This window comes from Papilio machaon, chromosome 10, assembly GCF_912999745.1.
Source record: "Papilio machaon chromosome 10, ilPapMach1.1, whole genome shotgun sequence".
Classification (NCBI taxonomy): Eukaryota; Metazoa; Arthropoda; class Insecta; order Lepidoptera; family Papilionidae; genus Papilio; species Papilio machaon.
Window position 1 is genome coordinate 32,356 of NC_059995.1, and position 120,139 is coordinate 152,494.

At 43.3% G+C, this 120,139-nt stretch overlaps 8 protein-coding genes, 1 long non-coding RNA gene and 1 other non-coding gene across 11 annotated transcripts; 4 read left to right on the forward strand and 6 right to left on the reverse strand.

Annotated features, from left to right (window-relative positions):
• Window positions 1–12,079: 12,079 nt before the first annotated feature.
• Window positions 12,080–14,312, reverse strand: LOC106713719 (coiled-coil domain-containing protein 137). Its single transcript, XM_045679756.1, has 6 exons — window positions 14,118–14,312; window positions 13,905–14,047; window positions 13,261–13,403; window positions 12,728–12,901; window positions 12,408–12,530; window positions 12,080–12,325 (listed from the first exon to the last, which is right to left on the reverse strand). Exons 1-6 carry the CDS (start codon window positions 14,192–14,194, stop codon window positions 12,080–12,082), a joined length of 906 nt encoding a protein of 301 aa, XP_045535712.1. The 5' UTR covers window positions 14,195–14,312.
• Window positions 14,313–14,735: 423 nt separating this feature from the next.
• Window positions 14,736–21,802, forward strand: LOC106713720 (WD repeat domain phosphoinositide-interacting protein 2). The gene is made up of 7 exons (XM_045679757.1): window positions 14,736–15,079; window positions 17,420–17,581; window positions 17,893–17,983; window positions 18,062–18,690; window positions 18,987–19,144; window positions 20,793–20,852; window positions 21,636–21,802. Exons 1-7 carry the CDS (start codon window positions 15,003–15,005, stop codon window positions 21,800–21,802), a joined length of 1,344 nt encoding a protein of 447 aa, XP_045535713.1. The 5' UTR covers window positions 14,736–15,002.
• Window positions 21,803–25,576: 3,774 nt separating this feature from the next.
• Window positions 25,577–26,581, reverse strand: LOC123721310 (guanine nucleotide-binding protein subunit gamma 4-like). Its single transcript, XM_045679758.1, has one exon. The coding sequence runs from the start codon at window positions 26,579–26,581 to the stop codon at window positions 25,577–25,579; it is 1,005 nt and encodes a 334-aa protein (XP_045535714.1).
• Window positions 26,477–34,088, reverse strand: LOC106713732 (nuclear protein localization protein 4 homolog). Its single transcript, XM_045679705.1, has 11 exons — window positions 34,004–34,088; window positions 33,417–33,683; window positions 29,782–29,930; window positions 29,219–29,391; window positions 28,916–29,131; window positions 28,611–28,803; window positions 28,209–28,342; window positions 27,908–28,068; window positions 27,421–27,624; window positions 26,990–27,285; window positions 26,477–26,806 (listed from the first exon to the last, which is right to left on the reverse strand). The coding sequence occupies exons 1-11, from the start codon at window positions 34,046–34,048 to the stop codon at window positions 26,794–26,796; spliced, it is 1,851 nt and encodes a 616-aa protein (XP_045535661.1). The 5' UTR covers window positions 34,049–34,088; the 3' UTR covers window positions 26,477–26,793.
• Window positions 34,089–34,514: 426 nt separating this feature from the next.
• Window positions 34,515–52,940, forward strand: LOC106713811. Its single transcript, XM_014506679.2, has 14 exons — window positions 34,515–34,681; window positions 35,696–35,831; window positions 37,049–37,140; window positions 38,340–38,449; window positions 38,731–38,947; window positions 39,183–39,265; window positions 40,152–40,315; window positions 42,419–42,558; window positions 42,744–42,897; window positions 43,012–43,214; window positions 43,898–44,002; window positions 49,118–49,213; window positions 52,196–52,374; window positions 52,726–52,940. The coding sequence occupies exons 2-14, from the start codon at window positions 35,741–35,743 to the stop codon at window positions 52,781–52,783; spliced, it is 1,692 nt and encodes a 563-aa protein (XP_014362165.2). The 5' UTR covers window positions 34,515–34,681; window positions 35,696–35,740; the 3' UTR covers window positions 52,784–52,940.
• LOC123721306 lies at window positions 45,512–47,235 on the reverse strand. Of its 2 annotated transcripts, none has more exons than XR_006756202.1 (4): window positions 47,218–47,235; window positions 46,716–46,845; window positions 46,335–46,464; window positions 45,512–46,222 (listed from the first exon to the last, which is right to left on the reverse strand). It is a non-coding gene; the product is annotated as an uncharacterized LOC123721306 (long non-coding RNA). The 2 variants fall into 2 exon arrangements; XR_006756201.1 differs by having other exon boundaries at window positions 45,513–46,222; window positions 46,967–47,221.
• Window positions 52,941–53,647: 707 nt separating the features above from the next.
• Window positions 53,648–59,927, forward strand: LOC106713721 (sodium-independent sulfate anion transporter). The gene is made up of 10 exons (XM_014506568.2): window positions 53,648–54,851; window positions 55,564–55,734; window positions 56,675–56,895; window positions 57,313–57,466; window positions 57,800–57,964; window positions 58,356–58,517; window positions 58,700–58,800; window positions 59,040–59,225; window positions 59,313–59,471; window positions 59,628–59,927. Exons 1-10 carry the CDS (start codon window positions 54,536–54,538, stop codon window positions 59,925–59,927), a joined length of 1,935 nt encoding a protein of 644 aa, XP_014362054.2. The 5' UTR covers window positions 53,648–54,535.
• Window positions 59,928–62,458: 2,531 nt separating this feature from the next.
• LOC106713722 (prominin-like protein) lies at window positions 62,459–82,963 on the forward strand. Its single transcript, XM_045679539.1, has 17 exons — window positions 62,459–63,017; window positions 75,347–75,485; window positions 75,564–75,689; window positions 76,371–76,558; window positions 77,000–77,164; window positions 77,245–77,366; window positions 77,691–78,136; window positions 78,218–78,322; window positions 78,408–78,534; window positions 78,736–78,933; window positions 79,011–79,199; window positions 79,396–79,530; window positions 79,622–79,780; window positions 79,909–80,030; window positions 81,503–81,553; window positions 82,323–82,425; window positions 82,570–82,963. Exons 1-17 carry the CDS (start codon window positions 62,759–62,761, stop codon window positions 82,705–82,707), a joined length of 2,772 nt encoding a protein of 923 aa, XP_045535495.1. The 5' UTR covers window positions 62,459–62,758; the 3' UTR covers window positions 82,708–82,963.
• Window positions 82,964–87,501: 4,538 nt separating this feature from the next.
• Window positions 87,502–105,844, reverse strand: LOC106713847 (sodium-independent sulfate anion transporter). Its single transcript, XM_014506735.2, has 12 exons — window positions 105,277–105,844; window positions 95,026–95,190; window positions 93,795–94,061; window positions 91,990–92,117; window positions 90,319–90,411; window positions 90,056–90,233; window positions 89,662–89,826; window positions 89,205–89,392; window positions 88,889–89,003; window positions 88,602–88,747; window positions 88,183–88,350; window positions 87,502–88,077 (listed from the first exon to the last, which is right to left on the reverse strand). Exons 1-12 carry the CDS (start codon window positions 105,731–105,733, stop codon window positions 87,889–87,891), a joined length of 2,259 nt encoding a protein of 752 aa, XP_014362221.2. The 5' UTR covers window positions 105,734–105,844; the 3' UTR covers window positions 87,502–87,888.
• A 1,082-nt stretch (window positions 105,845–106,926) lies between these two features.
• Window positions 106,927–106,999, reverse strand: Trnak-uuu. Its single transcript has one exon. It is a non-coding gene; the product is annotated as a tRNA-Lys (tRNA).
• Window positions 107,000–120,139: the final 13,140 nt, after the last annotated feature.

Here is a 120,139-nt window from a genome sequence, read left to right on the forward strand (position 1 = left end):
TAAAGGAACTCAGTACGTAATAAATAAATTCTTGCTAGACTGTGTGTGTATCACGCTACGCCTTTTGTTCCTCTGATGCAATTCGCGGACCAGTTGTAATAAATTCCAAAAATCTCCAATGGTATCCCCTGGCCTCCTATATAAAACTAAATAATTCATCACTATCACAGCGGCGCGGCTCGGCGGCGGTCGCCAATAGGTCGCATTGGAAGCGGCGACCTTCACCACGACTGCTGTGCGGTTAATCAATTGTATAATAATTAAATTAAACTGTTTACGGTTCTGAAAACAGCTTGTTATTTGCGCTATCTTCGATAGTTATTATAATTTTCCTTGAAATTGTAGTTAGCTAGAGCGCAATGTAATTAATAAGTAACACAATGATTCATAAAATAAATAAAGCAGGAGCGGTGACGTGGTCTCTTTTGTTCGTGTAAACTAATTCTGTTATTTTTTTCTTAATAAAAGTAATTAGAGCCCGCGACTTCGTCCGCGTGAAATACTGTCCTCGGGTAGCATTTTTAATGACTAAACCTAATTATTTGACTTAAAATTATAAAATATTATAACAAAATATATTCAACTTACAAAACATTCATATAAAACTTACATACTCCCATACAAACTTCCATCCCCTATTGTTATTTTGCACCCTTGAGGGTATAACTTTAACGAACTTTGAATGTCATGTTTATTTATAACAAATTAACAATCTAATAACTAGTTTCAAGCTTCTAACTGTAAAAATGACGATACTTCCATAAAAATTTCCACCCCCACTTTCAACCTCTTACAACCCTTTTTCGAGTTAAAAAGTAGCATATTTCTTTTCTCAGGCTCTAGTTCAGCAGTTTTGGCGTGAAAGCGTGAGAGACAGACAGACAGAGCTACTTACCCATTTATAATATTAGTAAGGAAGAAAGGAGTAATGTCCACAAATAAAAGATCTACTGTCGCAAAAAGGTGGTGCTGTAAAACCTACACTGACATTAAGGATGTCTTTTAAATGAGCTGCCGTCCAAAAGTTTAACTCAACTGCAGACAGTTACCGTTATTCAGTAACTATGTACCTACCTACGTACATACATACATACATACATACAATGTCACTCAGACTGTGCCTTGTGCCTGTTATCTGTAACCACCTATCTACTAATAATCAATGATTTATTTTAGCAATTTAGAAGTGGAATAAGTATTTGGTCATTAATTTCAATATAAATAAAAATATTCACTTGTGTAAACACAATAATAAATTCTCACGTGATTACAACTCACGTGATTGTGATTTCGACTTATTTGTGAACCATTTATTAGCACAATATAGCGTCGAAATAAGTAAGTCACGGATTTTAGTAAGCCGATCGCGTGTTACCGGATCCCGGCACTGCCCGTCTCGTTTACGTAATGACTTGAGACATCCCTAATGCCCAGACTCCCCCGCATTCTGTCGGCTGCCGCCAAGCCCAGCCTCCTAAGACAGGCAGGCCCGGGCTGGCCACTAGTAGTTTTCCTTACTTGATTCTATCAGTGAAACAGCATTTATAATAACGCGGTCTCGAGAGATCATATCATCAAAGACCAAGTTACTGTTATTAATCATAAAAAGAATCGTCTCATTTGCAGAGACGATCGCATGCGTCACGAATTAAGTCATCGCAACCGCGCACCCCGCGATCCTGCAACTTACAGGTAGGTAGGGTAACTACAAAACGAGCAAACGGATCCGGGTAAAATGTAGCTATTCTACCTATATGAATGTATAGTGTTGGGATTTCAACCGGGTAAAAACTCGAAATGGATAAATACCCATAATTTACATCTTTTTTTCGAGTTTTTATCCAAAAACATGGATAAAAACTATCTGCCATTTCAAAAGTGTAATTTATCATAAAATTTGTTATTTCACGAATAAACGAGATTGTAATGAAAGAAAAACAAAAATAAAATTATATTTCACATGCATTATTAATCAATTTAATGAAAAAACAACTTTTGAATGCACAAATACACACAGGTACCTCCTCGTATGTAATATTAATGTTAAAATTTGACAAAATACTTATGCTAAAGTAATGTGATAGCAATAATAATAATAATTAGTGCACAAAAAACTATTTTTGGAACTATATTTTTAAAATATTAATAAGTAGTTCAAATAAAAGCATCTAATCAAAGGTGGGCATTAACTCGTTAATCGTAAATAACGAAGTTAACATTTTGCTTAACGGATTAACTTTTGATTTAACTTGAAAAAGTGTTAACGGTTAATAAAATTAACTTCCGTTAAACTCGACTCCCGATAATTTACTCCGTTGATCGTTACATCGAGAAATTGAGGAGCAGAAGGTTAGCGTGGTTTGGTCATGTTATGCGGAGGGATGATGTTCATATAAACAATTGAATGTGGATGGCTAAAAGCTTGCTAAAGGTAGAGGAAGACCAAAGAAAGTATGGATGGATTGTCGAAAAGAGGATATGTGTATGAAGGGGGTAAATTCAGATATGACGGCTGATAGAGATGTATGAAGGAGTAGTACATACTGTGCCGACCCTCCATAGGGATAAGGGCAGGTTGATGATGATGATGATGATGAATCGTTAAATTAGAAACTTGTAGACGTACTGTCATTTTGTTAAAATAACGCGCCATGCCACGCTCGTAAGTTCAACTATGTTCGGCGGCTGTCAGCGAGTCGAATTTTCAACAAACTAGTTGATAATGGATATAATATGGTGAAATTCGGTAGCAAGTTTGATGCATCAGAGCGTCCGGGAAAGACGTGAACAACAGGACAAAATCAAAAAAAGGATCGGAAACACTTTTCTGCATTTATACTTTTACACTTAGTCTAATAATTTAGGTACGAATACCACTAACTGACTCCAGGTTCAATTGCAATCAAAATAATCAAGTGTGAACAGATCGAATGAATGTCTTAGAGAATGTATAGTGAAACAAGTGTCGTCATACTAAGTGTGTAATGGTAAATTCAATTTACAAAAATTTGTGCAATTCGTGCATATTATCAAAATACATCAAGGGATCTTCTTGTTTTTAGCCGACTTCAAAAAGAAGGAGGTTATCAATTCGACTGATTTTTTTTTACCTATTTCTCTCTGCCCCAAAAGCAGTATAATTTTGGTATGGTTAATTTTTAACAAATAACTTTAACTTGAGTTTAATTTTCACTCTCTTCAATTTAATGAAACATATTCCAATTATATTTAACAAAAGTAATTTTTGCAGCTTTTCTGTAGTCAAGCGATGTCTTTTATTATTGTGAATTTGTGCGTGTATACTAAAAGATCATAAATACGTGTGTTTTTGTACTATAAAATAAATATTAGATTCGCAAAAACATAAATATCCACTGCTTTGGATAAATACCCGATAAAAATGGGTAAAAACGGGTTTTTATCCATTTCGGATAAAAACTCGAGTTAATATCTTTTGAGTTTTTATCATCTGCCCATCACTATGAATGTATACAGTAACTAGATTTAAACTTATTCTATAGATCAGTCAGACTGTTTTCCTTATGTTGGTGTAAATCTAAAAGCATTTACAATACTTGTCAACAACGACACCAACACGCGCGGAGAGCGGTAGGCAGGGGGCGGCGCGTGGCGGGCACACGGCTCCGCGCTGCGCACGCGGCTTTCGAGAGCGCATGGCGGCGGAGGAGCCTGAGGAGGAGGGGAGCAGTCATGTGACTGGCGACTGGCGACCCACTCGACCACTTTTATTTTCCCGTTGCGGCACGTGGTGCCTCCGCCTGCCCCACCCGCCCCCGCGCGATCCCTGCCCACGTTTCGAGAGAACCAGTTTGTTTATGCAAGTTGACAAGATGTGCAGCGCACGTCGCAACGCCGCAAAATGATTAGGGTAAATTTAAATATTGATGCGACAAGTATACATAATACAACGTATTATATTTGTAGGCAAGGTATAATACGTGTGTAGGTATAAGAAAATGAATTAAGTTGCCACCATTTTTATAGCTGTAAGCTAATATTATTTAAAAATGTGGGAAGCACGACTTCACAGTGACAATACAGGTGTACAACAAATTTTTTGTACAGTTAACATATGGAATTTTATTTTGACATTACAAACAGGCACTTCAGTGTAATTTATCTGTAAAGATTGTTGTAGAATTATAGAGGTAGTATTGAAAGAATAGCGCGGTAAGGGAGCATTAGAGGCGCAATCATCTCCGCAAACAATGAACAATGAGAGCGACAACAGCGCGCCGCCGCCGCGCCGTGTTCAGGTAAACCACAACGCATCAAAATAAATGTTTTCTTTGCCGTGGGTTTGCATCGCGTGTCTCGCAACATGTAACAGTGCAATAAAATGTATCAGCACATATCACAACAATAAGATAAATCTAATCATCACTTCATGTATTTATTTTCTTTTATCTGTAAGAAATAATCAATACACTTTTGTAATGTTTTCGATAAGTATGTTTTTTTTTTCACACGGCAATGTTTGTTGCATTACATTTCTTTTTAGACAATTGTCAAATGTCTCTAACATACATTATATGTACATGTCGTCAATACTTGTGTATTACAACTCAATCTAATCTAATCTATTCAATGATGCACTTTACATGAGACGATTGACAGTTGTTAACATTATCAAATATTTATTGTGTATTGTGTGGCTTTATGCTGCCATATAAGATTTCAACGACAATGGACTAAACTAATTTACTTACAAACATATCTCTAGGTCTACATGATTTCCTTATCCATTATTAATAATAACAAATATATCCGTGACCTCTGTTTTCCGCTAAAGCCATCCAAAACACGAAACGGTATTCTGCATCATGCCCATGCTGCAGCTAAGGAATATGTAGGTATACTGAAGTCAACACTCATCCTGAAAGCTCATCGAATACGTGAGCGTTGCATTTTTCCGGCTTGGCCGCCGCGTCGTCGGCGGCCGGCGGCGAACGTCCTCCAATAAAGTGCAAGGCTCATCAACGTGTCGCCTGTAAACTACTTCGCTACTTACTATCCTAACACTTCAGTGCAGCACACATAATAAACACGGCCATGCTCTGTGCTCCCGACTATGTCTTGTCGAGGATACCTGCGACCGGGAAGTCCCGTGATGAGGAAAGCCGGCGCAGTGACGAATCCACAAAACCAATACTCGACATTTAAATGTACTACCTATTGGTCTTTTCAAATATGCAGGCGACTCAAGGCCCTGCCCTTCCCCAGTATCTTGCTACATCTTGCTACGCCCCGATTCACAAATAGGACTAGTTTAGGTTTAGAATATTTCTGATAAGAATACATCTGGCACTTCTTTCTCCGGACAGAGCCTTTAGAAAAAGTGATATTCGATTAGCGACACTTTTCTTGGTTATTTATATATAACTAACTTTTACCCGCGACTCCGTCCGCGCGGAATAAAAAATAGAAAACGGGGTAAAAATTATCCTATGTCCGTTTCCTGGTTCTAAGCTACCTGCCCACCAATTTTCAGTCAATTCGAATCAGCCGTTCTCGAGTTATAAATAGTGTAACTAACACTACTTTCTTTTATATATATAGACGTACTTAACTTAGCGTAAAAAATATCTTTGGTGACGTTGTCCTTTTTTGTAGTTCTGCAAAACTAAACTTTTATCATTTTTACAACAATCCCGTAAAACATCCGTCCGATACCGGAGACGCCCGACACGCTAGCGCCCTTCGCCGAGCCGCCCTCCGCTACTGTCTGCCCCATCACAAAAAAAATCCTTCTCAAATTCATGTTTTTTTTTAATTAACATTCACAAAAATAATTTATTTATTTATTACGATCTTTTGAGAGAGCATTTTTCGGCGCTATGCATTCGCTATTACATTTTACACATGACCAAACATGGAAAAGCTTTATATTTTTGTATCAAATGGATTCATAGTTTGAAAAATATTTTAAGCTATATTACGCTGTATTAAGAAATTAAGTTGTTCAGTAACAGTAAGAGAAGTGCCGAGTACCGAGTGTGGCAGACGAGCATGGAGCACAGAGCACGGAACACAGAACTTGTCTTTTCTCGGTTTGTAAACAGTATTCGGTTATTCCCCGCATTCAGGTTATTTTCATCTCAGTTTTATTTTCCCCAGCAGACCAGGTGAGTCGTGCTTGCGTCGCCTCACCGCTCTGTCAGTTCATGGTCAATCGCTTCAATACTTAGAACTGTGAATTATCCATTAAGTATCCATTTACCTATTTCTTATGCTTCAGCGTTTACCTGCTACTGTTTTACTCGAATCAAATACAATTTACAGAATAAATTACGCAGTAATTCAAAGAGCGCACTTTGTAATTAAAACAAGTAATAGAAATATTTCATTTACTTTTTTAGTTTATTTTTATCAGTAGAAAAAACTGTATTAACTTTGTGTGTCTTCCACTAAAAGTTTACAATTTTTTTTATATATATTTCAAGGTGGCAAACGAGAAAGCGGCCAATGAATTCGCCGAAATGGCAAAGCGACCGCTGCCCATAGACATCCGCAATTGCAGATGCGTTGCCTACCCTCCATTGCCGAAGGAGGAGACGCGCAAAAAGAGAATATTTAACCTTGCTATGCATCTCCTCCTCCATAAAATCCACCTCCCCTTCCCATCCTTTCCTTATAAGAAAAGAGTGGGAAGGGAAAGGGGACTAAAATTAGGCCTCCGGCCCCACACTCATCAGACGAAACGAGGAATTGCTTCCACTTCACGCCTGTCCTCTGTGTGGTCGTGGTACTTCACCGGGCGAGCCGGCTAATTCGTGCTACAGATGTTGTTGTTGCTGGCGTCTACCACTGTTATATATATATTTGAACTTAAGCGAATGAACAAAATATACAATTTAAAATATATAAAATTGTTATGAATATACAATTGACATTACACTTTTTAAGTAATAGTGATGTACCCATCTATAGCAGTAGTAAAAACAAAGTAAACAGGCCCGCGAGCTGTTTTTTTCGGTTCCGCTTATTGTATGTAATAAGTTAAATCTTCTATATTATTTGTCAATTATTTAACTACTGTAAATTATTATCATTAACTAAGCGTCTAATAAATATTTAGTAAACCGGGATCATGACTGGATACATCACTGCACGATAAAAGCTTATTTTATTTTGAAGACATTTGCATAAGTCAAGAACTTTGTTGTCTGTATATATAATATTGACCTTAAAAACATCAATTTTTTTAAAAGTTACTGACTACTGACTACGGCACTGACTGAGTCATGTGCCGTAGCGAATGAAAATGCATTGGTGCTTGGAAATTGTCCATTTTAATTAATTAATTTATTCATTTATTTATTCTTTAGCACTTTTATAAGTACAAGGAGGACTTAATGCCTAAAGGCATTCTCTACCAGTCATCCGGTATATGAGAGGAAAGTATAATTATGTGCAGGGCAGATATGAATTGAAGATACTATTTTACTAATACAAATAATATGTAATACAGTAATATATTACAAAAAAGTAAGTTTAAATTTATAAATATCCCACCACAATCTATAAGGCTGGTTTTACAGTCACGCCGCTAGACGCGCCGTTGGACAGCGCGCTGTTGGACAGCGCGCGTTTGAACAGCGGTGCACCAAAAAACGACATTAGTACGGCGCGTTTCGCTGCTGTGAGACAGTCGTGTACAAACAGATACAAAATGAACGGCAATGCGGTTAGAGTACTGGCTATTTACTTTTTATGGAAAAAAAGGCAACAAAAACGTCGAAGAACAGTAGGTGTTGATCCTTATAACGCTACAAGGTTACTGAGAGGCGAACACGTAACATCTTTCTCTGATTTACGAGAAAATAGTTATAAATTTTATAAATATTTTCGCCTATCAACCAGCAGTTTCGACGAATTACTGTGCAAGTTAGAGTTTTCTTTACGAAGATCTTTATTCTTATCCTTATAAAATTATTCTTATAAAAATCATCGGCCGGGTCCCATAAACATCTTCTAATTCGCACTTCGTCAATTACTCGACCCGTATCGATGTGATTCATTTTGTACACAACAGTACCTAACGGCACGTCTCAACGGCGTGAGACTAAAACGCACAATGGCCGTAGAAGCGCACGAGCGGCGCGCGCTTCGACCGCGCCGCGCGAATAGGACGCGTTCAACGAACGGCGCTGCTCAAGCGCGCGAATTTGAAACGCTACTAATACCCCAATACATATCCGAGCGCGCGCGCTCCGACGGCGCTGCCGAAACGCGTGACTGTAAAACCAGCCTAAATTGACCACCGCACGACAATATCAACTTTAAATACGGAGAGCCTTTTTATTTCAATTGATATTGTCCTGCGCGCTCGTGTGTAATCAGCGTTATGGACAAACATGGACATCAGCAGAATGGTGACGTCACGCTTCGCCCTCCGTCAAACATCTAAAATATTTATTAGCATATAAATAAAATAAAATAATTTTCCACTTAAGACGTGGAATAAGGAAATGTGTGTCGCTTTACGTAATTCTCGTATTATTTTTCCGCATTCGTTTTTCGTTCGAATGTCGTCCGCGGCCACAGACGGCGGCGTTCGCTCACAGCTCACAGCTGACGACTATAATAAATAATGTTTTATTGACTATACAAATTATGTATAAATACAGAAATTAACATTTCCTACATAAAATAACTAATATTACAAGTCAAACAGGAAGAACTATTTAGTTTATACACAACCATGCAGACAAACGTTAATTAACAAATTTTTAAGCGAAGATTCAAACGTACCAGTTTGGTAGCCAGCCGCCAGCATTGCCAATACAGCGATCGTTATCGGCGGTCTGACATCGCGCCGCGGCTTATCTCACTCGCAGTCGCAGAACTAAATCGCGGATCGAATGGAAAATTTTGCAGCCGCTGCGATCGCGGCCTTGTTATTGTTACACTTGTCCTTGCCTTATGGTTTTATTGTGTGAATGCTGCACTCGGTCCTCAGTCACTCTGCAGTCTGCAAATGCAGTCCGCAGACCGATTCATCGTTCGAATAAGCAATAGAGAGTCAATCTCAAAACTTTGCATAGACGGACATAGTAGACCCGCCTGCGCCTGCGCTTGCACTTGGGCCTGCACTTTTGACTCTCCCCGCACCTCCTCGCTGATTCAGCCGCTCGTTTCTTTTCGGCAATTTTTTTTGTTTTGCGAGGCGACGTCAAATGCGCGTCCTCCGTTTCGCCTGTTCCGCTATATGCGCGTGAGGTAAACGAGGGCGAGGCAACATGCGGCGCCGCGAGCACCACACGCATGTATCGCTTGCCATCTAGGTGCACGCGTCCCGCGTCACGGGCAATTCTGGAACTATTTTTAATAGGAGAAAGAAAAAACGAGCAGCGGATCGCCTAGTGTTAGTAGATCCGACTCCCGTCGACATCCGCGATAACACAGGAATGACAGATGCATTGTCGGGCTTTGAGAAGGAGTACACTCTTTTCGCGCAGAGGCCTAATGTAACCACCCCAGCCGCGCCTCACCACGCCGTCGCAGCTGCACACTATGGGATACTTACAATGATAGGTTTTATTAATAACGATCGATGTTACAGACTTCAACAAACATCGACGTGGACCAAACTAAACTAGACCTTAATAGAACAAATTGAAAGAATTGGTTATACTACTAAGAACTAGATTTGTTATGATAACAAGCGAGCACAACTCAATTACTTTACATATGAACTTTGGTACAGTACTGAGAGCTGTTGGCTGTTGGTCGCGAGTTGCGGACTTGCGACTCGAATGAAAGTCGAGTCCAATAATAATAATGAGCGCATGCGCAGCTACACATCTCGTATGGACAATGAATGTAGAATTGTGAAGAGCAACGCGTGGAGTTGACGCAGCATAACAAAACTGTAACTTCCCTTCATTGTCAATATCTGTAACGAGCATACATCAAAGTATTTATTTTATCTTAAAATCTAACATAATTTTGATGGAGTAACCTGTACATGAGGGTATGAAGGTGCTCATTAATGTTCTGTATCAACGCAGATTAACTTATTTAACCATACATTCCTCAGTCAGTCACACACGCCCAGTGCGGATTAGTTGTATTCGTACACATCTTTGAATTACTTCACAGATATAACAAACATCTTTTTTCTGTATGTGTGTAAAAATGAAATTCAATAAAATGCATATGTATATGGTGAAGTTCGAACCCAGGACATGTAGATTACAAGTCCAGTGCTTAGCCATTTCGCCACTAACTTCAAGGCAACCACTACTCGGCAAGAGGTGAACGCCGCGCGGCGAGTCGGTACCAGTGGAATAGAAATAGATACAATTAAAGCCGTGACGCAAAATCGGGCGTCGCAGTCCCCCCAGCCCCCGCCCGCAGTCCCCGCAGCCCCCGCCCGCCGCCACTCGTCCCTCGATCACTAAACAGTCAATCAATCAATCAATCAATGAGACAAGATAACGCGCGGCAGAGCCGAGGCGCGACACCGCACCGGCAGCACTAAGCTCGTGCGCCGGAAGACAGAGTATCTACACCGATATTATATCGTTACAAGTATTATTACGCGATCCATTCGATAACAATCGCTTGTCCAAAATGTTTCATAAATTGACAACTGATAAAGCGCAAGTCGGTAGACTACTCGTAGCTCGTAGGTTTACGTGATATCATTGCATTGCATTGATGCCTTGCCATCTTTGTTTCATTTATATGTATGAACCTAACCCTAATTTTTTTTTCACATTTCAAAGCTACCAAATTAAAAAATATATATTTCTGGTAAATCTATGGTAGTAATGGTAGCAAAGACATGGAATCTCATCTCTTTTCTGGCATATCACTAGTTTATTTATTAATTTCTAAATATTTTATTGTAGTCTTTGATTTATTTATATACATATTATTTATACACAATACCTAAAATTATCACACAATTATAAAGGAAAAAGGAAAAATATATCCAAAATCATATCATATGCCGTAATATATGTAACAACAATATTTGTGTGTCATTGGTAACGTATGCGTTAATTATTTCTATATGTACCGCAAACAAAAGTTACAGCGCAAATGGCTTAATCTTTAAATGTAATAAAAAAAAAATAACAAGGACGTCGTCATAAACCAGTTTTGAAATAAACGTTTAAGTAAAATTACAATTGAAATATACATTAATATTATTAGTTTTATGTTTTTTTTCTCATCCGATTTTTTTTTAGAACTGTGCTATAGCGGACTCGGGGTCGAGTTGCGGGCTGTGTGGCTCCTTGTATAATGTTGAGTGTACCTAATTACAAGATATATATGAAAAAAATGAACCCAAATTGGTTGTCTTTAGAGATAGCACACAGACCCAGACAAAGTTATACCTAATTATTATTGTTTCGACTTTTATGTGGAGGTAAGGGGGACCCTATGAATAATTTTCTTCGTAAATTTTCAAACTTTAGAAAGTTACATAAGTTTTTATTATATTGTGATATAATACTGTAAGAAAAAAAAAAAAACTAGTGTTTTATTAGGAAAATTATTGAAAAAACAATGGTAGTTCACCGTTAGCGGTAACTTAGCATTAGCCCCGCCTGCAGGCAATCACAACTACTGTTAAGTAAATTTGCTGCGAGATCGAGGACAGGCGCTACCGGTAACTTTGTAGGAAATGTTTCAAATGTGTTGTTTTAAACCAGAGAGTATTTCTTGAAAACTGAATCGGAAAGTTATCGCTAAAAGCGATCACGAAGGTCTCTTTCGTTATTTCAAAATATTAAAAAAAAAACATAAAAACGTCAGCGAGGACATATCAATAATCGTAAACGAAATATCAGCTCGTGGTCCGAGCGCGCTCTCGTGTTCACAAGATATTCATTAAGGTAGGAAGATTATGTAATATTATGACAGAAAGTCGGCAAAGTATGTTTCGTAAATGAGAAAACAAACTCGCAAATAAGAAAATTTTACTGTATTTGATTATTATACACCACCATCGCTGTCCAAAATGACTATATTGTAGTATTAAGTAAATGAAACAACAAGTGCTGTACAAACATCTGTTATATATAAAGCAAGGTTCAATAATTTATAATAATTTAGAGTGCGGCAGAGCAGGGAGAGGGCGAGGCTGGGGGCGAGGCTGGGGGTGAGGCTGGGGGCGAGGCCGGGGGTGAGGCTGGGGGTGAGGCTGGGGGCGAGGCCGGGCCCGCAGCGCGCGGTACGCCGCCACGGCCTCCAGCCGCGCGCGCTCTCGCCGCTCCGCCTCCGCCGGCGGCAGCGCGCCCTTAGCCCCGCTCAGCATCGCGCTCAGCAGCAGCTCCTTGCGCCCCGGCTACAAAATAAAATGTAACAAGCACATCGCTTCATTGACAAACATTTGTGTGTTAGATGACGACATGAATGTGTGTACTGACCCTGCGGTCTGTGCGGCCGGCGGCGTGTCGCGGGCGCACGGAGAGCGCGGGCGGCGCGTGCGCCACTTCGCCGAACGCCACGCGCTCGCGGCGCACCTCGCCATCGCCATCGCCATCGCCGCGCTGTCGGCAAACGGAACGCCTGAGCTCACAAGCACGATGTCTGCACGAGCGATGTGCCACTCTGTACTGGGTTTAGCTCAGACAATTTGCGAGGTGTCTGTGTGCAGGAGCACAATACAACACATCGCTGGCTTCCCATGAAAAGGCATTACATTCACATTGTTACTTTTTTTAATAAATTTATTGAATAATCAAACCTCTGAAGCCTTCTCCTTCTTTGCCTTCTTTTTCAGTGCAAGTTTTTGGGTGCGGCTCAGCTTGGGCGCGGGCTCCTCGCCGGCGGCGGCCGTCGCCTTGTTCTGTTTCCTCTTTCGTCGAGCTCTTTGCAGTGCCATCTGCTCACCTTTTCTATCTTCTGCCTCAATGTCCAACTACATTAACAAGTTTCACAATGAATAAGCAAAACAATTACTTATGTAGAACCTGACATTTGACTGACAACAGACACTGTGGGTGGAGTTAACTCAAAGTACACTCACTGTCAAAAAGTTGAAATGCTAATCATGAATATTAATTTTGTACATCAAAAATTTCATATTTCATTTACAATTAATTGTTATAATAAGCCCTTAATTACAGATATAGTATTTTAGTTAGTGTAAAAGTAAGAGGACAGAGTTTTATTTGCAATGAGATATTTTATTCACTCTGATATGTAGATCTTTTACTTTTTTCTGAGCAATAAAATTCCCAGATTCAATTAAATTGTTGGATTTCAATCAAAACTTACTGGATAGTCTTCTTGTTCAACGGGTGTGTGAATGGCCTTCATGGCACTGTTGATCCTCATTGTGAAACTCCTTCCCGTTTCTCCGGGCAGTTTGCGCAGCTTTGCTACGGGGTTGTCATTCTGTGACTTATTGTTATCTCTGTCTGGAAACAACTTATTACATTTTATTACAATATATTAGTTATTGCATATAACTTCAGATGAATCTTTTAAATTATATTTTGGCCGACCCTTCTGTACAACAGATGTTGTTGCTGTTGTCTATCATTGTTAAACTACAGCTGTATACAGTAAAAAATGGAGTCTTTATTTGTACAGCGGAGTTATTGAGTATTCCATAAATAACAAAAACAATATCCCACAGGAATACATTTTGGATCATTCCTAAGTATAATGTATATTTGTACCACATTTCATATAAATCTCTTCAATTATATAATGTCCGAGGTCTCCGGCTACCTCTGCCCCGCTACCCCGCTGACACTGTGAGTTATTGATGTATTATATAATCTTTCTGCAGTTAGGTGGTAACAAAATTACAGACATAGATTTTTTTAAGTGTGATGAGTTCTTTCTCAGAGTCTTATACAATACTACATGCAGTCAAGCTTATTGGTTTTTTAAAAATTAAATTCTTTAATAACCTTTTGGATATATCTTTTTCTTTCTTTTTAGATTCATACTTTTCTCTTTTAATTTATGCTCAAAAGCAAATAATCGAGTCAAAGATTTTGGTACAGGCTGGTCGTCTGGGTCATTTGGCGGTGCATTTATTTTGCCTTTTAATCTGAAACAATCGGTAGCTATAACTTCAGTTTTTACAAAAAGAACATTTTTACATACATATATTTACTTACTCTTGTAATCGTTTAGCTTGTTGAATAAGGGGATCTTTTACACCTCTGTGTTTTTTGGCTGGAATTTTCCTACCCATTTCCGATTATTTTGTACCTAGATTTTATTCTAGTGCCAGATAAAGCTTTTCCTTATGGTTTTCGGCAATCGGAAAATATGTTAACTGACGAAAGACGAGAACTGACTTTGACAGTGTCATATTTTCACCAATGAGGGTGCTGCGGCAGCTGCGAGGGTTATGTTGCCGTTTTTATATTTTCTGAATGTTCAATATTAAAACCATGGAACGATGCGAACTTGCGACTATTTTTTGCTAATGTTGAACAAAATATTATTAAAAAATATTAAGTTTGTTGTTGATTCTTGTTCGCATAAATATCAAATACTCTATGACACATACGGAGGGGAGTGACTTTTCAAGCCAATGACCTCTGCAAATGGATAGGCTACGAGCCATGATAAATTGTGCCTATTTAATGTACGCCATTTTGGCGCTGACGGTTGCGGTTGGATGCGCGTTTGGTAAGGATTCGAACCAATCATAGATACAACGGAACTTCACATGCGCGTTTTAGTCGGAACGAACAAAAGCTGTCATTTCCAAGCAAAGACCTATCCATTAATAGAGATCAGTGTTTGCAAGCCCAATGAACCAGCGAATGATAGCCAATGTTTGGTTGGTGATTGTGATTGGTGTAGGAGAAGACTTGTTTTTAGCCGTAAACAAGGTCGTTCTTTGTGTCAAAAAATCATTTTGTGACGAAGAATCTGTTTTTGTTATTTACATTTTAGTAACAGACTGTCATCAGCAGGTAACAAAGGTCGCAGTTCGTCTATGTTAGTCTTATATCACAGTTGTTAACAAATTCGTAATTCAGAACGTTCCAATGAGTTTGGAAGGAGGTCTCAACACAGAGGGATCTAATGCAGGAGGAATATTTGTCCAGTTCAATCAAGATTGCACGTAAGTTCCCATACCTTTACATGTATAATGTTTCCAATAATTGACAATATTAAAAAAAATAACTAAAATCTCTGAGAGGGAATGTTTAGTTGATGATGGATGCAATTAGGTGGTTGTAAAATTGAGTAAAGTTGTAATTATGGCCTTGTTGCCATACGATGATGCAATACTTGTCATTACTCAATATTTCCACATTCAAATCTTAAAGTTACCACACTTTATAAATCACTGGATTCGACAAATGCGCCTTAAGCAATTGTCCAAAAAGCATATCTTTGACAATTGCTTGAGCCATTTGTTTTGTAGCAATTTAATATGTTGACGAATTAATACAATAGTTGATGACGATTGTGGCCTTCAGTCAACTTTGACATTGTTTTGTTGTTCAACACTAAGTTAACACTGTCTTGCTACAAACATATGTTTGTATGAATGACCTTCTTTAGTTGTAATAAAAGCTAAAAGCTTATAATATATTACTATATACCTGTCAATTACAGTCATTACAACAAAGAGTAATGTCAAATGAACCTTTATTGCAACAAAAAAATTTGCTTTTAAACAGTGAAAAACAAAGAGCTAAGATATTGAAATTACAAAACATTTTTTTCTGAATTAATTTGAGTAAACACAGAGCTGATAAGAATACATTATTTTTCATTGTCATTACCAATATCATCATATCATTCATATTTGTTTGTGTCCAAATATTTGTTACTGGCTTGTAGCAATATAATGCTAAACCATTAAAGAGTTCAGCTTAAAAATAAATAAAACACAACATAGTTATTTCTAAGTCATTTCCTAGAAAGTCTAACAACCTGAATTATAAGTATTTCAATTTTTTATAAATGATAGAAAATTGAATATACAACACCTGTTCTCTGATGAATTTTTAATTTGGCTAAAAAAAACAGTAATCAAAATAAAATTGTACCTATTTATGACTCCAAGTTAGCCTAAAAATTCCTATTTATAATAAAATTTTGCATTTGGCAAAATAACCTGGCATCCTGGATTATTTAAAGTATTTTTTTGTTTTCAAAATACATTTGGCATTTTTATTGTTTATTAATATTATCTCATTGTCATTGTCAGTTAAGTTTGCTGTTAATTTAGAAAATACTATTTTGCCAAAGAAACATTTTTCCTAATTAAAATTTCATCAGAAAACAAAAGCCCCGAGTTGAGTTAATACCAAAGGTTTGTTCTACAAAAATGTATAGTTTAACAAACAAAGAAAGTGGTTTCAATATGGATAACATTTATTAATGACTTTAAAAGCTATACACAACTATGGATAGAGATAAATAAATAAATAAAAATAAAATAAAATAAGCCTTTATTGCTGATAATAGAAAGTTTTACAATAGTGTTTTTATCTATATTATTACGTTACGATGAATTAAATAAAATTAACAAACTATGAAACTAAAAACTAAAATAAATGTAAATTAAAAGTTATGTATAGAGATAAGTTGGGTTAAACAGTCATATTTTCTCAGTTGTAAATGTTTTGTCTGAACACTTGTAAATTTGGGAAAGGTGTTTCTACAGTAGTTACTATAACATTTTGCTACTTAGTGCCATCTATATATAAAATTTTCTTAATTGACAAATCAAAAACTTTGTGTAAGATATCTTTTGTTGAAGTCTATTTTATGTATAGCATTATTCAATAGATCTCAACTTATTTAATTTTAGAGAAAAATTGGATTTTCAATTGAAGTTGGCAAATGCACCCAAAATATGATGTTTACTCCGGTATTATTTTTCTTCAAGGCTAATTAATGGACTTTCAAATAATTATGCCTTTTTTGCTTAACTGGCATATGAACAAAAAAAAAATTTCAATTTCATTCATTTACATTTCTTCAAATGTTCTATACTATAGTTTTTTTTACAATACATTATTTTATTTAAATAAAACCAAAAAAAATATATGTCTTCCATTTTTTGTAATATAAAAATATAATTGAAATAGTTGCAATGGAGCATCAGCAGATCTCTTCTTTTTTATACAATACTAGCTTTTACCCGCGACTCCGTCCGCGCGGAATAAAAAATAGAAAACGGGGTAAAAATTATCCTATGTCCTTTTCCTGGTTCTAAGCTACCTGCCCACCAATTTTCAGTCATATCGATTCAGCCGTTCTTGAGTTATAAATAGTGTAACTAACACGACTTTCTTTTATATATATAGAAGATAGATACATTTGTGAAAAAACAATTATAAAGGAAGTGTATAAAACAAAAATGTATAAAGTGTAGCATGAAGTGAACTATGTTACAACAAAGTTTATCAATTTGTTTGGTGTTGTATCACCTCGTTTATTGCAGGTCACTGGTAGCGGGCAGCAGTAGTGGGTACCATTTGTTCGCATTGACACCGGACGATGGCGTGGAGGAGATCTACGCGAGCCGGTCCGGGCAGGACACCTGCCTGGTGGACCGCCTCTTCAGCAGCTCCCTGGTCGCCATCGTCACGGTCGCGGCGCCCAGGTTATTCCCAATGCTCACTTCATTTCAATTGTTGCATTGTATTCTATGTCATTATTGGACTGTGACATCATAAACACTCAAAATAGGATAAGCAAGTGTCCAAGGGACTGCGATATTTTTCTCAATAAAAGTGGATATCGAAGTAAATTAATTGATTTACCAACCTTACATAATCCTTAATATATGATAAGGGGAGCAGAAAGGAGAAGCTTTGATGTGTCATCATTTGTATGTTCTGTGGCTTTTCCCGCTACGGACCGGTTGAGGCGCAGTACAGCGCCGGCCTGTAGCAGTGCAATGTGTGCTTGCAGGAAGCTGTATGTGTGCCATTACAAGCGAGGCACCGAGATCTGCAACTACAGCTACAGCAACACCATATTGGCCGTCAAGCTCAACCGCTCCGTGAGTACCCAAACCTCACACCACACCCGTAATGTCAACATTAGTATGCTTATGTGTGTGCGTGTGTGTGTGTGACAGCGGCTGGTGGTGTGCCTGGAGGAGTCGCTGCACATCCACAACATCCGGGACATGCGCATCCTGCACACGATCCGCGACACGCCGCCCAACCCGCGCGGCGTGTGCGTCCTCTCGCCCGACGTGGAGCGCTGCTACCTCGCCTACCCCGGCTCCAGCGCGCTCGGCGAGGTGCAGATCTTCGACGCCGTGCACCTGAACGCCAAGTGCGTGCTGAGCGCGCACGACAGCCCGCTGGCCGCGCTCGCCTGGTCCATGTGCGGCCGCCGGCTGGCCACCGCCTCGGAGCGCGGCACCGTCATCCGCGTGTTCGCCGTGCCCGAGCGCACCCGCCTCTACGAGTTCCGGCGCGGCGTGAAGCGCTGCGTCAGCATCGGCTGCCTGGCCTTCAGCGCGTGCGGCCAGCTGCTCGCCGCCACCTCCAACACGGAGACGGTGCACGTGTTCCGGCTGTGCGAGCCGGCGCGCGACGACGCCCCGCCCGACGGCTGGCTGGGCTGGCTCTCGCAGGCCGTCACCGCGGGCGCCGGCTACCTGCCCGGCGCGGTGGCCGACGTGCTGGCGCAGGGCCGCGCCTTCGCCGCCGCGCGCCTGCCCGCCTCCGGGCACCGCGCCGTCGTCGCCATCACCAAGTGGGTCTCCAAATATCTTTTTCATTATCTCCTTTTTAGTTCAACCTTTTACTATAATTTATTATCTAAAAATATTTTACCCTCACCTTTGCTAACAACAGAGTCATACCTTTTACAATTGCAATTCTCGTCTTTTTTCATAGATAAAGAAATGCTACCCACGCTTTGTCAAAGGACAATAAGTACTGATCATCTTAATAGAGGTGGTATAGGACATGTGATGATTGTTTGTTTTCGTTTGACAGCGTGTCTAAGGGCGGCGCGGGGGGTGCGGGTGGTGCGGGGGGCGCGGCGAGTGCGGGGGGCGGAGCGCGGCTGCTGGTGGCGACGTCGGCGGGCGTGCTGTACGTGTACGCGCTGGCGGCCGAGGGCGGAGAGTGCACGTTGCTGCGCACGCATCGCCTCATCGAGGATGCGGCGCCCGCGCACGGCGACACGCGGCCCCACACTGACGGTACGCCCCCACATGTACACCTCACCCCCACACACTGACACATTGACTGAAGCCAAGTTCTGTTCTTAACAAAGACACACCATAAAACAACACACTTCCTCGCCGTCCCAGTACCTCACCGCCTCGAACCCTCACTTCCTCACCGCCTCGCACCCACACTTCCTCACCGCCTCGAACCCTCACTTCCTCACCGCCTCGCACCCACACTTCCTCACCGCCTCGCACCCACACTTCCTCACCGCCTCGCACCCACACTTCGTCACCGCCTCGAACCCTCACTTCCTCACCGCCTCGCACCCACACTTCCTCACCGCCTCGCACCCACACTTCGTCACCGCCTCGAACCCTCACTTCCTCACCGCCTCGCACCCACACTTCCTCACCGCCTCGCACCCACACTTCCTCACCGCTTCGCACCCACACTTCCTCACCGCCTCGCACTCACACTTCCTCACCGCCTCGCACCCACACTTCCTCACCGCCTCGAACCCACACTTCATCACCGCCTCGAACCCTCACTTCCTCACCGCTTCGCACCCACACTTCCTCACCGCCTCGTACCCACACTTCGTCACCGCCTCGAACCCTCACTTCCTCACCGCTTCGCACCCACACTTCCTCACCGCCTCGCACCCACACTTCCTCACCGCCTCGCACCCACACTTCCTCACCGCCTCGTACCCACACTTCGTCACCGCCTCGAACCCTCACTTCCTCACCGCTTCGCACCCACACTTCCTCACCGCCTCGTACCCACACTTCGTCACCGCCTCGAACCCTCACTTCCTCACCGCTTCGCACCCACACTTCCTCACCGCCTCGCACCCACACTTCCTCACCGCCTCGCACCCACACTTCGTCACCGCCTCGAACCCTCACTTCCTCACCGCCTCGCACCCACACTTCCTCACCGCCTCGCACCCTCACTTCCTCACCGCCTCGCACCCACACTTCCTCACCGCCTCGCACCCACACTTCCTCGCCGCCTCGTACCCACATTTATTCACTGCTTCGCACCCATACTTCTTCACACCCTCACTTAATCACCGCGTGACACCTCCACCACCTCACATCTTCACCGAGTCGTACCCTACACAACCTACACTCCGACTCCTCCACATGTTGAGACTCGTATAAGTTTTTTATATATCACTACGCATATAATTCAGATTCAGTTTATTTTACAATAATATTTATTAGAGACACTGTTTAGTATGTATATATAACATATCTGAGTCGTTTAAATATTTATACTATGTACGTGTGTGTATTAATGTATATTTAATTTATATAATTTATATATTTAATAATAAATGATGTATTGCCATGAGTAGAGCGCAGTATGTGTAGCTAGCCCCCGCCGCCCCGCAGCCCCCGGCGCTCCCGTCCGCCGGAGCCCGAGCTCGGACCGCCGTCTCGCGACTCGCCCGTGCGATCTCTGTACCTTCCAATTACGTAATAAGTCCTACGTTTATAAATTGTTCAAAATGTGTTACTCGATGCCGCGTCGTTATATCGCACGCGGGCTCTGTGCGAATGCAAAGCGACGTTCGGGCGGCACTTTGCGGCGGGCGGGCATTAGACAGGCGCGTGTATGTCGCGAGCGCGAGCGCGAGGCGGCGGTCCGGCTGACGTTCGCCTCCCACAGTGCCGGCGGGTGCCAGCTACGCGGGCGCACTGCGCGGCCGCACCGCCCACCACATGACAGGTACCTGCCCCCGCCACCTCCCACCACCTCCCACCACTTCCACCTACCCCCACCACCTCACACGTCGCACATTGTACCTTTGTGACGACTTACTAATGCGGTTTCGACCTCGGCTTCATACAGTTTTTTAACAAATTTTCTGCATTTCCCTCGGTGACTTATTTCTTTGAAAGTAAAATTTACTTTCAGAATTCACCTTTAATTTATTGAACTGCTTCATTTGACTTGCGAATGTTCCATAAGAAAGTATTTTGTTTTGAAATAACTTTGTGTTGTGGGCGATAATAATTGATTTATCGATGTTAGGTTTAGAATGTCCGTCTGCTCTCAGAGTCCGTCTGTCATAGAGCGGAACCTTCAGTATGTTTCATGATATTTTCCACTTAAAAAACTTGAAAATAAATATCAGTATATTTATAAGTAAATCAAATGAGTATTGAAGAAAAAAAAAACTATTTATAATTAATTTTCCGGTAAAATTATTGTAATATATTTATAAATAAATGAGCATCACTAAATAATACTTACTTTTACACTTTCTGACTTTATAATACAAGAGAGCGTCTCGGAACAAAACTGTGTCTGTTGTTTAAATTAATTTAATGTTAAATCATTCATGGCTTTGTTTCATATTTCATCTCGCAATGCGGAGGCGAGAGCTCGCGTCATCAACATTGCTGCTCTCACATTCATATTATTCATTTACTTTTGCAAGCTTTATTGACTTTACAAAGTAAAGTGTGTCGACGTGTGACTGTGTGACACAGTGTTTGTGTGTCGCAGATTCCGAGCGCGCGCAGGAGCTGGGCGCGGCCGTGGACAGCTCGCCCCCGCGCGGCGCCTTCGACCTGCGCGACCCCGCACACTTCCCGCCCATGCGCGCCCCCCACCACGCCCCCCACCACGCCCCCGCCCCCGACACCGCGCCGCAGCCCGCGCCCGCAGACTAGACCCCCTGACCCTGACCCTGACCTGGACCACCGCAGGAACACCAACAACACTGTTTTACTCTCACTTTTTTTTTAATAAATACAAAAAAATCATATACGCACTAAAATAAAAAAAATAAAACAATTAACAACAAAATAACGTCACAATGATGCATGTTATTTTGTTGCTAGTGTCTGTGTAGTGTGAGATTGTGCGGGGATGCTGCGCGAGAACCTCGCACAGATGAATCTTATTTGTTTGAATGTGATGTTATTTACCAAATTACAAAATGTATTTTTATAATTTAAATTGTACTTTGCATCGTTAAAAATAGTGTCTTTATTTTTACGTATATTGTAAATTAGTCGGAGAGAGAGATAGAGAGAGAGAGAGAGAGAGGCGAGCGCGGGCACGAGATGAGCCGAGCAGAGCCGAGTGAGGTCAGATAAGTATTGTACATAAGTGTATGTGATGTAGATTGCACGTGTATCATAATAAATAGATTTATTGAATGTGATAGCAAATATATGATGAATGGCGATGTAATTAATGTGTGCGCAGTCAGTGCGCAGTCAGCGGCGCACTGCAGTTTTTGTTGCCTTTCATTTAAATACAAAAAAATGACAAAATTATAAATTGTAAATAAAAACTAATAAACGGAAAGGGAAAGAGCGCTCACATGAGCTGTGAGGAGGGGGAAGGGGGGGGGGAGAAATCCAGCCGAGAATATAACATGACTTTCTCACTAGGAGCGAACACAATGATCGGTCTGAGCTTCTCGCACATTGTCGAGATGCAGACTCAGCTCCGCAGACGCACAGTGGCTCTGAGTTCACGACTTGACGAGTTTTTAAGTCACACTGACAGACAAAGTGTATCAACTTGTATGAAACATCCGCGCTGACAGCAACGCTTTATTCGCTTTATGGAAGTTGATATCTGACCGTTGACGTGACATTGTTATAGAGTGACAAACTTTGTGGCCCGGTGAAGACAAACGTCAAACCAACTTGTCATCGAATATCAAAATTCTCATACTCTTGCGTTTGACAGGTTTTTTAACATTATTGTACATTTAATGGAACATTTTTAAATTTGTATAAATGACATGTTTTTTTGCTATCCGAGTCCGTAAACACAGAAATGTTTGACGTTTGTGATGTTTGTTAACTCCACAACTAAATAGATCTGGATGAAATTTGACACAGAGATAGATTACCGTCTAGAATAGTGTATAGACGACTTACCAAGTTTTTTTAAAACCGCGCGGACGAAATCACAGAATAAAGCTAGTTGTTTTTATATATTTTACTTAACACCAAGACGTGTTTGATCTTGATGAAGCAAATGGATAAAAATTCCACAGATATTTAAACATGTATTGATTATTGTAACAGAATTAAAAAAAATAACTATTTGTATGTATGAATATAACAAATAAAAAATATGTATGTATACGAGATATTTTTTCATATAAGTTGTACATAGAGCCGTCACATCAGCGCTCCCCCCCACCCCACCCCACCTCAACCCCGGCGACACTCACCCCCCTTATGTGTATAATTTTATTATTGACTTTTTATCACAACATGATTTTAAAATATCTTTGTGTATAGTTTAGATATAAATAAACGAGTGAGAGATCATCTCACGAACATCTCCCCCTTCCTCATCAGCTCCTAGCGCATAGATACTAAATTGTAAATAATGAATAAATAAATATTTTTACTTAATTAGTTCATTTTCTTCATACCAATACAACGAGAGGTCTCCAGTTGGTGGCTGCGTCATTATTACGATAACTTTTCACACTCATGTCGTAACTCAAAATGCGTGACAACTATTGAAATGACATACGACAAAATTCAGAAGCAGTAAAGAGAGTGGACGAGTTTGACTTTGAGTGGAGAAATGGCAACATGAGGTTACTCCGTGACTTTGTGCATTAATAATACTACAGAGGGCAGAGGGCCATCTTACTAATATTATAAATGCGAATGTTTAGATGGATGGATGTTTGTTTGAAGGTATCTCCAAAACGGCTCAACGGATTTCGATGATATTTGAAATAGATGTAGAGCATAGTCTGGAAGAACACATAGGCTAGGTACTAATTAAGTTTTTTACTAATTCCGCGCGGACGACAACTAGTCGAAAATATATGGCAAAATTTGTTTGTTTAATTAACGCCCGGTTTCTGCACAAATTTTGTCGATGACATTACGAAAACGTTCTCACAAATATTCGTGCTAAGCTCTCCGATAAGGCGACATAAGAAATAAAAAATTTAAATTTTTTTTGGAACGAAGTTCCTTATCGCGCGTTGTGAAAGGGGGCTAGACGGAAAAAATTCTTACGAAAAGTTGTGACGACACTTTTTGCTATAGTAAGTATGTTAACGACGAATGAGCGTTACTTCACCATGGCAACGACGTGACAATATATAAAGAAAATTCATAGAAATAAAATGTACTTCTTGTGAAGACTTAAGTTTTTTATTCATAGAATAAACATTGGTTCCTTCACTAATTAATCGAAAGGAACTTCGTTCCATCCGGGTGTCTCTTGATACCTCTCAAGTTTAAGTGATTTAAAATAAAAATGTATTCTTTCTGAGCCGGAAATAAGAAAGAGTTCCGAAGCCGGAATGCATCCAAAGTTAAGTTTTAAATAATTTATGAACTATCTTTAAATATAACTTACTTTTCATTTTTTGAGTGAAAGTCGTTGCTATGACAACAGTCCACAGAGTACTTTGTATATAAAGTGTTCTTGTATATCTGTGGTTTAAGTATTTAGTGCTATTGTCACTATGGTTACTAACAGCCAGATTTCTCCTAGTTATAAACACGTTTTTACCTTAACTTTTTATATTTTTAGATAATTTAGAGTGATATGAGCAATTTCAAATGTTTTACTTACAGAGTCATCCCTCAGCGGACAACGGAACTACTTATCGGCTCCAAAACGATTAAATCGTTTGTTACTCAGAAACACAACAATAGTTAATCATAAATAACTTTATTGAATCAATAGTTAATGAAAAATGAAAACTTTATAAACCGGGGTCTGCGTGATGTTGTAACTCGCACTACTTCAGTGGGTCTAGCACGAATATTTGTGATAATCTTCTTCGTATCGTCATTTTCAATTATGTCCTAATTAGTATGAGATTTTGATGTACTTTACGCTCGATAGACATAAATTTAAATAAAACTGCAATACTTTGTCGATAGCAATTGTCACAAATATTGTTGCTCGGCCAACTGATGCCACAAGAAAATGTAGTCATTTGCAATTTCTTCAAATGTGACAATAGAGTAAAGGAAAAAGAGTAATGATAATTATGTCCAAAGTGATTCAGATTTGCTCGAATGCAGTGAGGGATAGATGAGGCTGTATTCAGCAACCAATAGCTCCACGAGGCGGTTCTACGGTCCACCCTTGTTAAAGTTTAAAGTTATTATTATTTTTTGAGATAATCTATTTATTCTGTTGAAGAAAATTGAAAAAAATATAAGTTTGTCGGCGGTTTGTTAAGTTTGTGAGACATTAAAGATGTGTTTTATGTCCGCAGCAGTGGCATTGCGCCGGACTGATAACACAAATAAGACACATCTGCGCGTGTCATATCTCGTGCTCAGCTTTCTCTCTGTGTGTTGTTGGCCTCGCGCCTCGCCCTCACACGACACGACACTACATTTTTGTAATAATAAAAACGATGGTTTTACATAACTGTACAAATTCTGTACTGCACGCCTTCGAAATAAACCTCGTAGAAGTTTTTAATTTATTTAAATATATGTGTGACCGCAGTACACATGTCGCAGTACACATGTAGCAGTACACATGTCGCAGTACACATGTAGCAGTACACATGTCGCAGTACACATGTAGCAGTACACATGTCGCAGTACACATGTAGCAGTACACGTGTCGCAGTACACGTGTCGCAGTACACGTGTCGCAGTACACATGTAGCAGTACACATGTCGCAGTACACATGTCGCAGTACACATGTAGCAGTACACATGTCGCAGTACACATGTAGCAGTACACATGTCGCAGTACACATGTCGCAGTACACATGTCGCAGTACACGTGTCGCAGTACACATGTAGCAGTACACATGTCGCAGTACACATGTCGCAGTACACATGTCGCAGTACACATGTAGCAGTACACATGTCGCAGTACACATGTCGCAGTACACATGTCGCAGTACACATGTAGCAGTACACATGTCGCAGTACACATGTAGCAGTACACATGTCGCAGTACACATGTCGCAGTACACATGTCGCAGTACACATGTCGCAGTACACGTGTCGCAGTACACATGTAGCAGTACACATGTCGCAGTACACATGTCGCAGTACACATGTAGCAGTACACATGTCGCAGTACACATGTCGCAGTACACATGTAGCAGTACACATGTCGCAGTACACATGTAGCAGTACACATGTCGCAGTACACATGCCGCAGTACACATGTCGCAGTACACATGTCGCAGTACACATGTCGCAGTACACGTGTCGCAGTACACATGTAGCAGTACACATGTCGCAGTACACATGTCGCAGTACACATGTCGCAGTACACATGTAGCAGTACACATGTCGCAGTACACATGTCGCAGTACACATGTCGCAGTACACGTGTCGCAGTACACATGTAGCAGTACACATGTCGCAGTACACATGTCGCAGTACACATGTCGCAGTACACATGTAGCAGTACACATGTCGCAGTACACATGTCGCAGTACACATGTCGCAGTACCGGCGCCGGATCATGTTGTTGTCAAACAAATTTACCACCGAATTATTTAATTTAAATGTAGGGCAGAGTTGGAAATATATAAAGTTTTGATTTACATTTGTGGAATTAAAGTAGTCGTCGACTATAAAAATATAATCTTTATATTAAGTCTCGGGAGAGTTCCGGTGTCCGGTGCAAAGTGCGGCCGCACTGCTCCTGAAGCTGCACCGCACGAGGCCGGACATCTTTACATGTCGTTCCTGAAACAAAGCGAATCACCTTCATCTAGAAGTTTGATGAGAATTAAAAAAAAACATAGCAACAAATGTGATCACATTTTTGCAGTATAAGATACAAAGGCGCGTATTTACTCTCAATGTTACAAAATGTTGACAAAGTGAATGTACAACAATGTGATACAACAATAAAGTGTGCAAGTATACCTTGGCATGGCGCACATCTCGCAGGCGCGCAGGTCTGCCGCGTTGTGGTAGGTGCAGAGGGCGCAGGTCCAGAGCGCGGCGCCGGCGCCGGACGCTGGCGACATCTCGCCCTCGCCCTCCGCCGCCGCGCGCGCCAGCTGCAGCAGAGTGGCGGGCTGCGGCCCCGCTCGCCACCGCTCGGCGCCCGCCGCGTCCTGCGCCCGCACCGCCGCCAGCAGGGGCGACATGCACGACAGCGACAGCGGCAGAGCCTCGTTGGTGCACAGGTACAGCAGCACGTGCAGCTCCGACATCGCCTGAATGATCGCCGGACACCACAGATATCTTTAACTTAACATTTTGTGACGGCTCACAACAAACGATCGGAAACTGAACAAAGATGCATCTGTGCCTTTGTCAGTTGAACAATAAGTGGGCGGATCACGACCTACCTCGAGGAAGGAGGGCGCGGCCTCGAGGTGTCGGTGCAGGTCTCGCAGCGAGTGCAGCGCCATGGGCGGGGCGGAGCGTGTAGGGGGCGGGGCGTGCGGGGCGGGGGGCTGGCGGGCCACGCCCACCGGCACGTCCACCAGCAGGTAGGCGACGGGCACGCGGCGCGCGGACACGCCCACCTCGTTGCCGTACGCGTCGCGCTCCTGAAAGTACGCCATCGCCCGCGCGTCATACCACAGAAAACATTTCATCATGAACACATCGAGTATAGAAAACATTGAAATGTAAATGACCGACACTTTTTAACAATTAATGTAATAATTAAAAATGAAATGTCTGACATTTTTAAATATTTAGCAAAATTTATACAAAATAAGATAGCTCTGTCCGCTTCCCATCGTTAGACAAGTTTGTGGGGTGGACACCGAGGTCGGTCCCAAATATTAAATAAGAATACAAAAATAACAGCAGTAACACCGGCGGCACCTTGTAGTAGACATCTGGTACGTAGTGGTTCGCGCTGCAGTCGCGGATGTAGCCCAGCTCGGGGGCGTCCCTGGTCGGCAGCAGGATGCCATCCCGCACCAGCGCCTGGCACTGCCCCGACACCTGGTACCCCTCCAGGTGCACCTGCTTCTCGCTGTCACCTGCATATTCGCACATTGCATTCATTGAGTACTTTAACATCGTCCGTTTGCTTCCTTATACTGTACAATAACAGAGGTGTGTACAGTTACACCTCCAGCCTCACAATGTGTACAATGTGTACAATGTGTACAATAGGTACCTGTGACGCAGACGGTGACGAACTTGGAGCCGAAGTATCCGGAGGAGGAATGTCGACACGCGTTGGGATGCAGGTTCTGAAAGTGCCCCGCAGTGATGCACTCCTGCGCAGACAGGAAGTGTGTGTCCACTCCCCTGTCGACACGCGCCCGCACATTGCTCAACCCATTTTTATTACCACGTTTCCATTTTACATATAAAAGAATTCAAAATACTATTGTAAAATTGTTTAGTTCAAGATTTACTGAAAGAAAACCGCGAATATATGTTAACCAATAATCCATAAAAGATTATTGGTTAACATATATTCGCGGTTTTAAAATCTATGTTCCTAACAAGGAAAGGAGTGAGGACAGGTAAATGGTAAAGATGACGGGAGAGCGAGATGAGACATGGATGTGACCTGAGATGTCGCACGGTGCCGGCGGCCAGGTCCTCGGGCAGCAGGTCGGTGAAGATCCAGCCGAGGCGGCGCAGCCCCAGCCGGGCGGCCAGCTCCGCCAGCAGCGCGGCGTGCGGCTCCTCGCCCAGCACGATGGAGTCGCGCCCGCTCTCCTGCGGCGGCTCCCACACCGCAGTGACACGCGCGCGGATACCTGCGCACGCGCACACTGTACCTCTACCTCTCGACAGCTGTTGTTTGTGACCTTACGGACATGCATTCGTGAGCCATTCACCACCAGTAGTAGAGTGGGGGGGAGCAGTTACCGAGGGGCACGTCGGGGTGACGCTCGTAGCGGCCGTAGAGGAAGGCGAGGCGCTGGTGGCCGGTGGCGCGCCAGTAAGCCAGCAGGCGCTCCACCAGGGCGGGGTGCTGGAACAGCACGTTGTCCACGTGCCGGTAGGGCTGCCGGTTGAGAGTCACGGCGCCCGGCTGGCACGCCGAGCAGATGCCGCGCGGCCATGGCGGGTGCTCCTTGCAGCCTGCGCAGACGTTCCACACATTTACTACAGGCTTCCGCCGCTTTATTAAACAGCACTACAAAATTAACAAAAAAACGATTGTCAAACCTGGTTTGATTTTGCACGAAAGTTCATCCAAAGAAATAAATTTTCCGGAAGTAATCTTGCGCAGGTAGGCATGGAAGGACATGTGCTTGATGTTGTGCTCCCGCAGGTAGCCCTCGTCCCAGGGCTCCAGCGGCGAGCAGTGCACGCAGCACCCCTTGGAGTTGTGCCGACATCTACACAAACAATAACAGCAACAAATTTCATTAAACCTGATTTACAATTTATATATTTAAGATCTTAGCACACATCTGAAATTAACCTTCTAAAAGTTAATGAGTTAAGGGGCAGTGGATTTGACCGAGGATGGGATGCTTGTTGGTTTGCCACATTGTAATATAAAAAAAAACATTTCTCTATCTTACTGACATTACAAATGCGAAAGTTTAGATAGATGGAGGAATGGATGTTTGTTTGAAGGTATCTCCGGAACAGTTCAACGGATCCCACTGAAATTTGAAACAGATATAGAACATAGCCTGGAAGAACACTTAGGATACTTATTACGTTTTTTTTTCATTCGGAATTGCGGGCGACAGCTAACTATTAAAGAATATGTGATTTACAATTTGTCATCTCGCTCTCTCTGGATGGCACCGGAAAGTTTGTATAGCTCTAGATCCACTTCATCTTCTTCAGGTTTGGGGGCGGCCGCTTGCATACTCGAGGTGGAGGGGCCCGCGCCCACCGGCTCCCCCGATGGCTTGTTGTTGTCCTGCAACACAATCACTAAGACATTAGACAAGTATGATAAATCAACACATATTTAGTTAAAGTGTGACTTTGATAAGTTATACATTCAAAAAGTTGTTTCAGTATTTCTTAGTAGAGACCATTTAATATACCAAATGACACTTGTAATGTTTTTACCCAAGTTGTAACTTCTATATCACTAATTTATTTATTAATGTTATCTATATACATAGGTGGGCATTAACTCGTTAATCCGTTAATCGTTAATTAACGAAGTTAACATTTTCCTTAACGGATTAACTTTTAAGTTAAATTCAAAAAGTGTTAACGCTCTTGTTAACTTCCGTTAAATTCTACTTCCGTTAATTTAGTCCGTTAATGACGTGTTGTCATTTTATTTAAATTATGCATCAGGCTACATTCGTAAGTTCGGCTATGTTCGGGGACCGTCGGCGAGTCGAATGGTGAACGAGAACGAGAGAGAACGAGAACGGGCGAGTGCGAGTGTTATGCAGTTTATACAATACACCGAGCGGCCGGGAAAGACGTGATCAAAAGAGTACCGCAGAATCCTTGTTAGAAAATAGTGACGATTTAATCAAACTTACCTCTATCAAATATTGCGAAGTTTAGGCGCTAGACACCTTCAAAGTTTATTTATTATTTCACATTTACACAAATATCTCGAAAAGTCTATATTACATTTTATTCACATTAAAACTGGTTTTCATTTATTTAACATCACTTTTTTTTAGAACAAGATTTTGTTATAAAATCAACATAAGGTTCGAAAGCACTTTATTCTAAATACAATAATTATACACTTTGTCTTATACGTGAAACGCAAAATCTAGTAAAAAAGATAAACACTGCGTTGAATTGATATCGAAATAATCAAATGTGCATTACTCTTCAACCTCGTAACTAAATTACAACTAAACTTTGTTGGCGACAAAAATGTTTATTTTAATATTGAAGTTTAAAGACAACAAAAATATTAAAAAAATCGTTTATGGCTCATTTGAAAAAGCGTAAAAATAGGATTTTTTTGTCATTGCGTAGATAAGAAACAAACAATGAAAAATAAATTTAAAAATACGAAAGACGAAATGTGCACGCAATAAACGTTCCTCAAAAACAAAAGGGATTTAGGTGTTTATTACCGTCGTTTGTTTTTTTGGGGCTTCTTCATAGTCAACGAAAAATAATTTTAACAACAACAAAAATATGAACAAAGGATGAAATGGACTGCCGCACAGAGAATGCGATAACGAACTCGATGGATTTATGACCCCAACCCTTCTAATGGTCGGGGATGCACGTGCGCTGCGCAAAGACAATAGCGAAGATAATTTGTTTGTTTACAAAAAAAAAAGTATACGACAAAACGAGAAAGAATGAGGAAAAAGATAAAATTATTATGTTAGTGAAATAATGTTAAATTGTGTTATATATACTAAAATTAATATGTGAAATGTCGCCACAAGTTTACACCTTTACAAAAAGACATCGATTTTTTACGTATAAAATTAATTTAAAATAAACTTTCGATATCGAATGTCGTTGAAAATAATTCAAAACATATTCTTACTAATTGACTATAACGATTTTATAGGTGACTAGCGACCCGCCCCGGCTTCGCACGGGTGCAATGCAAAATATACCTACTACAGAATGTCCTTATACACAACGTTCACAGCTTTTTTGTCATTAGCCAATACAAACATGTTTTGCTTAGAAGCTTAGAAGTTTGTTAAACTTTTTAAGGTGAACAATACTGTAGTACATTATTTTGGTCTATCTCGTAGGGTTCAGCCAGCGTTTGCAATATAAGCGCAAAAAAACGTGCTTATTTACGACATCACATTAGAAACCTTTAAATTTATCAGTGTTTCTCTACTATATTATGCATTTATTATACATACAAACCTTCCTTAAGAATCACTCTATCTATTAAAAAAAACCGCGTCAAAATCCGTTGCGTAGTTTTAAAGATCTAAGCATACATACGGACATACAGCGAAAGCGACTTTGTTTTATACTATGTATATTGATTGATAAGAAATATAGAAGACATCACCCGCGATCGGTTGTTTTCGTTGTCGTGTAACGTATGCTCTATACACTGAGAGTAATTTAACTTGATTTAACATATAACAATAGATCGGACGATAGATCATTAGATGATAGAAGTTATCGAAGGCATCTCAGTTGTATAGTTTGATGCGTTGAGATGTATCACTGGATTGGTTATATAGTTTATTTATTAATGTTATAATAAGTTTCCTCTGATGTTAGAAGTTTTATTAATAAATCTATATTAATAAATAAAAAGTACGTAAAAAATGATAAGTCTGTTCGTGGGTCCTTAGCTAAAATAAAATAAAAAAATATTACCAAATTATATATAAAATTAAATGTTCAGTTGTTGGAGTATGAGCAAATGAATATCCGGGTGCAAATAGTAACAGATAAATGTAAATACTGCACAAAAGTTTTGATTGTTTTCTTTTGAATATTATCACATGTCTCACAGTTTAACAGAAAATTTGTGTTGTCTAAATTTAGTTAGCTCTCTAATTCCGTGATGTCGGATTGTCGATAAAAAATTGACCGAAAAAGTCAATTGTCCATCATTGTCAGTGTAGTATATATGTAAGTGTGTGTAACTAGTGCATGCTATGTCATTAGTATGGTACAGGCATTATACTCGTAGTACATCGCTCCTATTGTAGAAGTTTTATTTTAGTAAATTATATTACTAAACTATAGATAGGATTAGCGATCGCCCGAGATTTTGTAAGCGCAGTAAAAAAATAGCCTAAGTTCTATTGAAAGTCTCGACAAAATTGGTCCATACGATTCGGATTCCCGCTTGGACTCGTAATTTTTGTTTATAAACAAAAATTAACTTTAACTGTTAACTTTAACTTGCGTTAAATTTTTGTAAATTAAACGCTTTAACGATTAACGAAGTTAAATTTTTATTTAACGAATTAACGATTAACGAAGTTAACTTTTTGATTAACTGTGCCCAGCTATGTCTATATACATCTTATATATATATATATATAAAAATCTTTATATACATATAATTATACCTTGTCCAATATTATTAGTTTAACAAAATACAGTTTTTCTTTACAATGTGTTGTTACATATATGCTTCTAATGAGGGGATCTCAGCCTACCCTAAAGTTAGGGATGATTAGGCATTAATAAACCACCCTAGGCTAAAGGTGAATAGTTTACTTCAGATATATTTTCTTTGCACATATCATGTGCAAGTGGCATAATAATGTTTTCCTTCACTGTATGACAATATTGATCAGAACCTGAAGACTACAAATCAAGCACTTAACTCCTGCACAACTAATGCACATCACATGCAATGTGACAATCATGATTCAGGCATAAAGTTAACTATTGTACAAAAAATGGACAATTCATATGCCTGCAGCATGAGCTATGATATTAAGCAAGTTGTCAGTTTGTACAAGAAGCATACCTCTGCGCTAGTGGAGGGCTGGTCAAATAACACTGTGCCGTTCACTGGATTCAGATACAACATGTCGCCGTGCTGTAAACCGTATTCACGAAGTGTATGTGATTTACTCGAAACAATCTCCTCTTTGCGCTGTCGGTCGCGGTACAGGGAAAATCCAAAGGTATTGAGGCGTAAGACTTCATAGACACATTCATATAACCGCGACGTAACGTCTGTGTCCAGCACCTCAATCCGTGAGGTGCCCTCCGGCGACTGCACTCGCAGCGTCTGAAAGTCACAACACAATGCATGCAGCGTCATCTTGGCCAGATTTGCTAACGAGAGACTTTCAGTCCATACGACTTAAACTGCTGAGTCACTTTGGAAACAAAATTAAATTAATGTCATAATAAATTCCTGTTTGTTAAGAATTTCTACTAGAATACTATAAGTAACTAATCGACGTAAATTTAAAATTACAAAACAATTTCCAAAATTCTGATTAGATTGGCAATTCATAAGTTTTGTTTTTGTTTTGTTTAATAAGATGTATTGGTATGACTCTAAACAAAGAATTGTTAACTGTTTTGATTTATATTACTAATTACCATCTTTTTAGATCCTGACATTTTATTTAGTAAATTACTATACATATACCAACAGCAATACAAACTAAACTGACATATGACATATATTAAGATGTTGATGACAATGACTTGACAACTTGACAATGACATGACTCAACATAACACAAATATTAACGTTCAGAATTTATCAATACTACACTCAAAAGATTTCCTCTACAAATTACGTAAAATTCATAACTTATTTTGTTTGTAAAATTAAATAGAGAAATTATTTCCAGAATTAGGTTTGAATTCTACGTAGACAATTATCGCAAACTTAATGAAACAAATTAATGGTTACCAAAACAACACACAATCACATAAAACGATTATATTCAGAAAGAATAGATATAATAACAAAAACATGTATTAATTGCATTTTTAAATAATTGTACTAAAAATAAACTTAATTTAGGGAAGTAATAGAATTGTAATCTAATTTATAAACATAAATGACAGAATAACAATATGTCAAAGTCATAGTAGCTGAATTTCAAAAACGTATTGTAATTTATAGATAGTTTTAGAACTATGAATGACTAAAAAAAATGAAAGGAATAGAAACATAAGCTATTTTTATTTACGTACTTCAGCAAGCGGTTCTTTGCGTGGGAATTTTGAATTCAAATCTTGCTGCTATTCCTTTCTTCGCGTAGTCTGGTAAGAGTAATTCTGTTGAAAATCTTTAATGTTATTTCTAGAAGGGTGTTCTAAGATAAAATGTAATCAATCTAAGATAACATAAATTAAATGTAAGAATATCTTAATATAGAAAGAAGTGTATAGTTTGATTAAGTTATAAAATCGTGTTTAGCGAGCGGCAAAAGGGTGTATGTAGCTATTGGTGACGATGTTGAAGGTTGATGATGGTCGATGTTGGTGGTACAGGTGCAGTAGTTGTGACATGATGGAGAACTGCACAGTGCACAGCGCCTCGAATCGTCGAATGCACCTATTAATTATTGCATTAAATGTCTAACTGTGGCATACATTAAATTTCACCTGAAATGGAATTAAACACATACAAAATCAAAACTGTGTCAGTTATATAAATTCGGGTCTATATTTTAACTTTCATGAGCATGAGAAATCCATAGTGAATTATTTTCTTTTTCCAAATCAACTTTTTATATTGCTACTTGGGAATTATAGTACTATTGTTCTTTTTTTAAAATCAGTGATGGTTTACTGTGATATCAATTGTATACTGTGTTTGAATACTGTATTTCCTAAAGCATAGTTACTTAATAATTGAAATTGCACGCTATCATTTGTATTGGTGCAATATTACATTCACAATAACTAAAGTCCAAGGAATCAAACATACAGATGTTCAATGTTTGAACAAATCTATCAATGGAAGTACTCAGTCATTATTTGTACCTTGTTCATATGATAATGTCTACTTCCATGTCACTTGTATCATGTTATATTCCTCTTTCTCATCTCTTTTCTTCTTTTTTGTTTTACTTCATTACATATATGAATATTGCCATTCAAATACCACAATTATAAATGCTGGAAGTCAGTTTGTGTGCCGACTGTGTGTGTTATTGTAATATTTTTAGTAAAAGAAATCATATTTTCAAAATGTTACTTATTTTTTTCCCACCCATTCATAATCTTTCGTAATAAAAGATTTCTTGATTGGTGTATAATTTTTTTGCATTACAGAATTGTTGTAAATAGGTGAAAGAAACATCACAAGTAGTAGCAAGTATGGCAGCGGAGGAGGAAGGTTCGCCTGTCGACCTCTACGTGTATGACCTGACCCGTGGCCTGGCTGCGCTGCTCTCCCCTTCCATTCTAGGTCACAATCTTACTCTCACTCTTAACTTAGATTTAAAAAAAAATAAGACATAATACTTCAACCCAATTAATTCCCAATTTTATATTTCTCAATCAAACAGATGAAAGAATTCAAGTGTTGTTAATTGCTCGTGTCTCGACTTCGTCAGCGTGGAGTAAAAAAAAAGTAGTCTAAGTAACCACTAAAAGTTCCGTCAAAACCGATCCAGTGTTTCGGAGATTACCCGAAAGAAACACGGCTTCACTTAAATTTAATCATAAACATCATGTGTACGACAATTTTTTTTTATATTACATACAGACACTTCGATTTTATTAACTTTATAGATGTTGGGTCGTATTATTATGTTATAGCGGGTTCAGGTTACGCAGGTGCGGCACGCGGCGCGCTCCCGCGACACGTCGCCGCTCTAGCTTTGTGCCACTTTTCCTGTTCTGTTTTTATCCAATGCTAATTTTACACAGTTTATTTCTTTCTATACGTAGTATGTTTACGAACGATAACATTTTTAGTTACATTACTACGTTGCGCTCTACGTAAACGTTACTCTATCGCATTCCAATTGTACCTACGCCTAAATATAGAGGAACTCAAATCCTTTAAGCGATTTAATTACGCTTGGGATTGGAACAAGGTGTATGGGAACTAATGGAGGATCTATGATTAAAAATAAACTTGTCATCTTCTCCACATGCATAATGTATTTGCGTTTTCCGTATAACTAAAAATAAATATTTAAATATTTATTTTTCGTTATACGCATTCGTTTGAAATCGAAAATCCGCATTTGTTCCGGGTAATCTCCGCAGCGGCTGGACTGATTTTGATGGAACATTTAATGGAAAGTAGCTATTGAATAAGTAGAGGAATAACATGGGATTATTTAGTTTTAGTAATGTAATTAAGATTTCACAAAACATTGTCGCGTCATTGCACAGGCCACGGTCACGGCCTGTGACATACTGATGCTGAAAATGGTTTTGTGTCCATTTTGCTGCCTGAAGACAAATTTTCATATGTATTTAATTCCACGCGGACAAAGTCGCAGTCAACAACTAGTACTACCTAGATAAGTCAATTATTTAAAAGTGTTTTTTTTTTAATTATAGACATTACTGTCAATTAAAAAATCTTGGTTATAAAGTTCGGTTGTATCAATACATTGATGGTGGTAGTAAAAAAGCCAAGGTAACACTAGATGCGTGTGTCGTGCGCAGGACGGCAGGTGGCGGGCGTGTGGCACACTGCGGTCGTGGTCTTCGGCCGGGAGTACTTCTACGGCAGCGGCGGCATCACGCACTGCGAGCCGGTCAGTCGCATCACAACATCTTTTGTTAGAGATAGAGACAGACAGAGAGCGCTAGCCGCTACCTCATACCGCATACCCAGAACAGTAACACGCATCACCCGTGCTAATGCAACCTCTACTGTTTCGGAATACCCCCCATACAGTTGTTATTGAAGAACGAGTGATATATCAATGGAAACTAATAACTGTGTAGCAATAAAAATAAAAATGTTTAAGGGAATTTAAAAATAATAATACCAATAACCGCGTGTAAGATAGAGCTTCGAAGTATTTAGGTATCTATCTGTATGTTATTTATATTATCATCAATATTACTGGCGCTCGTTGCTCAACATTTTCAATTCACGTGTTAATATTATACTAATTATAGATCACATGTCATTTCGCTTTATTAATATGATGATGACAATTTGATTTTTTTCTAATTAAATGTGCAATTTTCACTAGTACATTTATTTATACATCTGCTAATAATGTGTGAATCATAGTTAGTATATATATATGTACGATCAGCAGTACGTATTGCGTGTCATTTATTTTTGTTGCGAGTATGAACTGGATTCCAATAAAAACCTAAAACCATAGACAATATACCTGACCATATCTATGGTTTAGGGTTTAGACTGAAATCTGGTGTATGGTTCTAGTTAGTGTCGCCTTCTTTAATATATCTATCAATTGAATAATGGATGAAGAGCAAAATTACATTCGCGCATTAAAGATTTTTTCAATAAAATAAAAAAAAGATAGCGTCATTTTTATCACTTTATTACTTTGAAGTATTCAATTAAAATGTTATATTGTTGTGATCGGTCCGACGTCGAAATGCGTCTGCATTCCTAGTTATAGTCAAACGCAGACAGATTGCGGCCGACGGCGAAACATTTACGCTGCTTGTTTTAGTGACACTGCCTCGCCCCATATTATTATTTACAAAACTATTTAGTGAAGAGTCCATACACCTGATATAAACATAGTATAACGTATAGACCGCACGTCACAGCGATGGGATGTGGCTAGCCGCAAATTATAGTATTTGAAAGTATGTAATTTCTATAGCATTGCAAGAGCAACGCTTTTTGCTTGCCATAGCTTTGTAGGATAGTGTCATAAAGTGTGCTTGATGGTTTGGTTGTGTGCTGCGTGCGGTGTGCGGCGTGCGGTGTGCGGCGTGCGGCGTGCGGCGTGCGGCGGAGCAGGGCGGCACGCAGCTGGGCGCGCCGCAGCAGGTGTTGCGGCTGGGGAGTACGTTCGTGCCGCGCGTCGTGTTCGCCGACTACTTGCGCGGTCTGGCCACCACCACCTACACGTCAGTATCTGCTGCAATATATTAACTTATTTTGTAAATCTTTCTAATCTTACTTCTTACTAATATTTTAAATGCGAAAGTTTAGATGGATGGATGTTCGGATGTTAGTTTGAAGGTATGTTTGGAACGGTTCAACTGGTTTTCATGAAATTTGGCACAGACGTAGAACATGGTCTGAAATAACACATAGGCTACTTATTAGGTTTTTAAATGCCAATGGCAAAAGCTAGTGTACTAATATAAATGAAGTCGAATATCAAGTATGGACGATGTACGTACAGCGGCGCGGCGTACCGGCTGCTGGAGCACAACTGCAACCACTTCAGCGACGAGGTGGCGCAGTTCCTGTGCGACGCCCGCGTGCCTGAACACATCGTGGCGCAGCCCGAGCGCGACCTGCCGCCGCCGCTGCGTGCCGCGCTCGCCGCCATGCTGGAGCGAGCCCTGCCCGCCCCGGACCCCGCCCAGGGCCCCGCCCAGGGCCTCGCCCCCAACGACGTCAGTACACGCCCCTCGTACTACTTCACAAGCTCATACAGGCAAACTTTAATGACAGTAAATAATAATACGAACACGAATACGTATAAAGATTGGTATCGACCCCGTCATTGTTAGTGAGGTGCTGCACAATGCACTCCGCCCCCTCCCCCCTTCAACTCGCTGAGAGTCTATATAGTCGCACCCAGGTATTACAGTGATGTATGTACAGCTAGGGTTCTCCGTTTGTAATCAGGCGGCGTACACAAACGGCGTGCGCGGCGGCCGCGAGGACAGCCCCGACTACCTCACGCTCAACAACCAGATCGAGGAGGCCAGGTGAGTGCGGCGCACCTCCACACTCTCGCCCCGTCTCCCGGCACACCGGCACACCGGCGAGGCGGCGGCAGTATGTGAGGTGCAAGGCTGGGCGTGTGCAGTGGGCGTGGGCGTGGCAGTGGGCGTGGCGGTGGGCGTGGGCGAGCTGCGGCCGGGCGCTGCGCGGCGCTGCTGGCGGGGGCGACGCGCGCGGCGGCGCTGTGGCGAGACTTGCGGCGCCGAGTCCCTCCCCCGCCCCCGTACCCGCCCCAGTACCCTCCCCCGCCGGGACCCTTTTGATGCTTAGCTTTTATTCCTCTCATTTTTTGTTAACAATAAATATAAGTTATTTGTTATTTCAACTTTATTATGAGCGAGAACATGTGAGGAATGTGGGACAACTCGTTTACATCAACACCGTTTATTAACACCGACTCATCCGGAGCCGCTTTATTTGATAGATAATGTTTTGTATCTTCTTTATTATTTTTGTCTCGGCGCCTTAACCTATCTAACTTAGCAAAAACGGGACAAAAAGTTAGGTAACAAGGAAACATTCGTTCTCTGTTATCGTCTCGGCTGGACTGACATGAAATTAAACTAATAAGAACAAATATATATATATTTTCTAGGAATAAAAAAGTAATTTTATTGCATTTTCCGAGCAACGGATTTGAAAGAAATTTACCTCTTCTTCATCCCTGCGGAGATAAATCTGTACAGGAAAGTAAATTTACGTAATTGCGATGTACAGTAACATTACCTACATACATACAGTAGTTACGTAGAAAATAATGAAAATAAACGATTTGACATTTGAGTTTATAGTAAAAGTATCGTAGTATAAAGTAGAGATGTAGGAGATGTGTGTGTACTGTGCGGTGAGATGACACGAGGCTGTCGGCAGGCTGCAGTCGCACGAGCTCGAGCAGCGCCGCTCCACGCTCGCGGAGAAGCTGGCCCGCACGCAGCGTCGCCAGGAGCGCCGTCAGCAGCGGGACCGGCGCGCGCAACCCCACCACACGCCCCCAGACACGCCCCAAGACACGCCCCCAGACACGCCCCACCACGGTCAGTCTCTATACATTTACCTACAAAACATTAAGTTTGACATTAGATTCAGCTGACTTCTGTATGTGTTAAATTACACATTATAGTATTATTTGGATTCGCTGCAGGTGATTGTTGTGTGCACATTAGTATTTGTTTTCTAAAACAATTTGTCTTCCTTAGTCAGAGAACTGAGAAAGAGGAGAGCGAGGGCCGGACCATATGTCGCTATCTAGTAGCAAATGCTACCCTCATCACGAAATAATACTTTTCTAGTTTTTAATTAAATCATTTTTATCTATCATTTATATATAAAGCAACATGTGACATGTACTTTTTTGTATCGAAATGAACAAACTTCTTCTGAAAGTTTTCAGTTACGTGCAAAATATCTTTATTTTATCAGTTACAAGCGCGTTACGTTGACGAAGGTTGGCGGAGACTGGTCCAATGATGTTCTAACCTCTAAATATTTTAACTAAATTTCTGTTTCTTTTACCGCTACCTTTTATTTATCCGACGTTTTACGATGAAAGAAAACATCATGATGCAACCTGCACTTATCTGAGAAGAAATTCAATGATATGTGTGAAGTTAACCCGCACTAGGCTGACTCCGCCCCCCACCACCCGCGCCCCACCAGCGTGGTTGACTATGATCTAGTCACCCCTAACTTAGGGTAGGCTCCGAGTTCCTCAGGAAGTATAGTGAGTTGATGATGATGAAAGAACTTAAAACTCAGTGAATATCCTTAAAAAGCATAGATATAATTTTGATATAACCCGGTGTAATGGAGCTCGCCTACGTGTACCGAGCGAGTCGATACTTACTTGGTGTGGGGCGAGGGCTCCCTCGCATCCCCGTCTCTATGGAGTCCACTAGAATGTTGGAGCTGTCAGTGTTGAAATGGACAAGTTCAAATGCTGAACTTTTGTAAAATAATTCGGATAAGTGAGAGGTTATGAAAAGTTGGCGCGTCGCCAGCGCGGGAAGCTTGCGGCAGTCGGGCCTTGCGGAGCGTGCCCCCGCCCGCCCCCGCCCGCCCCGCCCGCCCCCGCCCGCCCCCGCCCGCCCCCGCCCGCCCCCGGCGCCCCCGCCCGCCCCCGCCCGCCCCCGCCCGTCCCCGCCCGCCCCCGCCACGCGCCTCGCACGCCGCCGACGACCGATATACTCGGCATCGTTTGCGATCATTTGCACCTCGAAATAGACCTGCGGCGACGCTACTGCACGCGCCCGCGCCGGAACATAACCTGCTACTGCTACATCCGACGCCTTCACCATATCGTATACGCCAGTGGCTTTTTTACAATTCTGAGTATGTTTTACTAAGTTTAGTAGAAACGCTAAAGGTTTGGTTAAATATTACTGTGGACCGAACGATAAATTCTCTCATTGGTCTGTCATCGGTCTTAAAATAAACGCGGCGCGGCGGACGCGGCGTTGTGTCGTGTGGTGTAGTGTGGTGTAGTGTGGTGTGGTGTGGTGTTGCTCGCGCGCTGCAGAAAAACAAACGCAACGCAATTGACAAATTGTGCTTCATTATTTTGTAATTTTATGGTGTAAAACTATTAGTTTTTTCTGACTACAGTTTGACTACATTTTGTATTTCAGTAAGTGGCTTTCGTGTTTTTAAATACCTGTATCTATACCATGAATGAGACTGAAATTTGTTCTTTATACATCTAATGTAGTAATTTATTACCTACTTAAATTGTTACCTATATTAGTTAAGCGAAGTGGGTGGTACAAGCAGTAGTAAGAGGGGGTTCTTCTAAACCTCTCGTCTCTCGTTGCTCTCTTTTGTATCGTGTTGCATGACGCGCTGCGCCGCGCCGCGCTTGGAGCACCCGCGAGGAAACCACATGTTGCCCCCGCCTCCGTCCCCGCCCCCGCCCCGTCATCGACAGATTTTAATGAGTTAAATAACTATCGAATGCAATATCGATTAGTAAAGTAGTTTTAGACATCGATGTACCTACTGGTGTAGCTAAAATTGTAGTTTTCTTTCTTTCTTTCTTTCTATATAAGCCTAACCGTCGACAATAATTATTACACGCAATAATGGACTGTAATCGACTGAAATATATTGTCACAGATTGACCTTGTGTACGTTGCGTGTTGCAGAGATGGCTGAATGTGTGGAGCTCGAGGAGGCGGCGGGGCCCAGCTCTCGGCCGGCCGGCAGCGCGCCGGACGAGCTGGAGGAGGCCGAGCAGCCGGCGCGTGCGGTGCGCGACCCGCCCATCCTCTACCGCGACATCGACGTGAGTAGTTTACCCTTCCCTGTCGATTCCCGTCCACTAGTAAAAACTTATTAAACCTTGCCTGGTCAGTAATTTTTCAGATTGTGATTGGTATCCAAAACGTCACAAAATTGACACAATTGAGGACATCGATTAAGATTAAGTTTATTATAAGATATAACAAAATGACGATGCGGTGTCGTCAGGCGGCGGCGGAGTTCGCGGGGCTGACGCGGGCGCTGGAGGCGGCGGGGCTGGAGCTGACGGCGGAGGAGCGCCAGAGCCTGGACGAGCTGCGCCAGTACCTGGTGCTGGGCGAGGGCAGCTGGGTGCTCGGCGACGACTTCCTCAACTTCATCGGTGAGCGCCGCCACCGTCTTCTGCGCGACATTTATGAAATTACATATACGCGAAAAACGCAAAGCTTTTGATAATGCGGTCGAAATAAGTAAGTGTTCGTGTATCGGTGTGCAGGACGCGTGCTGTCTGAGGGGGGAGAGGGGGGCAAGGCTGTGGGCGCGGCGCGGCGCGCGGTCGTGCGCTGTCTGGCGGCCGCGGCATTGCGCGACGACGTCTCGCTGCTGCTGCACCAGGACCGGCGTCAGCACGCGCTGCTGGCCTACGCGCATCGCGTCGACCTCCTGCCCCCGCCCGAGCAGCACGCCCTCGCCCTCTTCGTGAGTGTCGTCACCGCACACCGCCTCATCATGTCTCACCTCGCCCCACACAGCCTCACACCGCCTCACACCGCCTCACCCCGCCTCACACCGCCTCACACCGCCTCACCCCGCCTCACCCCGCCTCACACCGCCTCACCCCGCCTCACACCGCCTCACCCGGCCTCACACAGCCTCACACCGCCTCAACCCACCTCACACTGCCTCACCCCGCCTCACCCCGCCTCACCTCGCCTCACCTCACCTCGCCTCACCTCGCCTCACCTCGCCTCACCTCGCCTCACCTCGCCTCACCTCGCCTCATTCCATACAGATCCTTGCAATTACAGATGCATTGACTGCCTTTAATCACCTGAAAAGAGGACGCACGAAAAGAGAATATTGTGCATCCCCTCCAACGGCAAATCCACTTCCCCTTCCCTTCATTGCTTTATACTGTTTGTAGTATATTATAGTATATTATTGTGTATACTATTTGTTAGAAGGTATCTCCAGAACGACTCGACGGATGTCGATGAAATTCGGCATAGATGTAGATCATAGTCTGAAAGAAGACATAGGATACTCATTAAGATGTTTATGTTTCATTCGGCGCGGAGTCACGGGCTATAGCCAGTATCAAAATAAAACTTTGTATAGTTAATGGAACATTTACTGGCCTTCATTGTGATGTGTCTGCGTAGATGTGCAACCTGTTCGCCCACGCCTCCTCCTCCGAGTGGCTGCTCTACATCAGCGAGTGGGAGGCGCACGGCCAGATGCTCGCCAACATCCGCGTCACCACCAAGGTGCTGCTCTCACACACCTCACACACCTCACAAACCTCACACCTCACACACTATCCTGTCTATACCTGGTTACATCAGCGAGTGGGAGGCGCACGGCCAGATGCTCGCCAACATCCGCGTCACCACCAAGGTGCTGCTCTCACACACCTCACACACCTCACAAACCTCACACCTCACACCTCACACACTATCCTGTCTATACCTGGTTACATCAGCGAGTGGGAGGCGCACGGCCAGATGCTCGCCAACATCCGCGTCACCACCAAGGTGCTGCTCTCACACACCTCACACACCTCACAAACCTCACACCTCACACACTATCCTGTCTATACCTGGTTACATCAGCGAGTGGGAGGCGCACGGCCAGATGCTCGCCAACATCCGCGTCACCACCAAGGTGCTGCTCTCACACACCTCACACACCTCACAAACCTCACACCTCACACACTATCCTGTCTAGACCTGGTTACATCAGCGAGTGGGAGGCGCACGGCCAGATGCTCGCCAACATCCGCGTCCCCACCAAGGTGCTGCTCTCACACACCTCACACACCTCACAAACCTCACACCTCACACACTATCCTGTCTATACCTGGTTACATCAGCGAGTGGGAGGCGCACGGCCAGATGCTCGCCAACATCCGCGTCACCACCAAGGTGCTGCTCTCACACACCTCACACACCTCACAAACCTCACACCTCACACACTATCCTGTCTATACCTGGTTACATCAGCGAGTGGGAGGCGCACGGCCAGATGCTCGCCAACATCCGCGTCACCACCAAGGTGCTGCTCTCACACACCTCACACACCTCACAAACCTCACACCTCACACACTATCCTGTCTATACCTGGTTACATCAGCGAGTGGGAGGCGCACGGCCAGATGCTCGCCAACATCCGCGTCACCACCAAGGTGCTGCTCTCACACACCTCACACACCTCACACCTCACACACTATCCTGTCTATACCTGGTTACATCAGCGAGTGGGAGGCGCACGGCCAGATGCTCGCCAACATCCGCGTCACCACCAAGGTGCTGCTCTCACACACCTCACACACCTCACAACTCACACACTATCCTGTCTATACCTGGTTACATCAGCGAGTGGGAGGCGCACGGCCAGATGCTCGCCAACATCCGCGTCACCACCAAGGTGCTGCTCTCACACACCTCACACACCTCACAAACCTCACACCTCACACACTATCCTGTCTATACCTGGTTACATCAGCGAGTGGGAGGCGCACGGCCAGATGCTCGCCAACATCCGCGTCACCACCAAGGTGCTGCTCTCACACACCTCACACACCTCACACCTCACACACTATCCTGTCTATACCTGGTTACATCAGCGAGTGGGAGGCGCACGGCCAGATGCTCGCCAACATCCGCGTCACCACCAAGGTGCTGCTCTCACACACCTCACACACCTCACAAACCTCACACCTCACACACTATCCTGTCTATACCTGGTTACATCAGCGAGTGGGAGAGAGGCGCACGGCCAGATGCTCGCCAACATCCGCGTCACCACCAAGGTGCTGCTCTCACACACCTCACACACCTCACAAACCTCACACACTATCCTGTCTATACCTGGTTACATCAGCGAGTGGGAGGCGCACGGCCAGATGCTCGCCAACATCCGCGTCACCACCAAGGTGCTGCTCTCACACACCTCACACACCTCACAAACCTCACACCTCACACACTATCCTGTCTATACCTGGTTACATCAGCGAGTGGGAGGCGCACGGCCAGATGCTCGCCAACATCCGCGTCACCACCAAGGTGCTGCTCTCACACACCTCACACACCTCACAACCCTCACACCTCACACACTATCCTGTCTATACCTGGTTACATCAGCGAGTGGGAGGCGCACGGCCAGATGCTCGCCAACATCCGCGTCACCACCAAGGTGCTGCTCTCACACACCTCACACACCTCACAAACCTCACACCTCACACACTATCCTGTCTATACCTGGTTACATCAGCGAGTGGGAGGCGCACGGCCAGATGCTCGCCAACATCCGCGTCACCACCAAGGTGCTGCTCTCACACACCTCACACACCTCACAAACCTCACACCTCACACACTATCCTGTCTATACCTGGTTACATCAGCGAGTGGGAGGCGCACGGCCAGATGCTCGCCAACATCCGCGTCACCACCAAGGTGCTGCTCTCACACACCTCACACACCTCACAACTCACACACTATCCTGTCTATACCTGGTTACATCAGCGAGTGGGAGGCGCACGGCCAGATGCTCGCCAACATCCGCGTCACCACCAAGGTGCTGCTCTCACACACCTCACACACCTCACACCTCACACACTATCCTGTCTATACCTGGTTACATCAGCGAGTGGGAGGCGCACGGCCAGATGCTCGCCAACATCCGCGTCACCACCAAGGTGCTGCTCTCACACACCTCACACACCTCACAACTCACACACTATCCTGTCTATACCTGGTTACATCAGCGAGTGGGAGGCGCACGGCCAGATGCTCGCCAACATCCGCGTCACCACCAAGGTGCTGCTCTCACACACCTCACACACCTCACAAACCTCACACCTCACACACTATCCTGTCTATACCTGGTTACATCAGCGAGTGGGAGGCGCACGGCCAGATGCTCGCCAACATCCGCGTCACCACCAAGGTGCTGCTCTCACACACCTCACACACCTCACACACCTCACACCTCACACACTATCCTGTCTATACCTGGTTACATCAGCGAGTGGGAGGCGCACGGCCAGATGCTCGCCAACATCCGCGTCACCACCAAGGTGCTGCTCTCACACACCTCACACACCTCACAACTCACACACTATCCTGTCTATACCTGGTTACATCAGCGAGTGGGAGGCGCACGGCCAGATGCTCGCCAACATCCGCGTCACCACCAAGGTGCTGCTCTCACACACCTCACACACCTCACACACCTCACACCTCACACACTATCCTGTCTATACCTGGTTACATCAGCGAGTGGGAGGCGCACGGCCAGATGCTCGCCAACATCCGCGTCACCACCAAGGTGCTGCTCTCACACACCTCACACACCTCACAAACCTCACACCTCACACACTATCCTGTCTATACCTGGTTACATCAGCGAGTGGGAGGCGCACGGCCAGATGCTCGCCAACATCCGCGTCACCACCAAGGTGCTGCTCTCACACACTTCACACACCTCACAAACCTCACACCTCACACACTATCCTGTCTATACCTGGTTACATCGGCGAGTGGGAGGCGCACGGCCAGATGCTCGCCAACATCCGCGTCACCACCAAGGTGCTGCTCTCACACACTTCACACACCTCACAAACCTCACACCTCACACACTATCCTGTCTATACCTGGTTACATCAGCGAGTGGGAGGCGCACGGCCAGATGCTCGCCAACATCCGCGTCACCACCAAGGTGCTGCTCTCACACACCTCACACACCTCACAAACCTCACACCTCACACACTATCCTGTCTATACCTGGTTACATCGGCGAGTGGGAGGCGCACGGCCAGATGCTCGCCAACATCCGCGTCACCACCAAGGTGCTGCTCTCACACACTTCACACACCTCACAAACCTCACACCTCACACACTATCCTGTCTATACCTGGTTACATCGGCGAGTGGGAGGCGCACGGCCAGATGCTCGCCAACATCCGCGTCACCACCAAGGTGCTGCTCTCACACACTTCACACACCTCACAAACCTCACACCTCACACACTATCCTGTCTATACCTGGTTACATCAGCGAGTGGGAGGCGCACGGCCAGATGCTCGCCAACATCCGCGTCACCACCAAGGTGCTGCTCTCACACACCTCACACACCTCACAAACCTCACACCTCACACACTATCCTGTCTATACCTGGTTACATCAACGAGTGGGAGGCGCACGGCCAGATGCTCGCCAACATCCGCGTCACCACCAAGGTGCTGCTCTCACACACTTCACACACCTCACAAACCTCACACCTCACACACTATCCTGTCTATACCTGGTTACATCAGCGAGTGGGAAGCGCACGGCCAGATGCTCTCCAACATCCGCGTCACCACCAAGGTGCTGCTCTCACACACCTCACACACCTCACAAACCTCACACCTCACACACTATCCTGTCTATACCTGGTTACATCAGCGAGTGGGAGGCGCACGGCCAGATGCTCGCCAACATCCGCGTCACCACCAAGGTGCTGCTCTCACACACCTCACACACCTCACAAACCTCACACCTCACACACTATCCTGTCTATACCTGGTTACATCAGCGAGTGGGAGGCGCACGGCCAGATGCTCGCCAACATCCGCGTCACCACCAAGGTGCTGCTCTCACACACCTCACACACCTCACAAACCTCACACCTCACACACTATCCTGTCTATACCTGGTTACATCAGCGAGTGGGAGGCGCACGGCCAGATGCTCGCCAACATCCGCGTCACCACCAAGGTGCTGCTCTCACACACCTCACACACCTCACAAACCTCACACCTCACACACTATCCTGTCTATACCTGGTTACATCAGCGAGTGGGAGGCGCACGGCCAGATGCTCGCCAACATCCGCGTCACCACCAAGGTGCTGCTCTCACACACCTCACACACCTCACACCTCACACACTATCCTGTCTATACCTGGTTACATCAGCGAGTGGGAGGCGCACGGCCAGATGCTCGCCAACATCCGCGTCACCACCAAGGTGCTGCTCTCACACACCTCACACACCTCACAAACCTCACACCTCACACACTATCCTGTCTATACCTGGTTACATCAGCGAGTGGGAGGCGCACGGCCAGATGCTCGCCAACATCCGCGTCACCACCAAGGTGCTGCTCTCACACACCTCACACACCTCACAAACCTCACACCTCACACACTATCCTGTCTATACCTGGTTACATCAGCGAGTGGGAGGCGCACGGCCAGATGCTCGCCAACATCCGCGTCACCACCAAGGTGCTGCTCTCACACACCTCACACACCTCACAAACCTCACACCTCACACACTATCCTGTCTATACCTGGTGACAATGTGGGCGTGCTCGTGTGACTTGTGACGTGCAATGCAGGTGTGCGTGCATTGCGCGCTCAGCGAGGAGCCGGAGCTGCGCGAGGCGGGCACGGCGCTGCTCTACAACGTCGCCACCAAGGAGGTAAAGACTGTGGTCAGTATCTTCTCCTCTCTCTCTCTCTCTCCTCACTCTCTTACTGTCTCTGCTTGTCATCGCTATAGGATCAAGGAAAATTATTTTCAATTAATTAACATACAAAGTACATACATTTATCATTGTCTAGTCATAGTATTGGTTATGAAGACAACAGACGACATTTGTTAAAAGCGCTTGTTGATTCATTATGATAGTGACGGAGTCCCGCCGCTCCATGCACCGCTCCATGCACCGCTCCATGCACCGCTCCATGCACCGCTCCATGCACCGCTCCATGCACCGCTCCATGCACCGCTCCATGCACCGCTCCATGCACCGCTCCATGCACCGCTCCATGCACCGCTCGCTCCCTACATTGTACTATGTAAAAGTAAAATAAATTATTTTGCAAGGGTACATAAATTAAAAAATACATAATAGCATCTCGTATATTAAGTCATATTTTCCATTTATATATTTATATACATATTCGAATCTATCCTCGACAATTGATAGTTCGCGATGTATGAAAGTTCAATTCTCTGCTAAATGTAATGAGTACGACATTACTTCTCATAAATTGTACACAAAATTAAATATGATATTCTTTCTTACACGAAAATTGTGCAACAAATCAAGTTATATCAGACGAGGTATAGGCAGAGTATTACATTGTGTATTTGCTCAACGCCGAGACGGTTCGCGGCTGCTCGAGGAAAACTACCACAAATTGTTACGATTTGTGTTTGCTCGAGATTAACCTCGCCGCCGACGCGACGGCGACGCGCGCTTTGAAAAATACCATCGAACCGCTATTTGTTCTTTGTCTTGTCAGGCTGTCGGCCCCCCCCCCCTCTACCTCCCCCCACACTAGCGCTCATGTAACAACGCCAATGCTATCTACACTGTCACTGCGCCTCCACTTCTGTCCCCGCTTTGATTTCATCTAATGCAGCCGGCTCGTTGCTGCCACATCTGTACCCGCACTCGGCAGATGTCGACTATCCAACCCGATAGCATATTGCAGGTGCCTCTCGCGCCAGGATATCGGAAGAGCCGCCTTGTTCAAAGGCGACCTTTTTTACACATCTTTCTTTATATTGTATCCAAATGTAGACAAAGAGTTAAATAATAAATAATGAGGCACGTGAGCCCGTGAGGCACGTGAGCCCGTGAGGCACGTGAGCCCGTGAGGCACGTGAGGCACGTGTGCAGTCAGTGGTTGTTGCAGCGGCTGGCGGCATGGCGCGGGGTGCGCGGCCGCCTGCCCGCCGCCGCCAAGTGCAAGGTAACGCGGCGCACTCTGCCGCCCGAGCCGCCCGAGCCGCCCGAGTCGCGCCGCTCGCTTACCTTCTTAACAAATTCATTTCATATTAACAATGTTCATTTCATACAAAAGTTATTGCTAAGTAACTATCGTAAGACATTTACGATACATAAATTATCTCTTATAGTTTATTTCCAAACGTAATATTTCATAGTTCTGCGCCCTGCGCCCTGCGCCCTGCGCCCTGCGCCCTGCGCCCTGCGCCCTGAGCCCTGCGCCCTGCGCCCTGCGCCCTGCGCCCTGCGCCCTGCGCCCTGCGCCCTGCGCCCTGTGCCCTGCGCCCTGCGCCCTGCGCCCTGCTACCCGCAGACATAACATGTCGTAAAGCCACGTTCTTGTTAACTAAATATATTTAGTGAATTTGTTTTGTTTAGCACAAGAAAAAGTAAAAGTTGTTGTGCATATAGGTAATAAATATGATGTAGGAAAACCATGTTTACAAAACTTGTATGTTTATTACGTGTTGTTATGATAGAAACTGCGCATCGGCCATGTGGCGCGGGCGCGGTAGATTGCGATAAGCACAGTTCGGCTTGTCGTCTTTTCTATTCACTAATTTAAATTAAATGTTAAAAGATATAGATAGATAGATAAATAATGGTGGCCGTGACATTGCACCGGCCGACCTTTGCTCTTAAAATAGAAGTGTAAATATGTTTAATGCGAGGAACGTTATCTAAGGACACATTAGCAAAGGTTTGCGCGTACCCTCGCCGGCTAACCTCGGTTCCCCCCGCGCCGGCCGCTCGCCGCGCCGGGTTCTAAGCTCGCGGTATTTGTATTGTTATAGTATTTACGACGTAATAGTTACGCTATCTGTAAAATCTCTCTCTGTTTTTTTAGCAGATACAACAATTTATTGTGAAAACGCGTTGTCGCCGTCCATCAACAAGATGACAGACGCCGCCGTGCTCAGATCTTTGTCAATATTAGCTGCTGATTACTGTTACGCAGCGATAATGTTGACAAGATTCGCCGTAACAACTTCATCTCAGAAATATATTTTTACGTACAATTTGTACAAATTATACGCACGCGCACATAACATGACCTTTTGAGTTTCTCTTCTCTTATTCGAGTGCAGCAAGCTAATTATTTACCTCGTCGGGGAATTAGTTTTTTTTTAATGGTAAAGTAAAAAACGAGCAAGCGGCCATTTGATGCCATTGTTACTAGCGAAGTGGCGCCGCTCCGAGATATCTGTAATAAGGCAAAATAGCTGTTGTCGCAGCAGACTATACGCAGGAAAGTGTAGGTCACGGTGCGCCTTCAGCGGCCGGGAGCTGCCGGGAGCTGCCGGGAGCTGGCGGGCGCCACCTCTCCACCGCACCCGATATTCTCTCTAATACTGTTTCTTGGCCTACATCTTCATATCGGACGCTCCCATTCCAGTGTTGCGGAGCGCCAGATTGCCGCTCCTTTACTTTCTGCAATCATCCATTTATCATTTAAACTAATGTAATTTTCAGACATTATTACAGAAAACATCACATCACACATTGACTATTAACATGCTTTTACCATTGTTATATGATGTATATGTGTAAAGATATTTTGTCACAAACGTAAAATGTGAACCATTTGTCAATTGCGTGGTGCGGCGCGACTGGATCGACGGGGTGCCGGGGTGCTGGATCGCCGGGGCGCTGGGATGCTGGGATGCCGGGATGCAGGTGTTCGACGAGGTGTGCGCGGAGCTGGCGCTGGCGGCGCTGCAGCTGCTGCGCGCGGAGCCGGCGGCGGAGGAGGAGCACGTGTGGCGCGCGTGCAGTGCGCTGGCACGACTGGCGCACCACTCGCCCGACGTGCCGCAGCTGGTGGCGGTGGTGGGGCCCGACCCCGCCGCATACAGGTCAGCTCTCTTTTTTTTAAAGTGAGGATGGGAAGGGGAAATGGATTGACGGAGAAGGAGCCGCATAGAAAGGAGATATATCCTGTTTCGGTGCGTCCCCTCCTTTGTGGATTAAAGGTAGGCAACGCATTTGCAATTGCGCATGTTTATGGGCAGCGGTCGCTTCGTCGAAGTTCAAATACAGTAAATTCCATAAATAAACACCGAGATTATGGAACGGCATTTGTATGGAATTGTGAGATTACTTTCCAAACAAAAATGAGTGCGAATGTTTTTCGTGCGCACAACAAACAAAGAGTTTGTAAAGTGGCGATGTCCGCTGAGTGTGTCGTGTGTCGTGTGTCGGCGCAGAGGCACCAGCCCGCGTGTCGACGAGCAGATCGACCTCATCCTGCAGAAGGTCAAGTGAGGCGCCTCTCCGTGGGGCCGCGTGAGGCGCGTGAGGCGCGTGAGGTGCGTGCTGCGTGTGGGGGGGGGGACTCCTCCGTAACCAGAAATGTTTTGTTTGTAATTATTTAATTAATGAATACTAATGTATAAAGTTGTGTAATGTGGGGGGCGGGGGGGGGGGGGGAGGTCACTCTGTAGGAGCGGCTCGCCTGCGAAATTAGAACATTTGTCAGAAAGTAATTTATTATTGTTCTCTAGTATCTTTGTAAAAATTTAATATCTATAAGATTACAATATGAATACGTGGATAAGTAGTCAAATATATAGGGTTGGGGTGGAGGGGGGGGGTGAGGACGCGGGTTCGGGCGCGGGTGTGCATTTACAAGCGAGCTGCGCCTGCGCCGACGTCACGACGATTGCTGTTTGTTGTATAACAATAAAAGTTAATGGTGCTAAAATACTTGTCTATTTATTTATAATCGTCCTAATATATGACATGATGAATGTATCGATGTTGTACAAGGGAGGGTCCTGAGCTGCGGGAAAGGGGGGGGAGGGCTCAAAGTCGGATCGTACTCATTTAAAAAGCTGTCAAACACTCTTCCTACATAAATAAAAGAAGAAACTGACTAATATATCGACGATAATATATAAAAACGAAAAGAACGTCGATGTTTCAGGGATTAAGCAGTTGACTTTTAATATGAAGATCCTGGGTTCGAATCCCGCCATGTGCTCATTGGTGTTTTTCGATTTACATATGTCCAACTTCAACATTTGTCTGGCGTTACAACATCGTGATGCAACCTGCACATAACTGCGAAGAAATTTTAAGATATGTGTGAAGTCAACCAACCCTGATTGGGCCGGCGTGGTTGACTATGGGCTAGTCACCTCTAACTTAGGGTAGGCTCCTCAATGGAGACGTATAGTGAGCTGATGATGACGATAAACTACTGGAAGAACACCCAAAGACTTAAAAGTTTGCATATAAACTGTTAGGTGAATAACTCGGAAGGAATTTTACAAAATTCATCCCCTAAAGTTCTAAATGGGGTAAAAAGTTGGTATATGTACCTTTCAGTTCAAAAATTAAATACTACTAATTTTTAGTTAAAGTTAGAATTTGATTGCGATTGAGAGTCGCTGGAGCCAGTTATATAGTGTGTTAAAGTGCTCTATGACAAAGTAACTGAAATGTCTAGACATCGCACACAGCCGCCGGATTTACCGTGGACCCTAGGGGTCACCTGGACAATTTTGGGAATCATTGGCCTGTCTGCATTTCTAGTTTCGTAAATTACAATTGTGTGCAAATATCCCTAGGTTGAAGTTTTTAAACAATATTTTCTACATGTAAACAAGTGTAACTAAAAATATGCACATTTAGTAAATAAGCTAATTCATAGAAATAAAACATAGCCTCATCATACAAAAGTCATTTTATCTGTAGTTGTAGTCGTTTTTAGCTTTAGTCTATATTCATGGGGGGGGGGGGGGATTTCATTACCATTAGACTATAATTACAAACTTTTTTAATAGAGACCGTTGTGGAACATAATGTGATATGATTCTCGCACCGACACACAGCACCGCGCCTTCGCTGCGCCACCGCATTTATTGCAATGACATAAGACGTCCACATAAAGATAACGTGTGTTTATTAATAAATATATCGGGATAATCATTAGACAGCAGGAGAGAATTGTCGACGTCGCGCTATCTTATTTACTTGCGGCAACAAAGGTTCCTACTAAAGATAATGTGAGCGATGCGCGGCGTCAGTCGCGACGCGGTCTGCGAGCGGTGTGTGCGGCGAGGACGAGAGGTAGACAGCGGGCCAGCTGCGATGGACACTGAGGAGGGCACACCGCTGGCGGAGGAGCGGGAGGGCGAGTGCGGCTGGCGGGCGACGCTGGCGCGGCGCCTGCCCGTGCTGCGCTGGGCGCGGCGCTACACGCGCGCGGCGGCTGCGGCCGACGCGGTAGCTGGCGTCACGCTCGGCCTCATGCTGGTGCCGCAGAGTATCGCCTACGCCGCGCTCGCCAATCTCCCCGCGCAATACGGGCTCTATTCGGCTTTCATCGGTTTGTCTCTTACGAGTCTCTCTCTGTCGAGTAGTACTTTCAAGTTATCACTTCGTGAGCGGATCCTGCGGTCTAGTGGCGTCGCAGGCCTAGCACGGGGCTGCCGATTATGGCTCGTGAATTGATAACATTTGATAGACTGACGCGGCCTAGTGGCTTCGTCTACGATATCCATACTATCAAAATTTTAAGACGAAGACATCTTGTATAATGTTACTGTAATGGTCCCGAAATACGTAAAATCCTAGGATTTACAAACTAGTCAAACTCGAAAAAGTTATCTTTGTTTATTGCGAGAATTTAATATCCTTTATTATCTAATATACATGGGAATGGATGGATATAATTAGATTTTTTAAATCTTCTTATCATTTATTTGAAACATTACCATTTGTTAGAAATTTAATTATACGTAAATCTTGAAACATACCAAATTAATCTAACTTTAACCAAAACTAACTGGCTTTTAATGGTAAATATGAGGTAGTTAATATGTGAGAAAAAAAGTAAGAGCATTTCAAGACCATGGTTAGTTTGTTAAATTTAATTATAACACATAATAAATGCCTCGCGCCGCTATTACTGGACTTTATTACTCGCAAGCAACTATGTGTGGTGAAGTTGGGTGGACCTGCGCCGCGGTTACCACGCCCGCACGAGCCGGACAAAACGAATTTATACAGGCGTACGCATTGGGCGTTGTGATACACAGGCACGATACTGTACGTCGCGCTGGGCACGGTGAAGGAGGTGTCCATCGGCCCCACTAGCCTGATGGCGCTGATGACGCTGCAGACATGCCGGGGCCTGCCCCCAGATTTTGTCGTGCTGCTCTCCTTCCTGTCGGGCGGAGTCGTGCTGCTCATGGGCCTGCTGCGGCTCGGTCAGTAATACATTTTTAATTCGCACACGGTACAAACAGTCAGTTTCACCTATTAGTATGTAAATGCAAACGTTTGGATAGATATATAGATGTTTTATTAAATACGTCCAACGGAAAGAGTAGTTAGTTTGTAATACAGCTTTATTTGATACACGGTCATTCTAACTGATTTATTCAAGATATTTTCTAAATAAGAGATAAATGGAATAAGAAAACAGTTGTCGAATGTTTAGAGCTGAAGTACATTTGTATTTGTGTGTCCGCACTCCTGCAGTAAGACTCGCGTTCACGCCGCGTGCCCGCCGCGTTCACGCCGCGTTCCGCGATGTTCCTATAGTTAGTAAGCAATTATATTAGTTTTAATTTGCTCATTAATCGCTTTGTCAGTTTGAAAATGGTTTTCGTTATATTTTATTTTGACCGTTGTATTAAATAATCTTGAATGTAATTGCAGTTACATATAAAACAAATATTTATATGAATACAATATAATGTGTATTTGTTCGCAATGAGAGTGACGCAAAGCCGCTTATCACCGCCGCTCGCTCGGCAGTCGGCAGCGCTGACGCTCAGCAAACAGACAAACGTTTATTTTTACACGAATCCTAAGCACGGGCAAGTTTCCTATAACTCATGTTTACTTATTACATTTAGGTATGTACAATTGGGGAAACTCACGGTGTTCGATTTTAAAAGCGACAAGCGTTGAGATGACGACGCGGAACAATAACCAATAGTCCTAATGAGTCTGTACGAGGAAAGGTCGGTTTGTGGTACACGACTAATAGATTTTTTACTATTATGCTGTCGTTTGGTCAATTTATTGGTTATTTTGTAAGAAAGGGCGGTGTTTTTGTTATTGCAAGGGCCGAAGGCATTTTTTTATGTAAGTGGAACACCGCAAAATTTCTTGACTTTAACATAACATATGGGCGCGCAGGCTTCCTAGTGGAGCTGATATCGCCATCGGTGACGAGCGGCTTCACGTCGGCGACGGCGGTCATCATCACGGTGGCGCAGCTCAAGGGCCTGCTGGGGCTGAGCTTCATGGCCGAGAGCGTGACGGAGAACGTGGCGCTGATCGTGGAGCGGTGGCGCGACGTACGCCTGCCCGACTGCCTGCTCAGCCTGCTGTGCTGCTCCACGCTGCTGCTGCTCCGGGTGAATGCCACTGCCCCTTGCCACTGTATTAATATATATAGTGTCATAGCTTTCATTCTCTTTGACTACAAGAGAACTTAGAATGTCAACAAGAACGTCTTATTTTTTTATTTTTTATCCAGTGCTTCATATGATTTAAAATTAACAACATAATTATACTTTTTATTTATTAGAGCAATCTTGTAATATACTTTATCTGGGTGTTTTTGGGGCAAAAATGGGCATTGTCTTTTAAATTTTTACTTTCAAACACACATGTCGCACATTCTGTAGGTGGTTGCATTTCCCCGCGACCCGCATTGGGGTGTACCTTTTAATATTGCCGTACCACAGCCGGGCGTTGATATCGAATGCGTACATAAAATACTTTAACGGTTAAAATTGACATGAAAGATTGAAATTGTATATTTTATATAGAAATTAAAGGACGTGAAGGTGGGCCCGAAGCGGCGCAAGCTGAAGAAGACGCTGTGGCTGGTGTCGATCGGGCGCAACGCGCTGGTCGTGCTGGCCGCCGCGGCCTTTGCCTACTGTACGCACGACCCCGCGCGCCCCCTGCTGCGCCTCAGCGGTGAGCTTGTGTCCGCCGACACACCGACGACACGCAGACACATCGACGACACGCAGACACACCGACGACACGCAGACACACCGACGACACGCAGACACACCGACGACACGCAGACACACCGACGACACGCAGACACACCGACGACACGCAGACACATCGACGACACGCAGACACACCGACACGTCGACACATCGAGAAATTTCGTCACGGTTTATGAAAACGAAAACAAAGAGATGAGACAAATTGCACAAATACAAAACCAATAAATGACTTAACTATTTTATTTCCTATTACGGTAATATTAACGTACGTTTTTTTGTGGTATATGGGCAGGGCGCGTGGAGGCGGGCTTGCCCCAGCTGCGGCTGCCCCCGCTGAGCGCGGAGGTCGGCAACCGCACGCTGGGCTTCGTGGACATGGTGCGCGAGCTGGGCACCGGCGTGCTCCTGCTGCCGCTCGTCATGGTGCTCGCCAACATCGCCATCGCCAAAGCTTTTTGTAAACAAACATATTTCAAGTATAGACTTGTCACTATATATACCACCGCTGCATACCATTTAAGTATTCAAACATGGGTCTCGAAAACTTCCCTAAATCTATTTGTTATCTTTATTTTTAGACGTAGCTATAAGCTTCCATCTGCTCAAGTTGTTGTTGCTACTGCTATTGATATTATATTATATTTATATTTTATTCCTGCACAAAAAGTATTTTTTGAAAGTTTTGAAATGACAGAGGCCAACGGGATAAAGTTAAAGGAAGAATCGAAGGCAGCATAGACATATACGTTAGCTTGCTCGGATACGATACTTGAATCGAAGGGCGACCCGGGATTCTGTAGAAGGATGTTATCGGTAGGGCGTTGCATAATGTGTTGTGTTACGTGCAGCGGAGGGCGGGCGCGTGGACGCGGCGCAGGAGATGGTGACGCTGGGCCTGTGCAACATGGCGGGCGGGCTGGTGCGCGCCATGCCCACCTGCGGCGCCTTCACGCGCTCCGCCGTCGCGCACTCCAGCGGCGTGCGCACGCCCGCCGCCGGCCTCTACGCAGGTACTCCCGCCCGACCCCCCGGCCTAGCTATGTAACCTGCAGGATTATTTCTTGTAGGGGAGGAGAACAACACTCTTTAAATACCACGTCGAACCTTACTGTAATTTCTAAAATCACTCGTAATGTTTAACAACAGAAGGTCGATTTTAGCGGTCGAATTAAAACTAGTGTGGTGTGCGCAGGGGTGATCACGCTACTGGCGCTCCAGTTCCTCGCCCAGTACTTTCATTTCATCCCGAAGGCTTGCATCTCCTCCGTGCTCGTCTGCGCCGTCATCTTCATGGTGAGTGCGATGCGAGCTGCATTTGGACACAGTTATTGAACCTGACATTTTTATTTTATTTTTAAGTTCTAAAGATACTTTTTAAACATCGATCGCATCGAAAAATGCACTCCTTCTCAATTATCCGCTCCGTGAGAAGCGCTCGTTGGCGCGAGCACACGTCGTTGGGCCGACCGGCTGACCGGCTGACCGGCTGACCGGCTGACCGGCTGACCGGCTGACCGGCCGTGTCGTTGCAGGTGGACTGGGAGACGGCGCTGCGGCTGTGGCGGCACGACCGGCGCGAGCTCGCCGTCGTGGCGCTCACCTTCGGCGTGGGCGTGTGGTGCAGCGTGGAGCTGGCCGTGCTGTGCGGCGCGCTGGCCGGGCTGGCCGCCACGCACTTCGCGCTGCAGCGGGCGCCGCTGCATCTGCACAAAGTCAAGGTTCTAGTGATAGAAAGCATGTAGCGAAGCCGCGCCTCTATCTGCCGCTCGATAAGAACTATAGAGGTGAATCGTGTGTGTTCGCAGTGCTCGTGGGGCGAGGCGGTGCGCGCGCGGCCCACGCGAGCGCTGCTGTACTTGAACTGTGCACGGTTCGCGGAGCGCTTGGAGCGAGCGACTGCTGCGCACCGCGTCGCGCTCGTCGACTGCGGGGTGCTCGCCATGCTGGACTATCCCGCCGCGCAGGTATCTCCGCACATACACATGTGCTATAACGCCGAATAATACTAAATAAAAATTAACCATTATCTTATAAAGTACGCCCCAAGTTCTATGTTTTTTTCTGATATGATATGGATACTAATCTCTATGTTTGACTGATTCTCGTTTCGACTTTTCCAGGCTCTGTCAAAGATGATCAAAAAATTTCAAGAGAACAATAAGCTTCTCATATTCTACAACGCGTCGACGGACGTCATCAAGAAACTAGACAAGGTGGAGGGCATGGACACGCGCGCGCTGCTCGCTCACTCCGTGCAGGCCGCGCTGGACGCCGTCGGCCCCGGCCCCTGCCCCGGCGCGCTTGGCCCCGCAGCCGCCCCCGGCCCCTGCCCCGGCGCGCTCGGCCCCGCAGCCGCCCCCGGCCCCTGCCTCGGCCCCGAGGCGGCCGCGCTGCTGCCCCGCGATGCCGCCGGCGTATGACACGGCCGCCACGTCGTGTTCTGATTACATGCTTCAATAGGAATTAGGTCCCCGACTCTAGTCTCCGAGTACAATTTAGTTTATTTAACTATTTATTTCTTAACAACAAATTAAGATTAAATTTTTAATCTAATTACGACAGCACACATTATTCATTCGATTTTAATGTAATGTTGAAGTGTAACACATAATATTTGAGTCGTAGACGACGCGTATACCTCCTGTGAAGTGAAGATATGGAGGTTGTCGGTGCCGCAGCACGACGTGCCTCATTGCCGTCAGTTGCCGACCAGACTTTTGATGGGAAAATAGCATAGTTCAATGAATAAACTAGGGAATTTCCTCGATCCTTAAATATATTACACGGTAAAAATATAAGTTATTTAAAGTTATAAATAAAATTTTATTATAATAAATAATTTATAGATAAATAAAATGGTATTTTTTTATAAATAAAATGCTCGTGCTCCACCTAGCGGCGCCGGCACAGAGCGGTCTATCTGTTATTTCACATTTTTCTTACACTATTTTAATGATTCCAATCAAAAATATTCAAATATAATATATCATAGGTGTGTTCTTTTAAATGTCTTTAATACCACTGGATAGAGTTAATCAATCATAATAAATGTAACCTCTTGTCATATATTATGAGTTAAATTCATTATTTTAACATGAAAAGTATCATAGGGAGCTAAATTTCTCCTAAGTGCTTGTTCATATCTAACTCGTGAGCGCGTGCGCAGGCGGAAAATTACAAACATATATGATGTTGAATGACAGTGTTCACATTTAACTAGCGGCGGCGCAGCTCGCGATGTCATGGTAAGTTTAATCGGTTTGAATCGGTCTATCGCGCCCGCGAGTGAACAACCACTAACTAAGTCTCAATCGATCTAGTTGTGATAACTTTTTTCCTTAATCTACGTTTAAATGAAAACTTGCGATTCTATTAAGGAGAAGCTTCTGTAAACTTTCAATAACCAAATATTTAAAACTCAGTTTTATGAACTATACTGTTACGAAAAGCTTCATTTTACACTAAATTGGTCAAATAAGTGCATCACAAATGTTATAATTATTATAACAAAAATCTACTATGAAACTCACTCACTAAGAACCTATTAATGATTAATCACAAATCAATTTACTAATGCTACTAAGTATCTCGCTCATAGGACAGCTTGCCCCCCGCCCCCTATTACAATGCCGTCGACCAGAGCCAAAATGGCGAATATCAAATAAACACAAATTGCCACGGTTATTAGCCTGTCCATCTATGGAGGTCAGTGAGTAGAACATACCGGTTAAATTGACCAAAATCAAAGGTCCTGGCTGAATGTTATATACATATCTTTCCTATTAATACCTGTCACCGGTTGTTACAACTATCGGTTTTTACGACTCAATATGAGTAGTCCCTTCGATGTCGTTATAACAGATTTTGACTGTATGTCTCTTTGTTCATTTTTTGTAGGTGAGAAAGAAGCCTAAATTGAGTCTTAAATACTTCAAAATATTCTATACATTAGGATAGACCGACAGGGATGACTGACCCGTATGGACCCAGCGGGTTGCCAGCGGGCACAAGTCAAAATACATTTCGACAGCTCACTAGCGCTCCTCGCTGTCAACGTCAAAAAAACGTCACTAGTTCCTTTTCGTAGTATCGTATCTGTAATGTCATTTTTTTATGAAATTTTCTATGCCCAGGGTGGTTATATTTTATGGCAGAATTAACCGCGACAGCAGCGCCTCTCACCGGCTCCATCACAGCTTTTGTTTCTTTTCGATTTAATCGCGCCTGTATTAATAGCTAGAATCCACATACTGCTACAAAACGTTATCATCAACGCCAAAATGGCGACACTCAAATAGATATAAAATACCACTTCTCATAGCTAGTACATTTATAGAGGTCAGTGTTGTTTGGTTTTGACTATATTTCGCATTTTTAAGTGCAGTTTCCAGTCTCTGTTTAGTTCAGTAACACCATTCAGTGTTCTTTTAGCAGCAGTGTTGCCAGTGCAACGGCAGTTGCCGTGTTCTACGGCTTTGAGGCCGACAAACTACAAAATATATGGCCTTTGGCCGCAAGCTCAAGGCCGTATCAAATTCTACGGCATTTCAAATTTACAGTAATTGTTTTTTTTTATAAATTCACTTGTTGAAGTGTTATGACTATGAAAACAATTATGAAACTAGGTTTTTAATGTAGATTTATACAAACATTCAATGATTAGCAAAGATTTCTACTGGGAACAATGAAATTTTTCTAAAACATTATTGCTTGAAAAAGTTGTGATTTTTTTAAAAGAAAAACAGCTCCATTTGGCGAATGTTTAAAAAAGTTTCCTTTTTTTAGGTAGTGCTATGGCACACCGTTGATCTACTTCCATATAAAACGGATTATTTACACAAAGTACACGGCCAGGTAAAAAATTTCATTGGCAACACTGTTCAAGCGAACAATTCAGTACGTTCATCACTCATCAACTCATCATTCAAAATTTTAATTCAATGTTGTCGAGCTGTTGAGTGTAAACGTCTGTAGGTTAAGTCACTTGGGCGTAACAAAGAAAGTGTTAATTTTAACAGAAATGTAATTTCTGACATAAAACTAATACAAAATTGTCGATACTCCACTGAGATGAATGAACTGTTCTTCGAAAAATTCAACTTTCGATTTACATATTGCTGTGTTTATTTTCAACGGGTTTCTTTTGGACTTTGTTTTGCAAACAATAGCTTACCCATCTTTGAATTGAACATTTAAGAAGGTAACGTGAGTGCTGATATTCAGGCTAATGTTTAGTGAGCGGTAGTGAGGTATGTCGATGTGTCTCCGGCTGGTGCTCGTGTGGGCGGTAGCGGCGGCCGCGCCGGACCCCTGGCTGAGCGACGTTGGCCTGAAGATGCACTCGGACCTGTACGAAGCGATCGGCAAGATCGAAGTCAACTACTCGACGCCAGTAATCAACGCAACGTATGTGGCGCGCGTTGAGTTCGACATGCGGGCCATGGGCATGATCTACAACCATACCCACATGATCATCGACTTCATCGCGAACGAGCAGGCTTACCCCGAAGGTAAGGATTTTACATAAATTTTGTTTTTGGCAAAGGATTCTTTCACAGGTTATTAGCAGGGACCTGAGTATCGGTTTATGTGTGTTGTTATATAGACAAACTATTTGTTGAATATATACACAAATGTGTAATAAAACATACAGACTGAATAACTACACAATCACTCAAAGGCACCTTTGGTCTTAAGTCGTCTAAACTTACTTTTCACTGCAAGTTCATTTAATTCAAATAACACAATGCAAAGCTTGCCTTGACCTTTACCAAATGTAACATTTCATATATTGATGAGCAATACCACCAACATTGTAAAGCATGTTGATGTGTGTAGCAGCTATGTAGGAGAGAGACACATATAAAACAATCTACTCCGGATCAGTGCGTTTTTTTTAATTTTCAATAAGATCATGTAAGTGCTTCAGTAAGTTGTTATTAACAGTCCAGTGGGGGCAGGTGAGTCAACATGCCAACTGCAATAACAACTCATAAATGTACATCCTTCCTGTTATTCCGATAGGAAAAGGTCATATTTTACATTGTTTTTAAGGAAATTTTTTTAATGTAGGTTTAATTATTGTTAACGTCAAAATTAATCATAACTATTCCAAGAAGTATACTTAACTATTGTTGTTCATTGTTTGTCTGAACTTGGCTTTAATGTAACTAAATGTGTGGTCATATTATTGTTGCTCATTTAGATATGTTTTAATCACTTTCTAAGAACTGCCACAGACAGAGGTACCTGACTATTATCTGTAAGTGCGCTTATCATTATTTAGTTGGTGCTATTACATTTACAATCACAAATGAGGTATTTAAGTGAAATCATTTTATAAATAACACCTATATATTTTTTTGATAAATATGGCGAGAATGATGTCATTTGTTAGGAAAATATAATGTTTTCACAATTACCGTTATACATGAAACAAACTATAACTAGAGTTGTAGAAATATTGATATTAATATGTCATAATACTAAATAGAGCAATGATTACTGTTTTCTATTTACCATTACTTTGTAAAAAATGACTGTCTTCCTTGAAACAAATCTCACTAATATTTTCAATGCACATGTTTAGATGGATGTTTATGAGAAGGAATTTCCGGAATTTCTAAACAGATCTAGCTGAAATTTGACTTAGATGTAGGACATAGTCTGGATGAAGACATAGGCTACTCATTAAGTTTTTTTAACTCTGTGCCTACTGTGTGGTGAGTGACTGCTATAAATAAATAACTATAAAGCAGCACAACATGAATGAACTACCCTACTTACCTCACTACTACTCCACTTTCACCCCCTTGTCAACAATTATAAAGCTTATGGCTTTGACTATTGGCTATGGTGTGTTGCAATAATCTTAATTATGTATAATGGATTATCAGAAAGATTGTAATATCATTCCCATTGTAATGGATCAAGTTTATTACAAACTGTTTCAAATTGAGAACATAGAATAATAATTCACAATTAGTTGTACCCATTTTGTGACAGTTTTGTAAAGCAGAAGTTAATTCATGGCTTATGGTCCCACTGCCATCTTCACTGTCATCTTGTACATGAGCTCACATTCCTGCGCAGTTTGGGCAGCTCTTCTTAGTTCTAGCATAATAATACACACTGATAATTGCAGTCATATGTTAACAAATAACATGTTTAGACACGTATTTCGAGTTATACTGAAGCAATCTGCCTATTAGTATTATGTTTATTTATGTAGTAAGCACTCTTATCTTCTTCATTTTGATATTGCAAAATATTAAATACCCTCCTGTCTTCTATTAACAAAACATTATCATTGACAAAATAATAAACATTAAAACAAAATTCGGAATTCAGTATTTAAAAGTAATTGCAAAATTGTGAATTTTACAATGTGTTTAAAAAAGAATGTGTTGTCAAAACACAGAACTTTGCAAGTATCAGTATCGATGGCACAAATTGTAGGGCCGTAATGTCGATAAAATGTTTATCTCGTGGAGTCCGGCGACCGCTAGGCCGCGAGGGTGCCGGGGGGCGCGGGGGCGCGGGTGGCGGGCGTCGACCCCGCCTGCACTGCATCCCGCATCTGTCTTTGATGAGACTTCAGCTACCGTAATGGTGAAGCGTGTTGAACACTCGAGGATTGTCAAATTATGTACTTCACCATCATACCTCTTGCTGAATAATTCGTAACATAATTTGTTTCTTGGCTTTATCCAGCATATTACATTTAAGACTCACCGGCGATCGGTTCTCGATATTAAAAAATATAAATATCGATTTATTATAAATATTTTTTTAAATAACTTGATAAACCCTTTAATGTCTGTGTAAATTTCAAGTATTAAGTATTAAGTCATGCAAAACTTGCGTTTCAAACATACGATTGTTTACGTAGGAGCCATCGAAATCTGATGCAATTAGCGTTATCGGTGCGCGATGTATGATCGTAGCAGATCAACAGGGGAGAGACTTTCGCAGTCTATGTGGTGATGTCACCTTGCACCACTGCACCACTTTACCTACTTTTTCTTCTCCACGGGTACACACTTTTTATTGACATATTAATTGATAGTGGGCGGCGTGGCAGGGAGCGCCGGCTGCTGGACAGCCCTCCGCGTGCTTTATTTATAGAGACATGCGTAACACGTGCACTCCCTCACACACACTGACCCTATTCTGTACAACCACAAACGTAACTTAGCTAGAGACTTTACTTCAACAACAAATATTACGGCGAAAATCTGAAGGAGTATAGGAGGTGGGACAACCACAACGTCTTATTTAGCTTTCTTCTTGCCGTACAACACAGCCTTTTCGCGACCATTTCTCTTCCCCTTAGCTACCTCCAACTTTTTGTATAATTTGATTTCACGACCGACGAGGTAATGTCGTGCACATGTCGGGGAGCGCGCTACCACGCCCTGCAGTGGCTTGCCTCTGACCGCTTACTTTCCCATGAGTATGAACATATAGACTAAACTTAGATGATACCTACTTGTCGATATCTTGATAATAACAATAATAAATTACATTTACACATATGTAATACTTGATGTAGTTTTGTAACGTGGTTGTAGTTGGCTAAGCGCCTCGTGCGCGCCGCGAGGTTCTTGTCCAGCCTGAGCGTCGCGTCTGCAGTCTGTGGGCCTAGCACTAATGTTTATGACAATCGGCTTTGTATCGTCATCGTCAATTATGTAAAAAAACGTTACACAAATCTTAATACAAATTTTCTCCATGATGACGATACGATGGTGATTGTCACAAATATTCAACAGTGCCAGGCGCACACAACTCACTGCACAAACTCAAACATGTCCACACAGTTCAAAAATGTTTTAACACGTGAACAGAATGCGACAATTTCTTGTTGCCTTCCATAGAATGAATACCTTTATTGTTTCCACAGTAAATTATTCTCTGTCCACGGCTTTCATATACTTGTCCATCACAACTAACAATCGCCAGGATATTCTTATAACTCAATTGTTAATATAACTGTAGGTTTCTACTGTCGATACACATGCACAAAAAGTTACGGCAGTGGAATTCGACGGTATAAAAGTTTTGTTTGTAACTTGCGCTTGACAGTGTCCGTATTGTTAGATAAAGTGGATCCGGTGAGATCATGATGAGTGTTGTAATGGCCGTTGTTTTACGTTATGCACAGCTCATCTGCGCTTTGCTGACCGCCGCCTAGGGAAAGCCGTATTACATAGACATGTTTTCTGATGTTTGAAGGTATCTCCAGAACGGCTCAATGAATCTTGATGAAATTTGCTTCAGATGTAGAACATAGTCTAGTCTAGAAGAACACATAGGATACTTATTGTTTTTTTTTATTTCGCGCGGATGGAGTGGCAGACGACAGCTAGTATATTACATACTATATAGGGCCACTAAATTTTTGTCTGTTTACATCAATTAAAGTTTACGTTATTTAATAGACATTAAAAAGTGGGAATTGGTCAGCAACATGTCTGACGCTTGCTTGTCTAATGACGGCGCTCGCGGCCTAGAGCGGCTTGACTCACCGTCACCGTCGTCGTGGGCTCGTGGGCCGCGTGAGCGTGAGCGCGACCGTTGTGACGTCACCTATGTGCGTCACACACACACACTTTGTCGCTGTCACTTTCTGTTCCATATTAATATTTATGAATTCACCTGATTATTTATCCGTTTTTAATGTTGAAGCTACTCGTCCCGCCATCGCCACGCACCATTTACACAGATTCAATTATGTTTCTTTTACAGTGCAGGTAAACATATTAAAAGAAATAATCTAGTTAGCAAGACGCCCTAATTTCACCAGAATCAAAAATAATAAAATATATGATTTCTTTGTACATTACAAGGTTTTCGCTTTGGATTTACAAACTTAATGGTAGGTATACATTCGTACAATGTGTTGTAGATCGCGGTCTCGCGGTAGATCCAACGGGCTGGGCTTTAAAGTGTTGTTTATTTGCTAGGATGTGTCAGTCACAGCTTGCCATCCAAATTAGTTGTTATTGAGTATGTTTTCAAAAGACCCGCTACATTACTAGTGCATGTAAAGTACCGTTTGTCCCCTTTCGGTGAAACTTCCTCCCCCCTCCCTCCTATGGGGGGCACTCCTTGTCGCCGAGCGCCAGCCGAGAGCGCGACAGTAAAATATGCAGCTCACAGCGACAGCAGCGACACCTTCACTTATACGGAAACTTGTCTTTTCTAAGAAGCAACTGTAAAGTGGCTGCCCCATCGCTCGCGCTCGCGTGTCTAAACAAGCCGTCTTGTTTATTTTTGTGTCGTTGCATTCAAAACAAAGAGCGGACGCCATGTTACTCTCAACAACAATTTTTTATTGAAACCTAACGGAACAGAACAAGATATGACAGAATAAAGTATGAATATGTTCAGTGTTACCTCTAGAACCCTGATGTAGCTCACGTCTTTATCTCTAGACACACTCGCTTGTGATAGGATGGTATTTCATAAATATCACATTATATTAGGAGCTGGATTGACTGCAATGAATGTTGCGCCGGCGCATTCACTAACTGTCGACAGTGAAACTGGTGTTGACACAGCTATTTGTACATGGGTAATAACGTAAGGCGTTGGCAATGCCTACCCCACCGCTCCGACACGCCCTCCTATGTAATACTGCAAGTGCACGCGATACGTCTGCACTTCTCTCCGAAGTTTGGTCGAATTTTGTGTTGTCATGGTTTTTATTTATATATTTATTTATTAATAAACTTTGTTAATCTTGGGATTCGAACAAAGTCCCACAACTATAAATAAATGAATGATACATCATGATACATATATCATCGAGACATTAATAAGTAAGGAGGTCGTACTCGTGTTCCACGTTTGCTCTATACTTACCATCATCATCATCATCCTGTCCTTTTCCCTGCTTACAGTTGGAGTTTAAACTTTGTTTCGTTATGTAATGTACCGTGAATTAGGTCAACACAAGATCCACGCCGCGCTGTGCCCGCGCTCTACTTTACAGTTACAAAATTCAAACTACATATTTTTTCAATACAATAATCTTTTATGCATTTTATTAATAAGCCAAGCCACAAAGTAAAATGAAAAAAGAGAATTCGACAATCGGCTGTCGCATGGTGCTTATTAGTTAACTGTAATGTATCAACTGCGTCTGAAATATTTGTATAAACTTTGTTTGATTTGATCTTAGTAATGTGTAGTTTGGATTTGTCGTAACGTTTCTTGTGTCTGATGCGCGCTCGGTCACACGCCTCACGCCTGGCATACAAAACGTGTCCTCTGTCAACGGCCGCAGACGGACTCGGACAATGTCGGGGTAGTTCCGCCGAACAAGACACTGTAAACAAATGCACAGTCATTTTGTGATGGACTTGTCTTTTGCGGGCTTCCAATGCAGAAAACAATTGCTGGCGTTAAATGTCTTCGCAAGCTTTATGTGGCCGTCGAGATGTTGATAATAGCGACACTCCATGATGAGTTTCGATGTGCTCCTCATATCATTATGCGTTTCTGACAGTCATAGTGAAGTGTTTCAGACACCTTAATATATACAGTTTTCTTTCACTTTCTGTATTTTTTTAATTGCTGTAGAATTCAACAGTCTGTGCATTTTACCAGGCTGACATAAGTTATCAGGAGTGTGCGATTGTTCCGACCGTTCCTGATAAGATAACAGAATGTAACAGCGCGTCGACAGATACGAAACAAACCCTCCCCCTCCCCACGGTGACCGCCGCTTGCCGCGGCACGACCTCCACCGACTCATGTTTGCCTAGTAGTGTTTCAGGAAATGCGCAGTGGAAAGTAGTTTTCAGCATGACGTCATAACGTAAACGAGACAAAAACTGCTAAAACGAAGCTGAGTGAAATTGCATTGCAAATGCAGTGTGTTGTGATGGCGGCGCGGCGCGTCGGGGGGGGGGGCAGCTTTGATTCATTGCGCCATCTGGCTGACAGTTGTCCTTTAGTTTGACATTTGTTTTAAAGCTTACAAATAGCACGTATATATTTTTTTCATCCTTGGCATGTTTGGGCTTTGGGTAAAAGATTAATTATGCCTAGTCACCAAGTAAATAGTTGATGGTGATGATGATGAAAACTACTACCTAAGTAATACATTGTAATGTTATAGATGCGGACACAGAGGAAAAGATACACATTTTTTATTTAAAATGATACGATATAAAGAAATATCATAAAAAAATGATACTATCGAAAAAAGCTGTGAGCTTAAATTTTTATACAAACTGGGGACAATGATAGCAGTTTTTTAATTAGGACAACAGAGACGATCAAGTCGGCTGATTGAAAGAAAGCATCGCCTGAGTCTAACTGCACAGAGTACGGGGCCGGCACTGCAGCACGTAGTCGAACTGGGTCGCCCGCCGCCGCTGCGTCGCTCGCTGCAGTGCGGGCCGGGCGACCTCTTTACCACGGCCACACTCCGCCTGCCGCCTTCGCACTAACACTCTGCGCAGTGTTTGCTCGCTACTTGTACTTCTATCTGATGTATTTGCATTTTGTAATGTTTATGCGGAAACTAGACAGATAGACTTCTCTAATATACTTGTTTCGTATCCTATGCATTCTTGTTATCCTACACATCCGTCTTATTCCGCATTTCCATCACATGCACGTACGTTTTCATTCGTTATTTTAACGGAGGACTAATTTTATTCCTCTTTCCCTTCCCACCCTTTTCACCATTCAACGAACAGCAACTGTGCACACGTCTGTACTTTTCACATAATTGACGTAATGCGAATATGGGATCCGATATGAAGCGAACAATGTGCGTGCGACAAGTGCGGGCCATGGCACGGCTGGGGAGGTGGGGGGGAAGGTCGAATCAATTGTACCGTGCCCGCGCCGGGCGATGGATGGCGCGCGAGGGAGCTACTCTCGCGTGCGCTCTACCCACTGCCGAATGACTCGATCATCTACGCCACCGCAGACTACTAACTTAAACTGGTATACTAACGTTATACCTGAGCAAGGCTAATGTTGCTTGTAATAATATTAAACCATTATTGTTTGCTTTGTTATCTGGTTGTCCGGTGCGGCCCCGGTGATGCAGCAGCCGCGCCGCGGGATGCGAACATTAGGCCGCGGCGCTTTAACTACATTATTGGAACTCGCTGGCTGACTATACCTGTCGATTGCTGTCGTGCTAAACTCCTGCTCCGAACTAACAAGTGCTGATGTGAGCTATGCGCAACGACGTTATGTCTATCAGCTCTCCATAAATGTTGAAATGAAGAGTTAGTGATTGGCTCTAGTGCGTACCACACAGCTGGCTGGAGAAGGCCTCGGCATGAACAGTTCGGACGCGTAGATGTACGCAGATAATCGTAAACACATTAAATGTATCCCCCGCGTCCAGCAGAGAGGCCACTGAGAGGCTCGGAGCCTACCCTAAGTTAGGGGTGACTGCAAATATTTTGTGAAGACGTGGTTGGTATGCGGATGTTCATGATATCCGATCGGAAAGGCGAGAGGTCGAACGGAAGGCAGACGTAACGGTCTACGGTACGGGTCGGGCATCGCGGCGGAGGGCAAGGCTCAGCCTCGAACGCTACTTGTCTATAGCCTTTAGTTCTTCTTCAATGGTTACTTTATAACGTTCCTAGATTCGTGGAGGAAAATCTATATCTATACAGATAAATAAAACGGATTGTTTATATGTAATACAAAATTTTCATATTTCGTGTTTATGATAAATTTGAGTTAATTATAACAAAAAAAACATTTATTAAAATATTTGTTCTATCTGGACGCAAAATCGCCTTTGTTCCAGGTAATCTCCTATAGTGAGTTTCTGAGACCAAAATCGCCGTTTAAAACATATTATATGTTTTATAAAGAGATTTTGGTGTAAAAAAACCAGCGCTGTAACGGTTAGACCTATTTTGACTTGAAGTTTATTGAAGGACAGCTGATGTATTTGAGAGTAATAGGCATACATTTTGCAAGGCGAAGAACGTGCAGACGAAATCGACAGCTAGTCTAGAAATATAAAATTGATTAGTTCAAGTTGCTTCAGGATGTGCATGTGTCTCCCCACCGACGGTTCCCGCCTTGTCGTGGCGGTGGGGCTCTAGTACCTGTGGGATTTTCACCCACGGCGAAGCTAAGAGGAACCAGGGTCGGTTCGGCGTGCAGGACTGGCCGCTTGCCCCCCGGAGCCGCCAAGTGTAGCGCGCCGGGCCGGCCCACCTGGGGGGGAGGCCTCCAGGGGTGGACTATGTTCCCGGGTCTGCCCCTGTGAGGGCCTGTAGGTAGGGCCGCGGGGGGTGTGGGCGGGTACTGGTTTATCCTGCCACCCTGCATCCCTCGTGGCCGGATGTGTGGTGGGGTCGTGGGGGCTGCGGGTGGGTACTGGTTTATCCTGCCCCCTGCAGCCCTCGTGGCCGGATGTGCGGTGGGGCCGCGGGGGGTGTGGGCGGGTACTGGTTTATCCTGCCACCCTGCACCCCTCGTGGCCGGATGTGTGGTGGGGCCGTGGGGGGGGGTACTGGCTTATCCAGCCCCTCTGCGGCCCGGTAAGGTCGACGGCGGGACCTAACATCAGATCCGCCGTTGGGGGCTGGGGAGGTGGGACAACCGCCTCCCCGGCTTCCATAGCCCTGTGGTGGCAGGTACGGGGGTACCTGTCACCCGCTTCAAAGGGCCAGGAGGACGGCGCGCCTTGGTTCCCGGCGCGCCTCCCCAATGGAGGTTGGTGGGCTTAGCCCACTATCAGTGGAGGAGCTGCTGCGGCGGCTAGCGCAGTCGGGGCCGCGGAAGATATGCGAAAGCAGTACCCGTGACCCCGACACTATGCGCAGTAGGAGGAACAGAGGTGGTTTAGCGGGTATGCTCCCATTAGGGGAGAGAATCTCGCATAACTACCGTGTCCCCCCCGGGACACGGCGTATGCATAAAGCATTCCCCTCTTTAAAAAAAAAAAAAAAAAAAAAGGATGTGCATGTGTCTGCTCCTTAATGTAGCAGTTTCAAATAAGGAATGGTTGGGCTGCCCTGCACCGCACCGCGCGCATTGCGAGTGACGCACGCATGTTGCTGTTGTTCCAATGACCTTGCTCAACATCCCGAATCCTTTGTTAGATTTTGCGTAAATTCAAAGTTGACGTGTTATTATGTTGTTTGCTCTATGGACCAATTTAATGGCCGATTGGCATGGGAAATGCAGATTTTTCTAATTTTGCATCGATGTAAGATTGTAAGCTTTTGTAGGTGTTCGTTTGCTTGTACACTGCATAGCTTTAGTCGCAGATATCGACGACGGAAACGGCTGCAGTTATATATGTTGCGGAAACTTTATTCATGCAACATGGCAAGTAACAGCAAAGTGTATTAGTGTTATTATTATAGAGTTGTTGCAAAGCAAACGGTTGATTGTGAGATCAGTGGCCGGTCTAGTTTGATCGAGGGCAGGCAAGCGCACGACAATATCGTCCTTCGGTTTTACGACATAGAGATGAAATCCGCGTGGGGCGACCTGCAACAGCGCCCGTTCGTGCGAGAGCCACGTCGTCGTCGTCGCGAAGGCCGCGCCGCGCCATCGCCCGCCACTGGCGACTGACAACTAGTTTGGTGAGCGGCGAATTATCTGTATGATTACATTGATTACAATACTGCGTGCCTTGTTTGATTGTGTTATTCTTTAACATAAGCGCGAAACCAGAACAGTGTTTGGAATAGACGTGTTAGCCCAGGTGCCACGGTGCACCGCGATCGAGCGTCGACTCGGAGCGGAGGTCGTTCCGCTAGATATATATTTTTTTCTCTGCAACACGCATTATAAATAATCATGTTTTTTCTTGTTTTTTTGTCATATTAAAAAAATATAGAAGTTCGAATCTTCTCTGATATGTGATAAAAATATTTAAGCTTATTCTTAGGCAAGAGCGGTCATGGTCCATTGGAGTAAAGCGGGCAGACCTCTCACAGCTCGCGCGGCTACTCCCGCAACTCCGCGCACGGGGTTGGTCCAGGGAGACAGCGCAGGGTCAATGCTATATTTGCATCGCCCCCGTCGGCCCCCACATCACACCTCACTCGGTTATTTGTAGGACACATGCTCTGCCACATAAGTTTATGTACAGTCAGCTGAATAATTATGTGTAGGTACATTTACGATCTTAGACTTAGCAATAACAGTCAATAACATGCGTTCATGGTCCTAAGCATATGCTTAGAACGTCGGTTAAAATTCGTACATACAAAATTAGAAAAGAACGGACCTGTTCCAAATGCTTCAGAGTTTGAGAGATTGTGAGTGATTGGTAAGGGACTCGAATCCCTCCGGCTTTTGTGAAGGCCTCTTCAGAGGTCGCACCTGATTCAAGAGGTCAAAAGTGCAGAAGACTCCGCCATTTGCTTTGGCACATTGTAAACAGTACTTCATATGTTGCAAAAACACATAAAACATAACGCAAATTCATATTTTGTGCATGGGATAATTATGATTTTTGCTCGGCAGGAAGATAAATCATTTATCTTACGAGTGTAAGTCTAATATTGTAATCATAACACAACTGGTTAACTTGTTGGTTGAAAGTAAATCTGTACGATGTGCCTGTTGCTGTGGGGCGGATGCGGAGGGGGTAGGGGGTGTCGGGCGGCGGGCGGTGCAGCGGGTCGATAGCGGCGTCTGTGCGGAGTGCGCGCTCTGCCGGCCTCACCTAGCACCTATCATGTCAAAATGCCCGCAAAACATCTTGTATTTTACACCACAATTAAGATTTTATACACTTAATTCAATAACAATGGATGATAATATGGTTTTATTATGCTTATTAGACAAGAAATGCATTTTTTTTCGGAGATAGATTTTTTTTAGGGTTGCCATTTACGGATACTCTCAATAAACGTATTTTAAGTTGTCTTTAATTTTGTCTAATAAATTAGGTAAAAAGGTTTTTAATTCCAGCGTGGTGATATCCTCCTGTTTATTTCTTTCCAATGAGAAAATGATTTTGCATATTTACTTTCATTTTTAAAGTTTGCTGATTTCCTCATCGTTGCGAACTTTGAGCTTCTACTGGAGCTTTTGCAGTGCGTTTGTAGACGCAGTACCATTCAAGTTCACTCATTACAGTTTGTTATATCAGTCGTTCTTTTCATTCTAAGCATCTTTCGATTCGTATGAACTTCAGGGCAGGTAGTGTGTCAAAGTGAAAATAAAATTGTTGATGTTCAAGGCATGTTTTTAGGTATCACAATTATGACGGCGGCTTACGGGCTGCGGGGCGCTCTACTCACACGAAAGAAATGAGACAGCGGTCCGTCAAATTGAACCCGCGATAAAGTTCATCCGTTAGCAGACATTAAATTGGTGCGGTCCGGTCCGTACAAACGTTTCGTTAAATGCATGGCTAAGAAGTCCGCTACACTTTAAATGTAATCATCGATCGTCTGCCGACAAGTGGAGACGTGCATTGCGTGTTGCGACGCCACGTCTTTGCCCAGTGACGCTGGGCACACAGTGCATGTTAGCGGCGCAACTGCGGCCGGCGAGGCAACGAGTTCGCGCCGAGTCGCTAGCTGGCCTGCCTTATTAAGCCTGTGTAAACTGACCAATTGATGTACATTAATTTGAATTATAATTGCTCGCTCTTTACCACTACTGTGTGTTGGTTATTTATGTTTCGTTAGACACATGATGGTACAGCCACATGAACACAACTTGATATATTTTAATTGACAAAATACAATACTTAAATATTATAATCTGCTTGGAGGTCTTGAATAAAATTCAAATATTTGTCGCTTTCTTTCCGTTTCGCAGACAATGGAATGAGCACAAAAATGAAACTATGAATTATATCTTGTTGCAGGCTTGGTGTCGGTATCAGATGGGCACGTGGAAGTGGCGCCGCTGCGCGAGCACTGGCGGCCACTGCTGGCGCACTACGCGGGCCCCGCCTCCGCTCTGATTCTGGCCGCGCTCTTCGCCGCCGCGCTGCCGCTTGCCGGGTGAGTGCCGTCCGCAAGGCACGCCCAGTCCCGAAGGCGCTGCCCGCCTCGCAGTCGCTAACCGCCGCCGTGTTGCAGGCTGTTCTGGTGCTGCTGCCAGTGGTGCCGAGTGGGTCGGCGCCGGCGGCCCTTCGATCGCAAGTACGACGCTTGCATCAAGGGCATCCTCGCGATACTCCTCATCGGCCTGCTGACGCTCTTTCTGTGAGTGCGATCACTTCTTTTATTATTGTACAATATAATTATTGTATCACACCTAGTTTCAATGGTATCACTTGAAAAGTTTTGTCTTATTTGTATAGCGAGTCCTTAGGTGGCGTCAGTGTCGTATTAGCTTACGATAAGGTTGTGTATATATGTATGCGATTGTATGATATTTCCTTTGTCTTCTATCTACGGAAATTATAACTCGCTATTTGTAATTTACATGTGTACTTTTATTAATCGGTAATTTTATTTATGATGTTACAAAATTTATAAGTAAAACTTAATTAATATACATATTGTTAGATATTTGATGCAAAGGTATTTTAAAAGAAATAAATTAACAGCGAAATAGTGAATTTAACTCTACTTCTAAATAATCCTCGCAATAGGATAAACTCAAACCGAACGTAAATAAACAAAAATGCCAGACGTTCCGCAATGACGGATGGAAAGAGACTGCCCCGAACAGCAGCGCACGCTTCCTTATAAAACCTTTTGTGTGGCTACCCCCCAACAGTCTTAACATTTATGTGGCTACCCTCAACAGTCCTAACATTTGTGTGGCTACCCTCAACAGTCCTAACATTTGTGTGGCTACCCTCAACAGTCCTAACACCTAACAATATATATAATTGTTAGCTTATCATCAAAATATAAAAGGTGGTCGTGTTGCGACAGGTTCGGCGTGGTGTGCGCGTTCGCGACGGACTCGCAGGTGGAGAGCGGGTCTGCGGGCGCGCCGGCGGCGCTGCGGCGCGGTCTGCGCGACACGCGCGTCTTCCTCAACGCCACGCAGGCGCACGCGCGCTACCTGCTCGTAGACAACTACTCCGAGCTCGAGCGCCGCCTCAACGCCATGCTCACCTGTCAGTACGCTTCAACTATGGGAGAGCCCACAATAATCAATGACCATTCAGAAGACAGGCGTCAAGTGGAAGTTATTTCGCGTCTCGTCTTATTACAATTAAAAAAACACTGAATAACACAAAATTGCTTTTATGTCGCTATCTATAATTTTTATATTAAGAGGAGGCAAACGACTTAATGAAAAGAGGTCATTTATATTTTTCCATTAATTCCTCACTAAACACGAGATTGTCAGCATCATGTAGATAATCATTTTTCCAGTTTGGTATTTAACCATACCATCATTTTAGTTTTCAAAAAAATACTAAATCGTAAGCGGTGACGGTTAAATTTCAACCGGCGCGGCGTCGTTTCAAATGAACCATTTTATTATTTGTTCAAAAAAATGAATAAGAAAGCCGGTTACGATATTTATGAGGCCGTATCGAATGCGTTCGCAGACAGCGGGGTGCTGATGTCGCAGCAGCTGAGCGAGGAGTCCGGCAGCGCGGCTGTGGGCCGGCTGGAGGCGCTGCTCCGCCAGCTGCCGGCCGCGCGCACCGCGCTGCGGGACGTGCGCGAGCGCACGCACGCGCTGCGCGAGCACGCCCAGCGGCTCAACGCAGGTGCGCGCCAACGCACAGCTCGGCGACCGGCGTCTCTCACTGTGTCCTATTGTGTTTACAATGGTATCGTTCGGCGACAGGACTGCGCAAGGTGAAGGCGCTGCTGCTGCAGACGCTGAACGACTGCGAGCAGCCCAAGTGTCGCGAGCTCAAGGACAAGTACAAGATCGGCCAGCTCGACACCGAGATACAGTACAGCCAGGTGGGTCCTCCTCCGCTTCCCGCTCGCATCCTCCCCGCATCCTCCCCGCATCCTCCCCGCCCGACGGCTTCCTACCCCAAACTTAACAAAATGAAAAACTATACCCCTTTAATAATCATATTACTAACTAGTTGAAATTTAGTTAATATATGAATGTAAAATTGCACGCCGCGTGGACCAGATGTTGGATCAATACTTTCCCACCGTGAGTTTTTGTTTGCTTTTGTTATCGGTCTCGCTCTCGTCATCGGTTGTTTAATTCTGTTTAATGAGATGTCGTGTTGAAGATCGAACAAGTAACAAGGAGAAGGTTGCGGGAGACAGATGCCGGACGTGTCGGCGGTGCTGGGCGAGCTGGGCGCGCTGCTGGACGGCAGCCTGACGGCGGAGGTGGCGCGCGGGCTGGAGGCGGTGCGCGGGCTGCAGCGCGGGCTGCGCGCGGCGGTGGAGGAGCGCGCGCCGCACTTGCAGAGCGCGCTGGCGGACACGGGGCGGCGGCTGCGCGCGCTGGCGGAGCGCGTGTCGGCGCTGGCGGGCGAGGCGGGGGAGCGCGTGGCGCAGCACGCCGCCGCCGCGGACTGGCTGCAGGCCGCGCTGGACCGCCACTCGGCCTACTGGCGCCACACGGGCCGCGCCGCCGCCGCCTGTCTGCTGCTGGTCACGTGCCTGCTGGCGTGGGGGCTGGTGTGCGGGGTGTGCGGCAAGCGGCCCGACGTGTACGGGGCCAGCGACTGCTGCAACAAGGGCGCCGGCTCCAGCTGCCTGCTGTGGTGAGTGCGACGGCGGGCGTGCGGCGGCCGGGTGCGGTGCGCGTGTGGCGTGTGACGTGTGACGTGTGCGTGTGTCCGCAGCGGGATGGCGGTCATTTTCCTGGTGGGCGGGGCGGTGACGCTGGTCATGATGCTGTACTTCGTGGTGGGCGTCGCCAGCCAGCGCTTCGTCTGCGATCCTCTCACGTGAGTCCCCGTCTCCTGCGTACCGATACCCGTTAATTTTGTGAAGTGGGGGGTATTGACTGGGGGGGTGGGGGCGTGTCCTCAGCGAGCCGCGCGGTAACCGCGTGTTCGCGGACGTGGAGCGGTTCGTGGAGCTGCCGACGTCCGGCGGCGCGCAGCTCAACCTGAGCGCCGTGCTGCTGAGCTGTCACGCCAACCGCACCGTGTACGAGGTCAGTGCCGCCATGATATATATGTAGAGATATATCTTTTGTAAATGTTTAAGTCTCGATATTAAAAATGATATCAAAGTGCGTGGAAAACGAAAAAGATAATTTATCAAACACAAACCTAACTTATGTTTAGGAATAATTTAATATAATCTCATAACCCTCATAACTCATACACATATGTGTACACTCACGATGTTGCAGACGCTGGAGCTGTGGCGCGTGTTCGACCTGGAGTCGCTGGCGCAGAACGCGTCGCGCGAGGTGGCTGCGCGCGCGGCTGAGCTGCGCCCGCGTCTGCCGCAGGGCGTGGTGCTGCTGAGCGCAGACGCGCGTGCGCAGCTGCGCCGCCTGGCCGCCGCCGGCCTCTCCGACCTCGAGTACGACCGCATCCTGCAGGCCGTGAGTGCTCCGCCGGCTGCGAGCTCAGCTTTATCTGACACTCGAATGTCGCTACTCTACACACCTGTTGCATACAGCTGGAGACGAACATGACGTCGCTGGAGCTGTCGGGGCTGGTGGCGCAGCTGCGCAGCACGGCGGGCGCGCTGACGGACCGCGCCGGGTACGCCGAGGTGGCCGCGCGGCTGCGGGACGCCGCAGACGAGCTGGCCACGCTGCAGGCCGAGGTGCTGCGCCCCATGCTGGACCACACGGACCACCTCAACGTCAGACTCCTCTTTACTTACTTGTCTTTACTACTGATTTATTTGTCTGCAGCTTATCTAAAAACTATATGTAAACTTACGAGGAACTCAATGTCGAACTGTTGCAGATTATTATTTTATATTCTAAATATACGAGGAAATATGCAGTCGTAGTTGGCAAAGTTAACACTCGTACTAAAACTTGATGCGGTCGCAGGAGACGGTGACGATGCTGCGCGACCGGCTGCGCTCCAACTACTCCTCGCTGCGGGAGGGCATCAACTTCCTCGTGCACGAGACCACTCAAGCCGAAGTCTTCCTCAATAATCAGGGCCCGGAACTTGTACAGAATGTGAGTCGAAACATCGTCGGCATCTTACCCGATGAATGTACGGCTTTAAACTGTAACAGATCTTAAACCACGGTATTCGTCTGTGTCGCAGCTGACGGAGAAGTTCGCGAGTGCAGTGAGCGAGCAGCTGCGGGAGTACGCGCGTCGCGTGCAGCGAGCCGCGCGACGCGACGTGGGTCGCTGCGGGCCCGTCTCACACGCGTACAACGCCACGCGCGACGCCGCCTGCCGCGCACTGCTCATGCCCGTCGTGAGTGTCGCCCCCGCCCCCGCCCCCGGCCCCGGCACGCCCCCGCCCCCGCCCACGCCCCCGGCCCCGGCACGCCCCCGCCCCCGCCCCCGCCCCTGGCACGTATCTCACACAGCGGACTGTTTCAGAACGGGTACTGGATCTCGCTGGCGTGGTGCGTGGTGCTGTTCGTGCCGCTGCTGCTGGTGTCGGGCCGGCTGGCGCGCCTCTACCGGCACGCGGACCCCTACCCCGGCCCGCTAGTCGAGGCGTAAGTGTCCCCTTTCTCACTACCACCTCTACATTAACTATTCCATACGATAATATAGTATATAATATCAATTCATATTTATAACTCGTCATAAAGAACTAAATGTTTGTAGCGAGTTTGCACGATGTGTGATTGTGCGAACTCGCCTCACACAACAGATTATGACAGCTCGATTCTTTAATGTTTTAAATAAATCTGAAATATTGAGACGCTCCGCACAACTGAGTGGCAACTGAGAGCTGTTATAAAATACATACGCGAACTTAATGTATCCCTCGCGAAGAAATCACTCATCGGTCATGTGACAGTGTCCGCCTTGTCCCCCCTCCTCACTGACACCTCACCATGCTGTGTCAGCACGAGGCGGCGGGCCGGGCGCGGTCACGGCGGCTCTGCTCATATTTCAACTTTTTACATTTTTTTATTTTATGTTGTTATCATTTAGTTTCTACATTCTTTTAAAGGTTTTTTTCTTTACGTTTTTTTTTACGTTCGTTCCTGATCGCTGTGTATTCGTGCAGGTCGTAAATTACGGCTTTTAGATGATCCCGCATGACCGCCGACAGTAGCTCGTAAACTGTTTTCAGCTTACACTTAATTATATACGTACACGGGCGACAACTTCTTCTATATGGTAAAAATTGCAGATACAAACGAATCTTAAATTTGATTCATCTTGATTCATTGAATCGTTGTCTGGATAACATTTTACTTGTTTTCTACAAAATGTGGGAAATCGTAATCTTTGTTGATGGATCCGGAGACGGACCGATGTTGGAGCACGACTCGCCTGCATTTGCATTTATATTGTTAAATTAACAGTTGATTTTTTGATTAAATGTAAACGTTTCTGCCCCCCCCCCCCCCCCCCCCACCTTCTCCCTTCCAGAACGGGCAGCTCGCCTTGTTACACGCATGAGTATTTTATATTCCATGGTCCCTCGTAGAGCAGTCGTCTGTTTATAATGTCCTTGGCACCCCCTCGCACCCCTCGCACCCCTCGCACCCCGCGCCTCCATCGCTATCCTTGTTTTCTTTGTCATTTAGTTGTTGGTATGTTTCGTTTTGTTTTTATGTCATCATTTCTCATCGTTCACCTCGACATCTTCTCACGTATATCAAATATTTAGCAGAAAACCTGCTTGAAGTGTAATTAATGTGGATTCTCTGCAACGTTTGTATTTAGAATGAGATTTGTTGGACAGTATTAATGTATTTTTTGTACGATCGTGTGTACTTCCTTACGCCGCGTCACCGCCGTGCGGCGTGCGGTCGACGGCAGGACGCCGCAAGCCGCACGTCGCCTGCCTCACGAACCTATAAAATATATTATCTTTATTATCATTTTTTTATGGTTATATGCTTTTTATCCTACCCGTCCCGCAATTAATATTGGGGCCTCGAGGGTTCAGTGAGTGCTGGCGCGTGCGGACGCGGCTCCTTCTGACACGAGCGTGTGTTATCTGTTGCAGCGAGTATTTGTATGACGCGTACGCGGACCGCGATAACGTCCCCCTCGCCAAGTAAGTTCACCGCGACCTCACACTTACACACTCACACAGCCGCGCCCCGCCCCGCCCCGCCCCGCCCCGCACCGCCCTTCCGTCTGATCTCTACTTCGACAATACTACTAAATAAAATGACAGTGAACGCAATTGGTGCGATTAAGTTAAAAATATTTAAAAGTAATTCTCGTCCGGTGCCATTTACCTAACTCCCTGAGAGTCGTGTGTGGGCGGAAGGGGGTGGGAGGGGGCGGGCTGGCGGCGAGCGCCGGTGAGGGAACTCTGTTGCTAATTTAATCTGTGCTACTTTCTTAATTCTCCCGCTTCTCCGAGTAACGCTGCTCTCATATTGTATTACTGCATGTTAATAGTAAAAATGCCACAATTTACTGACCGTAATATAAGTACGGAAGCATGAGTGTCTAGGTGTGCATGACTGCAAGCGGCGGCCGGCCGGTGCCGCGCCCCTCAACCTTCTTCTTATCTTTCGTTTTTTTTTTTCATATTATTTTCGTTTTGTTAACCGGTTAGGGACCGAGTGGTGACTTTGCTAAAAATATGGGGACGAAACATATGTTTAACATCGAAATAAGAGTACAACTTTGTAGTGATTAAGGCTAAGTCGATCCGCCGGCGCACTCCGGTCCCGGGCGGGCCTCGACGTTGTCACTAAGGCTTTCATAATAATTGAGCATTAAGCATTCGGAAGCTGCGGTCGAGGCGCGCCCGGACACATACCTTGTCGCGAGCCGAGCGGTGACTGACACGAGGCGTGCGCGTGCCACAGCGGCTCCAAGCGCAGCACCCTCGACATCGAGGGCAAGATCGCGGAGTGGCGCGAGCGCAGCGCGGCGGCGGGCGGGCACGCGGGCGGGCACGCGGGCGGGCACGCGGGCGGGCAGGCGGGCGGGCAGGCGGGCGGGCAGGCGGGCGGGCACGCGGGCGGGCACGCGGGCGGGCAGGCGGGCGGGCAGGCGGGCGGGCACGCGGGCGGGCACGCGGGCGGGCAGGCGGGCGGGCACGCGGGCGGGCAGGCGGGCACGGCGCTGGTGCTGGAGGGGCGCGAGGTGGTGTGCGCGCTGCTGCCGCCGCCCGCGCTCATCGACGACCTGAAGACGCGGCTGGACGCCAAGGACGAGGACAACGAGTCCGGCATACACGAGGCCCAGTAGCGCCGCCGCCCTTGCTCCACGCCGCCCCGTCTGTTATGTCACATGTCACTGACATGACAGTGATCTGTGTCGTATGCGACGTACCACGCGGGGCGGCGGCGGCGAACATTCGCTCCAACGACGCACATATCACGCTCTATACAAAATGCCGCTAACGTTTCAACGTTTTAAAAAAACGTCACTTACATTTGATTATTCCGCCCATTTTGCTGTATTTTTATTGACAACGTTAAAACATTAGACATCTCGTATATATACCGGAAATAATAATTTCATGAACATTAGTCACATTACTTCACATTAAATTATTATTTTAAAGTAAAAAAATAAATGACTTCTGTATATTTCACTTTACTGTCGGGAAGCAATAACGAGACCAAAACATTTTTTGTCAGATAATATTTTTGACTAATATGTACTGTAAGAATATAATTTGTTCATTGGTTGTATGTATGAATAAAGTTCCGTTCAGACAGACCGGGGTGGGGTGGGAGGTGGTGGGAGGAGAGCATTTTATAGTAAAGCTCCATTTGATCTGCTCTCGCGCCGCTCTGTCTGGACGGAAGTTAAAGCAGCTTTTCACCGCAACGCTTGTACAATATATGAATTTATAAAATAATCATACTGTAGGTGTAGGTGTAGGTGTAGGTGTAGGTAAAGTGATAGACCTATAAGATTGTCTTTTTGGAAACATTTACTGCATAGTTTTGATACTGTTGCTCAATGATGTTTATTAAATGTTACGACGACGGTCACAATTTTAAATTAAACCAAATCGACATTGTGTCAACAATCGACTCTTCAAATGCAACGCTTAAATAGATGTCTTATGATCTCCTAATATTGGTTTGATAGAAAATTCTGACAGGCGTTATATTGATGTAACAACCGTACGTATCTGATGTTAGGATTTGACGTATATATATTTAAGACTTTAAGATGTATTTATGTAAGTTGTGGCACTGCAGTGAATTGAAGTAGCTTTTGTACGTGTATCTTGCGGCGGAGAGCAGCGCCCGCTCCCACCTCGTCTATATTACATACATACATACATACATACATTGTGATGAAGTATACTATGACTGGCTGCGCCGAGTCTTTCTGCGACCTGCTGACATATAACTCTTCCAATTGTTATTCTCTAGCTGTAAGTTTAGTTGTAAGAGTTAGTAACGTCTGGGGCGGGGGCGGGGGCGGGGGCGAGGTCGGGGGCGAGGGGCGCGGGGCTCGGCGGCTGCAAGTACCGGTGGTAACTAACACTCATTTACTGTTCGCTTTTCCGTTGGCACCTGTCTCCTTGCGTGTACTCGGCATGTCTTAGTGTTTTTGTTTTTGTTGCCCTTATTCTATCTCTCGTCACTCGACTAGACTAGATCATTCCTTTTCTTGTTTAACTGCAGCTGTGGTATTATTTTCTTTAAATTATTTAGCTAGTCGCCGAGTGTCGGGGCGAGCGGCGGGCGCTTCGGGCCCCGCCTCGCCTGCAGCGCGACCTCCGGCACTCGTCACTTTGCATGTCGTAGCCTCTTATTGTCTTCCGGTTGTTTTGCTAGTTTTTTCGTTTTTCTGAGTAACGTTTAAACGATGCGTTCGGCGACACGTCCCGCTGTCTGTCGGCCGTAGCGCCCTCCACTGCGCCACCGGACACGACTCGAACTACCGTTTGAGCGTTACTCTCTGTACAATTATATTCATCGACACTATCACGAGCGACTATTTTAAAACGTTTGTGCGGTTAAAATAGTCAGTCGTGTTAGTGTTTGGTGCGGGGCGGCGGGGCTGCGGGGCGGTGGGCGCCCGGCCCCGTCCGCCTGACTGTGACCTCTTGCAGCACGTACAAGGCGGAGAAGCGCGGGGGGCGCGGGCGCGCCGGGCCGGCGGTCGCGGGGGGTGCGGGGTGCGCGGGGGTCGAGCCCGCGCCGCTGGCGCCCCCTCTCGACGCGCACCACGCTCGCCGCTACAACGACATGGCTCCCAAGTGAGTATCGAGCACAATGAAGCGCAGTCGATGGTATATATGACATGAGGTGTAACCGCCGACGTGTGTTGCAGACATTGGGAGGAAGGACCCCCGCGCTACCACGGCCCTACTGAGTACGAGCGACCGCCACCGTATTACTATCCCGGACCCCAGTGAGTAGCCGCTCCCCGCCGGCCCCCGGCCCCCGGCCCCCGGCCCCCGGCCCCCGGCCCCCGGCCGCGCGCCGCTCTGCTACACACCTGCTTGTTTGTTTGCAGCGATAGACAGTAAGCTGTCGCTGCAGTGCGCGGTCGAGCCTGCGCGGTACTGAGGGCCCGCCCCGAGCACCCCGCGCACCCCGCGCACCCCGCGCACCCCGCACCGGCCCCAGACACACGACTTCATACATTTAATTCCTTACAAATTATTCTTCCAGTGTATTGCAGCAATAAGAGGTTTATACATGCAATATGAAAATTGTAACAAATCTTATGAAATTTGCCGCTCCTTCTACATTGTTTGTTCACACGTTCGATTAGAATAATCATAGTAACGATTTTTAATTTGATGTACCTCGATTCGAATAAAGTGTCCAACGATTAGCTCGCCAACTTCGGTGAACGAATGATTGAACGAATGATTGAACGAACATCGGATTAATGTTAAATCGAACGGTTTATTTGTAAAGGAATTTGTAGCACTTTGCAATCGTCTCTTTTGAGATTTTAGCTCATAGTCTTAAACATAGTTTCAATGATATAATTATGAAGTCAAAGGTTACTTGTTGCAGTATGTAATTATGTTGTCAGTATTTGAATCGGTTTGTGACTACCGACGGTACTGTCGGCACGTTTGTGTCGGTGCCGACGAGCGGCTCCCCGTGCCCCGCACCCCGCACCCCGCAGCGACACCGCTCACGTCTTGTACTAGTCCTGATAATGTAATACTCAATTTATGGTGTCGTTGCTGCGCTGCGCCGTCGAGCTTTTATATCTTTTGTCATAAACCTATTAAATTTGACAATTTTTTAGTTATTGGTAATGTTGGTTTCTTATAATAATGATTGACTAATGTATTATGGGCGGGGCAGTGCGGGCGTGGGGCGGGGGCGCGGGGCGGGGGCGCGGGGCGCGGGGGCGAATGGCGCACAAAGTGGAGCTGTAACTGTAAGCGATACTTTAGCGTTAGTGAACTTCGTAAAACTCGTGGGGCGGGGCGGGGGCGGGGACGGGGGCGTGACCGCACTCTCTCGCCCCGCCCCCGCCCCCTCCCCCGCCCGCGGCAAGTGCCACATCGGAATGCATTTATATTATATAACCTTAGTTTTAGACAACGTATTGTACCGTGACGTAACTCGTAGCGTGTAAGTGATGAGGAAGTACCGGGCCAATGTATTCGTTGGAGGGATTCCGTCGGGACGTTTTAGAATGTTTGTAAAGTGATAATTGTTGACGTGGCAATCGAATTGCGTCTGAATCGCCATATGCTTATGTTAATGATTATGTTTTAGAGTGTTTGTGAGCACTCTCCTATGATTGTGAATGCGGAGTGGTGAGCGGTCGCCCGCTGGCTCGTGCTGGCTCGTGCTGGCTCGTGCTGGCTCGTGCTGGCCGGCGCTGGCGCTGGGACCTCGTCGGCTCAAACTCTGATGTAATGCCAAATGATGTATTTTCAGTGTTCATATTTTTATTGTATTTTAACTTTTTACTGAAATTGTATTTTAGTGTTAAGTTCCCGCTGTATTCGATTCTGACTATATTGTGCATAGAGTATAAGGTGATGCGGCGTCTCGACGTCACACAGGAGGTAACGGGTCGACGGCCGGCGTCGACGACGTCGTCGACGTTCCCTCGACCTGTGGCCGATGTCTCCTCGCCCAGTGTTGGGCCGTGCTCAAGCGGTGCCGGCTCCGTTGTGGTGCCACTCCGTCGTCTTTAGACAATTGCTTAGGTTTCAATGTGCCGTATGACAATTGGACGATTCGGTGTACGAGTGGACCCCTAGGAGTTTACAAAATGTGCACATCGAGATGAACACGTTACGGGCTGCAGTGCGAGTGACACTCCTCCCCATGACACTGACATGACACATGTCGACTGGGCCGAGGCCGAGGGACCTGCTCGTACACTGATGACATTCACACGTGCAATGCGGTGCGGACGCGGGGGCGTTGCCGCGCCGTCGCCGCGCACTTGTCGCGACGTCCCCGCGTCCGCGCAGCGCACTTAGCGTGTAAGTTATATGCGCGACTTGCGACACAACATTGTAAAACAAATATTATATTTGATTATCTCCAATGTGATTTTATTATTCATTACCTTACCCTCCACGACAATTTTAAATACAACTAAATATTTTTCTTCCGGTTTTTTCATATAAAATAATAATACGGAATCTTTTTTTTTATATATTACAAGGTGGCAAACGAGCAAGCGGCCACATGAATTCGCCGAAATGGCGAAACGACCGCTGCCCATAGACATTCGCAATTGCAGATGCGTTGCCTACCCCCAATCGACGAAAGAGAATACTTAACCTTCCTATGCATCTCCTCCTCCATCTAATTCACATCCCCTTCCCATCCTTTCCTTATAAGAAAAGGGTGGGAAGGGAAAGATGACTAAAATAAGGCCTCCGGCACCACACTCACAAAAGAAACACGGAATTATTTCCATTTCACGTCTGTCTTCTGTGTGGTCGTGGTATTTCACCGGGCGAGCCGGCCAATTCGTGCAACTGATGTTGTTGCTGGCGCCTACCACTGTTCTGGAATGTTCTGTGCTGGAATCTGATAAACAGTACGTACATGGACAATAAAAATCAACAATTGTTGTTTGTTTTTATTTAAACAAAATGTCTCACTTTCAGTCGTCATAAAGTTACTTAAAATAAGTTCCTCAGAATAAGCAGAGTGAGACTGACGTAGTCGCACTCTGCTGATCCTACCTACCTACTTATGTCTATTCTGATGCGGCATATAAATATATTACATTTTTACATATCGTAGTAACGGGCAATACTGTCTTCAAAATATCCCACGTTCTTTATACAATTAACTTAAATATCGTCCAGTCAAATTTCCTACTTACAACAGTACGTACAAACACACTAACTATACATATAAGAACCACTTTTATAGTACAACAAAAGAATAATTCAATCAAAGTTAATTTGGTACAATATTCAGAGATCGTGGCAGGGGGGCGTCCCCGCGCGGGGCGCTAGACGCGCGCCTGCTTGTCCTGTCGCTGCGCCTCGAGCAGCAGCCGGTCGAGCTCCGCGCGACAGGAGCAGTGCAGGAACTCGCGCGGCCGCACGCCGCGGAACACCTCCGCTATTGAGGGCTTCACGTTGTAGAAGATGATCGTCTGCCCGCGCGCGTGGAAGTCCTCGATCAGCGCCTTGATGCCCTGCGCACACAAACACAACTATTTTCTATTGCGAGTGACTTCGGCACTGGAGCCAAAAGGCACGAGTGTTTGCGCACGATGGCGGTGCGAGTGCACAAGACGTACCCGGGCGGCGGTGAAGTCGGCGGCCTGGACGTGCGAAGCGTCTAGTACGAGGGGCGCGCGCGCGTCTCTGTCGGCCGCCTTGCGCACCGCGCGCCGCACGTACTCCGCCGAGGGGAAGGCCAGCGCGCGGTCCACGCTCGCCACCACGTGAGGCACGCCGTCACTCGACTGATCATCAAATGACACGTTCAATATTTTAGACTCACTGGCGCTGCCACATCATCGACAATAACAAGAATTACGTGGGACGCCTGTACTTTTACAAAATTGGAGAAGGAAAGCGAGAGTTCAGGGTTCAGGGGTACTCGCACAAAGCACGCAAATTACAAATATCACTATTCTCAAAAAACGAAAATCAAGAAAAATTGCAACGTGACTACAACTAGGGGCGTAATGTGTGGGAGGAGGGGGGCACAGACCAGGGCGCTGGTGACGCGCACGGCGGGCCGCGCGGAGGCGTACAGCAGGAACAAAAGATTGACGGCGATGCCCACTACGATACCCAGCTCCAGGCGCAGCAGCAGGCACGCCGCGAAAGTTACCACCGCGGGGATTATGTCGACCTCTGCAACGAACGGGTGATGTACATTACTACAACTTTACAAATCCAACACGTCAATCTCGAATTGCTGATACGAAGCTCGGGTATTTTTTATTTATATTTAAAGTATTGGTGTGGAGTCGCGAGCGACATGTAGGTACTAACTCTTGGTCCGCCAGATGGGCTTGAAGACGTGCAGCTCCATCATGAAGACGACGGCGGCGATGATGACGGCCGCCAGCGACGCCTTCGGGATGTAGTAGAAGTATGGCGTGAAATACTGCAACACAAACACATTGCTCAGCAACTCGCGACACATACGCGAACCTACTCGACTCGGCCCATTCGTTTCACTCGGCGCAAGCATTCGCCTCAGAGTAGCACCTTTTTGTGACCATTGAAATGTACTTCGATGCATCTCATCGCACCGCCTAGTCGCGTTTGCCTCATGCAGTACCAGAAGAGGAGCGTATGGGCCTACCTGCAGCGCGAGCAGCACGAGGGCGCCGGTATAGAGTCCGCCGGCGGGCGTGGCGACGCCGGACGCGTGGTTGACGGCGCCTCGGGACAGCGCGCCCGACACCGGCATCGAGTCGACCAGCGAAGCCGCCATGTTGCACACGCCTAGAGCTATCATCTCCTGCGTCGCGTCAACGTACTTGCCTTCCGCTGCAACAAGCACGGCGCAAACATTCCATGAACGTGTTACTTTGTTAAAATTACCAAAGTAAATAAAATCTACATCGATCAGCATCACCCATCACAGGTCAACAAAAAAAAACTTAATATGTACGTCACTTTGTAAAAGGACTATATGCAATTTGCCGACTCTTTCATTAACCCAGGTAATTTACAAATGGGATGCATTCACTATCGGTGGGTGAGGTATGTACCTATATTATGATACATGATACATTATGTGAACATAAAATATTTACAGAAGACTTTAGCGAGAGCGATGTTTTCCAGTATGGAGAGCAGCGGCACCACGAAGATGGCGGAGCCGAGTGTCGAGGTCATCTCGGTGAAGGTGTAGGTGTGGTTGCCCACAGTGGCCGATAGCGGCGGCAGCGCCAGGCGCGGCAGCCCCGCGCGCACCTCGCCTGCAACACATCGCCCACACGCAACATATACAAATGTCGCCAACCAAACTGTAATCAGTATTACTACACTAAACATTTGACAACAACTTGCTCGATATGCGATGTTCGTACACTACATGTCGTACGCCTGCTCCGGCGAGTCCAACTCATGTAGCTTTTTTTCATTATTTTCTTATTACAGGGATACATTTAGCAACGCGGTCGTCGTTTCCTAAGATTGAAGCCGTACCGGTGAGCACGAAGGGCGTCTGGTTCTTGGTGTCGAAGTAGTAGGCTAGTCCGGCGCACACCAGCACCACCAGGATGTTCCTAGTGGTGGAGAGAAACCACAGCGCCTGCGCCAAAGCCGCGCGCCCCCGCCCGCCGCCACCCTTCTCACTTACGCCTACCTTGATGTCTTTCACTTTCTGGAAATATAAAATAACAATACAAAGACCTGGCGACGCAGTGATTGTTTAGCGAGTAGCGGGAACCGATTGGCGTGATACTGACCCGCAGCAGCAGCAGCAGCAGCAGACAGCCGAGGCCGAGCGTGGCGTCCCACAGGCGCGTCTCGCCGATGTGCTCGTACAGTCCCGCCCACACCTGCCGGCACGCTCTCAGTACAAACACGCGTCACAAGCATTGCACAGGGATATTTCTTGTGTTATGTCTTAAAATGGATAATTTTTTGGCGATTATTCAAAGAAAGAAAGTGAGCAGCGCGGCGAAGCGGGGCGCGGCCGCCAGCCGGTCGCCGCCTACATTCCTCAAAGGTCGAAAGAGATCGTACAAAAGACGTTAACAATACGCAAAAATCATACTTGATAACATTACAAACAGCAAAAAATGAAGGTCGGTAACTTAATTGGTTCGGTGTAAAAAGTTTTATTAAGTAATGACGGTGTCGCCGCGCGGACTGCTCCTGCTATAAAACATATAGGTATTATACATTCGTATGAAAATATTGTTTAGAAATACTTTACTTTATAATATTACAAATTATACAATTATTAATTTAAATACAAATTCTACGTTATATAATCAAATCTATACATATAAAAGAAAGTCGTGTTAGTTATACTATTTATAACTCACGATCGGTCGAACTGATTTAGCTGAAAATTGATGGGGAGGTAGCTTAGAACTAGGAGACGGACATAGGAACCTTTTTTTATCTTGTGTGCATTTTTTTTATTCCGCGCGGACGGAGTCGCGGGTAAAAGCTAGTAACCTGGACAGAAGAGCGCCACACCCTGGTGGCGACGATAGGTGGGGACCTCTCACTTCCTGGCGTTATACGCGCCATGTTAGGAAGTGAGAGGTCCTGGGACGCCGTTGCCTCCTTCTGCGAAGAAGTGATTTCGCAGAAGGAGGCACAGGAGCGGGAGCGCGAGAGAGACCCTCTGGCGCCCCCGCTCCGACGCCGTAGAGTGGGGCGAAGGAGGCGGCAATTCGCCGCCGCCCTTCACCCCACAAATATGTGAGAGGAGCCCCCCCCCCCGTGGGCGACAACGCAGGCGGGGTCACGGAAGTAAGCTCACGCGTTCCCGTGGCCCCGCCATAATGCGTCGGAGGGCAGTCAGGTTTTAGTGGGTATTCCGGTCGCCTTCTGCGGCCGGCGAGTCCCACACTCCCTACGCCATTGCACAGCCCGGCGTAGGGGTGCGTAAATGCATTTCCTGACGTAAAAAAAAAAAAAAAAAAAAAAGGGTAAAAGCTGAAAAACTAACATACTTTAGGATGAAAATAGATTTAAATTATATAAAAATCTGGTAGAAACAAAACACTGTCGATTTATGCAATAACATTTTTGTTTAACTACAACGAGTTTTGCTCTGTGCTGCGCAGCCACGATTCCAGGTTTTGTCGTCCTACCAACTTACGGAGTATATCTTTTTTCTGATAGTATGTTTAGTCTTAACCTAAACTACATTATAAGCACATCGTTTATACATTACACAATTTCGAATAATGGTATCAGAAACCACCCGTGCTGGTTGTACTGAACATTGAGGCATTCGTTGTTGACTTTAGCAGTACTAAAGAGATAAGAGTAACTCAAATTTATTTTAGGGTTTTATCTGCAATCAGTTTTAAAAGTTTTTGGCAGATGATGTGAGGAACCTAAGTTCCAAACGAGAAGCGACATTGTTGGTATAGTAGTAGTGCGAGTGTAGGTACCTGAAGAAACTTGCCGCCGGGGAAGCTGAGGCCGAGGATGTCCTTAATCTGTGTGGTGGCGATAATGATGGCCGCGGCTGAAGTGAATCCCACCGACACCGGCCCGCTGATGAAATCGATCAGGAACCCTGTGGACACACCACGGCTTGCCTTTACTCTGGTCTGACGCTTTTACATACCTCAACTAAACGCCGACCATAACAATAACCGACAAGACAAATGTGTGCATGTTAAACTCATATATATTTTTAAGACCCTTGTTTTTGTATGTGTTTATTATTCCCATGAGAGTTGTCAGATGAGTTTTTCCAGTGTTAATGTTGCCAGCGGTCATTGTGTGAACTGCAAGCAGGGACGCGGCGACGACAGGGGAGGGGACGACCTTGTTTCGGTCCCTCCTCATGATCACCACTCTGGGACGTGTAATTAATGCATTAGCTGTTATTAAAGTAATTAATCAAGAAGTCAATGTCGTCGCGGAGGACGTGCCGCGCCGATAGCACTGAGCGGTTATTATCATTCCTCAGCCTCGGCTATTATCCGCCGCCGCCACAAAGTTTTGATCGTCATCTTACTATTACAAGTACCTAGTGTGCAATTAGCATTTGGTAAACAATAGAGCTCGTGATAAAATGAATACACAGCTGTTAGGAAAACGCCTTTTGAGTTACTTATGCACATATTTAAAAGCGGCTAGAGTCATAAAATAAGCTATACTAAAGAATGTGACTCGTTAGTGATTACATTTCCTGTCGCACTCAATTTACTTACACGATAGCTGGAAAAAGAGCACAAAAGGCTACACACTATGACATTTTTGTAAAGTTATTTTTCCTTTTGGTGAAATACAATTATCGAGATCATTTTATGCAATTTGCTTCGATTATACGGAAAATTAATTACTATGGTTGTTATTTAATATAGTAATTTATGTAATGGCCGTATTAAATTATGCAATATTATTAATTACCTATAATGTTACATGTAATACTAGCTGTTGCCCGCGACTTCGTCCACGCGGGTTTATAAAAACAAGGATATGGAAAATAGCAGACCTTCTGAATCTGCATATAAAATTTCATATAAATCGGTCAAGCCGTTTCGGAGGAGTATGGTAACTAACATTGTGACACGAGAATTTAATGTATAAAATAATATATTTTTTTAATCGTTATTTATGAATGATATTATGTCGTTACAAGTAAACGGTATGAATAATGTTAGGTCCGAAGTGCGGCAAATGTTCAGGCGAACAGTAGCCAGCTGCCATTCGTAAAATCTGTATGAAACATATTGTTATCCCTATTTTTACAAATATGTAGATAATAGAGATGTGAGAGCGAGTGAGCGAGAGTGCGGCGCTCTAGGCCGACCACTACGACCTGCGCTGCAAGAGAAACCTTTCTCGGTCTGTTCTCAGTATTAAGTCAAGGCGATTTCTTTGCTCTCTAATCAAATAATTAAATGCAAAATTAGCACTTAATGTTTGTCTGTCGGCAGTTAATGCGTTCTAATTACAAAAAAAAAAAACAATATTACAAACTTCAAACATTTGATTGTTAGAAAAAATTACAAAGATAGAACCGAACTAAACTGAACGTTTTTATAACTGCGCTGCTTGGTTTAATAACGCCATATAAATTCTAGTTCAACGACATGTGTTGGGGGCAGATCTTGACATCGGTCGGCATGTCGTCGTGTCGCTGTTGATGAAAGTGAAAGTTTGAACGAAAGAAGATGTTCCATATTAGACAGAGAGAACAATGAGTGGGCATGGGAGTGTCGGCGTGAGGAGTAAGTGTTACCGAGCTGCAGCAAGCCCATGAGCAGCTCGACGCAGCCGGAGAGGAAGGCCAGCAGCACGGCGAACTCGGGCCCGAGGCCGTGCAGATTTTCGCGCGTCAGGATGGCAGCAATAGCGGTCGGCCCTACCGCGGAGTCCTTCACCGAGCCCAGCGCCGTGTACACGAAGCACGCCATGAAGGAGGAGTAGAGGCCATACTGCGGCGGCAGGCCCGCCACGCCCGCGTACGCGATCGCCTGCGGGATCACCGTCAGCCCCACCGTCACGCCTGCCGGCACACAATGCATTTCTTGACACATCTATGACCTACATGTGTATATTCGGTCACAATTATGACAATGTATTTCACTATTAATATCTCATTCTTCTTTGTTACCATGATATTGAGACGATGTGTAATGGCGGACTCAACGTTTTAACAGGGAGCCTAGCTCGAATATTCGCCAGAACGTTTTCTTACGGCATCCAAAAATTTGTATTAAGTGCAGCGTCCCTACCGAGCATAAAGTACACCAACAAACGTCATGCTATTCGCAATATTTCGAAGGCGCGTTTCGCAAATATGCTAGGCCTCAGAGACACAAGCAGAGTTGGTGTACATTACGTCTGGTAGGGGCGCTGCACAACTTTTTACTCATATTTTGTCGGTGATGTTACAAAAACGTTCTCACGAATACCTGCTAGGCCCTCAGAGAAGTATTGTGCATTTGTCACTAGAGAGGAATTATAAGATCAGCGGCGCAGAGGTGTGGACGCTGGGCGGTTGTGACACTGAGCGACCAGACATTTGCGCCGCCGATGCACCTGAACAACGTCAATTTCACGCTCCGATAACGCTCAATCGAAATAGAAAGTGTAGCTTGTGCTAAAGGACATATAGATTAAAGTTACCTACTTGTCTCGCGGCGGCGGCGCTACCACAATGTGCGATATCGGGAAGAATTACTGAAGGTAAATTGCACAGTCATTGAACTGCTCATACGAATATTTTTGCTATCTGAGTTATATATTTTATACGCAATTTTTTGTTACACATTTCATAGAGAGCAATTTATGCTCGTAGCTATCGATCTTCGTACCGTCTTAGTTGTTGTTAATTTTTTTTTATTGAAGCTTTGTAAGAATTCTTTACAGTTTAAAAGTCGTAACATTCATCCGCAAATCCATCGCATAATTTCACTTGCTACATATAAATAATTCATTTGAAGGAACAAAGCGACGCGAGGGCGTACCCGCAATGAGGTCGGCGAGGCCGCTCCTGAAGTTGTAGTTGGGCAGCCAGGCGAGGATGGGCAGACGGCGCAGCAGCATCTTGGCGGAGCAGCAGGCACGCGCACGCCGCGCCGCCGCTCCCCGCCATCCGCGCCAGCCGCGCCGGGCCTGTCCCGCGCCTGCATCTGCACACACAATAAAACTTTACACGTTAACAGTATTTTGTATCAGTACGAGAAAAATAAATGTTTGTCAAATTTTGCATTAGCAGGTGTGTTTAGCAAGTGGTCGCAAGTCACACGTCACAGTCTGTTTGACATGATTCACTTTACTGATACTTAAATATATTTACATAAATTGTTATACACGCGATAAGTTTCTAACTTAGTAGTTACTTTTATAAATTAACTAGTATATCCGGTTTATATTGAACTGCTGCAAATGAAACAACTTTCTCAGTAGGCTTAGTATTACTGTCAATAGTACATATAAAATATTTTTTTGACATTTACTATGTCCGGTAAAGTAAAAAAAATATAGTTATCGTAAACAAAAAATTCGTTTATTTTATTGCCTAAATTTCCCGTTGCATTTTGTTCGACATCGTGTGTTATGGTAGCCCGCATTGTGTGAGCGGTGCTCGTGTTGTGTTGTCTCTTATAATAGTGAGGACATTTTATAGTTATCAGACTTTTACATTTATCTTCGAGGACATTTGGAACTTTACAGAAAGAAAATTGTTTCCCCGACAATGTACAATCATCATCACTAATTATTAATCAAACCATTGTCTATTAACAACAGTAATTACAACTTTACCGCTGATAAAATTCACAAAGCGCATAACAATAAAACATAACTAAGTTGCATTATGAGTTGAGCAGTTAAAGTGAAGCCTAACCCATTTGCCGAGGAGGTCTTCTCGCTAATTATCAAGCGAATAGCCACCACTTAGCGGCGCGGTGTCGTAATCTGAGATTAATTACATTAGCACACAGAGACCATATTGTAACTCACAGCAAGTAACAAGTTTCCATTCCAGTAATTTTAATTGCAATCTGCAGCTCCTGGGTTCGAATCCCGAATGTACCAATGTGTTTTTTGATTTACATATGTACATTTATAATCTGACAAGAGCAAAAAAAAACATTGCAAAGTAAAACATTGACCGAGCGAGATACCCGCGCCCCTAACCAATACCACAAATTCAATGTAATTACAATATAATACAAATAAGGAAGCGTTTAACTTTTCCGATCACAAGGTCAGTACAGTAGTTGTCTGCGGACTTTTTTATGTAAATGAAACATGGTGGACAGCTTTCTATTGTGCTAGTACATCGCGAAGGAGTCCTCAGAGCCCATCGATATTCGCGAGGAAATCTTAGCAAACATTGACACAATCATCTTAACGATTTCTGTCTCGGTCAAAATAAATATTCCATTCTTGAGATTGATCCGAAAATAATTTTAAGTTTTAAGAATTTTATCTCATTAATATTATAAATACGAAAGTTTGTATGGATGGATGGTTGTTAGAAAGTATCTCCGGAATGGCTAAACGGCTCTTGTTGAAATTTAGCACACATGTAGAGTATAGACTGGAAGAACAAATGGACTACTTAATAAGATTTTTTTTAATTCCGAGCAGATGGAGTCGCGGCAGACAGCTACTTTTCTTATAATTGATTTACATGAAGTGAAAGAAAGAAAGAAAGAAAGAAGAAAAAAGAAAAGAAAAGAAGTGGAGTACAAACACTATTTGATCGTCCTCTAAACAATTGATCTTGTTTTTGGATTGCAATTACGATAAGTTCAAATTATACCAAATGGAAGTTATTAAATGAAGTTTAAGAAAATTTATTTTTTGGAGACAACAATAAAGATGTTTATTTTTTAATTTATTATGGAGGCATTTTCAATAGTAAGTAATGAGAAAAGTGTGAATCACGTGTAACGATAACATTAAGCAGAATGTGTGGAATGTCAACTGGCGTGGTCTCATTGTACACACTCGGCGGGTGTACACACTAGAAAACAGAGAGTTGGAAACCTCTTCAATTGTGTACACACATTGCGGGAAAATGAGTGAGAATTTTATCGTATATGTCACGCTACGTTTGTTGTATTTATGTCATAATATGACCGTTAGAAGTCAGAGGACCCGCTGCTGCTGTTTACAATACAATTTTGCTATGTTAATGTGTTTATTAACTTTGAAATCATAGTCTAAGTGTTTAGTAATACATTTTACTGTAGTAGAAGGTAGCAAGCGTCTTCTAATTTTTCTTAAATAACGTGAAGATCTCTGTCCACAATCATCTGCAACAAGTTTAAAGGTTTCTAATGCAGTGCTCTTAGCATAAATGTACAGAGAAGTGTTTGTTCAGAAAGAGGATTTTTGGACCATAATAGCTGCTTTTACCATTAGGTAAATAGAATTAATTGAAGTGTCCATTATTCGCTATAAACATACGTACATACAACACGACCATTGTACATACATACAAGCATATACAGTTGTGCCACTCTAAGGTTTTGTTTCGGATTGTGTTCCGTTGTTGTCGCAAAGCTGTCACCTTTATGGCAGCTCAGCTACTTAGCTCGGCTACTGTACCTTATGCTGTTGTTATTCCAATGCTGATTTAGTGTTGAATTTGTTTTTTAAAGACATAAAAAAGATTTAGTACCTGTCGTTTCGTTTCGTTTTATTTTAATGAGAGAACTGAATGTTACGTACATAAAACTATATTTTTAGATTACCGTAATGAAGTAGTGAGCATGATGTTAAATAGTTACATCGCGGGGCGTAAGGTTATAACAGCAGTTGGCGCGGTGATGCCAGCTGAGCCTCCGCCTCCGCCGCGCTACCGCGAACTGCAAACTGCAGCGCGCTACGCAGAACCGAGACAAACAATCGCAAGCCGATCGCTATTCACCATAAGTATAGTCTGACCAAGAATATGGAAATCCTGGCCAATCGGCTTCTTTGTTATAACATAAATCTTTATTTTATCACTTTGTAATGTGCGTAAAAAGATTAATTTCATATTTTTCTGCGATATGGCGAGGGTTTTATATTTCTGGTCAAGTAACCTACTTTTACACATTATAATTACCGTTTGAAAACAAGCATAAGATGGATGTTTGCACGAGGGCAATAAGACCTTACAGTTGTGAAACTATGCTTATTCCAAATATTGTTTATCTCTATCGGTGTTTCTGTTACAATTTATTCTTACAATAAAACTTCAAACTGGTACTTTATCAATAGTAAAATGTCCTTGAGCTAATGTTTTTGTTACGTTTTTCGAGATGTTTGAATGTAGAGTAGCGGGCGTCAGGAAGCGCCTTGAGGACGGAGACGGCGAGCGGTCAGCACCGGCGTGGCCGCGGAGCGGTTCGACCACAGTAACGGTGTGTCGAAATAAAATCTCGACAATACGGTTAAAACATTGGCGCGTGTCGTGTGACGTGTCGATGGGAACTAGTGCGATCCGGTCGTCGGTGACGCTGCAGGGAACTGGACAAGACCCCGGCTGCAGGACGCACATTTGTCACAATTGCAGCGCCCCGCCACCTGTCGCCTGTCGCTTGTCCGTTCCCTACGATTATAAATAGAAGCCGACGAGTAAGAGTACTTCCGCATTACTGGGGATCGTGGGAACTGAACTTAGTCACGGGCAATCTGAGCCTGACTTATATACTCACAGTAAATAGTGTAAGACGAAGTAACAGTCATAGTTGTTGCCAACAGACATGCTAAAAGCAAATGTCCTATATTTTTTTATTTGGTATCCATATAGTTTGATTTTCCTATTATGATCCCATGTACCGGCTATATGTATATCGCTAACTGCAAATAATTAATTAGCGGAAACTATTTATGGTGCGATGAACTTTTATGTAGGTACTTATGATCATATGTAAGCAAAACTTCAACAGTCAGAGAATGTACCGTTGTATCATGTGATTGTCGGTCATTTTTTAAGAGGTATACTAAACGCTAGAAGATCTCGCTTGTGTATGAAGTTTGCAAGCTTGAAAACATTTTTAGATGGAAGTATTCTTTCATCTATCTTGTGTATAAATAAAGATTAATGTTTTTCCTTAATCATTGAACATATTTTGAGGAAACTTTAGAGAAAATCAGAAAATAATTGTCCACTAAAGCATAAAAAAACTACGTTTTGAAAGCTAATGCTTGCATTGTTTCTTTATTATTTATTATTTGTGATTACATAAAATATGTTTTGACTTAGGCAATGTAACGCATATCGTGTTCAACTTAGTTTATTATAAAATGAATGAACTTTCACTTTACTGTTGTCATTCGCGTCATATACAAATAAACCTCCTGCGCCAGAGGAGTACGCACTTCAATGACTGCCTTGAACAATTAGTCCAACACAAAAAATATATAATTAACTTGTAAACCTAACCCAGGAAATAAGTAAGCAGTTGTAACAAAAACGTACGCCGCGAGGCGACGAACAATACAGTACAATAATGGATCAGAACGATCCTATCGTATTACTTGCCGTAGTTTTTTATGAACATAAATGCAAATTTTAGATTTAATTTAATACGAATACGTGTCTGTGTATTGAAATAAAAACTATAAGTTGTCTGCAATGCGTTTAGAACACGACATGAATACGATCTATGATAATACAGAAACAAGACTTTTTTTCATGTACGAGTAGGTATGTACGTATGTACATAACATGTACTTGCTTAGTCGATAGGTTGGTTACTCGTTACTTGTCGTCAGTAAATGAAATAGCAAAAGTGATGCAGTTGATCCCTATCTGCGGAACACAATGTATTGTAGTGTATGAATCTAATTGTTATCTTGAATTGATCAGAAATTATAAAGGCAGACACGGGCGGAAACTCACGGTAAATTCGTAAAGATTTATTTAATCAGTTTACAGAAACTGCTTAACTAAATTATGCAAACAATTTTAATTAAGATTCCGTAAAATCGAGCCAGTGAGACGCGCTCTGTCTCAGACAAATATCTTTATTATTTATCATTGCCAACATTTGCTGCCTTCACTTGTCATTACCTTCAGTGTGGAAAAAATATGTCGACTGTTCCAATAATATAAGCGGAAGAATTTATATATGTTGGAATTTATGTAAGTAAATATGTATAAGGTGCAGGACTATTTGTAGTTATCGAATATTATAGATAAGAGCCGCATACGTTTTTGTTGTCGACATGGTTTGGAATTTAGGGGCAATAGTTTTTCAGCCGGGCCATAAATGTGATGACGATTGATTCAAATGCAATAAAACGAATTCTATCAGTCGGATTGTTGAACGATTCCTGTGTCAGATTCGACTAACAATAGTGTTTGTTTTAATTTGAACGACCATCTTTTGCAGTCATTTTCATATTTTCGAAATATTATGTCTGTTAGACGCAGGTGTGCTCGTGACTCACAACTTGTGTGTGTGCGTACTGTATTATTTGGAGTTCTGTAGCTGATAATGATGTTTATAAAACATAATAACATAGAGATACGAAACGCAGTCTGTATACGTACGAAATGAAGTCTGTATGCGATCTACTGTCATCAGTTTGCATTAGTCAATATTTCTAATACATTTAATTGGAGAGTGAAAATACGAATTATCTAAATAAACATTCACATCTTTAATCAAAGGCACACACACCGCTCCCACAATATACTTTTGCTACTGTGTTGTTTTGAGTCCGCAATACTGAGCACAGTTACACAGCATTTGTAACTTTCTTCGTACAGGATACGAATTGTAATTAGCTGTAATGTTTTTGTATGAGTGCTACATAAATAAGTAATCACAAAGATATAATTACCATTGATTACCGCAATGCATAATTTCTCCGCCAGGATTTAGGTTTAGGTAGAGAACGAATTGTAACTACATATTTAAAAATCGTATATCACTAAATTGACGGAAACTTCGTATTAAGTATTGTAAATTATAGAATATTATTTAGTAGGGGAGGAACGTTTCGCTTTGTACGTCGGATAATCATGAGAATGACATACATAAATGTCACATAATATACATACTATTTTAACAACATAATGAATTATTAAACATATTAAAGTATTATTACGAATACAAGCACTAGGTATATCACCATAGGAATGATCAACTATTTCAATGTCTCTTTGATCGTAGTTTAGGAAATCGTGGGTAAAAAAACCTAATTGTTGCATGCGGGATTTAGCTGTCTCCAGTTCGCCTTCAGATATCTAGATCGCTTGCTAGAAAGCAAAGCCATCGTATGGACACAACATACATAAAAGTCAACATCTCTGTTAGTTATTTTAACATAACAGGTGACCAGTTGAGACGTTCGCCTTGGCCGTCAGAGGTCGCCGCTCGTTTGTTGGCCATGTTATCAGTGGCAGTGGCACTGGCAGCTCGAGTTAGCTGCGATGTTATACGCTGTGCTATGCTGAGGCCAAGGGAATAATAATCACAGCATAATTAGTAAAAGATAATCGTGATCTTTCGAAGCAGCCAGTACTTTCTTGTAGAAAGAAAAATCACATCGTCTTTATGTAGAGAACGATTTCTATTAGCCTACATTTTAGACTAGATCTTACAGGTTTGTACAGAGACAGAGATGACTGAAGTGGACAAACAGGTTGCAACCCGATTGGAAAGGAGCTATTACCAGCTAGCTATTACCAAGCTGTATGTTACGTTTGATAAATTAATAAAAGTAGTTTTTATGGAGCTTTTTTCCCTAACCGAAATGAAGCTTTTTTGTACGAAAACGAAGCATTGGATAACTACATCCTCACGCTCCCGAGCTAATGCTAGGCAGCTGATATTTATACAATGCTTAGTCACATCACATGTATGGAGCAATAATGTCTAATTTTAATGCAAAACATATACATGAATGTCTAATTTAGCATTTACTATTAATGCCGATAGATGGTATCACCGTAGCGATGGACAGTAACCGGTAATTAATCAATATAATTGATAAGTAGATAGATTTATAAATAATATAAATTATTATTTCGTTGTAACAAACTCATATTTAAATCAAAATGTTGTGCCGATATTTAACCAAATCTAACCAAAAGTACCTAACTTTAAAATTAATGTTTAATTCAAAGAGTGTTGATGTCCAAAAAAAAAAGTCAATTACTCAGCATAAAACCTGGACAGTTACCAGTACATTCATTAACTATAATGCAACGTAATACAATATGTAATCGTATTGTCCCTGAATGTTGCCATCACATCACAGCGGGGGCCTGTATTGCCATAATGCTACACCACTATCTCCTCTCCCTTCTTACACTCACAATAACAAATTAATTTACGCGGAACTGACGTGTACTTTCTTTTTTCTACTTACATTACTAGAAGTTCAACATTGACAGGCCGCTACTACTCGTACTTACTAATGTAGGTAGGCAATATTCTATTCTCAGGAGAAGCAATGAAAATACTTCTGTGAATAATTATCAAATCATATATTAAACATAAATGATAACAAAACTTTTAGATATTGAATTAAAAGTAAAAACGTATTTAGTAGCCTATGTGTTCTTCCTTACTATGTTCTATATCTACATTGATATATATACATACATTTTGCAACAAGATCTCTTTAGCCTTTCTGGAACATCCATCTATCCATTCATCCATCTAAACCTTCGCATTTAAAATATAAGTAAGAATTCAAGTCAATCTCCTTTTAACGGATAGTGTTAGTTTGTCACACACGGTCGGCAACACGACAAGACTTTTTTCGCGTGTTTGTATCTTGAGATAGTAAAATGTCACGTCTATAGCCACGAAACCGTTGTGCTGTATGATAAGTGCGTGTCAGCGAGCGGGCGACGAGCGGGCGACGAGCGGGCTATGAGACGCGCGCGTGCTACAGTCACGTCTTTGTGTTCGTCTGCACATCGGCAATGCTAACAGTAGCAAGATGTGCTAATGATACATTTACTGTTATGTTTATCTTTTATGTAAATACATAAATCTATGTAAACAAAAGTTAATGCAATGTACAAGCGGTTGCAAAATAGCAAACGTTCGTGCGCAATATTGTAACTGAATAAAAAATGACTTGTTGATAAATGTAGCTTTCTAACTTAGATTGAAATTGGTGCAGTTTTTAGGTTAAAGTTAGACCAACAAAAGACGTGGACAAATCAAAGTACAAAGTTTTGTCACCATTTGGAACGAGCACCATTTAGCCTGTTTGTGGCACAATATTTGTTAATTTTATGTTTGAAACTCCAAAAACATGTGTTAAGTTTTAAAATTTTTATTTAATAAATTATATTTAAATCATTAACACTTGTAACTTGACTTATCTACATATGTTTCTACAATCAAAGCGAATCGTCCTTTCAACCGCGTTCGTGCGGTTGGCCTTAAACTTTTGTATTCAAAGTCATGTGTAAACTCAATGCACTTGTCCACGTTTCCGGGATAATATTAAAAGTGCTAGAGCCCGTAAACTGACATCTATTGCACAATGGTCGTTGAATTACCCCGACCTTGTACAAGGCGTCAAATAGAGTATTCTGATAAGTAGTGATAAATTAGAAAGGCTATAAGTTGCATGCACCAAAGCTCGAGGGGATCTTACAAAATATCAAGCGCGTGCCGCCGCCGCCGCCGCCCCCGCCGTGAAGGTTGATTGCTTTTATAAATTGCATGCATTCGGTGCACTTTTGAAATGCATACTTCCAATTGTTGAAGTTATCGATTCGCGGAATTTGATTATAAAAATACATGTGACCAACAGGTTACCGTAGAACAAATATTGCGTAGCGACTATTTGCTTGCCCTACTACAAAGCCGGTTGTGGGTCCCATCAGATATTTACTACCAGAGAGGTGCTGATCCCGCCATCGCAAACACCTGACCATGGTCTGATTCATACAGTGTAGATCGATAAAATTGACGCATACAGTACACGCTTTGTTTAAAAAATGTGTTCTTATTGTCACATTAAGGAAAGTGTTCAGTTCATTACCATTATTTTTACTAATAAAAAGAAAAACATCAGGCGAGTGCGTAGTTTTGAACGGTAGTTAGCGTCGGGTGCGGAACAAATGATACGCGCGTGGATAATACCGAGATAGCGAGGCTGCCGGCGCGGCGCGGCGGGGGCGCGGCGAATCGCACCATTGTGCGCCCTGTGCCAGCTGTACATCGGCACAGCTTGCCGCATGTCACAACATGGGACCGCGTGATGTGACACCACGCGACGTTAATTGTTTGTTTTGTAAACTGTCACACGCAGGCGCAGTACAAGTGAGAACGGACAATATGAAGGCTCCATCTACGGCCTACCATTACTTAGACGTATTCTCACTGTCGAAAATCACAGAAAGCTAAGCGACGATAGAAAGAAGGTATCAGGGTAGGCGGATTGGGAGCCCGGCTATGAATGTCTCAGACATAGGTGGTTTGACAGAATTGTGAAGGAAAACAGTTCAACTCACAATCATTGTCCATTTTAGTACTTCAGTAATTTTTATAGATCTAGTTTGTCATAAACATGTGACATTTTTGGATGCGGCCAATCCTCATTTAAATAATATGGACGATCCTTACATAACATTCTGATTTTTCAAAAAGTAAACACAGAAGAACTTTTTCTTGTCTTGCAACAAAGTCGACTCATATACAAATTTCTGCAGAATCTTTTAAAGAAACAAACAGAGGCGGAAGTGTTTGAAGAAACTGTATTGACAAGAAAATATTATAATAGCACTTATAAATAGTAAGTTGACATTTAACAATGCGTAATTACTATATTTTTTTCTATAAAGTTTAAAGTATTAAAGATTATATTTCGACTATATTTTTTTTTTCATAATTTAATACGCCATGATGGTAGACTCAGGGACGGCCGCCTACAGCGCACTTAAGTGCCATCAGTTTAGGGGCATGATAGTTAATTTAGGATGCGACCAAGCATTAAGTCTCTAAAATATCGTTTCTCTACACTCGTATAGTTGTTCATCACACTCATTTTGTTCACCATCATCTATATTTGTTTTTGTTATCAATCCTCGCCTACAGCTGCTACTACAGGTGAACGCTTGGCGAGGGTTTTATAGCAAGCGCGAAGCGAAGCGATATCCTAGCGCCCCCTAGTTCGTTGCTAAAAGATAAATGAACCAAAGTAAGTAATAAACCTCTGTATGAGTACCACGCCATGTTTAGGAATAACAAACGTAAATAAAATAAAAACAAGACAAAAAAAGAGTGGTGACTCACTGGAGTATGGCGCGCCGCAGGCGCCGCGGTGGCATGCAAGGCAGGACTCCTTGCCCTCGGCACCCAAACTGAGGGTCGGGGCCAGACTGAGCGTGGGCGCTAGGCTGGGTCTCGGGCACAGCTTGCAGCCGCCGTTGAATTTCTCGCAGAGGCACACATTCCTGTCCAGGCCCTCGACCTTGAGCTCGTTGAGTCCGAACTTGTCGCACTCGTTCTTGGCTAGCGAGGCGGCCAGCTCGCCCGGCAGCGCGCTCGGCAACGCGCACGAGGAGCAGCCTGCGCAGCGCACACCAGCTAGGTTCCTATTGGCTTCCGAGTCCAGGTTATCATTATCCAGCACCGATATCTGATAGGGCCGGTCGTCCCGTTTGCCAGAGGCTCCGTCGGCCGCGAGGTAGGAGGTGAGCGTCACCTCGGAGGAGGAGCGCAGCGCGTTGTTCAGTTTGTACTTGGTCATCGTGCGCGGCTGGGGGCGGGCAGCGCGGACATCATTCAGTGCGCGGCGAGAGGGGCACAGGGCGAGTACGGCGGTGGGCACGAGTCAGCGGCGACCGCGCGCACCTCCGACTGTCGCTAGAGTGCGATCTGTGCGCCGCGCCCGTCGCCCGTCGCCGCCGCCAGCCCGCGACCTCAGCGGGCCTGAGCGCGCTCACCGGCGGGTTTTCAAAAAACATCACAGAATCATCCGTCATTTAGCACTACTTTTACTAATGTGCTAAAGAACGCATCGACGTCGCCGCCTGATCAATTTGACCCATATGGTGACGCAAGCGACGAAATAACAGTTAATTTTTTATTTCTGCACAAATAGTGACGTATGCGTACATAATACTATAACTAAATATTATAGCTATAGTATGTATAGTTCCACTATATTATACACTAGCGCGAATATTTGCAACAATCGCCTTCGTATCGCCATCGTCAATTATGTCAAAATTAGTATGAGATTTTTGGTGTACATAACGTCCGATAGGGGGCGCTGCACAAATCTTAATACAAATTTTGTCGATGACGATACGATGACGATTGTCACAAATATTCATGCTAGACATAGACACACAGCGCTACTTAAATAAAAACAAAATATTTTCTTACATCATTAAAGCTTGAAGAAATACCTGGAATTCTCATTATGTTGCTCGCGTCAATTAAAATGTTGATAAGCTATAACAAAAAATAAAAATCTCGCATCAAATGCGTCGCGACACAAGATCCGCCATCGCTAGTCGGAACCGACAATACATTTAGCAGATCATCAGAAAAATGCCTTGTAAACAAGTAAACAGATGTTTACTTCATGTTACTTAAATGTATATACAAATTGCAAATCCTCCTTACATTAATATTGAATAATATTAAATGGCTGTTACTAACGTACATGTACACTTTTATATCAATAAGAAACAATTTATGTAAAAAGTATAGTTTATTTACCAAAAATGTTTGTTTAATTTGAAATTTGAATTAGTTAGATTAGATTTATTTAAAGTTATTTAAATTCACTTAAGTACGGAATATCAATATAGTGAAAGAAAAGTTTCGTTATGTTAAATTATTATTTATACTTTTAATGACAAAAATAAATAAAACAAACAACAGTTAAAAATAAACGAACGCTGATACAAAAAAACAAACAAAAAGTTCCGCCGCCCGAACAGGGACTTGAACCCTGGACCCTTGGATTAAAAGTCCAATGCTCTACCGACTGAGCTATCCGGGCTGTACAAACTTCTGTGAAATTATATAATAAATATGACAGAAAAATGATTTATTTTAAATCCGTTAACTAAAAATGAATACAGTGAGGGACAGAATCAAGCTGTGCGCTTTGCGCGTGTGCGCAACACACGCATTGTGCACTCTCAGCTACCGGCTGTATTTCTGCTTTGAACATAGGTGGGTACCTACCTATAGTAGAATTTGGTATAAACGAGAAATTATATTTACGCATTTCAATGGCTGACAATGTCATTTATTGTATATGGATTTATTTTTTAAACACTTTAGGGTCTTGCGTCAACCCTTTTATATACCGTGACTCTGACGTTCATCCCACAATATTGCTGTCTCGGTTTATTTTAAATATTCTTTAACATTTGTTTTTCCTTAAAATATTTGATCATCGTCAGCGTCGTGTCGTGTGAGAGACAATCTACGATTAACACATTCGTATTCAGTCTTTCAAACAACGAAAAGGTTTAAGCGCTCACGGTGACGTCACGCATACGCTTTGTCCATTCTAAAAGTTCACTCTAAAATGGCTTGGTTTAGATCACTATACGATATATTCATAATTGACGAGGCAGGCGCTTGTCGCAAATATTCCTGCTAAACCTACAATTAAATTAACTAAATAATTATAATTATAATAATAAGTTCTTTAACATTGTAAAATATTTTTTATTAATACAGTACTATATTATATATTAATAATCTACATTTTATAAATAACAAAGCACTAAGTAGGTTCTTTGCGCAGTTGCACAGTGTTGTGCAAGGCGACCGGCGACCGCTCAACGCAAGAGTCGTAAAATAAAAATGCTCGAATATGAAAAATTGAACATAAAAATGTCCAACTACTTAAAATTTATATTTATTTCAATCTAGCAATTTAAATACATTATGAATTTTACAATAAAATCTGACTGTAAAATCATATTTTTTTTAAAAAATAATGTAAAATAATAAAAATGGTTTGCCATACTAAATATACTGTAATAAGTTAGGTTTAGTTAGGTTAGAAACTTATATTTATCAAGCCTCCAATAACAAAAGTACTACTACATTAAATAGTAGGTATTTCAACTATGTATTTAATGGCACACATTAGACGTGATTGACACACATTTAAAACCCTTGAAGCCGATATAAAGTCACCTGTCAACCTGTCATTATAAAATCATCAAACTGCGAGTTCTTCCAATAGTCGAATGACAGATAGTAAGTAGGTCCGACGCGTAAGATCGGTTTTTTAAACAAATTTTATTTTTGTACTTTTCTAACTCTGGTAAACAAGATCTGTATACTATTGAATTCCACATTTGAATATAGTTTTGACAAAAGACATCTTATAGGTCCTGAAAATTGAAATTTCTTGTGTTACGATTGTATAGGTAGGAGCCGTTAGTGAAATGCAGTTCGTGCCGGAGCCCGCCACTCGTTGCCCGCTTCGCCGCGCCGCGATGACCCCGACCTGATGGAAGATCAATGTTGCCAGCAATTGTTTAATGACACGCTTCCTGTTGCTCTAACATCGACACGTGTTTACCTGTCCTCAAGACCACAACACTGTGTAACAACCGCAACATTAGTAATGTTACATTGTTTGTCTGTTTGTTACGTTGAAATTTTATTATCATAGGTTATGTCCATCTTACGGTTAGACGGTACGATTTCATACACAGCTTTATTATCATTTGTATTTTGAAGGAAATAGCGCGAACTGACGAACTTGAAATTTGGCACAACTAAAGTAAATGTAGAGAAGTTCATAAAGCTAGTTTTATTTTAAAATTAAAAATCTATGATTATAATTTATGGTACAATTTTGAACAATAGATGACCTCTACTAAGCGTGGTAAAAAAGGTAGACAACATATCTACAACCTTCTAACTGCAGCGATTACTTAGCTATTTCATATGGCCGATCGGTCGATTGCCATCTTGTTGCATTAAAAAAATATAAATTTCCGAGTATTCAAACAAGCATTATATCATAAACACGGAAGTATTGCTAATTTAATTTAAAATATTGAATTGTATCAGCTGGTAGCGCTCATTTCGGGCGGTCAACAATAGACGATTTCAGCAGACGTGCTGCAATGTGCCGCTCCCGAGTACACCGCACAATCGATGTTGCCAACTAGCGCTCGTAAAAATAACCGATCAGCTTCCTCTTCCTTTCAGCATTAGGACTTCCTCATTAATTCTAAAGATACGATTCAAGTGCTGAAATCATTAACTAAGATAACAGTATTTGTTCTATGCTTTAGGTGTTGCCATGTTAATCTTTTATTCTGTAATTTAAATAGAAACAATATTAACACTTTTTAAGATACAAGTAACTTTAAATTATTCTTTATCTGAAAAGAGGAGTGTTTATATATGTGACCAACACTACACATAAAGACGTAGTAGTTATACAACAATTAACTAGGATTTTTGCTGCTTTATTTAAAAATAACAAATAGAAGGCCAGCAATGGTGGAGGGAGGGAAACGTCTCACTAGCTGAATTTTCAATTTCGCTTATTATGTGTAATCATGATATCTTCTAAACTATTTGTCAGAATTCGTTACTTCAAATTACAAATTTAATCTGCAATAAAATCTTCTGAAAACGATCACATTTATTTGGATAAGAATTAATTTAATTATTAAAATCTAAAACATGACGTCGTAAATAAAATGCGATTTCTAAGAGAAAAGTGGTTATTTTGCGAAAAAAAAACTTAGGAGATAGAGGTATGCTATAGCGGATTTTTAGCACTTTTTGAGGTCTACAATTCTCGCATTCGTAATTTTTTTATAACTCTAAAGATTTAGCCTACATACGCCAAAAAATGAAAATTCTAAAGAGTTTAGAAATATGTTGTTAATTCATGTATAATTACTATTAATTATAATTAAATGTACATTTTTTACACAAACTATATCAATTATACAAAAAACTATCCGAAATGAACTTGACGAAATGACCTACATGATGGTGAAAATCGTATTTTAATTTGTCTTGTGGCATAGCAGAACACTTAGAGAGTCAAACAGAGGTCATGAAAAGCGATTTTCTAATCGTTGAGAAATATAAATTAAAATTTATTTATTTTATTTTAAATTTGCCCAAAATGAGTAATACGTTGTGCTGTTGGCAACACTAGTCCGGCGTCACGGCTATCGGTGGCAGCTGGCGGGCGATTTGGCGGGAAACGCGGAAACGACGCGCGGCCTCGCGCCTTCCGCCACCTGCAAAAAGCAGCCTCCCATCCTAGGAACAACGCTGCCGCCGGATGCCAACTCTGTGTCACAATAGCCGGACGAGTTTCACGCAACCTCTTGTATACCTAATTTGCAAAAATGTGGAAGAGAACATTATAATAAAGCATTACTTCTATAATTTGTTCGTTTGATGATGATTACTTTAACAATTCAGTAGGAAAGGGTTGTAGTTGTATTAAATATTGTATTCGGTAGCGACAGCTCAATGGGGGCGACGATGCGCGATTTTTGCCATACACAGACAAAAATTTGCAGTCGGCGCTATAGTTAATAAGTTAGTATGAAGACATGTTTTCCGTTCAGCCGAAATTGATAAGTGTTTGTCAATAGCAGTACCACGATGCAATTTGTTTTAAATCTAAATATAACTAACTGCCATCTAGCGGTGATATTCAAAACATACATCTCCCATGTTTGTTTTTATTTTATTTTGGGTTCAAAGTTATAGATGGCGTTGTTTAAAGCATTATGAAAGAGCAAATGCAAAAGATAAGTTTATATTAACAGCCTTTACTTATATTTGTTAAGAATTCTACTCTTACAAATAGTATCATGACTTAAATATGATAATTATGTATAGAAAGTTATAGTTATACTTTTAATTAAAACAGGAATTAAGCTGTAATTCAGTCTGCTGTTAAAATTACGTAATAAATTAAAATAATGAACTGCTCAGGTAATTGTAGTCGGCTTACATTTCTGTTATTCAATGCACAATATCAAGAAAAATCTCTTGCAAAGGGCATTCGGGGGTAAATTATTGAAAGGTACACCGTCATTCTTCCGTATATTCGTTTCTCGGTATTGTTTTGTTATTTAAATTACCAGACAACACGATTTAAAATTAAATTAAGATTTTGTATTGGAAAATCAGTGCTTCTTTTCCTTACTGATTCAGGAGGGGTTTTAAATCCCAACTCTAAAATCATTTTAATTGTGTGTGTGTGTGTCATTTAAAAGTAGGCATTTTTGAGCGTGTAAATGGCAGTACTAAGGGTCTATCACGAATATTTGCGTGAGAGTTCGACAAAGTATGAGTTTAGTTGGTGTACTTTACGTCCGGTAGGGGCGCTGCACAAATTTTTTACGTTTACGATTCGAATCGGTTTACGAAAACGTTCTCACGAATATTTGTCACAAAGCTATACGGACTCTATTTTGATAGTACGTTAGTTCATGAATTGTTATATAGATGCCATTGTAATCATCGTCCTATGTTTTCCTATCATGTAAAGTTATTTTAGAAAGGCAAAGGGCAAAGAAAATATTGTTAGAAGTGAACAAGCAATCAATCAGCAACTATCCTGCTGTGGCAGTTGACAGCACGGCACGGTCATGCTGCGGGTGCTTAGCATAATGTTATCTATGTATATACGCTTATTCCACACATCACACTTATGTATGTATAAATATTTAAAATACGTTAGACGAGTGATTTCCAACATGGTCCAGGTCCTTGGTGTCATCGGGAGACGGGAGACGGGGGCAGGGGTGTGTGATGGTAGGAAATAAAATAGTGGGTGTAGAAGTTGAAGAAGAATTATAGCAGCAGAAAGTAGCAAATTATAGTTAGCAGCGAATGTAGTAAAGTTTTTAATTAATAAATTACGAGAATCTATCACGATTGTATTTGTTTACTATATTTTCTAATGGGGATTCTAATGAAATGTACGATGTACATAAGTTTTAGAAAGAGGTGGCATGTCATGTAATACATATGTATGCGTTTTCTATGTATAAGAAGTGACGTGTAGAAGTTACGCTGCAAACTCTCTGCGATTGCTACGGTCTTTTGAGGTAGCCGTGAAATCTACGAACTGACCCAGGCTGTATATTATAAAAATACTCAAAGTTTATTTACTAGTTAAATCTACAATGTCTTGTCCGCGGCACACGAATCAGCATGGAACAATCTGGTGAAATGTTTCTCGGTTACGTCACTCGGCAGCCCTGAAGGAGTTCCCCTTATGCGGGTGAAGCGGGGCCTAGCGGGGACGCACAGAGTCGCGCGGGCCATGCTAATGCGCCGGCCGGTGCATTGAGATGCGGCGCTCGTCTTCGCGGCCATGCTCACTAACAGCGGTTTTTTCCTTAGTTTTTGGGTTAAAGGTTTTTCATTGAATGGCGCGTGTTATCTAACATTGAAATAATAAGAGTTACTAAGTTAGAGGTCTGCTAGTTTGTCTGTCGTAACTCTAATGTGAGGGTCTAGCCAGGGTCGGGGTCGTGAAGTTTGTGCCCAAATGAGAACAAATAAACAATTTCATATTAAAAACAGTTATTTAACTTACATTTGTAAGTTATAACGTGATAGCATAAAACGAACAGAATCTACGTATTTTTATTATTTATAATATAATTAAAACGAGGAAAGTGACGCAGTGCAACACTTTGTTTATCTACAGACTATGTATAGCGCAATGTACAAGAAAGCAATGGAGACGTAATCAAGTCTTTATCTTAATAATGCGTCTACATAATAAATATCCTGCAGGGGCAGCAGGATGCAGGCAGGCTCTGGGTCATGAGGCCGAGGTGACTGCGATCTCGAGGCTCGGGCCTCCACGCGGATTTGTTAATGCATCTCCCGTGCGCACCGCTCGCCTGTTACAAACGTCTTGTATTACGAAGTTAAGTATATAAGAGTAGGCAGGGAAATTTCCTTTCATGTTCCAGTATGCAATATTCTTCATATAAATTAGTTCTGTAACAAAAGAGTCATTGAAATCTAAGGTGACAAAGTTTGTAGTGTCTTGATATGATGTAATGTGTTATTAAGATGTTTAAGTAAGGAATAAACAATGTAGTCATGGTCCTCCATTTAACAGATACAGCACGCTTGGCTCACATACATCATCAACAACGGGTGTCGTCGTCTGACCATTGATTGAAGGACTGTGTGTCACGGCGCGTTGCCTCGTTCAGGATACCAACTTATATCTGCAGATTACTTTTGCTGATGTTTCAATACAATTATACTTTAGTAATTACAGCCTCATAAAAATGTATTATCACCAGCAGTCGCCAAATTAAGAAAACAGTGAGGTGTATACGTATGTGAGGGTTTAAAACATGCCAGCTAGTTGTTTCTTATCTTCGTAATGCGTGACTATATACACGAATGACCTAATTGGTAACAAAATAATTACAATTTCTTTAATATACCTATAGTTCGGGGCCACGTACGCCATGTAAAACCATTTTTCGATAAATTAGACCACATCGAGTTAATTAACAATATCCCAGCCGTCCGCTAATGACGCAGGCGCGATAACTACAACATAAATACTCACATACAGTACCTATAATTTGTTATATAGCCATGTTTAATGTCCTGCACCTTGTTATAGCAATACGTACGTACATATGTACACTCATTACCGAATGCTTCTGATAGCGGTAACCTCCAGTTACTAAAATAATATACTGCTTAATTAGTTTCATGATAAACTTTCAACGTTTTGCGACGCAATTCCTAGAAATTCTGCCACTTACAGCGATATGTGTCACTAAGTTAATTTTTTCATAGTTCTGCCAAGCTCTGCACTTCAATTAGCCAGTAATACACGTTGTTCGTTTGTCTATTTATCTTGTAAGGAAAACCGGGATGGCTTACTAGTAATGTAAGTGATCTTTAGATAAACATTTCGTAATAAAATGTAGCGATAGTTTTTTTTTTTGCTATCAGCATAAGATTATGCAAAATTCATACAGCCGGTGAGTAAGCCCTCGCCCGCGCTAGTCGCGACTGAAGCCTTCGCAGACAAGGATAACGTCTCGTCGTTCTCAGAAAGTCGTATTCTGAGGCGGCGGGCCCCAGGGTTTCCCACTCGACGTGACCAGCCGACAGCGAGACTGGTTTATAATACATCATTCACGTTACCAGTTAACCTAATAATAGTCGATCTATATTTATCGCTTGTAAAAGTTATTTTCATCACTATTTACACCAATCCAGGACCCATTGCTTAATGGATTTTAATAAGTTAAAATTTAGAGAAGGGAGATTAGAAGGATTTTTAAATTGTATGTCAGTCAGCTTATACTCGGAGGAAAGTCGCTACGAAACCTGCCTGCGAAGAACACAACGACTTAGTGAGGTATAGCTTTCCATTTCAGTTGGTGAATACTCCAGACTGTTAATTAAGTATGAAACGATACGCAAGAACTGAGATTTTAATAAATATTATTATATGACTCTTGTGCAAAGGAAAGCTCTATAAGGGGCACGCCTAACATGAACAAAGAGGACAAAGCCCTAAGCAAAGAGTACAGACTCAGAGCACAGAGCACTGAACACACAGCACAGAGTACTGAGCACATAGTCGCCATATCTGGTGCGAACCAGTTGTCTGTCCTTGGTGGGGCGCGCAGGCCTTGACCTTGCGACAGGTATCCGCTGCTCTGACTGGTTTACCTGCAGACCTGCGGCGTCTTTTTTTTGGACATCAAGGCTCTATACGTCGCGTCGTGCGACGATTATTTTGGAAGTAAAACAACTTATGAATTCAAATAAACAACAATGTTATCGTTTATTTTAATCGTCTGTATCTGAATCAAATATTACGTATTTAAATTTGCAACTTGAAGAACCTGATTCCAACTTGTCTGGATGTGGATTGATATGCATCTTGTAACAAGTCACATTAAACATAAAAAAGCTACACCGTAGTATTGTAAAAAGCATACAAACTGACACACATTTAAATATTGATATTTTAGGTTAGTACTAAGGTCCGCGGGAAAGTTTTATTGATATCTAGACTAATTTTCTTTTCGAAGCGATGATTTTTTTTTATTAAATAAGGCACCTAATTATGATCTTTATCTGGAATATGTTATATTTGTTCTACAATTTTTTATAGGGGCCGCTCGTTACATTCAGACAGTACATAACAAAGACTACGTAACGACTTGTTTTCGACATTAAACATACTGGGTACATCAAGGTTACCTTAATACATTGTTGACTACGAATTTGAATACCGTTGTTACACCGGATGATAGAATGCACCGTAAACAAGTAGCCACTAAGCCAACCTTATGTCGTTTAGTGTACCGCAGGTCCGTACATACGGCAACTAGCTCGCACCGCAGCTGTGGCCGCGCATCACGTACCGCACATTATGATCCTATCCGACCACACTGCCAAGGTCTGCGCTCGACTTCATCACGAGGTCAAGGCCGGACCACATTGTGATGGTCTTCATACCGCCCCCCGCGCGCCCCGCACTCTATACCCCGCATAAGCCTTGCTCTAAGTGAACAGGCGTTTCTGAGCACATTGTTTTCGTTTCGTAACACTGGACTAAGCACGTGATACTAATTCACTGTTGAATTGATGATTCTTGAAGACATCACTGAGTTGACATTCGAGTATATACTGCCTAGGTGATTTGAATTTATTTGTTCAAACATATAAATTTTACAAGTGTAGCGTTGACCGCTGGGAACCTCGTCGAAGTTAGGGTTTATTCAAATATGCAGCCTCATGCATATAGCCTCTTGGAGAGTCTGGCTCGCAGTTAAATTCAAAAGGTGGGGGATGACGTCATGTGCTTTTGATGGCCCAAAATGATGGAACAAAACACTACGTGAGACGTGAACTTCACCACAATTTTACATTTCTGTACACTTGAGTTTTTTTACATTTTGTTTAATTAGGTCCTAGATTCAAAACTCGTCTGCTTTTCTTAGATTTTTTATTTCAGAAACAGTAAAACATCACTTAATACTATTAAATGCATTTTCAATTTATTTTCATTTTTAATTTCAATCTAGATGTTTGTAATAAAGGTGGGTTCAGGTGCCTTAATAGTTTTTTTTTGTTACCTTACTGACAAAAAGGGTAAGGTTTTTCACGCGTATGTAAGTTTGTTTTTATGTATGTGGTTTTGTAAGTGTTATATATAATAAAACAGTTTATTTAGTTTATATAAAAAAAGCTTTGTTTTAAAACACAGACAATAGATGGCGCTATTTCATCTATAGTGCCTTAATCAGTCGGGTTTTTTTAAATTTAATGTTAGGTTACAAACTGCATTAGTTGTACCTTGTGGTATTTATGTTGAGAGACTCTAAGGAGAGTTGTGCATGTGCTACGAACATGTGCTCTAATTGACTTCATTATATTCATACAGTTAGTAGGTATGTACATAAAGCAGTGCGCAGGTGTGGCTCTTATACTTACCTACCTGTTGACTTTGTGACCTCTCTGTGATGAGAATATTAAACATAGTATATACAACAGATACATAAGTCATGGACTATTTTGAAAGATGGTCTTAAAAATACTAGATGCAATCGAATAAATATTACACGAAATTATAATTGTTGGTAGAGTTTTTTTGAATGTGACCTTTTTTGTGCAAAGTTCGTTGAATTTAGTTTATAAATACTGGCCAATGCTCGCAAGTTCACACACACGCTCACATAAAATCGTTGCTTCTTTAGCTCGATTTTTTGTCCATTCAATTCTCACACTGACATTTCAGTACAATCAAAGACATAACATAAGTTAGCTTAGCAACTATAATTACAACTTAGTAACAAATATTGTAAGTAATCTTTACACCTTAGAAGATCATAGGGAACATGTTTTCCGGGTGAAAGCTGCCTTACGCTCCTGTGCCCAGCTGTGTTGAGTTGTTATGGTATAAAACCGTTGCAAACCAATAAACTCACAAATGACTTTAATATAGTATAAGTTAAAAAAAGAAAAATAGAATAACATGTACTTGTGTCAACCCTAACAGTAACATGAACTCGTAAACAAAATACTTAAATACAACATTCATGGATAAAAAAGGTTAAATTTTAACCCTTCAATACTCGTTATCCTTTACGCTCGTGTATAAGAGAATGAATGATTCTAGGATATGAGTATTGGGGAAACAGTTGCAAATAATATTATGTAAGTTAGGAGTTTCCTTGTGTCTTAATCATGTGCTGTTTAGGATTTCCTTGGATTTTTATATTGATGTGACGTCACGCGCCCCGCGCGCCCCGCGGTCTCGTGGTCTCGCGGTGTTTACGTCCGAGTACATCACGATATGGCGCGTGGCTCAATATATTATGCTCAACTATTTGTGTTTGTGAAGAATTTTCCTTAACATAACAAATATTTATTTATTTAAATGCTTATTTTTGTAATGGAACATGTAATGCCCTAATTGGTAAAATAAGCACAAACGCTTTTAACTTTAAGCGCAAGCGAAATAATGTCTTAAGCTTACATAAAGTTATACTTTAAAAAAGTTATTACGGGTTATTTTTAGATTTTGTAGATTTTGAAGGTTGACAAGTCTATAAAACTAAATACAAGCAAAATACAAAAACGAATATAGTTTAGTTTCATACGTTTAGGCTATTTGTGTTCTAAAATAAAGTACAGAGGAAGCGGCGATTCTGCCTAATGGTTGTTCATATGATCCGCTTGTTGCATGTTGCGGACACAGGCCAGTACGCTGAACATATTGTTGCTGAAATAAACACTTTTCTGCTACGCCGTGATCGCTGTAAAAATTCTTGTAATGTTAATAATAGTATTTTGCGTTGGTGATGTGATCATGTTCGACTCGCATACATTAAAACCTCTGATAAGTATTAATATAGCCAATTAAAATAATCGTTATGGCAACGTAAGTTTTCCTGTTAAAGCACGTGCTGCGTGCGTCGTTGCGCGTTCCCACTGCCTGTTCCGAACCGAGCTTCAGTGAACTATTGGGTGCAATAGTACCATTGTTATCTAAAGTACATAGATAAATGAGTTTGGTTTTGCCATTATACGTAATGCTAACGGGTCGCAATATACCTTTAGTCGAATTATAACTAACGTTACAATTTTGAAGAGCAATTAACGTGAGAGCAACGACCTCAAATGCAGGGGTCTAGCACGAAAATTTGCATCAGGTGCCTAGATAAGTGTGAAATGATAGCTTTGCTATTGTATACTCCCTGTACTCTAATAGTTTTTCCACTTCACTCTCAGTGTAGTTAATTTGACAGATATCTTAATTAATACGAAAAGGCGTTAGTACGCAGAGTTGTTTATTGGCCAGTAAAGACAAACTTTAGTATAGGTTCATATTAATTTTGTGGTGTAGGGGACACTTAACCCCGGTGAGTGCGGCAGCAAAACATTTAGGTGCGGTCAGCGTGCGGTGTCAGCGGCTTGTTCTCGCGTTCCCCAAAACAGATTTAATTTATACAACAAGTTGGTGCATTGTTTGCCAAATATCATTATGATGTATTAGGTAATGTGGCTCGCTATGTAGCTTACTGTACTTGTTACATTCATCAACAGATATTGCATAAAATAAGTTTTATGTGTATGTAAATTGAATTGAATAAAAATAATGTAAAACTTTGAACAGTGGTACAATTCATGTGAGGTATTACGACGGTCATCACTGTAGAAGATATAAGAGATTACTTCGAATGTCCTAAGAACGTACGTTGTCAAACACAAGAATTTACAATATTAATTGAATGATAGCAATTGTTCAATGATTTTTGTATTTCCGGGTGACTATATTAAGAGTAATCATATTTGAGACACGTCTGCGAGGTGAAACCCCGTAGATACGAGTACGAGTGAGTACTGAGGACAGCGTTTCATAGCACAAGTGTGGTGATTACGATACAAGACATCCCCGCCTCGCCGCCTCGCCGGGGAGCACAGTCCTTGTTCACAACAAAGAGGTTTTTCGATTTTATATAATGCATTCAGGATGCTGATGGGGCTGCCTCCTTTCTGCAGTGCATCTGGTCTGCTTGCTCAGGCAGGAGTTGATGGATGTCATGCCATCATAAGAAAAAAGTCTGCTTCGCTGCTCTGCAGACTGAGAGCTAGCTCCAACTCCATCCTGGGCACCATAGCATGGAGATTTGACTCTCCGCTGTTACTAGGAATTGTTCGTAGATGCATTTCGAACAATAACCTAGTAACAAAATAATTTAAATATGAACTGTTTTATTTTACTAACATAGTCGTAGGATCTGTTGTTTTATTTTCTACTAATTGTTGATGTTGATTTTTATTTTCTACTAACACTTTAGGGATGTAACTGGTCCGAAATAAAAGTTATTTTATTTTATTTTATTTATATCATTTTCATAATATCTGAAGTAGGACGCATTTTACTAAAATTGAAATTTCATAAGAAATAAAATACTGTCTACTATCTTTAGGTATTTTGAGAGGATCTTGTCTTAAAAAATTAAAAAAATTTGAATTAATTTTGTATTATTTCTTGTAACCGTTTCAACTAAGTTCTATAATTGAGCTAGGAGATGACGACAACAGTGGAATGTTGGAATCGAACCTGAGAACACGTGATCGGTACCTTAAACCATTGCGCTATTAGCGCTCCCATACATTATTTACAGATGTTATAAATTAAGATAGAAAATAATTATTAGGGTATAACTCAGGTCAAAAAGGAAATAATATAGATAAAAAACTCGAATAGAGACAAAAACTAATTTCCTTCTTGGCAACGTAACTTGTAACATAAAAATCGAAAAATTAAGATTTAAATGTATTTTGGAGATAAAGTTGCTTTTTGAAAATAATACATGAGACCTCGGCTTGAGAACTTCTAGCGTAGCATTAGGTACTTACTGCTCTTTTCCTTGTATGCGTGCATTCTAAGTTTGGAAAATTCTGATATTTTTAGACATGGGTTTATGTTTGCTTAACTAGGTTTAATGTGGGTCTACTTATTTTTATTTTTTTAAATGTAAAAACTTTGATCAAGATAACTTGATAAAGTCTTAAAGTGCATTTAGTATTCACATGACGACCACGATGTCTAACAAGTGACAAGGCTTTCATTTATTGATAAGAACGTAAATGTTTTTAC

Excerpts from the sequence above, each read along its gene's own strand:
- LOC106713720 (XM_045679757.1), top strand. The coding sequence starts at position 15,003 with ATGAGTTTGGAAGGAGGTCTCAACACAGAGGGATCTAATGCAGGAGGA. Across the intron at positions 15,080-17,419 it reads CAGTTCAATCAAGATTGCAC|GTCACTGGTAGCGGGCAGCA; the intron begins GTAAGTTCCCAT and ends CGTTTATTGCAG. Across the intron at positions 18,691-18,986 it reads GCCGTCGTCGCCATCACCAA|TGCGGGGGGCGGAGCGCGGC; the intron begins GTGGGTCTCCAA and ends GGGCGCGGCGAG.
- LOC106713721 (XM_014506568.2), top strand. The coding sequence starts at position 54,536 with ATGCGCGGCGTCAGTCGCGACGCGGTCTGCGAGCGGTGTGTGCGGCGA. Across the intron at positions 54,852-55,563 it reads GCTCTATTCGGCTTTCATCG|GCACGATACTGTACGTCGCG; the intron begins GTTTGTCTCTTA and ends TGTGATACACAG. Across the intron at positions 55,735-56,674 it reads CATGGGCCTGCTGCGGCTCG|GCTTCCTAGTGGAGCTGATA; the intron begins GTCAGTAATACA and ends ATGGGCGCGCAG.
- LOC123721310 (XM_045679758.1), bottom strand. The coding sequence starts at position 26,581 with ATGATCCGGCGCCGGTACTGCGACATGTGTACTGCGACATGTGTACTG.
- LOC106713847 (XM_014506735.2), bottom strand. The coding sequence starts at position 105,733 with ATGACCAAGTACAAACTGAACAACGCGCTGCGCTCCTCCTCCGAGGTG. Across the intron at positions 89,393-89,661 it reads CGCTCTCGCTAAAGTCTTCT|CGGAAGGCAAGTACGTTGAC; the intron begins GTAAATATTTTA and ends TGCTTGTTGCAG. Across the intron at positions 88,078-88,182 it reads CCGACTTCACCGCCGCCCGG|GGCATCAAGGCGCTGATCGA; the intron begins GTACGTCTTGTG and ends TTGTGTGCGCAG.
- LOC106713732 (XM_045679705.1), bottom strand. The coding sequence starts at position 34,048 with ATGTATAGTAATTTACTAAATAAAATGTCAGGATCTAAAAAGATG. Across the intron at positions 27,625-27,907 it reads TACCAGATGTCTACTACAAG|GAGCGCGACGCGTACGGCAA; the intron begins GTGCCGCCGGTG and ends GCGTACTTTCAG. Across the intron at positions 27,286-27,420 it reads CCGCGCCCTCCTTCCTCGAG|GCGATGTCGGAGCTGCACGT; the intron begins GTAGGTCGTGAT and ends GCGATCATTCAG.
- LOC106713722 (XM_045679539.1), top strand. The coding sequence starts at position 62,759 with ATGTCGATGTGTCTCCGGCTGGTGCTCGTGTGGGCGGTAGCGGCGGCC. Across the intron at positions 78,137-78,217 it reads GGCTCCAGCTGCCTGCTGTG|CGGGATGGCGGTCATTTTCC; the intron begins GTGAGTGCGACG and ends GTGTGTCCGCAG. Across the intron at positions 79,531-79,621 it reads GCCCGGAACTTGTACAGAAT|CTGACGGAGAAGTTCGCGAG; the intron begins GTGAGTCGAAAC and ends TCTGTGTCGCAG.
- LOC106713811 (XM_014506679.2), top strand. The coding sequence starts at position 35,741 with ATGGCAGCGGAGGAGGAAGGTTCGCCTGTCGACCTCTACGTGTATGAC. Across the intron at positions 49,214-52,195 it reads CCAAGGAGGTAAAGACTGTG|GTGTTCGACGAGGTGTGCGC; the intron begins GTCAGTATCTTC and ends GCCGGGATGCAG. Across the intron at positions 52,375-52,725 it reads CCCGACCCCGCCGCATACAG|AGGCACCAGCCCGCGTGTCG; the intron begins GTCAGCTCTCTT and ends GTGTCGGCGCAG.
- LOC106713719 (XM_045679756.1), bottom strand. The coding sequence starts at position 14,194 with ATGGGTAGGAAAATTCCAGCCAAAAAACACAGAGGTGTAAAAGATCCC. Across the intron at positions 13,404-13,904 it reads GAAAAAGATATATCCAAAAG|ACAGAGATAACAATAAGTCA; the intron begins GTTATTAAAGAA and ends AGTTGTTTCCAG. Across the intron at positions 12,531-12,727 it reads AGAAGGAGAAGGCTTCAGAG|CGCGGCGATGGCGATGGCGA; the intron begins GTTTGATTATTC and ends GTTTGCCGACAG.